This window comes from Mesoplodon densirostris, chromosome 19 (genome assembly GCF_025265405.1).
Source record: "Mesoplodon densirostris isolate mMesDen1 chromosome 19, mMesDen1 primary haplotype, whole genome shotgun sequence".
NCBI lineage: Eukaryota > Metazoa > Chordata > Mammalia > Artiodactyla > Ziphiidae > Mesoplodon > Mesoplodon densirostris.
Window position 1 is genome coordinate 1,965,073 of NC_082679.1, and position 144,179 is coordinate 2,109,251.

Here is a 144,179-nt window from a genome sequence, read left to right on the forward strand (position 1 = left end):
GGTCCCAAATTAAGTAAGGGAAGCTGGGACATGACTAGATGTCCAGAAGGAGAAAACAGTACTGGTGAACAACTAGCCAGTTTCTAGCACAATCCTTGATTTGATCACCAGACACCCATTTTTTATTCACCTTCTACATTCTACACTCTTACACCCTCATTCATGTGACCAGATCATACTTTGTTTAAGCATGTTCCCATTTATGGTTGAGTGAGTTGTTTCAACCTCTTGGCTGTTATCAATAAAGTTGTTATAAACCTTCATGTATATATATTTTGGAGAAAAAAATGCCCTAATTTCTAATGGGTATACGCTTAGAATTGGAGTTGCCTGGTTATAATATATACATATGTTGAAATTTAATGGTAATCTTGACACATAAGAGTTAAAACTGAAATTAATGAAAACACTGTGAGAATTAATTGGCATGTGGAACTTACAATAGAGACTGTTGGATATATTATCATCATTTGTAAATTGTGTGCTATGCATCCTTTATATCTGTAACGTTTGTAATGAACTTATGTAATATGTGTGCACTTTCTTCTCAAGAGCAGGTGTTAAACATTTATTATCACATTCCTACGTGTACAGATCTGATTATCTGCATTTGGGAACACCTGTGTAATTGTGTATATGACCGAGTGAGCTCTTGTGTGTCTCTCTCTGGATGGCTATACCTATACATGTAGGACCATTTGTACATCTCCATCTGTCAACGTGGCTGTGCAAAGGTGTCTACCTTTGGCTCTGTACATGTGGCCCTCTCTCAATGTACCTGTTTCCGCTGTCCCTGTGTTCTCCTGTGTAGTCTTTCTGTGTGTCCAGGAGTTTCTTTCTCTGTGTCTCCATACTCTGTCTGCATGCCTGTGCCCGTGTCTGCACAGACATGTTTGCGCCAGTGGGTGCATCTGCCTTTTGCCCATGCATGTCCCTGTGAGCACCGTTCTTGGTATGTACGGGACTTGTGAGCACACGTGTCTGGATGTCTATGTCTGTTTTCATGTGTGTGTCTTTAGTTAATAAAAATATATCCTCTCTATTCTGTTTATGTCCTGGTGGGGATCTGTGTGTGCATCTGCATAGGATTTTGTGTCCCACATATGTGTCTGAGTGTGCAATCTGCCGATTCATTTTTGGGGAGTCCTATGTGTGATGGTGCTGTGGAGTCCACTCCTGGTCTATTCATGTCCCACGGCATGTCTGGGTGCGCCCTGCGTGTGCCTCCCTCTGGGCGCCTATGCTGACCCCATGTCCCTTGCTTTGCCCCAGCCCAGTCACCATAAGGGGACCTCTTAGCGCCACTCAGGCTCTGCAAGCAGCTGGGCACTCCAGCTGAACAGGGTGTCTGCTGGGATATCTGTGCCCTCAGCTTGTCCCAACTCAGAATTCACCTGCTCTGAGAGGCCTCTCTGACCAGTCCCCAGGCCCTGGCCTCAGAGTTCCCTACACTGAACTTTCAATTTCTCAAGTGCCCCAGGATCACTCCCACACCCCCATCACTGCACAGGATGTTCCCTCTGCCTAGAACTCTGTGTGGTGCTGATCTGTATTACAGGTTTAAATTATATGCCATGGAAGGGGTTATGACTGGAAGGGGGAAAGCAAAGTTCAGGGGGATCCTGGGGGCCAGGCTGCTGGTCTGGCACTCACCTCTGAACTCTAGGTTTCTCCTGTTGAACATTATTCACCTAAAAGAAAGACTGCCATGTATTGCTCCAGCAAAGATGGGCTTAGGGCCTCCCTGGTGGCGCAGTGGTTGAGAGTCCGCCTGCCGATGCAGGGGATACGGGTTCGTGCCCCGATCTGGGAGGATCCCATATGCCGCGGAGTGGCTGGGCCCGTGAGCCATGGCCGCTGGGCCTGCGCGTCCGGAGCCTGTGCTCCGCAACGGGAGAGGCCACAACAGTGAGAGGCCCGCATACCGCAAAAAAGAAAAAAAAAAAAAAAAAAAAAGATGGGCTTACTCAGGGTCAGCTGAGAATTGTAACTCAGAGTCTGCAACCATGGCGAGCCACCAGGCAAGGACCTGCACAGCAAAGGTAGGAGAACACTTTTATAGAGGCAAAAAGTAAATTAGGAGGGCTGTAGTAAAGAAAGAGGAAGGGCTTTTCACTGGCTGAGTCCTTGCCAAGAAAGACGAGTCGTCTTTCTTCTTCCTGTTGAGCTCTGCTGTTAGTTGCAGGGTGTGAGAGTTTCCCCTGCTGGTCTCCTGACTCTATTTTTCTTAATGTTTTATTTTATTATTATTATTATTTTGGCTGTGCCACATGGCTTCTGGCATCTTAGTTCCCAGACCAGGGATGGAACCCAGGCCCTGGCAGTGAAAACGCCGAGTCTTAACCACTGGACTGCCAGGGAATTCCCTCCTGACTGTTTAACCTAGGTTTTTATTTACTATTTTTTACAATATAAACAAGTTCACAGAACACCAACCTCAGTCAGGGCCACTCAGTGACCATGATGAAATAAGACAATGACAAAACCACCCTATCATCCTATCTGAGCACAACCAACCAGAGTCCTGGGCAAACAAGCAGATAGCCCCCTCTCCTGGGTAACATGAGAGACAGCTCCATCTTCCATCAGCTGCTGCTTTAGTGCCGCTGCCTTCCCCTGCCTTGTAAATAACAAATTTCAGGATATCTGACCATAAAACCAACCCCGTTTCCTGACAGCATCCAGTTCAGACCAGAGCTCCATTTCCTTCAACTCTTCTCCAAATCACTGAACACAAGCCCAGAGCCTAGGAAAGGTCCTAACATCTTCGTACTGAGGGCCCCGCATTCCCCACGGTGTGGTAACCACACTGCAGCACACCAGTAAACCTCACTGCTCCACCACAGGCGTCAGACACGTTCCTGGTGCCGGACGCACTGGCACCACGTATCTGCAGACCCGACGGACCCCCGAGCTCCAGACTGCACATCCAACGAGACCAACCTTTCCCCTTAGGTGTCTGATACACATCTCAAACTGCACGAGTACAAAACCCAACTCCTCATCTCTCCCTGCCCTGCTCTCACTGCCCACCCCTCTCCCCTCTACAGCCGCAGTGACTGTCAACTGGTTCCTGCACCAGACAATGCTCTTGTCGGTCTGTCTTGACACCTACTGCTACCTTTGCTGGAGATGTTCTTCTCCGACTCCGACCCTGCCTGGGGGTCCTGCATCATTCAGGGGTCTGCACATCAAGCTCTTCCTTCTTTCTAATTTGCTTCCTAAGCTTTAGTTCAATGTCCATCTTCCCATTTTACACACAAGAACACCGAATCCCGAGGATAAGTGATATGACCAAGGTCATGTGGTTGGGGATAGGCATGGTAGAGACAGGCTGCAACCCCAATCAATCCCAACTCCAAACTCCGAAGGAAATAAAAACAGGTTTTTAAAGAGATATATGCACTTCCATGTTTATTGTAGTTCACAATAGCCAGGATATGGAAACAACCTAAGTGTCCATCAATGGATGCATGGATAAAAATGTATATATACCTACAATGGACTACTACTACTCAGCCTTGAGAAAAAAGGAAATTCTGCCATTTTCAACAAGACAGATGGACCTTGAGGATGTTATGCCTTATAAGGGAGATATGTCAGACAGAGAAAGACAAATACCGTACAATATCCCTTATGTGTGGAATCTAAAAAAACCAAACCAAACCAAAAACTGAACTGGAAGACAGTAGAATGATGGTTACCAAAGGCTGGGGGTGGGTGAGGGGATGGGAGAGATGATGATGTTTAAGGGTACCTACTTACAACTAATAATTCCCGGAGATGTAATATAAAGTACAGGGAGTACAGACAACCAAACAGCATTATAAACATTAAACTTGCCAGGAGACAAGACCTTATTTGTTCCCACCACTAGAAGAAAGGATGCTTCTGTGGCACAACAGAAGCCAAGGCTACAGTGGCCCTCAAACTGCAACATAAACGTATCGAAGAAACACGTTGCACATTCTTACACTTACACACCGTTACACGTCGATCACGCCGCGAGAATGAATGAATAAATAAAAACACAAACACGAAGCCTTAAATGGTTTTAAGCAGTACAACGTACACATTCGTAAGTGTGTCTTTATCGCCTTAGATCGAATTTTAAACAACAACATTCTTAGTATCCTAATTTCAGTTTTCAATGCTTCATAATTCAAGGCTTCACGTAAGACAACATTTTGTAACACATAAATATTTGCAGGGCTCTTCTCAAGTGTCCAGCTCTCCTGGCGTGGCATGGCAGAGAGTGCCTACGTAGTAATTCAGGTGTTTACTTCTCAAATACGGCTCCTGCCCTGCCATCCAGTAACAACAACAAAAAACAACCGAGTAATTGTCACAAGTTTGTCAGGAAAGCCGCAAAGAAGTCATCCATACATTTCTTTTCCTCTTACATCTACTTCTTTTCGTCTTCCTCGTTTTTGTCTTTTAAATATTCCTGTGGTTGCTTTTTCAGTGTATACTAAGGGTAGAGCTATAGCTGAAGATTTTTGAAATTGCACAATAGTCACTGGTTCTCTCTCCTTTATAAATGCTCAGGTGCAACGTCCTAGGATGGGTCCATTAGTATGACTCTGCAGATGACAGTAAGTGATGATTGGCCTCAGAAGATTTTCTCACAGCAATGACACACGGTTTCTCTTTGGTATAATTTCTCAGAGTAAGACGTTTCCTCTGGTCAGATAATTTTCCTTAGGAATTACATTCGAAAGGTCTTTCCCCAGTATGAGTTCTCTGATATCACAATAAGTCCACTTGTGAAAGGCTTTCCCCCATCTCTTACGCTCATATGGTTTCTCCCCAGTATGAATACTTCGAGGCTTGGTGGGGGATGAACGAAGGCTGAAGGACTGTCCACATTCACTATCCTCATGGGTTTCTCCTCAGTGTGATGCTTCATGTGTTGAGTCAGGGAAGGCTCTCTGATATTCTTACACTCAAAGGGTTTTTGTCCATTGTGGATCATATTAGGCCAGATAGAAAAGGGTGAATGAAGGCCTTTCCACATTCATTGCACTCAGGGATCCTCTCCTGTGAGAACCCTCACGTGATGAGTGAAAGAAACAGCTGTCAAGAAAGGTTTACCCGCATACTCTGCACTCGAAGTGACTTTCTCTGGAGTGGGAAATATTATTTGGGACAAAAACAGACCTGACACAAGAGACTTTCCCACATTCTTTGCATTCATAAGGCTTCTCCTCAGTGTGAATCTGCTGTAGCTGCATGAGCTCTGACCTGCAGTTGAAGGCCTTCCCACAGTGGAAGCACTCACGTGGTTCTGCTGAGCATAAATCCTCATGAGTTGACCGAGGTCTGCCCTCTTGAGAAAGGCACGTCAACGTCTGTTAAACCCTTTCCCACATTTCTTCCACCTGCAGAGATTCTTCCCTGCGTAGGTCATGGAAGCTTTACCTGGTCCATGTTGAGTTCTGTTCATGAAAAGCATCTCCCGGAGGATTGCTCTAGTAAAACTCCTGAGTGCAGATTATCATCTGTCCTCACACCATTGTGTTCAGAACTCATCCTCCGGAGGAAACTCTCCTTGTGGGAAACTGTCCCTGGGTTCTTCCTGCATTTCTAATGGCCCTCACTGTTTCCTGGTTTGCCCCCAACAGAGAGTCCAAGAGTCAAATGACCCTGGAGCAACTTTCCCTCCACGAGGGCAGCTAAGAAGCTTTATGGCCTGAGGTTGTGCTTTCTGGCCTAACGGGAATCCAATACCCAAAAGGGCCTATTAGTGAGGACAGCAGAGAATAACCTCCCAACACTCCGGTGTGGCTTCTCCCCACTGTGAGGGGCCAGGTGCTGGCCAAGAAGTTCTTCTGACCCTCCCTGCAAGTGAAGGCTTTCTCTGATACACTGGATCTGCAGCACTTCACAAACGAGGCCTGTATTTTCCCTTCTGAAGACTCCACTCCGCTGCTTCTGCATCCAGTCAAGGTTTAAACTACACCAGAAGTCTCTCCTCCATGATTCACATGTTGGGAGTATGAGTGCTGCCCAGATGGTGTTCCCTGTGGCTCAGCCAGGTGCAAAAATGTCTTTCAAGACTGGGCCACACATGTCACAGGGGTGAGCCTTTCAGGTGGAAGGATCTGCCTTGGGAGTTCTCATGTGTGACACTCTCACAGAAACTCCCTGCTCAGAAGGTGCAGCCACGTCCTCCACTCCATGCCAACAACCTGAAGAAAGATGAATGCTGGTGAAGTGCATGTTCAGTTGGTAGCAAATGGCATCCAGTAACAAATGTGTGTCTGATACAACTGGCAACTAGTCTATGGGACTATGGGCATCACAGGGGACCCAGACTCAGGATGAGGAAGGGCTGCTGTGGGCCTCTAAAGCTTAAAGAATGAAGGACGGGCTTCCCTGGTGGCGCAGTGGTTGAGAGTCCGCCTGCCGATGCAGGGGACACGGGTTCGTGCCTCAGTCCGGGAAGATCCCACATGCCATGGAGCGGCTGGGCCCGTGAGCCATGGCCGCTGAGCCTGCGCGTCCGGAGCCTGTGCTCCGCAACGGGAGAGGCCACAACAGTGAGAGGCCCGCGTACCGCAAAAAAAAAAAAAAAAAAAAAAAAAAAGAATGAAGGAAACCTTGCAGGAGAGGATACCAGGATGGGGTACAGTGTGAGCAGGAGAGGCATGCTCTCTGAATCACACCTTGCAAATGGTCTCCCAGCAAGGCTCCTGGTTCCTTGTGACAGGTGAGTGCTATGAAAAAGGGTCTAGCCAGGACCAGAAAAATCTGGCCAGATAGACCATTTAGTGTTCAAGGAAAATTTAAGGACACGTGCACATCTCGTGACACGTTAAAAGAAACCCAGTGCTACAGAGTGCCGCATGGAACAGCAAGAGAAGAGTAGATCAGATGTGCGACTAGTACGGGGGGTGGGACTAACAGGTACCTAAGGTCAGAGTAAACGTGACCAATGAGGAAAAGGCATCAAAACGGGGGGAGGAAGCGTGGGATAAGGTTCGCCACTGGTGTTGCCACCTGAACACTAGTAGACGCGGCACAAAGTGCTGGTATAGAGCGAAGCCAGCCCTGGGCTTCCCTGGCGGCGCAGTGGTTAAGAATCCGCCTGCCCATGAACGGGACACGGGTTCGAGCCCTGGTCCGGGAAGATCCCACATGCCCCAGAGCAACTAAGCCTGTGCTCCACAACTACTGAGCCTGTGCTCTAGAGCCCGCGAGTCACAGCTACCGAGCCCACGTGCTGCAACTACTGAAGTCCGTGCTCCACAGCAAGAGAAGCCACTGCAAGGAGAAGTCCATGCACCCCAACGAAGAGTAGCCCTGCTCGCCGCAGCAAAGAAGACCCAACGCAGACAAAAATAAGTAAATAAAATAAATAAATTTCTAAAAATATAAATAAATAAATAAATAATAAAATAAAATAAAGTGAAGCCAGCCCTGATTCCCGCACCTTCCACTCACCAGGCCCAGGCCTCCTCCAGGTCTTCCCTGCTGTGACTGGAGCCGCGTTTACCTTCTCAGGCACCCTGGGCTCCCCTCCGGCTCCAGCTGGGTGGCTCCATGAGACCTGGAAACCGCAAGTCCTAATGGGAAGGAAGAGCTGGTGAGTGGCCAGCACTGACCCAGGGAGACAGTCTCCGCAGAGAAGATAATTAAATGTTAAAAAAAGGATCTTGGAAGAGGGCTTACAGGAAGAGCTCAGTGTTCACCACAAGGAGTAACCATATCAGTGCCTGCAATTCCATGTCAGACCCTGGAAAATTAGATGAACGAGGCAGAACCTGGGCCAGGGATTTGGACAGACACCTAGCTAAGGAGCGGCCAGGCCGTCTGGAGTCTGTAGGGCAGAGGGGCAGACTGCAAGACTTCTCACCCCCAAATTCTTCATCTCAAAGCTTTGGGGCAGGGCTTCCCTGGTGGCGCAGTGGTTGAGAGTCCGCCTGCCAATGCAGGGGACACGGGTTCGTGCCCTCAGTCCGGGAAGATCCCACATGCCGCGGAGCGGCTGGGCCCGTGAGCCATGGCCGCTGAGCCTGCGCGTTCGGAGCCTGTGCTCCGCAACGGTAGAGGCCACAGCAGTGAGAGGCCCGCATACCACACACACACACACAAAAAGCTTTGGGGCAGTACAGGTTGGGGCTGCTCTGGGCGAGGAGGGGGTGGTGCACCTGGCCCAGCCCTGATACTCACACTACTTACCCCAGGGAGCCAAGGAAAGAAGCCGTGCCATGACAGAACCGTGAGACAGAGAGAACTACCCCTTGAGAAAAACAAAAGCCAGCCCAGGAAACTGGGCATCATGTCCTTGTTAACTCCCTCCTGCTGAGTGTTGGCTGGACCTAAAAATTACTTTCTAATGAATAGAATATGGCAAAAACGATGAGATGGCACTTGCGAGATTAGATGATAAAAGTACCAGTTTGTACCTTGGATGCTGTTTCTTGCTCATTACCTTGGATATCAGCTGCCTTGTTGTGACCTGCTTATGGAGAAGACAACATGGCAAGAAACTGTGGGAGGGCTCTGGCCAACAGCCAACAAGGAAATGACTAGTCTAACCAGTTGAGCTTTCAGATCAGCTGGCAGCCCTGGGCAGCTTGCCAGCAAGGTCATGAAAGACCCTGAGCTAGGGGTACCCAAGCAGGATATGCCTGATTCCTGACCGAAACCAACTGTGAGATAAACGTTTGTCTTTCCAAGGCACTTAGCTTTGGAGTAATTTGCCATGTAGCAACACGTAACTAAAACAGAGACTTACCCAGTGATGACACAAGGGCAAAGTTCTCCAGCATCACGTCGCGGTACAGGAGTCTCTGAGCCTCCTCAAGGAGCTCCCACTCCTCCCGGGAGAAGTACACGAACACATCCTCGAAGGTCACACAGCCCTGCCACGATGGGGACAGCTGAGCCCACGGCCAACGGGACTCCCCGGTCTACCCCCGCACCTAATCCCCCCACCCCGCCCCTCTCCTCCCCGGCCTCCCAGCTCAGAGGCGATACCAGATATGGCACCACTACTGCTTGCTCTCTCCTCATGTCCCTCTGACTACTGTGTCCAGCCCAGAGCAAAACCAGGCACGTGGGCAGACAAAATACTATCTCAGCTGAATATGGCATGACAGACCTCAAACACTCTCCCGCCAGCCAGTCCACCTGGTGTCATCCAGAGCCTACCCCCGAGGCACAACTACACTTAGGCTCAGCCTTCCCCCACAAGCCCCCAGGACTTGGGCCTTAAGGCTGTCCGTTCACCCTCCTCCCCTGTCTCCCTGCCTCCTCCCTCACTTCCAGTCTCCACTGTGCAGCCAGAGGAAAGCTTTCCAACGCATTACGTGTTATATCACCTCCACCTGCTGTCCAGGCTTTCAGAAAGGAGGTCTAGCTCCTCGGGCTGCCATTCCAGGCCTGACTTCTGCCCGGCTGCTCTGTTCCCTGATCACTCCCAACTCAGTCTCACCGAGTATTTGCACATGCACCAGGACACCGTTCTGATATTTACTCCCTTGGTTGCAAGTACAGGAACCTATGCATATAATCCTTGGCCTGAATTCAGTACCCTGCGCCACAAGTGACTCCCTCCAGAGACTCCACGACCAAGAACTGGGAGAAGGAAAGGCAGAGTCCCAGGACACCATCAGCTATCGCAAGGGGCGGGGACCATGAGGGTGTGGCCCTGGGTGACCCTCCACTCACCTGCGCCGGATTCATCAGTGCTGCCGCACCTGCCACCGCCAAGGGACCCAGTGGGCTGAATGGGGCCCTGAGAGGCGGGAGACCAGGGCGGAGTCACCTCGGGCTGCGTGTCGCACTCCGAACCTCGCTATTAAATGTCAAACGCTCGAAAGGCCCAGGCCGCCGCCTTCGGGGGCCCTGTCAACGGAGCGCGTGAGAAGACCCGGGAAAACGTGAGGTCCCGGCAGGGCCTGGCAAACACGAGGCGCGAAGTCGCCTGTCCCACGGACGGGGACACAGTGTCACAGTGAAGGAGCCGGGGCTGGGGGCGTCACGGCTCGGATAAGGTGCGGAGATAGCCCCCGGCACCTCGCTCTCCTTCCTCGTCCTGCCCTAGAGATGCGGCCCCAGTGCAACGCTCGAGTCCACGTGGCCGCCGTCCAACCAGCACCCGCTCACGGACGGATGTTCTCCTGCGGTGAGGCCGGAAGTCCCGCCCCAAAGCCGAAGGAAACGCCCCCCTCCTGAGTCTTGATTGGCCCAGCTCTGGGGGCGGCAGCGCCGGTGGCATCCGCTTTTGGGTAACGTAGTTAACGCCCAGCCTGTGCCCACGCGCGTGCGCCATTTCACTTCTCCATTGCGACGGCTCAGCGGAACCGCGGGAAGAGACTGGGAAATAATTTAGCTCCAGAAATCCTAATACGGGGCGGGGCGGGGCTTCGCTTCGTTTTAAAGAAAAGTGCCCAGATTTCCGTAGGCCTGGGGGAAATGCCCCGCCCTCCCTAATCGTGCCACCGCAGGACCTGGGAACCTGTTAGCAATGCAAGCTCTCGGGCCTTACCCAGACCTAGAGAATCAGAAACCCTGGGGACGGGGTTCAGCACTCTCTGCTTTCAGGAATCCTGGTACCGCTCATTCAAGTTTAAGAACCATGGCTCTACTGTGACTAGAATGGGAAATACTAAGTCCCTCGTGGTTATTTACATAAAAAGTGCCTATCTCGGGCTTCCCTGGTGGCGCAGTGGTTGGGAGTCCGCCTGCCGATGCAGGGGACACGGGTTCGTGCCCCGGTCCGGGAGGATCCCACATGCCGCGGAGCGCCTAGGCCCGTGAGCCATGGCCGCTGGGCCTGCGCGTCCGGAGCCTGTGCTCCGCAACGGGAGAGGCCACAGCAGTGAGAGGCCCGCGTACCGAAAAAAAAAAAAAAGCCTATCTCATAGTTCATGCTCAGTAAATAAGAACGATTATTATTACTGTCATTAGCATTAACATCACAATGCTTTCACGTACAGGGCTTGGGAGGATAAGTCAGGGATAACTCTTTGCAGGATCCTTGGCGTTGTGCAAAAGCAATGATTCCTTGACTTGGCAAGTAGCCTCATAGGTATTGATTAAACGCTTTACATAAAAGCATACATTTGTATGTACTACTTGGCATATTTAATTATTTCTTAAAGAGCACCGCAGGAAGTTTTTTTTTTTTTTTTTTGCCATGCCGAGTGCCATGCAGGATCTTAGTTGCCCGACCAGGGATTGAACCCGAGCCCCTCTGCACTAGAAGCGCACAGTCCTAACCACTGGACCACCAGGGAAGTCCAGGCTGGCTTCTTAAACTACAGGTAGGCATGATGCCCAAAGAGTTGCATCATTACAAATAAGGGCACATGATTCAGATCTTCAGAACATCAGGTCTGCCCTCAGGTCTAAGTGGAGAGTGGAGCTGATATGGTTTCATGTTTGTGACATAAGATGACATGTCATCTAGTTCACAGTAACTCGGGCCTCCCTCTCCCCCTCCTGTCCTCCCCTTGACCTTCAGGACAGGTAGACCCAGGTACAAATATGTGATCAGGAGATGGCCCAGCCTGAAGCTTAGAGGTTTTTCAGGTCATCAGGTCCTGTCCTCATCAAAACACCATCAACCCATCTCCTGAACCTACAGTACACAACAGAGCGCTAAATCCTGGGGAGGTGTGAAATCTAGAACCACTGAGGAGATTCCCAGAATGGTGCACAAATGCAAGAACAGTTAAGACACACATTCACAATCAATTCTGCCTGTATTCAACTGGCCACGTCTCATTCACATGGTCCCAAAGTTAACTGTAAAGAAAGCAGAGACACGCTGTCCTCCCAGACATCCAGAAAGAGAAAATGGGGTTGTTAATCATCTAGTCAGTTTATGTCATAATCCATCAACCTGGTCACCAGATACATGTTATTTCTCCTATGCATTCTACACTGTCATCCTTTTATTATTCCAATTCAAAACCCTATCTAATTACTGAGCCCATCTCACCGTTACAAATTCTAGGATGTGTTGTTCTTTGTATCAGGTTCAAGTACTGTTCCTTAACACCAGGAAACTATCACACAAAATAAATCGTCTCCACTCACTCCTAACATATAGTGGGGTCAGGGACATAGTGGAAGGAGATGTGAAGGTGCTGAATAACTGCCAACACAGATTTCTATACTCAACGAAAGTGTTTTTCAAAACAGAGCACGAAATATGAGAATCATAATAGAAAACTAACCCACACAAAATGAATCCTAAGGTTACATTTAAGGCCAGAGGACAGTGATCCCAGGTGAAAAGTCTGCAGTGACAGAAGGAATGAAGATCCAAGAGAAGGATGCACCTGTGAATCAATACAATTGATTATCTGTGTAAAACATGAAAAACATCTCCTTGTTGAGAACAATAAAACTAGCATGCAGGGGCTTCGCTGGTGGTGCAGTGGTTGAGAGTCCACCTGCCGATGCAGGGGACACAGGTTCATGCCCCGGTCCGGGAAGATCCCACATGCCACGGAGCGGCTGGGCCCGTGAGCCATGGCCGCTGAGCCTGCACGTCTGGAGCCTGTGCTCCACAACGGGAGAGACCACAACAGTGAGAGGCCCACATACTGGGGGAAAAAAAAAAAAAAAACAAACTACCATGCAATCCTCAATAATATCCCTTACATCGTGCAAAAGGAGGGTAATGGTATTAACTCTATACTTTTTTGTGTTAAAGACATTATAATTTTTAGCTTAAACATTAATAAAATAGGAGTATATACATTCCCAACTAAAAGCGAAGTTTAGAATGTAAATACACAAACTTTTAAAAGAATGTATATAAGACACAGAACTGAAGTAAAGATAAGCACACAACAGGAAGATCATCATACAGGAAATGTATATGGAATAAATGTTTGAATTAGTAGTCAGTAGTTTACAGTGGGTTGAAAAATATACAGCAATATTGTTTATAAGTCACAGTTCGAAGATATGTTACAGAAATAAAGCAAATAAAAATTTGGAAAATATATACCTTATAATTATAAACAAAAACACAAAAATGTGTATTTGTATCTGAAAAATAGATATAAGGAAGAAAATAACAGGAAGACATATTATACTTTGAAATTTGTATACAATTTTAAACATCAATTCAATTTACATAAAACAATTTTACTATAAGAATAAAGAGTTAAATCTATAAACAAATTCTTTTTTTTGTTTTTTGTTTTTTTTTTGCGGTACGCGGGCCTCATTGTTGTGGCCTCTCCCGTTGTGGAGCACAGGCTCTGGACGCACAGGCTCAGCGGCCATGGCTCACGGGCCCAGTCGCTCCGCGGCATGTGGGATATTCCCGGACCGGGGCACAAACCCGTGTCCCCTGCATCGGCAGGCGGACTCTTAACCACTGCGCCACCAGGGAAGCCCCAAATCAGAATATTTTAATGTTATCTCAGTAATTAATTTTTATAAGGCAGGAATAACATTGGTTATGTTCTATTAGGTTCATACACCAAAATGAATAAATCTGACCTAACAGATACATATAGAACTGCATACACCAAATGCAGGATGTTTGCTTTTTAGCACAAACTGAATATAGATAAAACTGACAATATATAGGACCATAAAGAAAAATCTCTAACGCATAGAATGTAATAAAACAGAGACTGTAATAAAACAGAGACTGAAATAAAACAGGACAGAGATCAGAAACAGAAGATGTGAATGAAAACATTTAAAGATGTGCTTGGAAATCAAGTTACAAAATACGAAATAACCCATGCCTGAAGGAAGCAAAGATAACCAAAACTGGAGAACATGTTTTTGAAAATAATGACATCCCCAATGCCAATTTGATAGGGCTTTTATAAGCAGTATAATGGACAGCAGTCCAGTAAGTTAGGAGAAATAGATGGGATCTGCCCTTGTCTTGAGAATACGGGCTTGGGCTGGTCACCTGACTTCTCTGCACCTCAGTTTTCTAATCATTAAATTGAAGGGGTCTCTACGGTCCTTTAAAGTGTTCAAGCCTTATTATTCAAAAGCATAATCTTGTTTTTAAATTATCATAGGATATTCAACTTGAGACTTTGCTTTACAATGGCTTTACAATGTTTGAGAACTAATGACATCCCTACATATTCTCATGAGATGCAATTAATAAAATACATTAAAAGGAATCTCCAGGCCCAAATGGTTTCACCAGAGAATTCTACCCTTTAGAGAAGAAATAAAACCAATTCTACAAAATCTCATCCAGGTTGGGGGGATGGGGTGGGGGTGGGGGAACACTTCTTAGTTCATTTTGGGAGTCCAGTATTACTCAGATACCAATAACAGTACAAAAATAAATAAAATATAGACCAATATACTCATGATTTTACACATAAAATTTCTCAACAAAAACACTGGCAAAAGGAATGTGTGTATATACACACACATACACATACATATCATTATATTCCATATTCCATGACTGCAGGGATTACTGCAGAAATGCAAGGCTGGTTCAACATTCAAATCCAGTCAATCCATCATATCAACAGGCTACAGAAGAAAAGTCATATGATCACATCAACTGAAGGAGAAAAGGCATCTGACAAAATTCAACACCTATTCATAATGAAGGCTCTTAGCAAATGAGGAGGGAAACCTTCCAAACTAGATAAAAAACATATAAAAACCCACACTATCATCTTATTTAATGGTCAAGCAACACTGAACGCTTTCCCCTTAACATTAAGAACATGACAAGTGGGCTTCCCTGGTGGAACATTAGTTGAGAATCCACCTGCTAATGCAGGAGACATGGGTTTGAGCCCTGGTCCGGGAAGATCCCACATGCCACAGAGCAACTAAGCCCATATGCCACAACTACTGAGCCCGCGTGCCACAGCTACTGAAACCTGCATGCCTAGAGCCCGTGCTCCATAACGAGAAGCCACTACAACGAGAAGCTGGTGTACTGCAACGAAGAATAGCCCCCGCTCGCCAGAACTAGGGAGAAGCCTGCGTGCAGCAATGAAGACCCAATGCAGCCAAAAATAAATAAATTTATTTAAAAAAAAAAAGAACAAGACAAGTGTGTGCTCTTTCACCATGTCTATTCAACATTGTACAGGAAATTCTAGCTAGTAGAATAAAGACAGGAAAAGGAAATAAAATGGATACACATAAGGAAGAAGATGTTCACTATTCACTGATAATATTGCTTATGAAGAAAATCCTGATGAATCTACCAAAAAAAAAAACCTGCTAGAACTAATAACTGAGACCAGCAAGGGTACAAGATACAAGGTCAACATATAAAAATTAATTATATTTCCCTATAACAGTAATGATAATGAGCAAACTGAAATTAAAAACTCAATACCACATATAAAGACTCCAAGAAAAGGTACATGGATGAAGATCTAACAAACTATGTTCAGGATCTGTAAGGTGAAAATTATAAAACACTAATGAAATAAATCAGAGAATCTAAATAAATGGAGAGACATACCACGTTCATGGAATGGAAGACTCAACATCATAAAGATGCCAAATCTCACCAAAATGATCCACAATGTATCATCTATAAAAAATCCCACAAGATGTTTTTAAAATATAGACAAGCACATGATAAAACTTATACAGAAAACCAAAGGAAAAATTGACAAGGAAAGCTAAATCAATTTTTAAAAACAATAAAGAAGATGGAATCACTTTACCCAATTTTAAGATTTAGGGCTTCCCTGGTGGCGCAGTGGTTGAGAGTCCGCCTGCCGATGCAGGGGATACGGGTTCGTGCCCCGGTCTGGGAGGATCCCACATGCCGCGGAGCGGCTGGGCCCGTGAGCCATGGCTGCTGAGCCTGTGCGTCCGGAGCCTGTGCTCCGCAACGGGAGGGGCCACAACAGTGGGAGGCCCGCGTACCATAAAAAAAAAAAAAAAAAAAAAGATTTAATGATAGCTACAGTATTCAAGATAATGTGGTATTAGCAGAGGTTTAAATACCCAGATCAACGGGATAATACAAAGAACTCAGAAATAGACCAAAATGAATATGCCCAACTGATTTTTTACTAAGTTCACTTCAGTAGAGGCAGGACAGTCTTTTCCACAAATGGTACCAGAACAACTGAACATCCCGAGGCAAAAAACACAACCTAAACTTCACATGGTAATACAAAAATTAACTCAACATGGACTAGAGATTTAAATATAAAAGGTAAAACTGTAAGACTTTTAGGAGAAAATATTCAGGACCTAGAACTTGCTGAAGACTTCTTAGACAAGACATGAACAGCATGAAGGGGCCTTCACGATACTACCATGGATTAACACAACAAAAATGACTTGGCCTTCAATGGGAATACAAAACTAGACATGCAGTCATTTGAAAGGCCCTGAGGGGGGTTCAGAGTGAATGCATGATTATTTTTAGGTCTTTCTGTACAGTATATTTCTTAACATGAAGGAATACTATCACATGTTGCTCAAAAAAAAAAAAAAAAAAAAGAACTCCGAAGAAGTAATTTCAAAATACCCTGACAAAAGATACTAGTCATTTAGTCATTATACTGGGACTAAGCCAATGGCAACAACTGTGGAACACACATGTACCTGCACCCACACATGCTCATTTCATCTGTTAGAATTCTAGTCACTTTCCTTGACAGTGACTCTTCACACAATCTTTTGTAAGATTAAAAATGAGACTACCTCTTTGCATGTATCATTATCCTTTAGCTTAATTTAGCTATGTGTTTTATTTTGTTCTGGCTCTAATTCGATCTCTAGAAAGTCACTGAAATGGACCTGAAGAAACCTCTCTAAGGAGGAATCAGAGGGAAGAACTGGGATTCATCTAGGAAGGTCGCACAGCTACACTGTCATCGTCACCCCACAGAAAAAAAAAAAGAACAAGTAGATTAAGTATGAGTGTTGGGTGGTTAAAGACACGACACAGTATGTTCTCAAAAAATCAGTCTTGGGCCTCCCTGGTGGCGCAGTGGTTGAGAGTCCGCCTGCCGATGCAGGGGATACGGGTTCGTGCCCCGGTCTGGGAGGATCCCATATGCCGCGGAGCGGCTGGGCCCGTGAGCCATGGCCGCTGGGCCTGCGCATCCGGAGCCTGTGCTCCGCAACGGGAGAGGCCACAACAGTGAGAGGCCCGCATACCGCAAAAAAAAAAAAAAAAATCAGTCTTAAATATGCAGTAAAATGGGTCCACTCATACATACATCTTCATCTCCTTAAATATGAAAGTATTTCATAAGTCAAGCCTTCATATTTCTCATAAAGACATATGCTACTCAAGGACAGAGACAATATTGTAGAACAAAGCTGGTTTTCAGTAAGTATTTTCAGACATACCCTCAACTGTCTAACTCTCCTGACACTGGACAGCAGTGCATGTATATTCAAGACAAATAAAAGGAACAAGGCCCTCTGATCTCTGCAACAACACTCCCCTAACCTCAAATAAACTAAGGAAGGGATGACAAACTGCCACAGGCTCATCATGGACATCTGAAAGCTGTGTTTGCATTTCTCTCTTTTCTCGTCTCCTCCTCTTTTGTTTATAAATATCCCTGAAATAATTTTGTAGTGTAAGCTAAGGAGAAAGATGTGGCTGAGGGTTTTGCTAGTGCACAATAAAGATTGGATCACTCTCCTGTGTGAATTTTCAGATACAGAGTAAGTTTCTAGGCTGAGGCCATTTCTAACATGACTCTTTAGATGACAACTGATATCCTGCGATAGCTTTTCTCATGGGGAAGAAAAATGAGAGGTTTCTCTTTGGTATGAATGATCAGATTCTGAGTAAGATGTTTCCTCTGGCAAAAGATTTTCCTCAGTGGTTACATGCAAAAAGCCTTTCCCCAGTAGGAGTTCTTGAAGACTGACTGAGGATTGCCCACTTGTGAAGGTTCTTCCCACATCTGTCACACTGACACGGTTTCTCCCAGTATGAACCCTCTGATGCTGAGTGAGGGATGAGCTGCGACTGAAGGCCTTTCCACACTCACTGCACTCATAGGGCTTCTCTCCAGTGTGGATGACAGAGTGTCGAATGAGGCTTGTGCTCCAGCAGAAGGTTTTCCCACACTCAAGGCATTCATAGGGCTTCTCTCCACTGTGAATTCGCTGGTGCCTGGTAAGGCCTGACCTGCGGTTAAAGGCCTTCCCACACTCCATGCACTCGTAGGGCTTCTCTCCAGCATGGATGCTGATGTGTCGAATGAGGTCTTTCCTAGTGCTAAAAGCTTTGCCACATTCTTTGCACTCAAAAGGTTTTTCTCCAATGTGGGCCCTTTTATGCAAGATAAAAGTATAGCAGTAGGTAAAGGCCTTTCCGCATTCAGTGCACACATAGGGCTTCTCTCCAGTGTGGACGATGGCATGTCGAATGAGGTTTGCCCTTTGGCAAAAGGCTTTGCCACATTCCATGCATTCATAGGGCTTCTCTCCACTGTGAATCCGCTGGTGTCTGGTGAGGTATGACCTACGGTTAAAGGCCTTCCCACACTCCATGCACTCATAAGGCTTCTCTTCAGTGTGGATGCTGAAGTGTCGAATGAGGTCTGACCGACTGCTAAAGGCTTTCCCACATTCTTTGCATTCATAGGGTTTTTCTCCAGTGTGGGCTCTTTTATGTAAGATAAAAGTGGAGCAGTGGGTAAAGGCCTTTCCACATTCACCGCACACATAGGGCTTCTCCCCGGTATGACTCCGCTGGTGCTGCTTGAGGTGTGACCTGCGGTAGAAGGCCTTCCCGCACTCAAGGCACTTGTACGGCTTCTCGCCAGTGTGGATGACATCGTGTTGGATGAGGTCCGTGCTGTCACAAAAACCTTTCCCACATTCGTTGCATTCAAAGGGTCTCACTCCACGATGAATCTGCTGGTGCCAGGTGAGATGTGACCTGCGGTTGAAGGATTTCCCACACTCCACACACTCAAAGGGCTTCTCTCCCGTGTGGATGATGTAATGTCGAAGGAAACCTGTCTTATCTCGAAAGGCTTTCCCACATTCTTTGCACACAAAGGGTTTTTCCCCAGTGTGGCTTCTGTTATGTAAGACAAAGTTGGAGCGGTGGGTGAAGGCCTTTCCACACTCACTGCACTTGTAGGGCTTCTCCCCAGTGTGAATCCGCTGGTGTCTCGTGAGGTGTGACCTGCGGTTGAAGGCCTTCCCGCACTCCGTGCACTCATAGGGCCTCTCCCCGGTGTGGATCATGTGGTGCTGGAGGAGGTGTGTGCTCTTAATAAAGGTTTTCCCACACTCTGTGCATTCATAGGGCTTCACGCCAGAGTGAATCTGCTCATGTCGAACAAGGAAGCAATTCTTGTTAAAAATTTTCCCACATTCCTCACACTTATAGAGGTGTTTCCCTTCGTGTATCAAGGGTCCTTTCACTGGTCCACGTGAGTCACATTCATAAAGAGTATCTCCTGGAAATACTCGCTGCTGAACAATCCTTGAGTGCAGACCATCATGTGTCCCTAAACCACCATGTTCAGGGCTCATTTTCCCAGAGAGCTTCTCCCTCTGGGGGTCCATCCCTGGTCTCAAGTGGCCTTCCTGCATTTCCAGTGGCCCAACCTGATCTTTGGTTTGTCCCAACAGGGAGTTCCCTGAGGCTCGCTGAGTCAGTTGTTCCTGGGGTGAGACTTCCTCAGACAAGGCCAGGTGAGGAGGGGCAGGCTCTGTGGTGTCAGGTGTTGTGTTGTCACCTGAAGGGAATACAATACACAAAAAGGCACGTAAGTGATGGCAACACAGAAGCAGCTCAATCACCATGTCAGTGAGGAGAAGATGAAAACAGTGGCTCTGTACCTGCTGCGTTTTCAAATCTCTGAAACCCAGGTGTGCAATTTCTTTCTTTTTGGTTCTTAGATTCTTGAAAATTTTAGAGGGAAAACCCAAAGGGACAGCACGGGCAGGGGACAGAATGTCTGGAGACGAGGGGCAGGTAGGCAGAGGAATGATGACACTGCATGTCGTGAGTTTGCTCGAAGCCAGAACATCTCAAGGTGCTACAGGAAGCCAGCAAAGGGGCACCCAGTGCAGTAGGTGGGAGACAGGAAGAGGTCGTGCAGGCTTCCCAGACGCGGCCAGACCTACTGACGTACAGAGAAAGTGGGAAGGCCCTTTCAGCCTTTGGAAATACAACGAACAAAGGCACAGAGTCTCCCAGAATCGGGGAACTGCCGTGCATGAGAGGATAAGGTTGGTGAGGGTGGAGCTCCCAAGATGGGATTAGTGCCCTTACCAGAGAAGATACGAAGGAGCTTGCTTCTTTTCTCTGCCAGGTGAGGACAGAAGGAGAAGGCTGCCACCTGCACGCCAAGGAGCAGGTCCGCACCAGACACCAGGTCTGCCAGAACCTCGATCCTGGACTTCCCAGACCCCCCAGCTGCGAGAAACAAACGTCTGTTACTTAAGCTGCGCACTCCGTGGCATTCTCGTTACAGCAGCCAGACTAAGACAGGACAGTATCAGTACTGTTCTCATTCTGGAGCTCTGTGATGTTAAGAATGTTATGTTCAAAAAGAAACAAATGAGCAAATAATTAATACATCAATTAATCAAGGTCATTGATGAATCAGTGATGACACTGTCCCCATAAAACCAAGGTTTATGATTAACTGAAACCTGTACCGGAGGTCCACTAAACAGAAGTGAGAGGTCACATGAGTATTATGGTTAAGAACATGGTCTCTGACCACAAAAACCCTAGGCCCAAATTCCAAAAGCACACAATATTAGCTTTGTGGCGTCTGGTAAGGCACTCAAATTCCATAGGCCTTCATTTTCCTCTTCTGAAAAATAAAGCTAAAAATAGAGCCCACCTTGTAGGACTGCTATGAGGATGAAGCAAAACACTACATATACCATGTTCAGGAGGGTGCCAGACACAGGGCAAAAAGTCAATCAATTAGCTTTAATTTTTCATTATGGGTTAGTCCAATAATGTACGCCTGGGACCTAACTAGGCAGCATGTAAACTGGAGGTGTGAGAATGAGAATGTGTGGATTAACCTTGGAGAGAATTTAAGAGTAAAGAGAATGAGCCATGAGATGCCCGATGAACCAACATTCAAGTGATCATCAGAGAGGGAGAATGAAGGTCCAGTGAGAAGAGGGTCAAATGCTCAAACACGACACAGTCTGAAAAGTCTGTGCTGCGTCCTGAGCTCACATGGCGTGGCGGTCCAGAGTGCTGGCTCTGGAGCAGAACAACTCGAGTCAAACTCTGCCTGTACCCAGCCAGCTAATGTTGGACAAATTCTTAGCTGTTTCCTGTCTAAGCTTCCTTGTCTGAAAAACTGAGAGGCTCTCAGTTTCTGCCTCATAGGCTGTTGTGAAAGCTAAAGGAGAAAATGTCTGTAAAGCACTGGGCACGGTGCCAGGTGTGTTCAGTAAATTGTGGCCCATCGCTCATGATCATTTACGGTTGTGCTGTATCTGAAGATGAGGAGCAAAGCAGTGACCATGTAAGGAAGAGTTTCAGTGCTGTGGTGCAGAGCGACCTCCCCCAGACCTCGAAGAGCAAAGGGAACATTACCAAGAGCTGCCGAGGATAGGGACACATGGGGTCTTTCATAGATGAATGCTGGGGATGTTAAAGGGGGCAGACACTCTGCAGAACTGTCTGGCAGTTTCTATCAAAGCTGAACATACAGGGCTTCCCTGGTGGCGCAGTGGTTGAGAGTCCGCCTGCTGACGCAGGGGATGCGGGTTCGTGCCCTGGTCTGGGAGGATCCCACATGCCGCAGAGCGGCTGGGCCCGTGAGCCATGGCCGCTGAGCCTGCGCGTCCGGAGCCTGTGCTCCGCAACGGGAGAGGCCACAACAGTGAGAGGCCCGCGTACCGCACAAAAAAAAAAAAAAGCTGAACATACAGCTACTCCATGACCTGACCTGCACACATACCAGAATGTATTCCTAAGGGAAATCAGTGCTTACATGCACCAAAAAACATAACATGAATATTCTCAGCAGCACTAAGTTGAAAACAACAGGAGTGCCCATCAGGAGGGGAATGGATCAATGAAGGGCAATGTTTCATGCAATGAGATATTACACCGTATTAAGAGTAAACAAATTCCAACCCCAGGCAACCACATGAAAAGAATCTCAGACATGATGATCAAAAGAAGACACATATGACAGCATGCTACGGGGTGCAACAGTCAAAACTCATCGATGCCGACAGTCTAAACAGGGGTTACCGAGTGCAAGGGGCCATCGAGGGCGTGAGATCCCAATGAGATGCTGGAAATATTCTACATACTGACTGAGGTGGTGCTTACGCGGCTTAAACATATGCAAGCATTCATGAAGTTAACCTCTTAAGATTTTTACACAACACAGGGTGTGAGTTACACCTCATTCAAAACGTGCAAGACAATTTTAGTAAATGAGATGGACAGACCTCAAGCGTAGACATCTCTTGCAAGAATGAGACAGCTTCTCCAAGAAGACGGATTTTACGGGGAAAGTAGAGTCAATGTCAGTGTGAAGCCATTGGAGAGGCAGAAGCATTTTCTATTTACTTTCCCCGAGTGTGAGGCAACTGAGCGTATCTTTATGTTACAAAAGAGGCAGAAGAGGTGAGAAGCAGCAGTTCCCTGAAAAGGTTTGGCCTAGACTCTGGTACATGAATTGGCCTTGGTCAGGGGTGAGATCTCCTCTAGGGAGGTGAGGAGGGAAGCTACACATATGAGAAATTTAGATGAATGTGGAAGGGTTTAAGGATCAAGCAACACAAGGATACAGGCTCTGTTTTCTTTTTTAAGAATTTTTTTGATGCGGACCATTTTTAAAGTCTTCATTGAATGTGTTACAATATCGCTTCTGCTTTACGTTTTGGTTTTTTGGCTGCGAGGCATGCAGGATCTTAGCTCCCCGACCAGGGATCGAACCTGCACCCTCTGCATTGGTAGACGAAGTCCCAACCACTGGACCGCCAGGGAAGTCCCACAGGCTCTACCTTCGACATGAAAACGTACTGAGAGCTCAGTGGCTGGGGGAGTGCTGAAGGTTGGGAACAAGATCTTGGTGGCTGCGGGGGCCACTGTGGGAGACAGGGCTGACTAGAGGCACAGAGGAGGTGTGGGGAGACCAGCCAGGAGTGTGCTGGCATCACCCAGGCAAAAGCTGAAAACCTGGACTGAGGGGGTGGGGGGGCGTCTTCTCCTGGTGGTGGAGGTGACAGACTCAGGAGGCGTACATGCAAAACGGACAGCATTTGGAGGGCTTGGCGGAGATGGGGGTGTTGAGGAGTCGTCTGAGGCTGCACCCAGCCTTCTAACATGCACGGGAGGTGGGAGGAACGGGCAAGGTCAAAAGCCCCCTCTTAGGCATGTTGAGCATGAGGTGCCTTGAGGTTTAAGCAAACAGGAGGGATAGGAAGACTAGGGCGGAGGAGTGCTTCTGGGTGTCTGACTGACGCTCAGAGTGTGGGTGGATGGAGAAGGTGGGAAAGGGTAAGATACAGAGCATAGTTGGAAAGGCCCTGTTTACTTGCAGTTCAGAAGGAAATATGAGATACTATCATTCCTCACTAGCACTAACCCCACGATGTGAATAATACTAATAGCTTACTTTTGCTGAGCCACTCACTATGGGTCAAGTCAAGTGAGAAGCAGTTTCATACATAATCTATTACATCCTCCAACCACCCAATGAGACAGAAACGATTATGACTATAATTTCTCAGGAACAGACTGAGTGTAACAGACCACACTGATCAAACCATTTCATTCCTTTCCTTGAAAACACTCAGCCTCATATCCCAGCCCCAGGCACCAAATGACAAAGTCGAGTATCTTGTCAGTGGAATGTGAGTGGAAGCAATGTGTTGGAAGTGGGTGTGACATTTTCCCTTCTCTGTTTTCCCTCTGCCAGCTGGAGGACGCCAGGAACCCTGAAGGTCTCATGCTGATGACAGAAGGTAGCTGAGTCCCTGAATAGCTGTGTGGTCAGAGCTCCCTACTGATCCACATCACCCTTGGTTCAAGAAAAACACTTCTCGTGTGCTGAGCCATGGAGATTTTGGAATACACCTGTTAGAACAGCTAGATTTACCTTGGCCAAACTTATATACAAAGGCACAATGGGATCATGGAACTTCCCCAGGGCCACAAGGCTGTGTGGTGTGTCACACCTAGTTTTTAAGCCCAAGTACATGGAGCCAAGAGCCTAAACTTACCAGATACGCCCCACACCTCCCCAGGAGCAGTGGAGAGTGTTATGGGGTAGAGGGACCACAGGTTAAAAGGTTCCACAGATCCCACGCCTCCAGAGAGGCCATGACAAGAAAATTCTCACAAATTTTATAGGCAATGGTCCTCCTGCTGTCTGCAACCTGCTGTGATGCCCGCCTGGCCAGCTGTTGGCACTTACCTGGGCAGGAGTTTGGGGAGAGGCCTCTCTTCCACGTCTGTAACTCTGGGCTGTCCTCCAGTGGGTGGATCAGCTCTGGCTTGGGCAAAGGACATCCTGTTCACAGAGAAAAAAGAGAGCATGGGGATTTTGGTGAGAAGAAACCTCTCAACCCAGATTGGGACTGCAGGATTTGGAAGAGACCTCGGAATGCAGCTGCTCCCGTCTATGCAAACAAAATGCTGCAACTGGGAAACAAACTGTAAAAACACCATCCTTTGTCCCCGCAGACTGTAGACATTAGTGCTGGCTGCACAGACAGCACCAACTCCCTTTGATCTCCATCCCACAGAACCCAGCACCGTTCAGACGTACCTCCTGAAGACGTTTTCTAATTCATTCAAGTCAGGGACCCCAACCTCCTGTGCATCAGCAACACCTGGGGTGCCCAGCTACCACCACACAGCAGCTCAAACAAAATCTCTGGGAAGGGCCTGGGCATCAGATTTTAAACGCTCCCCACGTGACAGTAGCCAACTTGGCAGGCTAAGAAGTCCTGGTCTCCATCATCCCACAGATGGCATCATCGGTATCTGAGGTAGGCAGATGACCTACGACAGCTGCTCTGAGTAAAAAGAAAGCTTTATTTCAAGAAGGGCTGAGTGAGGCCCCTGCAGCTCCTGCCATCCAGAAGCATCTTGTGACTCCTGTGAGGGAACCAGCCTGAGCATCAGAACCAAGGAAGCAAAGAAACAGATACCTGGGTTGGCACCCCCAACCTGGAAGCCAGCATCACCTCTGAGCTGCTTCTTAGATAATAGATTTCCTTCAGGGTGTAGACTGTTTGAGCTGTACATATATCAACCAATGTGGGGGTAAAGACTGTACATAAATCAATGGCAGAGGTACCAGGACCCGCACAGAGAGCACATCTGCAGATCCTGAACTAAAGCTCAGGATTCGTTGGTCATCACTAAGCAAATGTTCACTCCTGTCTGCTTCATGCTCAGCACGGGGCTCAGGGCCAGGGCAGTGGAAAGTGAAGGAGTCTTTCTTCGGCTGTCAGGAGTCATGCTCCCTGCAACCGCAGGGCCTTTGCACGTGCTGTCCCTTCTAACTGGAAGGCTGTTTTTCCCCCTACTTTGCTCGTTCTAGATTACTCTAATTCTTTGGGTCTCCGCTCAAATGTCACTTCCTGAGAAGATTTCACTGAACTGTGGCTCCTGAGCCCAGGTGCTTCATCAATCTGCCATGTTGCCATGGAATTTTAAAAGCCTAACAGTTAAGTCAAAACTCGTATTTAGTCGACTTCCTGTTTCCAGTTCTGCCTGTAAGGAGATTCCAAGTCGCCACGCCATCCTAACAACAAGTGGCAAGCTGAACAGACTGAAAAGTCAACACGTCTTCTTGGATCAGTAACAGAGGGGAGGAAACAAGGTAAACTGCTGTCCCTAGGACTGGAGACACCGGGAATACAGTGAGTCACAGCTTTACAAGAGCGGAGACTCACGAGCAGCAACTGCTACAGGAACCAGTGCCAGGATGGGAAACCTGAACAGTGATGAATGGACTGGTGGGGGTTCAGTGCAGACAACCCTGACAGCAAACAAACACTCCAGGGGATGCAGTCACAGGCAGGTCCTCACAGGATTATGAGATTTCTCTCCAAAGGCTCAGCCAAGTTCCCACAAAAAATAGAGGAGAAAAACCCCCTCGGGCTTCTGGCAGCGGGGAAGGAAAAAGAACCCATTCTGAAATATACCAGAGCACTCTGTCTTTAACCAGGCCTGTCCTCAGAAGAAACTAGTTAACCAGAGCCTAAACTGCTGGGGTTTTATCAGAACCTAAATGGCCTGGAAGAAAGGAAATACCCAACTCCAGTCAACTTTGGCGATCCTGTCCTACCTTAGTGGAAGAGATAAACACTTGTGACATTCACAGTCCAGAGGGATAGGCCCACTAGAAGACTGAGACCTAATCACAGAACTATAAGAACACTCTTTCCCTCCTGCCCTGCCACTATATATACATACATTTTTTTTTTTTTTTTTCTTTTTGCGGTATGCGGGTCTCTCACTGCTGTGGCCTCTCCCGTTGCAGAGCACAGGCTCCGGACGCGCAGGCCCAGCGGCCATGGCTCACAGGCCCAGCCGCTCCGCGGCATATGGGATCCTCCCAGACCGGGGCACGAACCCGTATCCCCTGCATCGGCAGGCGGACTCTCAACCAGTGCACCACCAGGGAGGCCCATATATACATACATTTTAATTTATTTTATTTTTGGCTGCGTTGGGTCTTTGTTGCTGTGTGTGGGCTTTCCCTAGTTGTGGTGAACGGGGGCTACTCTTCACTGCGGTGCGTGGGCTTCTCATTGTGGTGGCTTCTCTTGTTGTGGAGCATGGGCTCTAGGTGCATAGGCTTCAGCAGTGGTGGCTTGCGGGTCCTAGAGCGCAGGCTCAGTAGTTGAGGCACACGGGCTCAGTCATTGTGGTGCATGGGCTTAGTTGCTCCGTGGCATGTGGGATCTTCCCGGACCAGGGCTCGAACCCGGGTCCCCTGCATTGGCAGGCAGATTCTTAACCACTGCACCACCAGGGAAGTCCCGCCTACCACATTTCTAAAGGCCTATTTACAGCAGTTACTTTTGCCCGGTGTATCATGTGCAGCTATCAAACGAAATTGTGAGTCACACTAACAGTCAAAGGACACAATTGGAAGAGATAGAGCAAGCATCAGAACCTGACGTGTCAGGGAGGCTGGAATGATCAGATCAGGGAGTTTAAACGACACGGATCAATACGCTAAGGGCTGTAATGAACAAAGTAGACAGCACGCAAAAACAGAGGGGCAATGTAAGCACATACAAGGAAATCCTAATGAAGAACAAAAAACAATGCTACAGATCAAATAACACTGAAGAACGCCTCTGGGGGACTTATCAGTAGACTGGACATGGCTCAAGAAAGAATCTCTGAGTTTGAGAATATGTCAATAGAAACCTTCAAAGCTGAAAGCAAAGAGGACAAAGACTGAAAAAAACAGAATATCCAAGGACCACAGAACTATACAAGGTGTAATGTACAAGTAATGTGAGTTTAAAAAGGAGAAAAAATGAGAAAAAGAAACAGAAGAAATACATGAAACAATAATGACTGGGAATTTCCCAAAATTAATGTCAAACACCAAAACACAGATCCAGAAAGCCAAGAGAACACCAAGCATGATAAATGCCCACTACCCCCACCCCTATCCCCCAGCAAAAAAAAAAAAAAAAAAAAACAACCACACCTAGGCATACCATTTCAAAACTACAGAAAACTGAAGATAAAGAAAAAATCCAGAAAGAAGACGAAGGTCAAAACAAAACAAAACAAAACATCTTACCTATACAGGAACAAAGACAAGAATTACATATTTCTCCTCAGAAATCACATAAGAAGAGAGTGGAAAGATTTAAAGTGTTCAGAGAAAAACCTCACCAATCTTGAATTCCATACCCTGTGAAATTATCCTTCAAAACTGAAAGAGAAATAAAGAATTTCTCAAAGAAACAAAAATTGAGGGAATCTGTTGCCAGTAGACCTATCTTATAAGAAATGTTAAAATAACTTCTGTAGAGAGAAGGAAAATGATATAGGTCAGAAACTCAGATCTGAATATAAAAGGAGGAATACTGCAAGAGGAATAAAAGAAGGTAAAGTTAAAACTTTTAGTTGTCTTAACCAATCTAACAGGTAACATTCTGTTCAGAATAATAATAGTAATAATGTATTCAATTATGCTTATGTACATAGCTTACACACACTTATACATATACATACATACATGTAAATGCTTATTTTTATGTATGTATAAAATATATATGCTCATTATATATGCACTTATATAGTGAAACAAATGGCAGCAATGATATGAAGGATGGGAGGACAGAATTAAGATTATTTTGTTATAAGGTCTCATGTTACCAGTGAAGTGATATAGTGTTATTTGAAAGCAGACTTAGATTAGTTGATCTTTGGCACATCATCACTTACATTACCAATCCTACAAAATGAAATACTTAGGTATAAATCTAAGAAAATATGTACAAGATTTATATGAGGAACTCCACAAAGCTCTGATGAATGAAATCAAAGAACAAAATAAATGGGGAGAGATTTTATGTTCATGGATAAGAAGACTCAGTACTGTCAAGACGTCAGTTCTTCCCAATTTGATCTATAGATTCAATGCAATACCAATCAAAATCCCAGCGAATCATTTTGTGGGTATCCAATACTGATTAAGTTTATATGGAGAGGCAAAAGACCCAGAAGAGCCAACACAATATTGAAGAAGACCAAAGTGGGAGGACTGACGCTAACCCAACCTCAAGACTTACAATAAAGTTGCAGTAATGAAGACAGTGTGATGTTGGTGAAAGATCGATGGAACAGAATTGAAAGCCCAGAAACAGACCCACATAATACAGTCAACTGATCTTTGACAAAGCTGCAAAAGCAATACAATAGCTAGCAAAGCTAGTCTTTTTAACAAATGGTGCTAGAACAACAGGACATCCACATATAAAAAAAATTACCTAGACAGGCCTTAAACCCTTCACAAAAATTAACTCAGAATGGATCACAGATCTAAATGTAAAACACAAAACCATAAAATTCCTAGAAGATATTATAGGAGAAAACCTAGATGACTATGGGTATGTGATAACTTTCTAGATACAACACCAAAGGCATAATCCATGAAAGAAATGATTGATAAATTGGACTTCATAAAAATTAAAAACTTCTGCTCTGCCAAAAGAATGAGAAGACAAGCCACACAGTAGGAGAAAATATTTGCAAAAGACATATCTGATAGAGGACAGTTATCCAAAATACACAAATATCTCTTAAAATTAGAAAGAAAACAAAAACGACCCAATTTTAAAATGAGCCAAATACCTTAACAGACACCTCACCAAAGACAAGAACAAAGACCGTAAAACACATCTCACCAAAGACAATATACACACTGCAAATAGGCATATGAAAAGATGCTCCACAGAATATATCATCAGAGCAATGCAAATTAAAACAAGATACCACTACACACCTATAAGAATGGTCAAGGGACTTCCCTGGTGGTGCAATGGTGAAGAATCCACCTGCCAATGCAGGGGACACAGGTTCGAGCCCTGGTCTGGGAAGATCCCACGTGCCGCAGAGCAACTAAGCCCGTGAGCCACAACTACTGAGCCTGCACTCTAGAGCCCGCATGCCACAACTACTGAGCCTGAGTGTCACAGCGACTGAAGCCTGCGGGCCTAGAGCCTGTGCTCCACAACAGGAGAAGCCACTGCAACGAGAAGGCTGCACACCACAACGAAGAGTAACCCACACACTGCAACAAAGAGTAGCCCTTGCTCGCTGCAACTAGAGAAAGCCCACATGCAGCAACGAAGATGCAAAGCAGCCATAAGTAAATAAATATAAATGAAAGAAAGAAAGAAAGGAAGGGAGGGAGGGAGGGAGGAAGAAAGGTCAAAACGTGGAACTCTGACAACACCAAATGCTAGCAAGGATGCGGAGCAGCAGGAACTCTCATTCAATGCTGGTGGGAATGCAAAATGGTATCACCATTTTGAAGACAGTTCGGTGGGTTCTTAAAAAACTAAATATACCTTCACCATAGGATCCATCAATCACAGTTCTCGCTATTTACCCAAAGGTGCTGAAAACTTATGTCCACGTAAAAACCTGCACATGGATGTTTACAGCAGCTTTATTCATAATTGCCAACACTTGGAAGCAACCGAGATGTTCTTCAGTAGGTAAATGGATAAACGGTGGTAAATTTAGACAGTAAAATATTATTCAGCACTAAAAAAGAAACATGCTATCAAGCCATGAAACGAGAAACAAATGCATATTACTAAGTGGAAGAAGCCAATCTGAAAAGGTTACATATTCTATGATTCCAGCTGTATGACATTCTGGAAAGCACAAATGGAGACAGTAAAGAAAGATCAGTGGTTGGTGAGGGGCAGGGATGAATAGAGAGGACCCTCAGGGCAACAAAAAAATTTTGTGTGATACTATGATGGATGCATGTCACTATACATTTGTCCAAACTCGTGGAATGTACAACACCAAGAGTGAACCCTAATGTCAACTATGGACTTTGGGTGATTACGATGTGTCAGTGTAGATGCATCAACTGTAACAAATGTACCATTCTGGTGAGAATATTGAGAATGAGGGAGGGTATACTCGTGTGGGGGGAGGGGGTATGTGGGAAATCTCTATACTTACCTCTCAATTTTGCTGTGAACCTAAAACTGCTCAAAAAAACCAACAGTCTTAAAAAAACAATAACTATTTATAGGTGTAACCATATTCCAGGGACTGTGCCAAGCAATTTAAATGCATTTCAAAAAATGAATTAAGTTTATGAACTAATTTAGAAATGAAATGACATACGTACTTAAAATATTGAGTCTTTTCATTCAGGAACAAGGTAAATGTCTTCATGGATCTAAGTATTTTTTAGGCCCTAAGCAAAGCGTTATATTGACCTTCCTGTGGGCCTTGCATGAAAAATTCTATTTTAGGATTTCCTTATAGCACCCACATGAAGTACATACTGCAATGAGCACCATTTTATAGATGAAGAAACAGAGGCTGAGGCAGATAAAATGATTTGCTGAAACCATGGACATGATGAATGGCTGAGCCAAGATGAAAACCAAAGTCTAGGCATCTCTGGCATCTGGCATCTGTATTTAACTACAAAGCTACACAACACTATTCCAGAAAATGCTGAGTCTAAGTGTAGGGTGATGACCATGACAAAAAGGATGAGGATGATATCACTAACAGTTGTGACGGCAGCAGGAGTCACAATTGCTAACCCTGCACACAGCCAGGCAGCACCACGCATTGTTCTGAGCCATTCATCCTCACGACAGACGTGTGAAGCAGGTACTGTATTACTTCATGAGATACTACCTATGAGATAACTGACATACAGAAGCGTTCAGTAACCTGCCCAGGAACACACAGCTCATAAGCAGCAGAGCAGGGATTAGAGACCAGGGGTCTAGCACCAGACCCTGGTCTCCCAAGTGCTACACGAAGAAGGAAACAGCAAACACTTCCCCGTGGGAGTCAGCAGCCTCAGACCAAGTGGGCTGTGGTGGTGAGAGGAGGACATGAGCGGAGGAGTCAATCCTCAGGAAACAGGGCCAGAGGAAGGAGCAGACGTGGAGACGCCAGAATTCAGCATTTCATGAACTACTGAAAATAAAACCTTGGGTTCGGAATCCCACACAGTGATTTGGTCAAATAGAGACATTTGCACGAACATCGTATATCATTTATTCTAATCAACATTTCACAAAAGGACAAAAAAGGCAAAGCAGAGCTGTTGACAACCAAGATGTGCCTGTTAAGTTGAATGGATTAAGCTTTGGGAGGGACTCCCAACAATGGCCCTATTTTCCTTACTTGCTGAGGACAGTGTGCTGGGAGAATTAAATGAGTAGGGCATGAACAGAGAAACAAGATAAACATACAGCAAGAAATAGAGAGGAGGAGTGAGTGGGCCTCAGAGAGCAAGGACTTGGTGACTACCTCTTTCTGCAAAATAGCTGCAGCAGAAAAAACCACTGTGAAAACAAAGTGACACGAGCAGGCCCACGAGAGAAGGCAGAGCAAGAGACCCAGAAGCCAGGGCATCATCATGCTTCTCTCAGCCGCTGTATCGGTCCCTCAGGGAGCCCGGCAGGAATTCCTACCTTCGGGTTCCGTGAGACACCTCCATTTCCTCCCAGCACATCCTTCTTCTTTGGCTGTGACCAAAGGCAAACTATGTTTCTTGTCCAACCCTCCCTAAGTGAGATACAAGGAGACCAGGCAGCAAGAGGTGAGTCCAGAAAATAACTGAAGCTGTGGGGAGGAGGGTAGGTGGGCTACAGAGGGCTACTCAACCACCAGGCCTGGAGCCAGAGGGTGGAATGAAGCAAGGGACAGGTCCCACCTGGTGAAGCTGGGAAGGCCTTACCCAGAGAGACCAGGAGCCCGCAGGTCTCCAGCATCACCTCCTGGTACAGGGTCCTCTGGGCGGGGTCCAGCTGCCCCCACTCCTCCTGGGTAAAAGTCACGGCCACATCCTCATAAGTAACAAGCATCTGGAAAGTCAAGCAGACGCAGTTGTGTTGGTCTTGGGGCTATTGATGGAATGAGAGCACATCTCTCTCCATGGCAAAGATGCAGAGACCAAACGGCACCTGCAGGCCAAGCCCTGTGCTGGACTCCAGGAGGCAGACACTGCTGTAGACTGATCACAGCAGCGTAGCCGACAGAAGCCTCCTAGGCAGGAGCCGACGGAGAATGACACGAGGTCAGGACCCTCCCGCATGGACCGTGAGGCACAGAATGGTAAGGATGCTAACATGTCAGACAAATGGGAAAGAACAATGACGACCACAAAAACAATACCAGTAATCATTACAGCAAGAGCGCCCCAGACTCACGGGTCCTCACTGCGTGCCTGCCTCGTGCTGAGGCATTTACATGTCTTGTTAAAGTGTCTAAACGTCCCCAGCTCTTAAGTCCCACCCACTCCTGAGGTCTGAGTCCTAAGTCCTAAAGTCAGCACGTGCCTGCTGTGTGAACTCGGGGGCCTCGCTTCATTTCTCTGAACGTTGATTTCTGAATCAATACAATGATTCTCACTGAGCAATAACAGTTACGAGAATAAAAGAAAAAAGAAACACTGGGTGACTGGCCACAGCCGGTGAGGTCAATGCCATTATCATCTTCAGGTCAGTCAGGAGACCTGAGTCCCAGGGAGCTCTACCAGTTCACCCAAAGTTTACATGTGTTGTGATCAGAGGCAGGATTTAAAAGCAGGTTCCTCTGGTCTGAGGTCTAACAGCATAACCATGACCCACTGGCAAAGTAAAACCACAGTTAATGAAGATGTGAAGCATTTTAAATAGATTTCCCAGTTATATGCATTTCAGCCACTGCTGAACATAATTGTGCACACGTGGGCAGAGAAGCAGGTTCATCATCACCCACCTCCCAGGAGAGTCACCTGAGGCGGTGGCTCCTACTTGGCAAGTGGCAGGGCCTGGACCAGCTCCTGCTGCCAGGTGAACCTTGGAGACTCCCAGGGAGAATCCACAGTGAGCCATCACTCCTTTTTTCTACCTGAGACCTGACAGCATGTATCCCGGAGGAAAGAATACTTCAGGGACCAGAAGGGAACAGGAATTGCTGAGGACACTGGAGGCTGCAGCCAGGAGAACAACGGCCTCTGACTGGCCATGATGTCTGTCCTGGCTGAGCAGGATGGAACATTCAGCCAACGGCCACACCGTCTGGCCCTCCCAGGACATGTCTCAGCAGATGGGGGAGTAGGGAGGATTCTGGCAATCGCAAAGACCCTCTGGGGGTTCCTTAAACAACCAATATACCTTTTATTTGGTCCACACTCTTCCGCATGCCGAAATGCCATGTCCTTGGCTCATGCCAAAACTGCCTACCGGAAGGAGGCCTGCTTGGCTTGAAAAGTTTACTTTAGGCGTCACCTCCAGGCATCCCTCTCCACTGTTCGTAGAGAAGAGGGTAAAAATACAGGCTGTGGTGGCGACATACTGGTTGTTACTTTCTGCTACTTAAGAACTGCAGTGAACTTGGGCAGGAAACTGTACTTCTCTGAGTCTCAAGTTGTTCTTGTACAAAAACAGTGATAATAACAGAACTTAGCTCTGAAAAGGTGAGGATTACATGAGGTGATATATTATGCCTGTCTACCTGCTAACAGCAAGGACTCAATGGAGGTCGGCCGGCTATTATGGTTCTTTTCTCATTGTTTTCTCTCTGCTCCCACAGCATCCTGGACAAATTCAACCAGGAATTTTGCCAGGTTCCCTACACAAAAATGCCAGAACACAGGCAACAGGAAGGGACCATTTTAAGCTAACTGCTAGAAAAGGGCTCTTCAAATAGGAGACACCTGCGCAGAGGCCAGAAGGATGTGAGAGGAAAGTCCTGCAAAGATATAGGAACAGTGGGACTTCCCTGGCGGTCCAGTGGTTAGGGCTCCATGCTTCCACTGCAGGGGGCGCAGGTTCGATCCCTGGTTGGAGAACCAAGATCCCCCAAGCCCTGCAGCACGGCCAAAAAAAAAAAAAAAAAAAAGATACAGGAACAGTACTCCAGGCAAAGGCCAGTGCAAATATAAAGACTGGGGGCGGGGCGCGGGGACAGAGAACTTCTCATGGTCAGCTTGGTTTGTCTGCAGAACAGTGAGCCAGGGAAGAACGGAAGGTCAGAGTAGGTCGGCCGGGAGGACGGGGACGCTGGAGTTCTAGAATTTTAAGTGTGGCGGGAAGGAAGGAAGCATCATTTAGCCTTCACGCACTGATGAAACACCTGTCGGAGACCCAAAACTGTGGTAAGACCGCGGATAAAATAACGAGTCAGCGGCACTTGTTTTAAGTAAACGACGGGGGCAAAGAGAAACCCAATGGCTTACTCGGCCTCCAGCCTGCCCGGGAGCCCTCTCCGAACCAGCGGAGAAGCAGCAATGCCAGCAATACGGTCCACTCACCCGCGCCGGGCCCAACCACGACGCCGCCATCACGGGACCGTGAAGAGAGAGCGGGGCCAGAGAGGCGGCTCCAGGATTCAGCCGCCCGCCTCCTGCCCAGAGCAGGGGGATGAGGGGGTTGGGGGGGGGTCACCTCGGCCGACGGTCGCACTCCGAGCCTCAGTTTCCCAGGCGCAAAATGCGCACGAGGCCCAGGCCGTCGCGTCAGAGCTGCGGGGACGGGATCGGGGCCCCGGCGGGCGCTCACGGGACACTCCCGTTACGGAGGACCCGGGGCGGGTGTTGGGCTAGTACACCGACGCGGAGGTAAGACACACCCTCCTCATTGGCCTGCCCAGCTCGGGGCTGGGAAACGCACCCGGCCCACCGCCCCGGAGGACCCAGCCGGCACAGACAGATGACGCAGCTCTCCAAATGGTCGGAGGTCCCGCCTCCGCCGGCGCGCGCCGCAGGGAACCGCCCCCCGTCCTGGGCCGTCACTGGCCCAGCATCGGCGCAAACACGCGGCGCTCAGCCGTCTGGGTAACGTAGTATTTTTCCCCCTGCAAACAACCAGGTGTGTGGAGCAATTTGCCTCAGAGCATCAGCGAAAGCAATATTTCTGGACTCTCTCCTCAAACACCATGAATGGTCTCTATCGGTGGAAAAAGACTCCCAGACTCCCAGATTTTTTCTGGCAAGGAATGTGAAAAATGGGTCCTGACCCTGGAATTCTGTCACCTGCTCCCTCCTGTTCATCCCTAGTATCACTTTAAAGCTCACTGTGTAGAGCCCTGTAGGCCACTGTAAGGAAGTCGTAATATGTTCCCTGTGTGTTCTAGAATATACCCAGGAATTGTTAATATACACAGAAATGGGAATGATTGTCATGAAGGAAGAAGTTTATGCTCACACATTCCTAGAAACAGGAGGCAGGGTACATCACAAAGGGCCACGAGGGGGAGACCAGGATGGGTCAGGAGGTAAGAGAGGTGAAGAAAGCATGGTCCAGAGCTTTTATTGTGTTTCCAACGGGAAAGACAAGGCAGGGTAGGCTAAACAGTTTCGTATTGGCTAGTTTGAATACTGTCAACAGGCTTTGGAGCATACGGGCTGACCTTATTTTCCCGGCACAGGCCCTTAGATGATGAGAAATATAGTCTCCTAAGTGTAAGAGTCAGAAACAGGAGGGTTTCCAGCTTGGGGCTTTGCGTTGCTTAATTTACACATGAAAGAAACAGCCCCTAAGAGTAGTTTGTTACCTCTAAGAATTGGCTAGTCCTGAAAGGGGCAGTCTCGGGAATTTCCTGGCAGTCCAGTGGTTAGGACTCCAAGAGCTCACTGCTGAGGGCCCAGGTTCAATCCCTGGTTGGGAAACTAAGAGCTCACAAGCCATGCTGTGTATTTGGGGTCCTCAATCAGTTGTCCTTCGCCATTTTCAGAGGTGTGAGTCTATGAGAAGGGCGTGTGGAACAATCCCTCTAAATTACCAATCCCACGGGAGATAACTGGGCTCTTACTAACACCATCATCCCTCGAATACCTGCTTTCTACCTGCTCACCTGGACCGTCCCTCCTTGGAACTGCTCCTTCCTCTGTCCATGACTCTCTACCTTGTTGCAACTTAAAGATCACATCTGGCTTGATGCACTGACACGCTGTTCTCTGGAAGTGACATAAAAATAGCCAATTTGGGGCTTCCCTGATGGCACAGTGGTTAAGAATCCACCTGCCAATGCAAGGGAAACGAGTTCGAGCCCTGGTCCGGGCAGATTCAACATGCCGCAGAGCAACTAAGTCCGTGCGCCACAACTACTGAGCTTGCACTGTGGAGCCCGCGTGCCGCAACTACTGAGTCCGAGTTCCGCAACTACTGAGTCCGAGTGCAACAACTACTGAAGCCCGTGTGCCTAGAGTCCGTGCTCTGCAACAGAGAAGCCACCGCAATGAGAAGCCCGTGCACCTCAATGAAGAGTAGCCCCCGCTCACCCCAACTAGAGAGAAAGCCCACGCGTAGCAACGAGGACGCAAAGCAGCCAAAAATAAATAAATAAATGTATATATTTTAAAAGGACTAAAAAGGGGGATGGGGCACAACAACAACAAAAAATATATGCTTAATACACGGATCTCCAAATTAAAAATCACAGCAGGGCTTCCCTGGTGGCTCAGTGATTGAGAGTCCGCCTGCCGATGCAGGGGATGTGGGTTCGTGCCCCGGTCCGGGAGGATCCCACGTGCCGCTGAGCGGCTGGGCCCGTGAGCCATGGTCGCTGGGCCTGCGCGTCCGGAGTCTGTGCTCCGCAACGGGAGAGGCCACAGCAGTGAGAGGCCCGCGTACTGGAAAAAAAAAAAAAAAATCACAGCAGACAGAAATTTCCTTCAAGTCATCCAGCTGGTTAGAACAAGGCCAGGAAGTGTAACCAGGTGGTCTGACTAAGAGGGTCCATGCTCTTGACACTGCTCCAAGGAAGGGAAAATAGTGCCCATTTACAATTTAGCTTAGACCATTCAATTGTCAGGTGTGTAACATACCTGTGAACAGATTACAAATCTTTAACCCTCAAAACTCAAAGATGACGTCTTTGAGCATTGCAGAGGCACCTCAGCATCCGATAACTAAGACAGGAAAGGCAGTCTGCAGGCCAGAGTATGAGTACAAAGGGGAGAGGCAAATACTCCCAGAGACCAGATTCCTACAGATCTCCAGCATCACGTCTCTGTAGAGGGCCCTCCCAGCTGGACCAAATGCTCCCATACCATCTCAGTAAAACTCACAGACAGGTCCATGAACTTGACTAAGCCTGCAACAACACACCCTTTAATCTCCAGTTATGCACATTTAATGATGTAGGAATTATTATGACCCCATGTTCTTTAATTTTCTTTTTGTTGAAGTCAAAGGCTACCAGTTTCAACAGTGGGAACAAAAAGTAAATGAGAAACTGTTGACATATGTGCAATGGAAATACACAGCATTGACCTGGTCGTTACATCTTTGTACAAATAAAAACAAATAAAGGGAATATTTGCAAGTCAAACCACTGACGACATATCTAAATAGACACAGATTTATTGAGAGGCAAGATTCTTTCTCACCAGACATTCTCTATATTTTGTCAACACTAAATTAAATCTTGATCACTATGTAAGAATTTCCACTCTGACATAACTGATTGTTTTCGTTACAGTGATTTACATGTATATAAGCCTTCACCTCAAAGCTATGACTTATTTCTTTTTTTTTTTTTTTTTTTTTGCAGTATGCGGGCCTCTCACTGTTGTGGCCTCTCCCGTTGCGGAGCACGGGCTCCGGATGCGCAGGCTCAGCGGCCACGGCTCACGGGCCCAGCCGCTCCGCGGCATATGGGATCCTCCCAGACCAGGGCACGAACCCGTATCCCCTGCATCGGCAGGCGGACTCTCAACCACTGCGCCACCAGGGAGGCCCCTATGACTTATTTCTTGTTGTAGAAAACTGTATTTAATATTTGTTAAAGAAATTTGAACTTCCTCAACATTTAGGTATCATTTAAGTCACTGTGAAGAAGAGTTAATATAGCATGCTATCCTTTGAGCTTCAAAGTTTGCCCTTGGCTAAAGTTTGAGGCCTTAGATTTCGGGAGGCTTCCTATCATTCCCAGAAATGATGAATGGCTCAGTGCACCTACTGTTTGTGTAAACAAGGTGGCTTATGCTGCTAACCTGCTATGCTTCTGGAGGTCTAGAATTTTGTTATGCTCTAGACAGAGTGCCCAATAAAAATCATAGGCACTGAGGTTCTAATAAGTTTCCCTAGTAGACATTTCACACATGCAGTCACAATTCATTGACAGAACTTAAATTAAGCACTCAGAATTCCTAAAGCTTGTCCCTGGTTTCCTCTGGACTCCAGTCCTTGTATCTTTTCCCTTGACTGAGATTGCTTTGTATTCTTGTGCTGTCATAAACCATCGATGTTGAGTATAATATGCTGAGTCCTTTGATGCTTCCTAGTAAGTCATAAACCTGGGTAGTCTTGAGGGCTTTCAACACAGTCATTCATTATGACTTTTAAAGTCTTATAGATCTGTCCATAAAAGCCCATATAGTTTCTCTTTGTGGTCAATGTATGTCATATACTGTGCCAACTATACACACAGCTTTGTGTAAACACTGTGAGGGCGGCAAACATAAAAATACACTACTGTGTGGCCATTCACTAACACACACATTGAGTGTCTACTGAGGAAAATAAAAACGTAAAGTGAAAAGAATCAGACAGTGGCTGGATGTGAGGATGATGAAAGAAAAATGGCTGTGAGGTGTCTGGCTTGGTCAACAAGACAGAAGATAGTGGAATTCACTGAGACTGTTTTTTCAGGCACCTCAAACACAATGTCTAAAACCAAATGCCAACCTTAGCCCTTTTCTACCTCCCTGCTTCCTCAAACTCAGAGATTATCTATATTTCCCACAAAGTTACAAGAGATGATGCAACCATCGAAGACTGAGTTTGGTTTCTCACTCAAACTGAAAGGATGGCCAAGATGTACTATAAAATGAGAAAGGGGGTTACAGATCAAATGAGTATTATTTGATCCATTTTAGTACAAATGAATAGTGACCAGGAAAACAAAGATTCATACTACAAGAAGGAATCTAGGAAAGTGATAAGGGCATGGACTCTGTAGCCAGCCTAAATGGCCTCCAATCCCTAATCTCATACTTTGTAATGACTGTACAATTTTGTGCAAACTCCTTAATCTTTCTGTTCCTCAGTTTTCTGATTTGTAAAATGAGGATAATATTACCTATCACATAGACTTGTTGCAAAGGTTAAGAGTTGATGTGTTTAAACATTCAAAACAATGGCTGATATACAGTAATACCACATGTTTGCTTGCTCTTAGAATTATGATGGGTGCATCCTTATGTTGATGGTCTTGGCCAAATGACACATGCATAAACTCAGTGTATATGAATACACAGAAGGTGTGGAAGTATGAACAGAGGGTAACAGACATGAGAAATATTCAACCTGGAGACACAGATTTGGGGGAACTCTGTAGATCACTGAGTATAAAATGCATTGAGTGGGAATTAACTCACTCATGGAACACAAGTGAGAAAGCAATGGCCTTGGATGGACCCTGGGAAGCACATTGTTTAATACATGGGCTAAAGACACAGACTCTCTGAAGAAGGGTAAGAACTCACAGAAACCAGGAAAGGACCTTCAAGTCAGAGAGGTGGGCAACAGTCCAACAGTGATGGGAGGGCAGGAGGAGGCGAGAGGACAAAAGGGAACTTTGTGAGACTTGCTTAAGCCAGGCAACCATGGTGGAGGTCATTCTTTAGTTGTCAGTGGAGCAAAAGGGACATGAGGGGGTGAGGACGGGCAGTGGACACAACAGTCACACAGGGTGTATCTGTGAGAGAAAAGAGAAGGGCAGAGCTCAGTGCGCATGTAGGGCAGAAAGTGCCTGGGGGTGAGGAACACAGGTATAGATTGCGAGGACAGAGGGGATTCAGAGGGAGAAGCTAAAGACCAACAAGTAGAGGCACAGAAGAAAGACAGTGGCCCTATACAAGTTGGGGAATATGGGAGAATGTGTTCAACAACAAAGAGGAAGACTGAACCTGGAAGACGAGTAGCCCATTCTCCTTTGAGGCTATAACAAGCCTTAGAGAGCTCGGAAATTTTACACACGAATCTTCCCTGAAGAACATAACTCTGAACAATCTGCAGGTTGCCCAGTTTTATTTTCTTGAGAAATATGTGTGGATAACAACACAGAAGACGGCAAGTCTTCCATTCCTCCAGATACTTCAGGATTTCTATTCCAGTATCAAGATAAACCACCAGAGAACCACTGACTTTGGACTACACAGTTTTGCTTGTTTTCTCAGAGTCCTTCTTTGGCATCATAAACTAGGCAAAGAAATAGAAGATGTGTAAAAGAACCAAACAGAAATCAGACAGTTGAAAAATTCAAAAACCAAAACGAAACTTCACTGGATGAGCTCAATAGTAGATTATATATGAGAGAGAAGGAATCAGTGAGCTCAAAGAGAAATCAATGGAAATTAATCAACGTGAGCAACAGAGAAAAACAGACTGGGGGAAACAAAAAGATGGGAGCCTGAGAATCCTATGGAACAAGAACAAGAGAACAAAGGGCTGAAAAAACTATTTGAAGAATAACTAAAAATTTCCCAAATTTGCCAAATGGCATACACCACAAAATTCGAAAAGCTGAGCAAACACCAAACAGGATAAGCCCCCCAAATTTTACGGCAGGTTACATCATAATCAAACTTCTGAACTCTATATACAAGGAAAAAACACTTTCAAAGCACTTGACATAAAGGATACATTACAGATAGGGAAATAATGAGTCAAATGGCAGCAGATTTCTCAACTGAAACAGATCAGATTTCCCATCTGGAAGACAGAAGGAAATGACTTACTTGCCTTTCAAGTACTAAAAGAAAAGATCTGCTGACCCTGAATCCTATATCCCACAAAAATATCCTTTGGGAATGAAGGAGACATAAAGACATCTTTAGATGAAGGAAAACAAAAACATTTGTTACCAGAAAATCTGCAACAAAAGATAGGCTATAGATGTTTGTGGGGCAAAAAATTTAAAAAGAAACTGTTAATGGAAGAAACTTGCGATTTCAAGAAGGAAGAAAGAACAATGTAATGAGTAAAAGTAGAAGTAAACAGACTGTGTTTCTTCTGAGTTTTGTAAAAATTGTTTGACAGTTGAAGCAAAAAGAACATCATCCAATATGCTGTTCAGTATATGAAAAGGAAATACTTAAGACAATTATATTAAAAGAATGGGGAATGTAAAGGTACCCAATGGAAGTACGGTTTCCACGTGTCAAAGTGCTAAAGTGTTGATACCGTAGGCTGTGATAAGTTATGTATGTACAATACAATACCTAGAGTAACCACTAAAATACAAGAGATATACTCAAAAACATCACAGATATATCAAGTGGAGTTCCTAACATTAAAGTAACCCACAAGAAGGCAAAACAAACAACAAAAAGTACCCCCTCAGGGCCTCCCTGGTGGCGCAAGTGGTTGAGAGTCCGCCTGCCGATGCAGGGGATGCGGGTTCGTGCCCCGGTCTGGGAGGATCCCATATGCCGCGGAGCGGCTGGGCCCGTGAGCCATGGCCGCTGGGCCTGCGCATCCGGAGCCTGTGCTCCGCAACGGGAGAGGCCACAACAGTGAGAGGCCCACATACCGCAAAAAGGAAAAAAAAAAAAAAAAAAAAAAAAAAAAAAAAAAGTACCCCCTCAAAACCAAACAACAAGAAGCAACAAAAACATCATAAAATGGTAGTTGTAAGCCCTAAAAATATCAATAATTATTTTAAATTTAAATGGCCTAAATATACCAATTTAAAAACAGAAATCAGTAAGATGGATATAAGAAAAAGAGCCAAGTATATGCTATTCACAATATTCACATATTACATTACTTCAAATGTAACAATATAGATAAGGTTGAAAATAAAATTATGGAAAAATATAAACCATGCAAACATTAACCAAAAAACTCAATAGTGGCTATATTAATATCAGATAAAGTATACTTCAAAGGAAAAAATTTTAGAGGAGCACAAAGAAAGCATAATGATAAAAGGGTTATTACACCAAGATGACATAGCAATCCTAAATGTGTATGCACCAAACAACAGAGCTTTGAAATACATGAAGTGAACATTGACAGAACTTAAAGGAGGAAGAGACAATTCTAGAATTAAACTGCAGGACTTCAACACCTCTTTCTCAGCTGTTGATAAAAATACAAGGCAGGAAATCAGCAGATAGCGAAAATCTGAAAAACACCATCAATGAACAGTATCTGGTACATACATGTACAAACTCCACCCAATGACAGTAAGATACACACTCTTTTCAAGCAGCCTTACTGAACATTCATCAAATATCCTGGGTCATAAAACAAACCTCAAAAAATTTAAATAGCCAAATCAAACGTAAAAGAAATCAGAAGAAAGCACAAAATACTCCAAACACTGGGAAATGAAACAACATCCTTCTAAATAATCCATGGGTTAGACAGTCTCAAATAAAGAAATATTTAGAACTGAATGAAATGTAATTAGAACATAAGAAGCTAAAACAGTACTGTGAGGGAAATTTATAGAACTTAATGCTTACATTAGTAAAGTGAAAAAAAAACCCTCAAATCAATAACCTAAGCACCCACCTCAAGAAACTGCAAAGGAAAATACTATCAAAGCAAGTAGAAGAAAGGATATAATAAAGACCAGGAAAAAAAATAATAATTCAGTGAAATTAGGAAAAGATAGAGGAAAAAATGATATAAAGTGCTGGTTCCTTGAAATAAAAAAATTGATACATGTCTAAGAAGATTGACAAAGATAAAAGAGAGTTAACACATTTCCAATAATAGGAATAAAGCAGGGGCTATAAGTACAGATTCTGCTGCCGTCAAAAGGATAATAAAGGAATACTTTAAACAAATAAGAAAATTTAGATGAAATGGGACAATTCCTAGAAAAAGATAAACTATAAAAACTTATCCAATATGAAATAGATACTCTGAATAGTTCTACACATATTAAATAAAATAAATACATAATTAAAAAGCATCCAAAAGAAAAATCTCCAGGACTAAATGGTTCACTGGAGAATGCTACCAAACATTAAAAGAACAAATAAAACCAATTCTATACAACACACTGTCTTCCGAATAATAGAACACCTGTTAACACGTTAGGAGGCCAGAATCACCTAGACACCAAAACCAGACAATGACAATTGAAAAATACATAGAGAGAGAAAGAAAACTACATATCACTGTCACTCATGAAATCAGAGGAAAACTTCAACAAAATACTAGCATATTTAATACTGTAATATAATATATAAAAATAATTATACTCCATGACCAAGTGGGGCTTATTCCAAGGATACAAGGCTGGTTCAACATTCAAATCTCAAAGGAATGTAATACATCATATCAACAGGCTACAGAAGAAAAAAACACAGGATTCTATCAACTGATTACAAAAAAAGCATTTGACAAAGTTCAACACTCATTCACAATAACAAAAAAACTCAGTAAATTAGGAATATGGGAAACTTTCTAAACTTGATAAAGAAAACTCTATGAAGAAAACCTTACAACTAACACCACAGTAATGTTGAAAATCTGAATGTTTTCCCCTTAATATCAGGACCCAGGCAAGAACATGTTTTCTCACTACTAGTATTTAACATCATATTGGAAATCTTAGCTAGTGCAGTAGGACAAGAAAAGGAAATAACAGGTATACAGATGGGAAGAAGTAAAACTGTCTCTAATTGCAGATGATACTTCTATGCAGAAAATCCCAAGCATTCTATCAACAGAAACAGCAAGGTTGCAGGATACCAAAATAACATGAAAAATATATATATTTCTGTGTACTACCAAAGACTGTGTGGAAATTGAAAGTTTAAAAATCAATGCCATTTATAATTACTCAAAAAAAAACACCTATATATAAATCTTTAAAAAATTGTACAGGACCTATTACTGAGACTTATAAAACAGTAATGAAGTAAATCAAGCCATATCAAATAAATGTACAGACATAATGTTTTCATGAATTGGAAGACTCAAAACAGCAAAGATGCCAACTCTCAACAAATAAATCTGCCAATTTAACTCAATTTCTATCAAAATTCAATCGTTTTTTTCTGGTAAAAACAGACAAGCTTATCCAAAACTTTACATGGAAATTCAAAGTAACGAGGAGTGTTAATCAGTTTTAAATAAGAAGACTGAAGACAGAGGACCCACTTTACCCAATAAAAAGATTTACCACACAACTAGAGCAATTAGTAAACCAATAATAGTACAAGACCAAGAAAATGTCTGAGTATTAGGTCTTTAAAACCACATGAAGAAAAGGTTTGTCTTTAAAGAATCAAAGCCTAACTAGTCTAAAATCGTGCAACAGAACGTGCCCATTCATATGTTATTCTTATCTCCTTAAATATAAAGGTATTTGATGGCTCAAACCAAAAAATTAAGGTCCTTAAGAATAGAGACAATGTTTTAGAACAAAGGAGATGTTCAATGAAAGTTTTCAGACCTAACTCTCTTTAAACTGGATAGCAATGAATGTATATACAAGACACATAGAGTCTAGGATCTTTACCATGGAAACAAAACTATCCTCCTGCCAATTAACTAAGGAATCAATGACAAAGTGCCAAAGCTTGGCAAAGAAGTCTGAAAGAAACATTTTGCAGTTCATCTTCTATTTTAAGTCTCTCCCTTCTTTATTAAAAAAAATTCCTGAGATAACACTGAAGTGTAAACTAAGAAGAAAGACGTAGCTGAAGGTTTTCCTAAGTGCATAATAACCACTGGGTCTCTCTCCTTGATGAATTCTCAGATGTAGAATAAGGCTCTAGGTTGGGTCAATTTCCAATATGACTCTTTAGATGACAACTGATATCCTGCAATAGGTATCCTCACAGGGAAGAAAATTGTGGGGTTTCTCTTTGGTATGAATGATCAGATTCTGAGTAAGATGTTTCCTCTGGCAAAAGATTTTCCTCAGTGGTTACATGCAAAAAGTCTTTCCCCAATAGGAGTTCTTGAAGATTGACTGAGGACTGCCCACTTGTGAAGGTTCTTCCCACATCTGTCACACTGACACGGTTTCTCCCAGTATGAACCCTCTGATGCTGAGTGAGGGATGAGCTGCGACTGAAGGCCTTTCCACACTCACTGCACTCATAGGGCTTCTCTCCAGTGTGGATGATGGAGTGTCGAATGAGGTTTGTGCTCCAGCAAAAGGACTTCCCACACTCGAGGCATTCATAGGGCTTCTCTCCACTGTGAATTCGCTGGTGCCTGGTAAGGCCTGACCTGCGGTTAAAGGCCTTCCCACACTCCATGCACTCGTAGGGCTTCTCTCCAGTGTGAATGCTGAAGTGCCGAATGAGGTCTGCCCGATTGCTAAAGGCTTTCCCACATTCTTTGCACTCAAAAGGCTTCTCTCCAGTGTGGGCCCGTTTATGCAAGATAAAAGTGGAGCAGTGGGTGAAGGCCTTTCCACATTCAGTGCACACGTAGGGCTTCTCCCCAGTGTGAATCCGCTGGTGCCTCTTGAGGTATGACCTGTGGTTGAAGGCCTTCCCGCACTCGAGGCACTCAAAGGGCTTCTCCCCAGTGTGGATGACATAGTGGTGAATGAGGGCTGCACTCTCACAGAAGGCTTTCCCACATTCACTGCACTCGTAGGGCTTCTCCCCAGTGTGAGTCTGCTGGTGCCACATGAGGTATGACCTGTGTTTAAAGACCTTGCCACATTCATAGCACTCATACGGATTCTCACCACTGTGGATAATGTAGTGTCGAATGAAACCTGGCCTATCTCGGAAGGCTTTTCCACATTCTTTGCACACAAAGGGTTTTTCTCCAGTGTGGCTCCTGTTATGCAAAACAAAAGTGGAGCGGTGGGTGAAGGCCTTTCCACATTCATTGCATTTATAAGGCTTTTCTCCACTGTGAATCCGCTGGTGCTGTGTAAGGTGTGACTTGCGGTTGAAGGCCTTGCCACACTCCATGCACTTATAGGGCTTCTCCCCGGTGTGGACCATGTGGTGTTGAAGGAGATAAGTGCTCTTACTAAAGGTTTTCCCACACTCTGTGCATTCATAGGGCTTCACGCCAGAGTGAATCCTCTCATGTCGAGCAAGGAGGCGTTTCTTATTAAAAATTTTCCCACAGTCGTTGCACTTAAAGATACTTTCCTCTTCCTGAATCATGAGATCATTACCAGATCCACATAAGTAATGGTCATGGACAGCACCTCCTGGAGGGACCGGCTCCTCTACAATCCTTGAACACACACCACCAGCTGTCCCTAAGCTGCCATATTCAGAGCTTGGTTTCCCAGGGAGCTTCCCCTTCTGGGGTTCTATCTCTGGTCTCAAGTGTCCTTCTTGCATTTCCAGTGACCCTTCCTGATCGTTGATTTGGCCCAAATGGGAGTCCTCTGAAACTCTTTGTATTAGTTGTTGCTGGAGTGAGACTCCCTCAGACAGGGCTGGCTCACAAGTGGTAGGTTCTGTGGTCTTGGGCTTTCCTTTGTCACCTGAAAGAAATTCAATACACAGAAAGACCTGTTAATAATGCCAATATGGAAGAAAGAAAGTCAATATTTCAGTGAAAAAAATGAAGATGAAAATAGTGTCTCTGTGTCTGCCACGTTTCCTGACCTCTGAATCCCAGGATAACAATTTCTTTCTTTTCTGATACTTGGACTGTTGACACCTTGAAAGGGAGACCCAGAGAACTAGCTGGGTGAGGGGACAGGGTGCTGGAAAAAGACACGGTCAATTCCAGACTGGATAGTTATGCAAATAAGTAACTCATCTGGGCTCACAGAGAGTTCATGGTGAAGAGATGACTCAGTGCAAAGCCTGAAAGACCAACTATGTGATCAGAAGGTTGGGGTTTTAAGCCAGAGGATAACAACTAGACCTCCAGAAACAGAAGGAGGGCAGGAGACTGAGTCATACAGGCACTGATTTAATCAGTTGTTCTTATGTAATGAGACTCGGTGAAATTCTTAGGTTGGCAATATTTCATGCATATATTGCCATACATCAATGCCAGGAGGCTAACGAGTCTGAGGACGTAGTAGCTTATGTTTGGAACCTCTCCAAAATCTGTTCCTAAAAAATGTCTGATGCAAACCTATTGGACAAAGTCTTTACAACAACCATCTTAAAAAAGCTCAAGGAGCTAAAGGAAGATACAGAGAAAGTCAAGAAAACTAGGTAAAAGCAAAATGAAACCACCAATACAAAAAAAGAAAACCTAAAAAGAAACGAAAAAGAGGGAATTCCCTGGCGGTCCAGTGGTTAGGACTCCATGCTCTCACTGCAGGGGGCCCAGGTTCGATCCCTGGTCAGGGAACTAAGATCCCGCAAGCCATGTGGTGTGGCAAACAAATAAACAAAAAAGAAATGAAAAAGAAATTCAGGAGCAACAAGTTCAGTAACTAAAATGAAAAACTCACTAGAGGAATTCAAAGAAAAATTTGAGCAGGAAGAAGAAATAATCTGCAAACCTGAAGATAGGACAATGGAAAATATTGAGTCTGAGAAACAGAAAAAAAGAAAAGATTGAAAAATAGTGAGTAGAGCCTAAGGGACCTGTGATACACCCAATGAATCAACATACTCATTAGGGAATTCCCGGAAAGAGTAGAGAGAAAGGGTCAGAGAGAATATTTGAAGAAATAGCGGAAAACTTCCCAAATTTGATGAAGCATCCAAGAAGCTCAATGAATTCCAAGAAAAATAAAGAGACTCACACTGAGAAAATTACAATCAAACTTTTGAAAGCCAAAGATAGAGAGAGTATAGCAAGTATGAAGCAACTTGTTCATACAAGGGGCACTCAGTAAGATTATCAGCAGATTTCTCATCAGAAACTTGGGAGGCCAGAAAGCAGTGGTTCGATATATTCAAGTGTAAAACAAATAAACAAAAAGTGTCAAGTAAGAATCCTGTATCTGGCAAAGCTGTCCTTCAAGAGGGAGGAAGAGGGACTTCCCTGGTGGTCAAGTGGTTAAGACTCCATGCTTCCCAGGCAGGCGGTGGGGGTTTGTCAGGGAATTAAAATCTCACATGCAGCTCAGCACATCCAAAAAAAAAAAGTGAGGAAGAAATTAAGACATTCCCATGTATGAAAACTAAAGGAGTTTGTTACCACTAGATCTGCTCTGTAAGAAATTCTTAAGGGAAAATTCTTCCAGGGTGAAATGTAAGGATACTAGACAGTAATTCAAAGCTATACCAAGAAATAGAGATCTTGATAAAGGTAAATACATGGGCAATTATAAAAGCTAGTATTACTTTGTAACTCCACTTAAAAAAAAATACATATATATATATATATATATATATATATATATATATATTTATGGCTGTGTTGGGTCTTTGTTGCTGCACATGGGCTTTCTCTAGTTGTGGCGAGGGGGGGCTACTCTTTGTTGCAGTGCAGGGGCTTCTCATTTTAGTGGCTCCTCTTGTTGTGAAGCATGGGATCTAGGCACACAGGCTTCAGTAGTTGTGGCACGCAGGCTCAGTAGTTGTGGCACGCAGGCTCAGTAGTTGTGGCACACGGGCTTAGTGGCTCCGCAGCATGTGGGATCCTCCTGGACCAGGGCTTGAACCCGTGTCCCCTGCATTGACAGGCGGATTCTTAACCACTGTGACACCAGGGAAGTCCCGTGTAACTCCACTTTTTGTTTTTACATGATTTAGAAAACTTTTTAAAATTGTTAATCTAAAGGGTACTATTATTGTAACTTTAGTTTATAACTCCATGTGTAGTTTCCTACATAATTTAAGAGACTAATGCATTTAAAAGAATTAGTAGTTTAAGTTTCTAGGCATACAACATATAAAGATGTAACTTTGTGACATGAACAGTTGAAAGGGGAGATGACAGAGCTGTAAAGGATTTTTGTTTGTTTGTTACTGAAGTTAAGCTGGTATAAAATCAAATTAGTGTTAAAACTTTAATATGTTAGATGTCATTCCCATGGTAACCACAAATAGCTACAGAATATATGCAAAAGGAAATGAAAAAGGAATTTAAATGTTTCACTACAAAATATCGACTAAACACAAGACTATAACACAGAAAATGAGAAAGAAAAAAGCTATAATGCAGGGCCTCCCTGGTGGCGCAAGTGGTTAAGAGTCCGCCTGCCGATGCAGGGGATGCGGGTTCGTGCCCCAGTCTGGGAGGATCCCATATGCCGCGGAGCGGCTGGGCCCGTGAGCCATGGCCGCTGGGCCTGCGCATCCGGAGCCTGTGCTCCGCAACGGGAGAGGCCACAGCAGTGAGAGGCCCACATACCGCAAAAAGATAAAAAAAAAAAAAAAAAAAAAAAAAAAGCTATAATGCATATAGAAATCAAATATCTAAATGACAGAAGTCTCTCCATATCAGCAATTACTTTAAATGTAAATGGATTAAACTCTTCAATTAAAAGACAGAGATTAGCAGAATTGATAAAAACACATGATCCAGAGACTTCCCTGGTGATCCAGCGGTTAAGAATCTGCCTTCCAATGAAGGCGACTCGGGTTCGATCCTTGGTCGGGGAACTAAGATCCCACGTGCCTTGGGGCAACAGAGCCCTGGCACCGCAACTACTGAGCCTGCACACCAGAACTAGAGAGCCCACATGCTGCAACTACACAGCCCATGCCCTCTGGAGCCCACACACTCAACTACAGAGCCCATGGGCTACAACTACTGGGTCCGCGAGCTCTGGAACCTACGTACCACAACGAGAAGCCCACGCATTGCAACAAAGAGCCCACGTGCTGCAGCAAAAGATCCCACCTGCCACAACTAAGACCCCACGCAGCCAAAAATAAATAAATATTTTTAAAAAACCCATATGATCCAACTATATGCTTTCCACAAGAGACTCACTTTGGATCCAAAGACACAAACGGATTGAAAGTCAGAGGATGGAAAAAGATATTCCATGCAAATACTAACCAAAAGAGAGCAGAGGTTTCAATATTAAAATGAGACAAAATAGGCTTTAAATCAAAAAGGATTACAAGTAGGGGCCTCCCTGGTGGCGCAGTGGTTAGGAGTCCGCCTGCCGATGCAGGGGATACGGGTTCGTGCCCCGGTCTGGGAGGATCCCATGTGCCGCGGAGCGGCTGGGCCCGTGAGCCATGGCCGCTGGGCCTGCGCATCCAGAGCCTGTGCTCCGCAACGGGAGAGGCCACAACAGTGAGAGGCCTGCATACCGCAAAAAAAAAAAAAAAAAAAAAAAAAGAAAAAAAAAAGGATTACAAGTGACAATGAAGGACATTATATAAATAAAAGGTATAATACAGCAAGAAGATATTACAATTGTAAACATTTACATAATGACAGACAATCAAAATACATGAAGCAAAGAATGACAGAATGGAAGGGAGAAAGAGTACTACAACAACAGATGGAGACTTCAATGTCCCATTCTCAATAATGGAGAGAACAACCAGACAAAAGGTAAGTAAAGAAATAGAGGACTTAAATAACATAATAAACCAACTAGATCTAACAGATACATACAGAACATTTTACCCAATAACAATAGCATACACACTCTTCTCAAGTGTACATGGGACATTTTCCAGGGCAGACCATAGGTTAGGCCACAAATTAAGTCTCAACAGATTTTAAAAGATATCATACAGGGCTTCCCTGGTGGCGCAGTGGTTGAGAGTCCGCCTGCCGATGCAGGGGACACGGGTTCGTGCCCCAGTCTGGGAGGATCCCACATGCCACAGAGCGGCTGGGCCTGTGGGCCATGACCACTGGGCCTGCGCGTCCAGAGCCTGTGCTCCGCAACGGGAGAGGCCACAACAGTGAGAGGCCTGCGTACCGCAAAAAAAAAAAAAAAAGATATCATACAAAGTATGATTTGTGTCTAATGAAAACAAAAACTTAACATACCAAAACTTACAGGATGCAGTGAAAGCAGTGTTAAGAGGGAGAGTTGTAGCTATAGATGATTCCAGTTAAAAAAAAAGACCTCAAATCAACAACCTAACAACATAATTAAGTAGGAAAAGAAAAGCAAACTAAACCCATACCTAGCAGTAGGGAATATGAAAGATTAAAGATAAATAATACAGGGGACTTCCCCAGCAGTCCAGTGGTTAAGACTCTGCACCCCCAATGCAGGGGGCACAGGTTTGATCCCTGGTCGGGGAACTAAGATCCTGCATTCTGTGGCCAAACAGTTAAATAAAGAAACAAACAAACAAATAAATAAATATTTTTAAGAAGGTAAATAGTACAGAGAATAAAAAAATAGAGAAAAATCAGTGAAACAAAAAGTTAGTTATTTGAAAAGATCAACAAAATTGACAAACCTTTAGCTAGATGAACCAAGAAAAAAAAAAAAGATTCAAAATACTAAAATCCGAGATGAAAGTAGGGATATTGCTTTTGATTCTATAGAAATCAAAACAGAGTATAAGAGAATACTGTGAAGAACTATACACCAACAAATTGGAAAACCTAGATGAAATGAAATCATGGAGAAATAGAAAATCTGAATAGACCTATAACTAGAAAGGGATTGAATTAATAACCAAAATCTCCCAACAAAGAAAAATCTTGGACTTGATGGCTTCACTGGTGAATTCTAAGCAAACATTTTTTAAGAAGAACTAAGACCAATCCTCAAACTCTTCCAGAAAATTAAAGTGGACAAAACACTTTTAAACTCATTCTGAGACAAGCATTACCCTAATAGCAAAGCCGTACAAGGAAACTACAGAGCAACATCCTTTCTGACCACTGATGCAAAAATCCTGAACAAAATATCAGCAAAACGAATTCAGCAACATATCAAAAGGAATATACACCATGACCAAATGCAATTTATTCCTGTAACATAAGGACAGTTCAACATATGAAAATTGATCAGCGTAACACATCACATTAACAGAATGAAGGAAAAAGCCCACGTGATCATCTCAAATGATGCAGTAAAAGCCTCTGACAAAATTCATGATTAAAAAAAACACCCCACAAACTAGGAATAGAAAGAAACTACCTGAACATAATAAAAGTCATATATGATAAACCACAACAAACATCATACTCAATGATGAAAGTCTGAAAGCTTTTCCTCTAAGATCCGGAACTAGTTAAGGACATCCATTTTCACCACTTCTATTCAACATAATACTGGAAGTTCTAGCCAGAGCAATTGGCAAGAAAGAGAAATCAAAAGCATCCAAATTGGAAAGGAAGAGGTAAAATTATCTTTGCTTGCAGATGGTAGTTTACTACATGTAAAAACCACAAAAACGTCACAGAATAACTGCTGAATAAATGAGTTCAGCGAAGTAGCAGGATACAAAGTCAACATACAAATACCAGTTGCATTTATATACATGAATAATGAACAATCAAAATGAAATTACAAAACAGTTGTATTTATAATAGCATGAGAAAGAATAAAATAATTAGGAATTAATCAACGAAGTGAAACACTTGCACAATGAAAACTACAAAACATTGCTAAAAGAGTCAAAGATGATGTAAATAAACAGAAACACATACCACGTTCCCAGTCTGGAAACCTGATATTGTTAAGATATCAATACTACCCAAAGTAAGTGACCTACAGATTCAACGCAATCCCTATCAAAATCCCAACAACATTTTCTTTTTTAATCTTTTGGCTGCGCCGCATGGCATGGGGGATCTTAGTTCCCCAATGACTGGGGATCAAACCCGCGCCCCCTGCATTGGAAGCCCAGAGACTTAACCACTGGACTGCCAGGGAAGTCCTCCAGCAAAATTTTTTGCAGAAATAAAAAAAATCCACCCTAAAATCTATAGTGCATCTGAAGAGACCCTGAAGAGCCAAAACACTCTTGAAAAAGAAGAACAAAGTTGAAGAACAGAAAATTCCCGATTTCAAAACTTACTACAAAACTACAATGATCTGGGCCTCCCTGGTGGTGCAAGTGGTTGAGAGTCCGCCTGCCGATGCAGGGGATACGGGTTCGTGCCCCGGTCTGGGAGGATCCCATATGCTGCGGAGCGGCTGGGCCCGTGAGCCATGACCGCTGAGCCTGCGCGTTCGGAGCCTGCGCGTTCGGAGCCTGTGCTCCGCAACGGGGGAGGCCACAACAGTGAGAGGCCCGCATACCGCAAAAAAAAAAAAAAAAACAAAAAAACAAAAAAAACTACAATGATCAAATACAGTGTGCTACTGGCATAAAATCAGACAAATAGACCAAGGGAATAGAATCGACAGCCCAGAAATAAACCCTCACATATATCATGAAATGATTTTTGAGAAGGGTGCCAAAACCATTCAACGGGGGAATAGACAGTGTTTACAACAAATGGTGCCGGGAAAACTGAATACCTACATGCAAAAGAATGAAATTGGACCCTTATCTAACATCATATACAAAAATTAACTCAAAATGGAGAGAAGGGACTTCCCTGGTGGCGCAGTGGTTGGGAGTCCGCCTGCCAGAGCAGGGGACAAGGGTTCGAGCCCTGGTCCGGGAGGATCCCACATGCCGCGGACCGGCTGGGCCCGTGCGCCACAACTGCTGAGCCTGCGCTCTAGAGCCTGTGATACACAACTACTGAGCCTGCATGCCTAGAGCCCGTGCTCCACAACAAGGAGTAGCCCCCGCTCACCGCAACTAGAGAAAAGCCCATGAACAGCAACAAAGACCCAACGCAGCCAAAAATAAAATAAATAAATTTATTTTTTTAAAAATGGAGGGCTTCCCTGGTGGCGCAGTGGTTGAGAGTCCGCCTGCACATGCAGGGGACACGGGTTCCTGCCCCGGTCCGGGAAGATCCCACATGCCGCGGAGCGGCTGGGCCCGTGAGCCATGGCCACTGAGCCTGTACGTCCGGAGGCTGTGCTCCGCAACGGGAGAGGCCACAACAGTGAGAGGCCCGTGTACCGCAAAAAAAAAATGGAGAGAAGAAAACACAGGGCACATGTGGCGTGGCACTGGATTTGGCCAAAACTTCTCAGATACGACACCAAAGGTACAGGCAACACAAGAAAAAAGAGAGAAATTGTCGTTCATGAAAATTAGGAAAACTTGTGATCAAGACACTATCAACGGAGTAAGAAGATAATCCAAAGAAGGTGACAAAGTATTTGCAAATCATATATCTGAAAAGGGATTCATAACCAGAATACACAGAGAACTCAACTTAACAAAACAAATAAACAAAAAAACAGCCTGACACAAAAATGGGCAAAGGACTTGAATAGACATTTCTTCAAAGATATACAAATGGCTAGTAAGCACAAGAAAAGATGTTCAACATCACTCATCATTAGGGAACTGAAAATCAAAACTATAATGAGATACCCTCTCACAACCATTGGGACAGCTACTACTGGAAAAAACAGAGAATAACAAATGTTGGTGAAGATGTGGAGAAACTGAAACTCTTGTGCACTGTTGGTAGGAATGCAAATTGGCACAGACTGTGGAAAACAGTATGGCAGTTCCTCAAAAAATTAAAAACGGAAATATTGATACTACATGATCCAGTAATTCCATTTCTTGTTATATGCCCAAAAGAATTGAAATCAGGGTCTCAAAGACATTTGTACACCCATGTTCACAGCAGCATCACTCACAATAGCTAAAACATGGAAGCAACCCAAGTTTCCACCAAGGGATGAATGGATAAGCAAAATGTCACACACACACACACACACACACACACACACACGAATATTACTGAGCCTTAAAATGGAATGACATTTTAACACATGCTACAACATGGATAAACCTTGAGGACGTTATGTTGAGTGAAATAAGCCAGTCACACACACAAGATAGTGTGTGACTCCATTTACATGAGGTACTTAGAGTCGTAAAAAATCACAGACACAAAGATTGTGGTTGCCAGGGGCAGGGTATGGTAGGGACATAGGGGGATTATTGTATAATGGGTACAGAGTTTCAAATGATGAAGAGCTATGGAGAAGGCTGGTGGTGATGGCTGCACAACATTATGACTCTATTTAATACCACTCAATGTATACTTAAAAATGGCTAAGATGATAAATTTTACACTATCTGCATTTTACCACACCCACAAAAAAAGATAACATGAGTAACACACAAAGAATCCCTGCAAATCAAAAAGAAAATGCAGGGCTTCCCTGGTGGCACAGTCTGCCCGCCAACGCAGGGGACACGGGTTCGAGCCCTGGTGTGGGAAGATCCCACATGCCACGTAGCCACTAAGCCTGTGTGCCACAACTACTGAGCCTGCACTCTAGAGCCCACAAGCCATAACTACTGAGCCTGCGTGCCTCAACTACTGAAGCCCGCACACCTAGAACCTGTGCTCCATAACAAGAGAAGCCACCGCAATGAGAAGGCCACGCACCACAAGAAAGAGTAGCCCCCGCTCACCGCAACTAGAGAAAGCCTGCACGCAGCAACAAAGACCCAACACAGCCAAAAACAAATAAATAAATAAATAAATTTATTAAAAGACAAGAAAATGCAAACAAGTCAATAGAATAAAATAGACGTTTATCATGAAATGACATTTCAACGAAGAAAATTTAATTCATAGATTGACCCACAAGCATACGATAAGGTGCTAAAGTTCCTTATGAACGAAGGAAAAGCAAATCCAAACCATGTGGGATACAAGTCTGTATTCACTTGATTGTCAGAAGTTGAGAAGCCTCATGACACCAGGTATTGGTCAAGGCAGGGGTTGAAAAAAGCTCCATTCTTTCCTGGTGGAAGTGTAACTGGTGTAGGCCCTTTAGAACACAACAGGAATTATCTTGTAAACTTGAGAATCTGCACAGCCTATCATCGAACAATTTCACTCTAAGAAACATTAAAAGACAGCCCTAAACATGAGCAAGATGACCAATATATACAAATGTTCTTGGCAGCACTGTGAGAGTGAAAAAATGTGCACAATTAAATGCTACAGACAATGGATGAATACACGGTGAGACCGGAACATGTTTAATTTATTTTCTTCACTGTAAGGAACTTCAGCACATTTTTACTTTGAGCAGAGAGAAGGATAAAGTTATAAAACAAGCAGAATATAAGTGATGAAGGCACTTTCATGAAAAGCTATTTTCTAGATTCTGATGTCGGAACTGGCCATGCCCAGGGGCAAGACCTCTTCCACTAGGTGAAAAGAGAAGCTACAGCTATGAGAGTCCAGATGAGTGTGGCAGGGCTGAAGATCAAGCAATATGAGGAGGCAGACTTCACTTTCAACATGGAAACTTGCTGAGACACGAGGGGTCACAGGCTCAGACACCGGTGGCCACACCTGGGGTAGCTCAGGCAGGACGCAGCTGACCAGAGGCAGGAAGCAGACGGAGAGACCAGTCAGGGGAAGTACTCGCATCCCGCAAGGAAAAGGTGACAAGAGCCTGGACTCCGAATGCGGGACAGAGCTGATGGGAGGAGGTAGAGGGGACAGAGTCAGGAGACGTACACGATGTAAGATGGCCGGGATGTGGGAGGTGGCCGGATGTAGGGGCCGAGGGAGGTGGAGGGGTGAGGATAGTCTCTGGGGCTGTATCCAGTCTCTAATCTGCTTGGACGGCAGGACCATGCGCTCTAACTTGGGAGGGGAAGGAGTGAGCATCATGACGGGTTCCTTCCAGGCATGCTGACTGGGTGCCTCTGAGATATTCAGGTGGAGGAGGGCAGAGAGCAGAGGGCAGAGGCTCGGAGCTGCCCCCGAGGGGCTGTCGACGGGCTGCACACAGACACTCGCAGGCTGGTGGGGCCGCCCGAGGGACTAGGAGGGAAACAGCATGACTCTGCAGGGGACCCATCACCACACACGGCGGCCCCAGTGCCCTCAGCAGCCCAGATGTGGGGCACAGCAGGACAAATGTCACCATCAGGTTTTACCAAACAGGAGGAGTAGGGAGACATGCAACAAGGGAAGGCATCTTGAGTGTCTGGACGGACAGGGTGGGAAAGGGGAGGCAGAGGAGAGCTGGAGAGGAGCTGGGAGAGGAAAGAAGGCCCTTTTCCGCAGAGGTCAGAGGGAAGCGTGAGATGCATTACTCATTACAATACAGGGACATGAATGACACCCACGGCTTACTTCCCACGAGCCACGGCTGCGGCGCAGACGCTGTGCTAAGCGGTTTTACGCTTTAACGCGTTGTGTGACCACGTCCCCAACAACGCGGGGACGGAGCAACTATCAGGAACAGACTGAGCGCAGCAGACCACACTCGCCAAACCACCTGCTCCTCTCCCTGGACACACGGCTCAGCCCCATCTCCCAGCCCCGTCCCCCGAGTGTGGCCAAGGGCCTAGTGCCTGTCAGCGGAAGCGGGGGCTGGTGTTTGTGGGAGTCTTCCTTGCCCTCTCACTCTCCTCTGCCAGCTGCAGGAGGTCAGGACAACCTTCAAGCCACATGCTGACGGCAGAGTGGACCCGGGTCCCCGAACAGCTGTGTACTGGCACAGTCACACGGACCGGGTGTGACTCAGAAAAAGTGCTTCCAGGGACATCCCTGGCTGTCCAATGGTTAAGACTCAGAGCTTCCACTGCAGGGTTCACGGGTTCGACCCCTGGTCGGGGAACTAAGATCCTGCATGCTACAAGGCATGGAAAAAAAAAGAAAGAAATACAAAAAAAAGAACAAGTGTTTCCATATGCTGAGCACCAAGATGCTGGAGTCTGTCTGACATGGCAGCTAAGATTTAACTTAGTCAAACTTATATATACAAAGACACAACGAGATCCCGAAGTTCACTAGGGCCACAGAGCTGGTGATCGGTTGGCACCCAGGCTTGAAGCCCAGGCAGCTGGAGCCCAAGACACATCTCAGCTCATGCACCTCTATCGTCCAGGAGGACAGAGGGACCTGGGGTCAAAGGGCTCCATGGCCTTCAGACCACCACAGAGGCCCGAACAAGACGCTTCCCCAGGGAACCAGGGCCAGCAGCCTCCCCCTGCAGGGTCTCCCAGCTGCCCAAACCTTGGCTCCTACCTGGACAGGTGCTTCCGGAAAAGTCTTTCTTCACCGTCCACAGCTCCTGCCCCTGCTCCAGCTGGTAGATCAGCTCAGATCTGGGAACAGGACACCCTGTTCATGGAGAAAGGAAGAAGACACTAGGATTTCTGTGAAAACAAAGAAAACCTCTCGATCTAGTGTGGGACTTCAGGATGTGGCCAAGACCTCAGAATGAAGCTCCTCCCATGCATATACAAAATGCTGCATTGTGAACTGGAAACCAAAGACATGCCACACTGCCATGGAGTTTTTACTCCTAAGTCAAAAACTAACATATAGTGTATAATCGTAGTAAAAGGACTGTGTTCAAGCAACTTAAAGCATTACATCATTTCAAAATTGAAATAAATTTATGGAGTAATTTAAACAACTAACATATTTAAAATATTGACTCTTGGGACTTCCCTGGCGGTCCAGTGATTAGGACTCTGTGCTTCCACTGCAGGGGGCAATGGGTTCAATCCCTGCTGGGAAACTAAGATCCCGCAAGCTGCATCGTGCAGCCAAAAAAAAAAAAGAAAATTGACTCTTTTCATTCAAAACAAGTTATGTGTCTTCATTGATCTAGATCTTTTTTTAGAACCCAAGCAAAGTTTTGTATTGTTCTTCCCATAGGCCACAGAGGATTCTATCCTAGGATTTCCTCACAGCATTCCCAGCAAGTACATATTGTGATCGGCACCATTTTTTTAAAATTATAGTTCATTTACAACGTCATATTAGTTTCAGGTGTACAGCAAAGCGATTCAGTTATATATATGTATATATATGTGTGTGTATATTTACATATACACATACACACACATATATATACATATTATATACATATTCTTTTTCAGATTCTTTTCCATTATAGGTTATTATAACATATTGAATATATATAGTTCCTTGCACTATACGGTAGAACCTTGTTGTTTATCTATTTTATATATGATAGTGTGTATCTGTTGATCCCAAACTCCTAATTCATCCCTCACACCCCACCCCCCAACTTTGGTTACCATAAGTTTGTGTTCTATGTCTGTGAGTAGCCCTATTTTATAGATAAAAACCATACAGAAACCAATGCTCAGGCAGATAATGTGATTTGCCAAAGAGGCCAGAATTGGTGAATGGCTGAGCCAACATGGAGCCCAGGTCTAGCCATCTCTGCTCTGTGTGCTGTTTTACCACAAAGCTACACAACACTGTTCCAGAAGGTGCTGGATCCAGGCACGGGGATGATGAGACTCCTGAGGAGTAACAACGGTAGTGACGGCAGCAAGCTTCTCAACGGCTAACCTGCATGTAACCTGGTCACACGAGGTATAGTTCTGACCCCTTCCCATAAGTTAGCCATGTACCCTTGCTACGGCCCCGGCAAGTAGATACCATCTTACCCCATTTTACCAACGAGCACCCCAAGGCACAGACAGCTCCAGTAATTTGCCCAGGACCACAAGGTTTTACGGAGCAGAGTGGGGACTGAACGTAAGAGTCTGGCTCCGGACCCTGGGCTCCCCAGCACCACACTAAGGAGGAAACAGCAAACACCCCTGCGTGGGGCCAGCATCCTGAGACCAAGTGCAGGGCAGCTGTGAGGCAGGGATGTGAGCACGAAGAGTCACCTGCTGGGAACAGGGGCCGGGGGAGGGGCAGACTCAGTGACTCTAGACTTCAGCGTTTCATGAGCTACTAGAAAATAATAAAATTGAGAATCCTACACAGTGGTGTATGGTCACATTGGACATTTATAGAAACATCAAATAACATCTACTTTCATCAGTATTTCATAAAAGGATTGTTGCTTAAAATAAACCCACAGAGGACAGCTTCATCAATGAAGGTGTATGTTCTTTACTGTGTAAGTTCAGTTGTATGAGACTCAGTGCAGTAGCTGAGTTTTCCTGACTTTGCTAAGGACCAGGAGAGCATGAGAATCAAATGGGTGCCCGGAACAGGCCTGATATGCAGTCAGTCCTCCAGTGACCAGAGTGAGCTGTGACTAGTATTAACATTAACATTTTTCTTAAAAATGACCCACTTTTTATTTTTCTTACATTCGTTCAAAAAGGGAATCCTGTTTAGCTCTGGTAAATGGGAAACAGAAACCCAGAGTCACTTGAGTCGATGGCAGGTCAACCTGAAAAGGCAGCAATAAAATCCAAAGGGTGGGGCTTCCCTGGTGGTGCAGTGGTTGGGTGTCCGCCTGCTGATGCAGGGGACACGGGTTCGTGCCCCGGTCCGGGAAGATCCCACATGCCGCGGAGCAGCTGGGCCTGTGAGCCATGGCCGCTGGGCCTGCACGTCCGGAGCCTGTGCTCCGCAGCAGGAGAGGCCGCAGCGGTGAGAGGCCCGTGTACCGGAAAAAAAAAAAAAAAAAAAAAATCCAAAGGGTGAGGTTAAGTGCCAGCGAGCTCATGCTGCTGCTCAGGGACGGGGCTCCCTCTGTTGAAAATGGGAAATTAGCAATAGTGGGGGTGGGGGGAGGTGTTCAGTACTAAACCCAGATTTTCATGACATAATCCGGAGGCAGGAAGGACACAGAGTAAAGGAGTGGCTTCCTCGGGGTGGCTCTCAGTGTCCCCGGTGGAGTGTCCATGAGCCTTCGGAAACAGGGTTTCTCAGCCTCTGTTCAACTGACATTTAGATCCAGGCAATTCTTTGCTGAGGACAAGGGGAGGGAGTGTGTATGTCCTGTGCAGCATAAGGATGTGTAGAAGCATTCCAGGTCTCCACTCAACAGATGCCTGTAGCATCCACAGCCCAGCTGGGACAACCCAAATGTCTCCAGACGTTGTCACGTGTCCCCTGGGGGACAACATGATTGTTGGATGAGAACCACTGGCTTACAAGGATATAAATAGGGTGACGGGAAAAAGCGACTGTGACAGGGGAGGGGCCTCCAAGAGATTTCGTGATCAGGAAACAGCTGGTGAGGAGGTGGTGACTGTGCTGAGACGGGGCAGCCATGTGAAAAGCCCAAGCACACCCACACCCACCAGGCATAGTGAACAGCAACTGCAGAGGCCCAAGGCACGTATGTTGAGTATGTGCACAGGAAAGAGCAGGACACCAGCATGACCAGAGCAGACAGAGCTCAGGGGAAGCACGGGGAAGAGAGTGACGGGTCAGCAGGGCCAGATAGTGGACCTTTTTATGTTTACAATTTTGTTATAAAACATCTAAATATGTCAAACGTTCCCTAATTTTGTGTGACACAGAATACAATCCCAATTCTCTAAAAACAGGCATGTCTCACCCTAAGCCCTGGATTTACAGCTCTCCTTTCCCTCAAACTGAGAGGTCTAAGGTGATTATCCTCAGGCTGCTGTTTCTCCACCTTGCCTCTCTTGCCCTTGTGGGCTGGATCAACCTTTGTTGAATGGGCTGTCTTGTCCATCCTCAGGTACTAAGCAGCATCTCTGGACTCTAACCTGCTAGATGCCGGGACCACCCACACCCCAGGTGTGACAGTCAAATGTGGCTGCAGACTTCCAAATGTCTCCTGGGGACAAAACTGCCAAGTACTGAGAAGCACTACTCTCTCAGCTTCTCTCTCTTGGACTAGCAGAGGATCTTGGCCAGGACTCAGGGAACAAGAGACAATCATGAAGGCACAGGAGAACAGAAAAGCCCCATAACTGAGATCCTGTGGTCTAGAACAATACCTGTTGGCACTGAAGGGAAAGACCTCCCGAGGCCCAACCTGCCTCACTCTCTTCCTGGAGACCATCCCATCACTCACAGCCCTGTGGATTGGGTTGCAGGGGACACTTGAGCCAACCAGTCCCACCCAGTCAGCTCCCTGTCTGGAATGTGAAATAAGAACCTCAGACAGAGGCCAGTCTGTGCTGGGCACTGGGGTACAGGCTCAGGGAAGTATGGGCTCAGGTGGCCACTCCTGCCTCAGGGACAACCCCCTAGAGCCCAGCAGTAGAAAAAGAAAAAGAAACAATGCTAAGTATGCAAAGAAGTAAAAACAAGGCATCTGGGGGCCCCAGAGAGCAGGGACTGGGGTGGCCACTCCTGTCACAAACTTGCTGAGGCGCAAAAGCCATTTTGAAAAGACAGAGACGTGAACAAAGCCAGAGGGAAAACCAGGACAGGAGATCCAGAAGTCAGGGCATAATCCTGGTGGCTCCCAGTTCCTACATCAGTCCATCATATGGCCCAACAAGAAATTCTGCCTTTGGGTTCTGCAATACACCCCTGTTTCCTTCCATCATTTTCTAGGAGCCAAAAAGGAACTTTATTCAAAGAGACACAGGGATAGCAGGCAGGAAGAGATGAATCTCAAAAATGACTGAAGCTGTGAGGAAGAGGGAGGGAGGGCTCCTGAGGCCTTCTTGACCAGCCAAGACAGAGCCAGAGTTTGGGATAAAGGAGGTGGCAGAGTGGCAAGGCCTTACCCAGAGACACCAGGAGCCCACAGTTTTCTAGCATCACCTCCTGGTACAGGGTCCTCTGAGCCGGGTCCAGCTGCCCCCACTCCTCCTGGGTAAAAGTCACGGCCACGTCATCGAAGGTCACAGACACCTGGAATGTCAAACAGAGATAGTAGCATTAGCCTTGGGATGGTTGGATGGGATCAGAGCCCATCTTCTGCATCGCTGGTAAAGGTGCAGCAAGATCAAGGCCCTAATCACTGGGCACTTCCTCTGCACTGGGCTGAAGGGGAGGTGGACAACGCTTTGGACATAATACAATACAGCCATACTTTGGAGATATTGGGGTTTTGGTTCCAGACCACTCCAATAAAGCCAGTCACATGATTTTTTTGGTTTCCAGGAGCATATAAAAGTCATGTTTACACTATACTGCAGTCTATTAAGTGTGCGACAGCATTACGAATAAAAAAATAATGTAGACACCTTAATTAAAAATTACTTTAGGGACTTCCCTGGTGGCAGAGTGGTTAAGAATCCACCTGCCAAAGCAGGGGACGCAGGTTTGATCCCTGGTCTGGGAAGATCCCACATGTCGCAGAGCAACTAAGCCCGTGCGCCACAACTACTGAGTCTGCGCTCTAGAGCCTGAGAGCCACAACTACTGAAGCCCGCACGCCTAGAGCCCGTGCTCCACAACAAGAGAAGCCACCGCAATGAGGAGCCCGCGCATTGCAACAAAGAGTAGCCCCCACTTGCTGCAACTAGAGAAAGCCCGTGCGCAGCAACGAAGACCCAACAGAGCCAAACAATTAAAAAAAATTTTTTTTTAAATACTTTATTGCCACCTACTGTATAGCACAGGGAACTCTACTCAATGCTCTGTGGTGACCTAAATGAGAAGGAAATCCAAAAATGAGGGGATATATGTATACGTATAGCTGAATCACTTTGCCGTACAGTATAAACTAACACAATATTGTAAAGCAACTATACTCCAATAAAAATAAAATTTTAAAAAAGGAATAAACTGGGCTTCCCTGGTGGCGCAGTGCTTGAGAGTCCGCCTGCCGATGCAGGGGACACGGGTTCGTGCCCCGGTCCGGGAAGATCCCACATGCCGCGGAGCGGCTGGGCCCGTGAGCCATGGCCGCTGAGCCTGCGCGTCCGGAGCCTGTGCTCCGCAACGGGAGAGGCCACAACAGTGACAGGACCACATAGCGCACAAAAAAAAAAAAAAAAAAAAAAAAAAAAAAAAAAAAAAAGGAATAAACTGAAAAGCAAGAAAGAAAACATTTTTTTTTAAAGTACTTTATTGCTAAAAAATGCTATCCATCATCTTGAGCCTTCAGTGAGCTGTAATCTTTTTGCAGGTGGAGGGTATGAACTATTGTGAGAACTACCAAAATGTGACACGGAGACACGAGGTAAGTGAATGCTGAAACGCTTGCTGGACACAGGGTTGCCACGAAACTTCAATCCGTAAAAACACAGTATCGGGCTTCCCTGGTGGCGCAGTGGTTGAGAGTCCGCCTGCCGATGCAGGGGATACGGGTTCGTGCCCTGGTCCGGGAGGATCCCACATGCCGTGGAGCGGCTGGGTCCGTGAGCCATGGCCGCTGAGCCTGCGCGTACGGAGCCTGTGCTCCGCAGCGGGAGAGGCCACAGCAGTGAGAGGCCCGCGTACCGCAAAAAAAAAAAAAAAAAAAAAAAAAAACCACAGTATCTATGAAGCACAATAAAGCGAGGTATGCCTACAGTGTAAGAGAGAGGAGCCTCCTATGCAGGAACCATTGGAAAATGACACAAGTCAATGGAAATGACATTGGAACTGTGAGATGCAGACAGAAAGGACTCTAGGATGTCAGAGGACTGAGTGATGATAACAGTAATACCAATAACGTTAACAACAGCAGTACCTGAGCTTCACTGGTCCTACTACCTGCTGGTCCCCATGCTGAGTGCTTTATGTTGTCTAAAAGCAACTAAGTCCCTAGCTCTTAAGCCATCGTTTTCACCAGTATCTCCTGACTAAACACACTCCATATAGTTTTCCTTGTTAATGTTACTTCCACCACCATATTCTATACATTCTCCTCAATGTGAAATGTCCAGCAGATGCAGGACCTATGTGACCAGAACCACTAAGTAAATATAAAAAATCCAGCCACTCCACTCTCAGATGAACAGCCCCACCAATGCAGATCTATCATTTAAATGCTCCAAGACATCGCCTCATGGTTTTTCACCTGCACTTTCAGTGCTCACATCTCTCTGCTTTCTAGCTTCATCCTAACAGCTTTCTTGAGTTAATATTTCAATTAAAGACCTATAAATTCCTAATAAATTGACTGGTTCATATATAGGAACCCTGCAATATTACTCATTTCTGGTACTGGATAAACATATTACTGGGCAGGTAGGTAAGGATAGAAAAATTAACTAGGGCTTCAACATTGACTACCAGATGATATACGCTTAATTAATTAAAACTTTCTGGCAGATAATCCTACAGCATCCTCTACGATTGTTTAAGGGCGCACATATGGATGGCTTTCTCTGGTTGGTTTTAAGTTGGAAGTGAGGACAAGGATTACGGAAAGGGTCGATTATTAATCAAGTCCTGGCCATTTGGGGCCGATGTTACAGAAGTCACTGTTTCTCTTCCTGGACTGTCTCTAGAGATAGGAATCTGGCTTCTGGAAAGTCTGACTTAGACCGGGCTAGACTCCTGGGTTGTTGATTGTAGATAAGGGACTGGATTACGGGGCAGGTTGTTTGTCAAAGTTCTATTTTTATACGCGGTCTATTTTCCATTTGCATATTCAGTCTCGCATGTTCTAAGACTGGAGATAAAGTCAGTGACGAGGCAGCTCCACTGGTCGTACAGAAACACAACTGCAAAGAGAAATCTAGCGCCTCTCTTGACTTCCACCCTGCTCAGGAGCCCTCTCCGAACCAGAAGAGAAGCAGCAAGGCCAGAAACATGGGCCACTCACCCGCGTCGGGTCCATCCACGCCGCCGCCATCATGGGACCCTGAGGAGAGAGCGGGGCCCGTAGAGACGGCGACAGAAGCGGGTACCGCGGGCTCAGCCGACCACCACCCGTTCCCTGCCCTGGGCTGGGTGGCCGATCGCGCGGAGGCTCACCGCTCGCTCAAATGCGCGGAGGGGAGCCCTAGCCTCCTTTCTGCTCATTTGCGAAGAGGCGCACTAGAAGCGGCCACAGAACAGCTATCCCCTCCCCACAGCTGGCGTGGACGGAACAGTCGCGCGCAAATGACATCTACAGCCAATGAGGTCGGAAGTCCCGCCCCTGCGCAGGAAATGCCCCCGCCCTGGGCCATCATTGGTCCAGCGCCTGCCACAGGCGGGCGGCGCACAGCCTTCTGGGTAATGTAGTTTTTTCTTAACAAACAACCGGCAGCGGAGCGCGTTCCAGAGCCGCTATTCCTCCATGTAAACGACTTAGAAGGCCCAGGGGTACTTCCCTGGCGGTCCAGTGATTAGGACTCCGCGCTTCCACTGCCCGGGACCTGGGATCGATCCCTGGAGGGGGAATTAAGATCCCACAAGCTGCAAGGCACGGCAAAAAAAAAAAAAAAAAGACAGGAGACCCAGAGCCCTGAAACAGACCCGCCTCTTCACAGGGGACACAACTTGGGGGAACCAAGGAGTACTTAAGGTGCAGGTGAAAAAACTATGAGCCAATGTCTTGGAGCATTTTTTTTTTTTTTTTTTTTTTTTTTTTTTTTGGCTGCACACAGTGAAAGCGCGGAGTTTCAACCACTGGCCCGCCAGGGAGTTTCCTTGGAGCATTTAAATGATGGATCTGCAATGGTAGCGCTGTTCATCTGAGTGGAGTGGCTGAATAGCTTGTATTTACTTAGTGGTTCTGGTCATATAGGAATGTGGTCCTGCATCTGCTGGACATTTCACACTGAGGAGAATGTATAGAACATGGTGGTGGAAGTAACATTAACAGGGTAAACTCTATATGGAGTGTTTTTAGTCAGGAGACACAGCAATGAAAAAGATGCCCGAAATGATCAGAAAACATGTTTGAGCTCCTCGCTGAGTAGTCTGGATGTTTACTCTGGTGCAGTCAAGCTTATTGTAAATGAAGGGAGCAGCTGCCACGTAAAACTGCAACAGAAGGATGTAGGGGAATGTTGGAAGAAAACAAGAAAACTCCCAAAATTGCTGCAAGCAGAGCGCATGATTTCAGAAGAGGTTGAAGATACATTTATTTATTTATTTTTATTTTTAAATTTTTTTATTTTTTTTCTTTTTGCGGTATGCGGGCCTCTCACTGTCGTGGCCTCCCCCGCTGCGGAGCACAGGCTCCGGACGCGCAGGCCCAGCGGCCATGGCTCACGGGCCCAGCCGCTCCGCGGCATATGGGATCCTCCCAGATCGGGGCACGAACCCGTATCCCCTGCATCGGCAGGCGGACTCTCAACCACTGCGCCACCAGGGAGGCCCCTGAAGATACATTTATTATCAGGGATGATTTATCCTGACACAACAATATGACAACACCGCGTAAGTGCTAGTGAATTCATTTGAGAACTGGATGGCATTGGATGTGCAGTGAAACATTTTATCTTGAAGATGGCACCATGCTGGATGTCAGTATAAAGAGAATGGACCTCTGGATTGATTAGTGTCCTGTTTTACAAATGACATACTCCTGAAAACATGGGGAAAGTGAGTTGAGTCTAGGAGCCACTGGGATAGGTGGTAGGTTATGCACCACCAGGGTGGTTATTTGTATAAAGTAGTAAGTTGTTTTCAAGAAGAGTCGTTAAGTCACAATACCTGCGGCCCAGGAAGGGCATCATTTTGGGCTGCTCTCATGGGAAACAGTTTCTACAAGAAATAAAGATTCTAGGGACTTCCTTGGTAAGACTCTGTGCTGCCACTGCAGGGGGCGTGGGTTCAATCCCTGGTTGGGGATCACACACCAACTCATGCAACTATAAAGACCTGGTACAAAATGATTCAGCTTTTATTAATTAGCAAGATGCATCTTAGAAGAAACAAAAGACAGAGTAGATACCAGAGCCAGGGGTGCTCCATGAGCAATCACAAAGGATTAGGGGTATACAGGGCTCAGGAACCCATTTGAGCAGATGGGGGCAGCACCCTCCGAGAGTGGGCCCGGACCCATGGGTGCTCCAAGATCTGGACCAAGGGCAACCGCTCCGAGGGCTGGTATCTGAGAAGCTTGGAGATCAAGTCCTGAGCCCCCAAAGGCATTGATGGGGGAAACCTTACATCTACCTGATGAGGCCAGAGAAGAAAGGGAAGTATGGTTAATTTCCTTGGTCCATTCAAGGCACTGTTCGGGATCTTAGCAGACAATCTTTGTGTGTGCCCTGGGCTCCACAGGCCCACCAGCCCCCACTGACTAGCTCCCGCATGAATGCCCAGAGTGTGGCCTTCCCACCTTGAGGATGCGTCTGTAGGTCTCATTATGGGAGGGGCTCTCAAAGGGCGGATTTCCCACCAGCAGCTCGTAGCAGAGTACCCCAATGCACCACAGATCCACCTTCTCATTGTATGTTCTCCCCTCAATCATTTCTGGGGGCAAGTAGTCCAGTGTCCCACACATTGTCCTTCTCCTAGAGGGCAGAGAAAGGGGCACTAAGCAGAGGATCAGTACAAGGGAAACTCCTTCCCCAGCTTTCAATGAGACAGGAAACCCTAGGAAATCCTGGCAGCCCTCTCCCAGGCACAGGAATTTGGAAACACCCAAGTTCAATACAGATCAAGGTTTGAAGAAGGCAAGTACTGGGGTCCACCAACTTTTTTTTGGGGGGGGAGGTGCTGCACGTCATGCAGGATCTTAGTTCCCCAACCAGGGATCAAACCCGTGCCCCCTGCAGTGGAAGCACAGAGTCTTAACCACTGGACCACCAGGGAAGTCCCTCCATATTTTAGAATTCTTCATACAATTATTTAGCTTACGATCCAGGATATTGTCACAAGGAAGATTTGGAACAAACTGATGGTACAACAAGAGGGACGAAGTAAATTAATTATGGTTTATTCATACAGTAAAATTCCTGGAATTATGGAGCAATGGTTCTTAATTTATTTACATGGAAACTTATTGGTTAAGTTATATGTTAACAGAGATTAATCTCTGTTAAATGGTTGAACCACATTCTTTCAGTCTACAAATACACATTAAATATAGGCATTTGAAAAAAGGTAGTATTTAAATACAAACCTAGGCTTGTATCTGGATCTTACGTGTGAAATAAATCAAACTGGATCATTCCTAACTGGAACCCAGGGTGCCACCACCTGACCTACCTTAGAGAGGGGGTGTGCACAGACCAGCCAAAGTCTGCAATCTTCACCTCACCCCTGAACCCCAGCAGCAGGTTCTCCGGCTTAATATCCCTATGAATCACCTTCTTTTCATGGCAATAGGTCAGAGCATCTGCCAACTCCTCCATTACCTGTGTGAGCAAAGAAAAAGCAGTCTGGAAACGGAGCTGACCATGGGATGATTATTGCTGTGATTTCCCATCTGGAGCCCCCCAAAAATCTCTCGCTTCCTATTTCTAAGTCAGTTCCACTCATTTATTCAGTGAACTGCTGTAGAGCCTTTCATGTTTCTTTCCATAAGGTAGCACACTTAGATTCTGTTGCTTACAACCAAAGAATCCAAACTTACACACACAATTTATTAATATTCTGGGGGTAATTAGGGTATCCAAATGTGAAGTTGTAGGATATAAGAGTCATTATATAAAATTTATAGATTGAAATTCAGAAATAAAAAAGCAGGTCTTCCCTGGTGGCACAGTGGTTGAGAGTCCGCCTGCCGATGCAGGGCACACGGGTTCGTGCCCCGGTCCGGGAATATCCCACGTGCCACGGAGTGGCTGGGCCCGTGAGCCACGGCCGCTGAGCCTGCGCCTCCGGAGCCTGCGCTCCGCAACGGGAGAGGCCACAACAGTGAGAGGCCCGCGTACCGCAAAAAAAAAAAAAAAAAAGAAAAGAAAAAAGCAATCTGGATAGTCATGATCGCCACAAGCAGTGACCCTCATCAGCCCATAGTAAACTCATGAACCCGAGCCACTCAGCCTCCCACCTCACCGTGGCTGTACGCTGTTCGTCTAATGTGTGGCTCTTTTGCAGCTCCTTGTAGAGCTCACCCCTTGGAGCATATTCTAGAATCAGGTACATCCGGCGTGCATCATGGAAGTAGTTGTACAGGCGTAGGATATTGGGGTGTCTGCGCAACAGAAGGAGGAAGTGTCAAGACTCCTCCCTGAGGCCCAATTCATGCTGCTATTACAAGTGACTGGTCACACAAGGGGCAAATTGTGCTGGGACCAGAATAGTAACAGCATGATCTGGAAGTTTGTGAGGGGAAAATGAAACAGGCATCATGATTCTGATGTCTGACACAGGGAGTTTTACATGGTGTGACTGGAATGAACTGCAGAGAAAAAAAATCTTCGTAAAGTAATTATACTCCAATAAGGATGTTAAAAAACAAAATCTTCAAGGTGAAAGCAAAGGGCCTATTTGGGGGTAGTACTGGGGGAAATGATGAGTTCAGATGTCAGAGATGGAAGAGGAAACAGGAACAAGAGAAAACAAGAACCTGTAACAGGAATCTCATACAGAGACTGTCCTTACTGTAGATGTGCCTGGATTTCAATTTCTCTGCGCAGCTGGTGTTCCAGTCCTTCCTTCTCTATCTGGGACTTGAAGAGGACTTTCAGGGCCACAATGAAATGGCTTTCCTTGAGCCGAGCCAGGTACACATTCCCAAATTTTCCCTTGCCAAGAGGACGCCCGATTTCAAAATCATCAATTGTGAGGCGCCGCCTGATAGGAGAGAAGGAAAACAGCCTCCGTTTCGGAGGTGGGTGGAGAGTCAGGGAAACTTCATGCTCGCCTTCCTCTTTCACTTGACCCTCCCTGGGCCCCTTTCCCTTCTCAAGGGCCTTGTCAGGGCGTTTGGTCAATAACTGTCAGTCCCGTGAGGCAACGTTCACACGTGGAGCTTGCTCTTCATCCCTCGGTCCCACTCCCCTTCCTCTTTCAGATACAAAACAAAGGCGCTCACGTGGTTGGGATGCTGGGCATCGTTTGACCTGTTACTGCTACGGAAAAAAGAAAAGAGACGTCAGTACGTTCTTCTGTGCACACCCACCCCCAACAACTGACACCAGGCCTTTCTTCTAAACCCTCTTTCTCTGGTCCTGGTACTTATCCCTTTCACCTGCGGGCTGAGCACTGCCCGACTTCATCACAGTTTTCGGGTGGCTCATAGACGAGATGGTGGTGAGGAGGACGCCTTCCTGAGCCCTGCGGAGCTGGGTGTCCAGGAAGGAGGTAGCCCTCAGGCTGAGGCTCTTCCAGTCCCGACCTGCTCCCACGCAGCCTCGAGGCAGTCACCGGGCGGGAACCGCCTGCGGGTTCCCCTTAGGCTCACCAGTCATCAGACCCGCTACTGAATTAAATAAGATCCCGGACAACGCGGGCCGGGCACTTTATACTAAGTGCTCTGGCCCCATTGGCTGAGCGGGTAGTTCCTGGTTGACTCCCACTGGTTGAAATGTCTAAGGCTTAGGCAGCGTGCCCAGTAGAAGAGGCAGGAATGAGAGCTTCCGCCCGTGGTTGGGGGGCGGGACTGAAGGCGCTGGGCCAATGAGAGGGCAGGGCGCGGAGACCGGAAGGCGGGAGCCGGGGCAGAAAGACACGAGAGGAGGGAGCGCCAGAAACCGAAAGGGGAGAGAGGGTGGAGGGGTGTGGAGAGTCTGTAATGCAAAAAGCCTGAATGAATGAGCAAACATATAAATCCGTGACTGAGTGACTGCTTTAACGAACTCAGTGACGTGACGCAGGTGTGACTGAATATAAACCAACCGCAGGAAGCTGCCGGGGTACGTTGTGCAGTTGGCAAACTCCAGAACCACGTGCAGCCCAGCTGGCCCCAGCTTGAAGGGCGTGTCCTAGTCAGGCCGCTCCCCAGGGTCTTCCTCAGTCACTCGCTTATGTGAGGGTCACCACTGTGGAGCTCCCCAAAATTTGTGCCTCTGTCCCCCAATATCCTGTGGCTTGTGTGCCCTCCCCCAGTACACCTGCCTTCCCCAGCCCAGGGCTGCCCGGGCCACTTGGAGTGGGGCCACGGACCACAGCCGCATTCAGCCCTCCTGTCTCATGTACTTACTACAGCACAGCCGATCCTTGAACAAGGGGGATGGTGGGGGGTGCTGTTGAAGGGCGGTGACCTTCAGCATATAATTTATGGTTGGCCCTCAGTGTTACCACCAGGGTTCTTGGACTCCCTAATCAATAGAAATTGATAAGAGGCCTGAGGAGAAGTTCAGGTAAGGCTTTATTGAGACTCCTGCAGCAGGAGGGAGAAAAGTAGCAGGTTCCCTGGCTCGCTCCCTGAAGGGGGGCAGGCTGGGCCCTTAAACGCGGTGAGCCCAGGGGTGGGGCTGGATGGGTGGCTTAGGTAATCTGCCCACCCCCTTGGTGGTGCTGTGTGCAAGGGGCATGCACAGTACCCTGTTTTTGCTCCCCGTACTCCGTTTTTGCTCCTGGTACCCTGCTTCTGTTCCCAGCTCCTCAGAAGTGGCAGTTGGGTTTTTGGTCTTTTTGTATCTTGTTGCTCATAATTTGCCCCAATTGCACATGCACGCAGTTATTTTTAGTCCCTTATAGTTTCTTTGTATTTTGTTGCTGGAGGAGATGTTTGTCCAGGTGCAAGCACTGCAGCAAAGGGTCCCACGTCCCAGCCTGTCTTATCAGTATTTGAGATTCCTCCATATCTGCGGGTCTGCATCCAGGGAGGGGTTCAACCAACCCCAAATGGTGCAGTGCTATAGCATTTACTATTGAAAAAAACCTGCCTTAAGTGGACCTAGGCAGTTCAACCCCTTTTGTTCAAGGGTCAAGTGTATTTGTTGGACCCAGTAATCAGTTTGCATTTTGGGTCTCAAATAGTAAAATCATCCCCCATATTTATTTCTTTGGCATATACAGAAATTTCAAAAACATTTGCAATTGAATTCTTTTAGACAGGTAATAGTGTGAATTGGTGGGGCAATTTTAAAAGGAAAAAATCTCCTCCCAACCCAGAAAAACCTCTCCGAAAAGATAGTAGAGAAATAAAAGTTTAATATTGTATAAGCATTAAACCAGAATGTGATGCACAGCACAGTTGCTAAGAGATTGCAAAGAATAAAACTCACCCTTTCATACAGCCAAACAGACACAACCCATTACATACATTTTCAAACAAACAATAATTAGTTCTCAAGTATTGACAGCACCATTTGTTACACATAGTTCATCCTAAATTTACCTGGTAATTGGGGTGACTATCTGCTGTTACATTAGCTTTCTAGAAGGGAAAACTAACTTCTCAATTCTTTATGACAGAGGTAGTTTTGCTACTTGGAGCAAGGTGCCTGTCAAAGTTAGGCTCCTACCCTCCCACAGAAGCTGGGATGTAGGGATGCTATCTCTTTTGATGTCTTCATTTCAAAGAGATGGATTTCTTGGTCTTTGAGAAAGACATTCCTGGGTTTGGAGTGTATTGGGGTGTTTGCAGAAAAGCAAGGCTAGTGTGGCTTAGAGCTGCATCTTCAGGGGTTGGAGTGGTACGAGTTAAGTTGGAGAGATAAAGGGAGGCAAACTGGGTAGAACTTTGTCAGCCATAGTAATGAGGTTCTAATATGCACCTGAACGTGTTCTAAGATGTACCTGTGGGGGACTTCCCTAGTGGTCCAATGGTTAGGACTCTGCGCTTTCATTGCTGAGGGCCTGGGTTCAATCCCTGGCTGGGGAACTAAGATCCCACAAGCTGTGCAGTGTGGCAAAAAGAAAGAAAAAAATAAGGACTCGCCCTTGACCAGCTCCAGGAAGACCACTTCTGAGTCCTTGGAATATCTTGACTAGTGAGAGTGATTTTTATGCTTACGCCTGTAGGTCCCACTGTATCATTATGACCAGATAATTTATGCTAACAGTGTGACTCACGATGCAGGGTGGGCTTTGTCTAGCCTGAGGCAGCAGTACATCTTTGCCTTCTGCGGATCCCGAGTATCCACGGTAGGTCACTTAGGTGCTGCGAGCCTCAGGAAAGGAATCTGTGGACTCTGAAGCTTGGGCGACCTTCCCTTGTTGGCAATAACTGAACATATCGTCACACATCTTTGCTGAAATTTGAGTCCCTGTGAACTGCACAGGGAGGGATCACTTGGAAGGGGTGCTTGGTTTCTCCCGGACTTTATTACACGTGACTTTTCCCTTTGGTGATCTCGGTCTGTGTCTTTTTGTTGTAATAAACTGTCATCATGAGTATCACAGCTTTTCTGAGTCTAGTGAATCCTCCTAGCAAACCACCAAGCCTGAAGGTGGTCTTGGGCAGCAAAGAACCATGAAAGTTTCCCTGAAAAATAAAAGTTACGACCTAGATGGGTATTCTGGTAAAGGCTTCCCTAGGGAAGTGCTATTTGAGGTGAGATGTGAAGGAAAAGCACTCACTCACTAGCCAAAGTGGGTAAGGAAGAGCCCTTCAGCAGGTGGGGAAATGAAAAGAAACGGAAACAGGAAGTGAAGAGAGAAGAGCAGTCAGACACGTGCAACAGAAAAGGCAGTAAATTAGGCACATCTCTTACCAGGTAAGGCCCCATGAACGGGCTATGTTAAGGATTCGGTTTGTATCCCAAGAGTTAAGGGAAGTCATGAAACACTTTAAGGGTGTGTGTGTTAGGCAGGTAGCAGGGAGTGAGATGCATCATCTAATCTGAGTTTCATCTCTGGTTACACTGTGGAGAATGGATTGGAGGGGAAACATGGGTAAAACAAGACCTAATTACTAAACAGAATTAGAAGTGATAAATGATGGTATTATGGTCTAGGAAGGAAGTGGTGGATTACAGAGAAAAGGATAGATGAGAGGCATTAAAGAGGCAAAACTGGCAACTTTGCATGTGGGGGATGAGGAAACAGAGGTAACCAGGCTGAGTAAGGGATTTTTTTTTTTTTTTTGGCCATGCTGCGTGGCATGTGGAATCTTAGTTCCTCAACCAGGGATCAAACCTGTGCCCTCTGCAGTGGAAACCTGGAGTCTTAACCACTGGCCCGCCAGGGAAGTCCCCTGGGATTTCTATCTTCGGTAACCAAACAGTGCCACATAGTGTAGAGGCAAGACTAAAAGTGGATCAGGGGCTTCCCTGGTGACGCAGTGGTTAAGAATCCGCTTGCCAATGCAGGGGACACGGGTTCGAGCCCTGGTCCGGGAAGATCCCACATGCCACCGAGCAACTAAGCCCGTGCGCCACAACTACTGAGCCTGTGCTCTAGAGTCTGCAAGCCACAACTACTGAAGCCCGCATGCCTAGAGCCCATGCTCCACAGCAACAGAAGCCACCGCAATGAGAAGCCCGCGCACTGCAACGAAGAGTAGCCCCCGCGCACTGCAACTAGAGAAAGCCTGCTCGCTGCAACTAGAGAAAGCCTACGCGCAGTAACAGACCCAACGCAGCCAAAAATAAAAATAAACTTAAAAAACTTAATATTTGATTAAAAAATTAAAAAATAAAGACATGGCCTTATCTCATTCTTTAAAAAAAAACAAAATAAAAGTGAATCAGAATCAGGGAGATGTGGAAGCCATTTTAGGAATCTTTAAAAAGTCAAGTGGAGAATGAGACATCTTTGAAACATCCAAGTGGAGACAGTAAGAAGACAATCAGGGGTTCAGGTCTAGAGCTCCAATAAGTCAGGACTGGGAAAATAAATTTCAATTTGTTCAAAGTAAAGAAGATAACTGAAGCCAAGGGTGCAGATGAAGCCTTGGGAGAGACCACAGAGTGAGAAAAAGGCCTGTGAAAAGTATTTAGAAATTTCAAAACTGAATGGGTGACTAGAAGTGGATGAGTTAGCAAGTTAGAAAAAAAGAAAGAGGGAGAGAGAAACCCAGGAGAGTGATGTTACAGAACCAAAGAAAAAGAGTATTTCAAGAATGGAGTGGTCAACGGGGTCAAGTTCAGTCTCAAGAAAGACAAGGGCTTAAATTTTTTTTTTTTTTTTTTGCGGTACGCGGGCCTCTCACTGTTGTGGCCTCTCCCGTTGCGGAGCACAGGCTCCGGACGCGCAGGCTCAGCGGCCATGGCTCATGGGCCCAGCCACTCCGTGGCATGTGGGATCTTCCCGGACCGGGGCACAAACCCGTGTCTCCTGCATCGGCAGGCGGACTCTCAACAACTGTGCCACCAGGGAAGCCCCAAGGGCTTAAATTTTATAAACATGGGAGTCACCACCGACGTTGGCCAGAGTGGTGTAGAGGGTGGGACTGTAGCAAGGAGGTTCACAAGGTAGGGAGGCTTGGGAAGTGGAGAAAAATAGAGGAAGAGGTAATGGTGAAGTGCAATAACCGCAAGGAAAGGAAAATAGGTCCAAGGGGACTCCTCAGTTAAAGGGAGAGGGAGGAATAAAGAAGTGAGATGTGGGATAGAGAGTGGTGCCTGACACTCAAGGCAATGTGTGAGGACAAATCAGAAAGGGTGAAGGACAAAAGAACATGCAGATGAGAAACAGGCTTTAGGCAGCTGAGGTCACAGGTACGGCAAACGCTGCGCAGACTCTACGATGGGGAAAATGTTGACGATTGCCTAAGTGTGATTCCAGGTTTCAAGGAGAGAGAAAGTGAGAAGAGAGCACATCAAATGTGTATGAAGATTTATACCTAAAATCAAGCGCATGAAATGGAACTAGAACTTGCAATAAGCAGCAGAGAGGCTGAAAGATGACGTGGCTACAGATGCCATAAGGGACAAGGGAGGAAAGTGATGAGGATGCCTGTTAACCAGAAGGTGAACAAGAAAACAAATGACGTAGCAGGACTCGGGAGACAGAAAGGCGTTTCTTCCTTCACGTCTCAGAAAGTTGGAGAAATACAGGAAGACTATCTGAAGTTGTCATTAATGAATCTGTGGCTCCGTTAGTCACACTTGGTCATTGAAGTGGGTGTCTTTGAGAAAGGAATCTGGAACCACCTTTCTAAAAGACAAACACCGGGGGGGAGGTAAGTGGCATCTTACGAACACCTTGGCCTGTCGAATACCTGCTTTCTACTTGCCCACCTGGACAGCCTCTCCTTGGCATTGCTCTTTCCTCTGTCCATGACTCTCCACACCGTTCCAATTTAAAGATTGCATCTGGCTGGGTGCACTGACACCCTGGTTTCTGGAAATGCCTCATTTGCTTTGTTATATTCCTAGTATTTATCCTCTCGTTAACGCTTTCAGGCATTGTTTTAAAATGTAGGATTTAGTATCCTGATATGAGGCCAACAGATGATTGCCGTTGAAGAAATAGTTCTGTAAGATGAGGTCACGCCATGCTCCACAGGGTCACATGGGGACGCACTAGAGTCAGAGGCAAAAGGATGGAGGCGGAAGTGTAGGCAGAGTGCGTTGTCACTTTCACTGGGAGCAGTGGGCCAGGGGAAGCAAGCAGGCTAAGTAGGTTTAGGATTAGCTAGTTGGGATAATTAAAGCACAGTTCAGAGTGCAGGGGCTGTTCTTAGTTTCCTGGGATCTAGGGAAGGGTCTTGAAGCATGAGAACTTGATAAAGGCAGTAGTTGTGGGGTCTGGGCTCTGGAATGGCTGATTTGCATTTGAAAGGCACACCCAGTGGGGAAAATTATCTGGAGGCATCAGCTAGCTCTAGGTGGAGCAGTCTCTACAGGATCAGCAAGGTCCCAAATGTTAGAACTTCAGAATAAAAGCACATACTTTAACACATGGATATCCAAAACAAAGGGAAGGAGGAGAGTGGCCAGGAATTTTCTAAAAAGTCTTCCAGCAGGTAAGGACCAGGTCAGGAAGTACCAACAGGAAGTCTGGCCACAGGGCCCATGGCACTGACACGGCTCTGAGGGAGGCAAAGTTGCCCATCTACCATTTAGACCTTTAACTGTGAGGTGTGTAACCTACCTGTGAGCAGGTTACAAATCTTTAACCCTCAACTCTCAAGGATGACATCATTGAGCATTCCAGAGCCACACCCCACCCGCCATCCCACAACTGAGACAGGAAAGGTATCTGCAGGCCAGAGTGTGAGTACAAAGGGGAGAGGCACATACTCCCAGAGACCAGATTCCTGTAGGGGTCCAGCACCATGTCTCCAGCAAGGGCCCTCCCCGCTGGGGCCACCGGCTCCCACTCTCTTCAAGTGAAACTCACACATAGATCATGAACGCGACTAAGCCTGAAACGAAGGCTTTAATTAAATCTTTGTCAGGTGCACTGAATGATGCACATATTCCTTATTTCTCTCTTTGTTGAAGACAGAGGCAAACAGCATCAATAGCAGGAACAAAGAGACAAGAAATTGTTGACTTACGTGCTACAGGAACACACAGAATTGACCTGGCACTTACATCTTTATAGATAAGGGTAAGCAAGCAGTGGGTGTATTTGCAAGTCAGACCACTTGAAGCCATGTATCTGTATATATATACACACACAGAAATACATATATATTAGGCCTATACACATTTATATACATATATATGGCCTCAAGTGGTGTACATACATACACATACATATACATATATTAATACTGGGAAGAGATAAGGTCCTTTGTCACCAGACTGCCTCTGTACTTTGTCATCACTAAATTAAATCCTGGCTAGTTAAGTTCTACTTTGGCTTACAGATTTTTTTTTTTTTTTTTTACAATTTCACCTCAGAGTTATGACTCACTTTTTGTTGCAGGAAACTGTATTTACTTAATGTTTGTTACAGAAGTCTGAATTAATCGGCATCTTAGTACCATTTAAGTCACTATGAAGACGTAACACAGAAGGCCTGAGACTGCTGTTCTCTTGAGCTTGCAAGGTCCACCTCTGCAAGGGCTGGGGTTTGGGGCCTTAGATTTTGGGAGATTTCCCATCATTCCCACAAGTGACGAGTGGCTCAGTGTGCCCAAGTTTTTTGTTTAACTGTGTGGCTTAATGCCGAAGATCTCTCTCTCCTTCTAGAGGTCTAGAATTTGGTATGTGCTAGAGTGTCCCCAAGAAACCCTGGGCACTGGGTCTCTAATTAGTTTCCCCAGTAGACATTTCAATCTATTGCCGTTAATTCCTTGATAGAACTTAAATTAGGCCCGTCCTGTGTGACTTCCCTGAGACAGGACCAGTGCAGATCGTCCCTGGTTTCCTCTGGACTTCAGTCCTTGCGCCTCTTCCCTTGGCTGAGTTTGCTTTGCACCATTTTGGTGTAATACAGCACAGCTGCTGACTGTAACAATATGCTGAGTACTGTGAATCAGCAAATCACTGAAACTGAGGGTGGTCTTTGATGACAAAACAATCATTCATTATGACTACTATCGGGCCATAGAAGCTTGTGTAGATTTTCTTCAAGGTCAACATATGTTCTATACAGTGCCAACTATATACACAGCTTTGTGTAAACACTGAGGGAGCCAAACATTATAACATAAGTTCCCTGCTGCATGTAGCCATTCACTAGAACACACATACGCTGAGTGTCTACTAGGAAAAAAAGAACAGAGTGGGACAGTGGCTGGATGTGGGTGATGATGAAAAACTGGCTGCAAAGTGTGTCTGGCTTGGGTAACGAGGCAGAAGACAGTAGGATTCACGGAGAATCCAGGCACCTTAAACACAACTCTGAACAATCTACAGATCTCAGTTGTAAGATCTGTTCTCAGAAATTCTTGTGGATACCAGGCTTTTCATTTCTCCAGTTAATTTTGGATTTCTATCCCAACACCAAGATAAACCACCAGAAAACCATGACTTTGGACTACACAGTTTTGCCCGTCTTCTCAGAGTCCTTCTTTGGCATTATAAGCTAGGCAAAAATACAGAAGATGTATAAAAGAACCAAATGGAAATCAAACAACTGGAAAATTCAAAAAACAAAATGAAAACTCACTGGGTGAGCTCAATAGTAGATTATATATGAGACAGAAAGAAACCAGTGAGCTCAAAGGGAGATCAATGGAAATTAATCAATGTGAGGAACAGAGAAAAAAAGACTGGTGGAAACAAAAAGATGAGAGCCTGAGGGTCCTATGGAACAAGAATGTGAGAATTATCATTCACGTTACTGGAGTCCCTGAGAGGAGAAAAAGCGTGGGGTTGAAAAAATATTTGAAAAATAACTAAAAATCTCCCAAATTTGGCAAAGGGCATACACCACATGATTCAAAAAGCTGAGAAAACACCAAACAGGATAAACCTTAAAAATTCTATGTCAGGACACATCATAAACTTATAATAAAAAACACTTTGAAAGCACCTGATGGAAAGGATGCCTTTCAAATAAAGGAACAATGGGTTGAAAGGCAGGTTTCTCATCTGAAACCATGCTGGACAAAAGGAGATGGACAGAAGAAAAAACAGACATGTTTTCTTTTGTCTTAAAAGAACTGTGGGCCCCAAGTCTTATGTCCCACAAAAATATCCTTCAGTAATGAAGTGAACATAGAGACATTTTTAGATGAAGGAAGAAAAATCATTTAACAGCAGACATACCCTAGAAAAAAGGCCACAGGAAATTTGCCAAACAGAATGGAAATGTTAACAGAAGACTTGGGACTTCAAGAATGGAGAAACAGGGCTTCCCTGGTGGCGCAGTGGTTGAGAGTCCGCCTGCCGATGCAGGGGACACGGGTTCGTGCCCCTATCCCGGAAGATCCCACATGCCGCGGAGCGGCTGGGCCCGCGAGCCATGGCCGCGGAGCCTGTGTGTCCGGAGCCTGTGCTCCGCAACGGGAGAGGCCACAGCAGTGAGAGGCCCGCGTACAGCAAAAAAAAAAAAAAAAAAAAAAAAAAAAAGAATGGAGAAACAACAATGGAATGGTAAAAGTAGAGGTAAACAGACTATGCTTCTCATGAATTTTGTGGGAAAAAAAAACTTAGTTGAGGCAAAAATTACAATATCCAATATAGTTCTCAGTATACAAGGAGAAAATACAACAATTATATTAAGAATAGGGAATGTAGGTGAACCTAATGGAATCAAGGTTTCTATACATCAAAGTGCTAAAATGCTGGTAACAGTCTGTGATAAGTATACATAATACAATACGTAAAGAAAATTAAGATATATACTCAAAAACATTACAGATGTATCAAATGGAATTCTAAAAAATGTTAAAATAACCCACAGGAAATGGGGTGGGGGGAACCCAAATAATAAAAACTGGAAAACAAGAGGCATAATACAAAGGGAACACACACACACAAAAAAAAGATTAATAAAATGGTACAGTTAAGCTCTAACATATCAATAATTATTTTAGATTTAGATGATCTAAACCTACAAATTAAAAGTGGCAAAATGGATAAAAAAAAAAAGTATGACCCCAACTACATGCTGTCACAAGAAACTTACTTCAAATATAATGATGTAGATAATGTTAAAAATTATGGAAAAATATAAACTACAAACATTAATTAAAAAAATGCAGTAGTGACTATACTAATATCAGATAAAGTATGCTTCAAAGGCAAGAAAATGAACCCTTTTATTATGATTAAAGGGTCAATACACCAAGATGACATAGCAATCCTATATGTGTATGCACCAAACAACAGAACTTTGAAATACATGAAGTAGAAACTTACAGAACTTGTAAGGAAAAGACAATTTCTCAATTGTACTTCAGGACTTCATCACCCCTCTCTCTGCAACTGACACAAATACTACACAGAAAGTCAGCAAGGATGTAAAAAATCTGAGCAATAACCCCAACCAAGAGGATTGTGCAGACATTTATAGACACTTCACCCAGTGACAGAAGAGTACACATTCGTTGAGAAGCCTTACAGAACAAGATATACCACACCCTGGGTCATAAAACAAACTTCAACAAATTTAAACAAACCAGACATGAAACAAGTAAGAAATCAGTAACAAAAAGATACCAGAAAATGCTCCAAACAGTAGGAAATAAAACAATACACTTCTAAATAATACATGGGTGTCAGAGGAAGTCTCTAAGGGAATCAAGGGATATTTAGAACTGAATAAATTGTAATGAAAACTCGTGGGATAAGGCTGGAACAGTGCTGAAGGAACTTTATAATACTTAATGATCCGTTAAAAAAGAAAAAAAAAGTTTCAAATCAATAATCTTAGCACCCCTCAAAAAATAAAAAGAGCAAAATACAACCAAAGCAAAGTAGAAGATATGATATCATAAGATCTGAACAGAAATCAGTGAAATTAAGGACAGGAAGGTAAAGGGACTTCCCTGGCGGGCCAGTGGTAAAGACTCTGTGCTCTCAATGCAGGGGGCATAGGTTCGATCCCTGGTCAGGGAACTAAGATCCCACATGCTGCATGGTGTGACCAAAAAAAAAAAAACACAAAATAAAACAAAAAAAACACCCAGAAAGGCAATAGAGAAAAATCAATAAAATAAAGTGCTGGTTCTTCAAAATAATCAGTAAAATTGGTAAATGTCTAAGATTGACAATGATTAAAAAGAGAGGTGACATATTTCCAAAATCAGGAATAAAATGGGATATAAGTACAGACCCTGTTGCCATTAAAAAGATAATAAAGGAATACTCCCAACAAGTCTGCAAATAAGAAAAGTTAGATGAAATGAAACATTTCCTTGAAGAGGACCAACTATCCAATTTATCCAATATGAAAACAGATACTCTGAATAGTTCCATACTTATCAAATAAAATAATATGTAACTAAAAAGTATCCAGAAAATCTCCAGGCTCAAGTGGTTCACTGGAGGACGTTATGAAACATTAAAACAACAATTAAAAACAATTACACAGTCTTCCTAAAAAACAGAACTTGGGAAGCCACTATCACACTGACACCAAAACCAGACAATGACAGTTGTTAAAAACAAGCAAAGAATGACAACTACATATCATCAATCAAGAGATTATAGGAAAACCTGCTCAAAAAAATATAATCAAATGGAATACTTTAATATATATTAAAAAATTTATACTCCACAACCAAGTGGGGTTTATTCCAAGGATGCAAGGCTGGTTTAATATTCAAAACTCAATGTAATACACTATATCAATAGGCTGAAGAAGAAAAACCAGATGATCACATTAACTGATGGAGCTAAAGTATCTGACAAAATCCAACATTCATTCATGACAACAAAAATCTCGGCAAATTAACAGAGGGAAACTTTCTAGACTTGACAGGAAAACTCTATGGAAAAAAAACTTACAACTAACATTGTACTTGATGAAAAACTGACCGTTTTCCCCCTAATATCAGAAACCAGGCAAGGATGTCCTCTCTTACTACTCTTACTCAACGTCATACTGGGAGTCCTAGCTAACTGCATAAGAAAAAGAAATGATACATATACAAACACGAAGAAAGAAAACTATTTGCAGTTGACATTTCTATGCAGAAAATAACAAAGATTCTATCCAAAGAAATGGCTAGAATTAACTGAGTTCAGCCAAGGCTGCAAGATACTAAAATACCACCCCCCAGAACAATTATCTTTCTGTATACTACTAAAGATCATGTGGAAATGAAAGTTTAAAACAATGCCAAAAGGGAATTCCCTGGCAGTCCAGTGGTTAGGACTCCTCTCTCACTGTAGGGGGCCTGGGTTTTATCCCTGGTGGGAGAACTAAGATCCCAAAAGCCTCGAGGCCAAAAAAAAAAAAAAAAAAAAAAAAGCCATTTACAAATCACTAAAAAAAAAAAAAAAAAAAAAACCCCAACAACTTAGACATAAATCCTAACAAAAATGTACGGAACCTGTATTGTTCATTATTATAAAATGGTAATGAAATATCAAGAATTACTTAGAGGGCCTCCCTGGTGGCGCAAGTGGTTGAGAGTCCGCCTGCCGATGCAGGGGATACGGGTTCGTGCCCCGGTCTGGGAGGATCCCATATGCCGCGGAGCGGCTGGGCCCGTGAGCCATGGCCGCTGAGCCTGCGCGTCCGGAGCCTGTGCTCCGCAACGGGGGAGGCCACAACAGTGAGAGGCCCGCATACCGCAAAAAAAAAAAAAAAAAAAGAATTACTTAGATACATGAAATGCCATACCATGTACTGTGTTCATGGTGTTGCTTTTAAACAAACTGCTCTACAGGTTTAAATCAATTTCTATAAATACGTGAGCAAGGTTTTTTTGCATCCTACGATTTATATGGGAAGTCCAAGGAACCAGGAAAGTTGAGTTAATTTAAATAATAAAACAAAGTATTCACTTTACCCAATTTTAAGATTTACCGTATAGCTACAGAAATTAAGTAAACAGATTGAATCAATAAAAAGTCTGAATGTTTGGTGTTTAAAACCACCAAAAGAAATGTTTGTTTTTTTTAAAACACCAAAGCCTCAAACAGTCTTAACTGGTGCAATAAAATGTGCCCGTGTGTCATGTGTATCTTTACTTAAAAACCTGTCCTCAAGTGTCAAACTCTCCCACTACTAGACAGCAATGAATGTATATGTAAGACACATAAAGGGTGAAGGCCCTTTGCCTGTGAAATAACATTCCCCTCACCCCAGGTAAACTAAGGGATCCATGACAAAGTGCCATAACCTTGACAGAGAAATCTCAAAGAAACTGTGTTTGCATTCCATTTTTTCATCTAAGTTTCCACCTTCTTTTTATAAAAGTTCCTGAGATAACACTACAGTGTAAACTAAGGGAAAAACGTAGCTCAAGTTTTCCTTAGTGCACAATAAACACTGGTCCCTCCCTCACAGATCAACTCTCAGATGTAGAGTAAGGCTCTAGGCTGGGTCAATTTCTACAATGCGTCTTTACACAACTACTGATGATCCGTGACAGGTTTTCTCACAGAGAAGATACTTGTGGGGTTTCTCTTTGGTATGTACGATCAGATGTCATGGTAGGTGTTTTCTCCTGCAAAAGATTTTCCTCAGTGTTTACATTCAAAAACTCTTTTCCCAACAGGAGTTCTCGGAGGGTGACTGAGGTCTGCCCACTGGTGAAGGTTCTTCCCACATCTGTCACACTGACACGGTTTCTCCCAGTATGAATCCTTTGATGCTGAGTGAGGGATGAGCTACGACTGAAGGCCTTTCCACATTCACTGCACTTATAAGGCTTCTCTCCAGTGTGGATGATGGCATGTCGAATGAGGTTTGTGCTCCAGCAAAAGGACTTCCCACACTCCATGCATTCATAGGGCTTCTCTCCACTGTGGATCCGCTGGTGCCTGGTGAGGCCTGACCTGCGGTTGAAGGCCTTCCCACACTCCGTGCACTCAAAGGGCTTCTCCCCAGTGTGGATGCTGAAGTGCCGAATGAGGTCCTTCCTAGTGCTAAAGGCTTTCCCACATTCTTTACACTCAAAAGGCTTCTCTCCAGTGTGGGCCCGTTTATGCAAGATAAAAGTGGAGCAGTGGGTGAAGGCCCTTCCACATTCAGTACACACAAAGGGCTTCTCCCCGGTGTGAATCCGCTGGTGCCTCTTGAGGTATGACCTGTGGTTGAAGGCCTTCCCGCACTCAAGGCACTCAAAGGGCTTCTCCCCAGTGTGGATGACATAGTGGTGAATGAGGGCTGCACTCTCACAGAAGGCTTTCCCACATTCACTGCACTCGTAGGGCTTCTCCCCAGTGTGAGTCTGCTGGTGCCACACGAGGTATGACTTGTGTTTAAAGACCTTGCCACATTCAAAGCACTCATACGGATTCTCACCACTGTGGATGATGTGATGTCGAAGGAATCCTGGCCTATGTCGGAAGACTTGCCCACATTCTTTGCACACGAAGGGTCTTTCCCCAGTGTGTCTCCTCTTATGTAAGACAAAGTTGGAGCGGTGGGTGAAGGCCTTTCCACATTCATTGCACTTGTAAGGCTTCTCCCCAGTGTGAATCCGCTGGTGTTGTGTAAGGTAGGACCTGCGGTTGAAGGCCTTCCCGCACTCCATGCACTCATAGGGCCTCTCCCCGGTGTGGATCATGTGGTGCTGGAGGAGGTGTGTGCTCTTAATAAAGGTTTTCCCACACTCTGTGCATTCATAGGGCTTCACGCCAGAGTGAATCTTTTCATGTCCAGCAAGAAGGTGTTTCTTGTTAAAAACTTTGCCGCATTCATTGCATTTAAAGATACTTTCTTCTTCCTGAATCATGTGATCATTACCAGATCCACATGAGCCATGGTCATGGACAGCACCTCCTGGAGGGACCAGCTCCTCTACAATCCTTGAACACACACCACCAGCTGTCCCTAAGCTGCCATGTTCCGGACTCATTTTCTCAGGAAGCTTCTCCCTCTGGGGGTCCATCCCTGGTCCCAAGTGTCCTTCCTGCATTTCCAACAGCCCATCCTGATCCTTGGTTTGTCCCAAATGGGAGTCCCCTGGCCCTCCTTGTATTAGTTCCTGGATACAGGTTCCCTCAAATAGGGTTGGTTCACAAGTGGTAGGTTCTGTGGTCTTGGGTTTTCCTTTGTCAACTGAAAGAAACCCAATAAACAAGGCCCATTAGTAATACCAACAAGAAGAAACAAAATCAGCATTTCAGTGAAAAAGATAAAGATGAAAACAGTGCCTCTGTGCGTGTTTTGCTACCTCTGAATCTCAACATTGTAACTTCTTTCTTTCTTGTCATTAGACTGCTGACACCTTGAAAGCCAGATCCAGTAAGAGAGTCTGCAATGGACATAACACCACAATTTCACAGCCTTGGCTGGACAGAGTAATAATGCCTCTGTGGGCTTTCAGTTTCCTTTAATCGAAGACATCCCATGTTGCTGTAAGAACACTAGGAAAAGGGAATTCGATAATGGCACAGTGGTTAGGACTCTGTGCTTTCACTGCCAGGCCCAGGTTCAATCCCTGGTGGGGCAACTACAATCCCACAAGCCAAGTGGCACAGCCAAAAAAAACCCAAAACACTAGGAAAAGGCATCTAATGCAGCCCTGATAAAAGACAGGAAGTGTATAACACCAATTCAACTATCTCCAAAGAGAAGTATGGTCCTTGCCCCAGCTCTAAGGAAGTAACCTGTAAACTGGGTATCTCCAGAGAGACAGGCGTGTCTTTGTTGTTCATGGTGAGTCCCTAGGGATGTACATGATACTTTATGACAACAGATGACTTACTATGGGCCCCTAGATAGTTTATGCTAAAGAGATGACATTAGGTCTGGGTAAGGTCTGGGCACAGCAGAAAGACCAAACATGTAATTAGAAAGCTGGGGCTTTGAACCACGAGTTATCAGCTGGATCTCTGGAAAGGCAAGAAGGGTGGAGACTGAGTCCCATGTACAATGACTCAATCAATCATGCTTCTGTAATGAAAACTCAATAAAAATCTGGATACCGAGGCTCTGGTGAGTTTCCTGGGTTGGCAACACTCCGTGCACATACTGCCAAATATCAATTCCAGGAGGTAAAGAGACGCTGAAGACACGGAAGCTTCGTGTCTGGAACACCTCCGGCCCCTCTTCTACTCTGCATCTTTTGCCTGTAACAAACACGATTTGTGAGCATAACAGGTTTTAGGGAGTTTTGTGAGTCTTCCTAGCAAATCAGTGAACCTGAGGGTGGACTGGGAAACCCCTCGACTTGCAGATGGTTCACAACACCCGGGCAGACTTGGCAGTCCTGGAGTTCTGTATTTCTAACCTTGAGTTTGGCTAACTGTGTGCAGGAAGAGACCAGGGGAGTCCTACTGGCACCACTGGAGTTGCCACAGAGAGGAGGTGGGAAGGACACTATAGCCTTAGGACACAGAATGTACAAAGGCCCCCCAGGCCATGAGGATGGTATTGACAAGAATCCAGGGAAACTGATTCCCATGGTTTTGACTTGGGTTACAGTGAGGACTCCCAGGACAGAGCTCATAAGCATAAGGCAGGAGGTGAGCAGGACTGGGATGGACACATTGGGTCTGTTATGCCCGAACAGTTTGGTGAAAAGACTAGCAAAATACACATGATCTAGATGGAGAAGATATTAATAGTTTACTTGAAGACATTAAAGAGGAGCTATACCAATGAAGAATTTAACGTGGGGGGAGGTGAAATTGGAGAAAGATGGTCAAAAGGTACAAAACTCCAGTTTTAAGATAAACAAGTCCTAGGGATGAAGTGTACAACTCGGTAACTGTAGCTAACACTGCTGTATGCTATAAAGAAGCACTGTTAAGAGAGTAATCCTAAGAGTCCTCATCACAAGGAAAGTATTTTTTTCCTTTTCTCTTTTCTTCTTTACTTTTTATTCTATCTCTTTGGGTGTCAGCTGAACCTACTGTGGTAATCATTTCACAATATATGTAAATCAAACCATCAGGCTGTATGACTTAAAATTTATATAGAGGACTTCTCTGGTGGCACAGTGGTTAAGAATCCGGCTGCCAATGCAAGAGACATGGGTTCGATCCCTGGTCCAGGGAAATCCCACATGCTGTGGGACAACTAAGCCCGTGCACCACAATTACTGAGCCCGTGCGCCACAACTACTGAAGCCTGCGTGCCTAGAGCCCGTGCTCTGCAACGAAAAGCCACTGCTATGAGAAGCCCGCACACTGCAACAAAGAGTAGCCCCCCACTCGCCACAACTAGAGAAAACCCGCACGCAGCAACGAAGACCCAACACAGCCAAAAAAATAAAAGAAATAAAAAGAAATAAACTAGACAAGCCTCTTAGATAGCCTCATCCACCAGAGGGCAGACAGCAGAAGCAAGAACTACAATCCTGCAGCCTATGGAACAAAAACCGCATTCACAGAAAGACAGACAAGATGAAAAGGCAGAGGGCTATGTACCAGATGAAGGAACAAGATAAAACCCCAGAAAAACAACTAAATGAAGTAGAGATAAGCAATCTTCCAGAAAAAGAATTCAGAATAATGACAGTGAAGATGATCCAGGACCTTGGAAAAAGAATGGAGGCAAAGATCAAGAAGATGCAAGAAATGTTTAACAAAGACCTAGAAGAATTAAAGAACAAACAAACAGAGATGAACAATACAATAACTGAAATGAAAACTACACTAGAAGGAATCAACAGCAGAATAACTGAGGCAAAAGAACGGATAAGTGACCTGGAAGGCAGAATGGTGGAATTCACTGCTGCTGAACAGAATAAAGAAAAAAGAATGAAAAGAGATGAAGACAGTCTAAGAGACCTCTGGGACAACATTAAATGCAACAACATTCACATTATAGGGGTTCCAGAAGGAGACGAAAGGAACAGAGAAAATATTTGAAGAGATTATAGTCGAAAACTTCCCTAACATGGGAAAGGAAATAGCCACCCAAGTCCAGGAAGCGCAGAGAGCCCCATACAGGATAAACCCAAGGAGAAACACGCCAAGACACATAGTAATCAAATTGGCAAAAATTAAAGACAAAGAAAAATTATTGAAAGCAGCAAGGGAAAAACAACAAATAACATACAAAGGAACTCCCATAAGGTTAAAAGCTGATTTCTCAGCAGAAACTCTACAAGCCAGAAGGGAGTGGAATGATATACTTAAAGCGATGAAAGGGAAGAACCTACAACCAAGATTACTCTACCTGGCAAGGATCTCATTCAGATTCGATGGAGAAATCAAAAGCTTTACAGACAAGCAAAAGCTAAGAGAATTCAGTACCACCAAACCAGCTCTACAACAAATGCTAAAGGAACTTCTCTAAGTGGGAAACACAAAAGAAAAGGACCTACAAAAACAAACCCAAAACAATTAAGAAAATGCTAATAGGAACATACATATTGAAAATTACCTTAAATGTGAATGGATTAAATGCTCCAACCAAAAGACACAGGCTTGCTGAATGGATACAAAAACAAGACCCGTATATATGCTGTCTACAAGAGACCCACTTCAGACCTAGGGACACATACAGACTGAAAGCGAGGGGATGGGAAAAGATATTCCATGCAAATGGAAATCAAAAGACAGCTGGAGTAGCAATACTCATGTCAGATAAAATAGACTTTAAAATAAATGTTACAAGAGACAAGGAAGGAAACTACATAATGAACAAGGGATCAATCCAAGAAGAAAATATAACAATTATAAATACATATGCACCCAACATAGGAGCACCTCATACATATGGCATCTGCTAACTGCTATAAAAGAGGAAATTGACAGTAACACAATAATAGTGTGGGACTTTAACACCTCACTTACACCAATGGACAGATCATCCAAACAGAAAATTAATAAGGAGACACAAGCTTTAAATGATACAATAGACCAGATAGGTTTAATTGATATTTATAGGACATTCCATCCAAAAATAGCAGATTACACTTTCTTCTCAAGTGCACATGGAAAATTCTCCAGGATAGATCACATCTTGGGTCACAAATCAAGCCTCGGTAAATTTAAGAAAACTGAAATCATAGCAAGCATCTTTTCTGACCACAATGCTATGAGATTAGAAATCAGTTACAGAGAAAAAAATGTAAAAAACAGAAACACATGGAGGCTAAACAGTATGTTACTAAATAACCAAGTAATCACTGAAGAAATCAAAGAGGAAATCAAAAAATACCTAGAGACAGGGCTTCCCTGGTGGCGCAGTCGTTGAGAGTTTGCCTGCCGATGCAGGGGACACGGGTTCGTGCCCCGGTCCGGGAAGATTCCACATGCCGCGGAGCGGCTGGGCCCGTGGGGCCATGGCCGCTGAGCCTGCGCATCCGGAGCTTGTGCTCGGCAACGGGAGAGGCCACAACAGTGAGAGGCCCGCATACCGCAAAAAAAAAAACAAAACAAAAAAACACCTAGAGACAAATGACAATGAAAACACGACAATCCAAAACCTATGGGATGCAGCAAAAGCAGTTCTAAGAGGGAAGTTTATAGCAATACAAGCCTACCTCAAGAAACAAGAAAAATCTCAAATAAACAATCTAACCTTACAGCTAAAGGAACTAGAGAAAGAAGAACAAACAAAACCCAAAGTTAGTAGAAGGAAAGAAATCATAAAGATCAGAGCAGAAATAAATGAAATAGAAACAAAGTAAACATTAGCAAAGATCAATGAAACTAAAAGCTGGTTCTTTAAGAAGATAAACAAAATTGATAAGCCATTAGCCAGACTCATCAAAAAGAGGGAAAGGACTCAAATCAATAAAATTAGAAATGAAAAACGTTAAGTTACAATAGACACAGCAGAAATACAAAGCATCCTAAGAGACTACCTACAAACAACTGTATGCCAATAAAATGGACAACCTGGAAGAAATGGACAAACTCTTAGAAAGGTATAACCTTCCAAGACTGAACCAGGAAGAAATAGAAAATATGAACAGACCAATCACAAGTAATGAAATTGAAACTGTGATTAAAAATCTTCCAACAAATAAAAGTCCAGGACCACATGGCTTCACAGATGAATTCTATCAAACATTTAGAGAAGAGCTAACACCCATCCTTTTCAAACTCTTCCAAAACATTGCAGAGGAAGGAACACTCCCAAACTCATTCTATGAGGCCACCATCACTCTGATACCAAAACCAGACAAAGATACTACAAAAAAAGAAAATTACAGACCAGTATCACTGATGAATATAGATGCAAAAATCCTCAACAAAATACTAGCAAACAGAGACTCTGGGATGGCTCACACCAAGGAGTACTTCCCTGAACTTCTGCTGTCAGTGTCTTTGTCCCCACAGTGAGCCACAGCTTCCCCCCGCCTCTGCAGGAGACCCTCCAACACTAGAAGGATGGACCCCCAACCTCCAAACTTCATTCATATGTTGAACCTGAGGACAGTTCACACACCAAGAGAATCTGACAGAACGTCATCACATAAGGGACTCCTGGTGAAATCAGTTTGTGGAAACAGACTAAATTTTCCATATTGGATCAAGGATGGCAACACTTTGTAAGAGCTGAACAAGGAAAGAAGACATGAGAGGAGGCTACAAAAGACAGACATTACTGGGATCACAATGAATCTGAGGTCACAAAACTCTGCCCCATGCTGCTTCCAGGCCTTGGAGCTCCATGTTATTTTTCCAGCACACCACCTTCCATTTGTGATGAAGAATGCTACCCATCAGTATAAAGAAAAAAGGAGATGAGGGAACCACATGGCCACCTAATGATGGTGGTCCTGAACCGAACATGCATCTCTCTGAAGTATGCCTGTTATCCCACTAATAAAAGAGGCCAGCATGACAGAAGTGGAAGCAAGAGAGATGTGAAAGTACAACCTTCAGAAATTATCTTGGGGAGAGAATTAACATTGAACACAGTAACTACAATTATGACGCACTGCAAAGTTTGACAATAGTAACCACCTAAACTTATCTCCCTCTCTTGATTTCTGCTCCTTCCCCAGCTCTTTAGTATTCTTTGTGTACTTCTATTTTTCATCTCCTACAAGGTTTTACTAGGGGAACTTATAAATTGTCTCATTCAACCTCAAAAAAACAAAACAAAATACTAGCAAACAGAATCCAAAAACACATTAAAAGGATCATTAAAAAAATTAATTAAAAAAGTAAAAAAAAAAAAAAAAAAAAGGGCTTCCCTGGTGGCGCAGTGGTTGAAGAGTCAGCCTGCCGATGCAGGGGACACGGGTTCGTGCCCCAGTCCGGGAAGATCCCACATGCCACGGAGCGGCTGGGCCCGTGAGCCATGGCCACTGAGCCTGCACGTCCAGAGCCTGTGTTCTGCAACGGGAGAGGCCACAATAGTGAGAGGTCCGCGTACCGCAAAAAAAAAAAAAAAAAAAAAAAAAAAAAAAAAAAAAGAATATCTTTTTGATATTGGGGATAGAGCAGCATCTATAACTGATAAAAGTATCAGGAATGTACCAAAAAAATCCCTACAAACAAAAGGGAAACAAGGTAACAGAAACACAATTTTCCATGAAATGACATTTCAAAGAAGAAAATACAGTTGTTTCTCAGTATCCTCAGCAGATTAATGGGTTCCAGAAACCCCCTGCTCAATACTAAAATCTGCAGATGCTCAAGTCCTTTATATAAAATGGTGGAGTATTTGCATATAACCTACACACATCCTCCTGTGTACCTTAAATCATCTCTAGATTGCTTATAATATCTAATACAATGTAAATGCTATAAATTGATAAATAGTTGCCAGCACAAAGCAAATTCAAGTTTTTTTTCTTTCATTTTTTTGGCTGCATTGGGCCTTTGTTGCTGCACATGGGCTTTCTCTAGGTGCGGTGTGCAGGCTTCTCATTGCGGTGGCTTCTCTTGTTGCAGAGCACAGGCTCTAGGCGCACGGGCTTCAGTAGTTGTGGCACGCGGGCTCAGTAGTTGTGGTTCACAGACTCTAGAGCGCAGGCTCAGTAGTTGTGGCACACGGGCTTAGTTGTTCAGTGGCATGTGGGATCTTCCTGGATCAGGGCTCGAACCCATGTCCCCTACATTGGCAGGCGGATTCTTAACCACTGTGCCACCAGGGAAGCCCCAAATTCAAGTTTTGTTTTTCTGAACTTTCTGGTATTTTCTCTTCCCCTGCAATGTTTTCAATCTGTGCTCGGTTGAATCTGCAGAGGCAGAACCTGCGGATATGAGGGGACAACTGTACAAATGGGCCTATAATCACATGATAAGGTGCTAAAGGTTGTGAAAGAGGGAAATGCAAAGCAAGCTCACGGAAGATACAATTTTGTGTCAGTCTGTTAAGCAAAAATCGAGGAGCCTTACAGCATCAAGGACTGAACAGGACATAACTGGTGGAATCTGGAGAATTATAAATAGGTACATCCCTTTTAGAAAACATAATCACCTAAACTTGAAATTTTGCATAACCTACAATCCAACAATTTTACTCCAAGAAATAATAAAAGACAAGCCTAATCATGTGCAAGATGACGAATATATATGAATGTTCTTGGCAGCACTGTTTGTGAGCGTGAAAAAATGTAAAAAATTAAATGCCTCAGAGAGTGGATGAGTACAATATGAAACAGAAGCATCTTTTATTTGCTTAAAGTGTAAGAAACTTGGGCACATTTTTACCTTGAGCAGAGCAAGGATGAATTTGCTAAACAAGCAGAAAGTAAGTGAAGAAATAATTTCCCTAAAAGATGTACTCTAGACTATGGTTCAACAACTGGCCATGGCCTGGGCCAAGATCTCTTCCACTAGGTCAAAGGAAAATGATAGACTGAGAGTCTGAATGAGTGTGGAAGGGTAGAAGACCAAGCAAGACAAGGGGGTAGATTTTTAACATGAAAACCTGCTGACACATGAGGGGTCACAGGCTGAGACACCCGTGCTGGGGAAGTGGTCACTGCGAGGATGGCTGATGTAGGGGCCGATGGAGGTGGAGGGGTGACGATAGTCTCTGGGGCTGTATCCAGTCTCTAATCTGCTTGGACGGCAGGACCATGCGCTCTAACTTGGGAGGGGAAGGAGTGAGCATCATGACGGGTTCCTTCCAGGCATGCTGACTGGGTGCCTCTGAGATATCCAGGTGGAGGAGGGCAGAGAGCAGAGGGCAGAGGCTCGGAGCTGCCCCCAAGGGGCTGTCGACGGGCTGCACACAGACACTCGCAGGCTGGTGGGGCCGCCCGAGGGACTAGGAGGGAAACAGCATGACTCTGCAGGGGACCCATCACCACACACGGCGGCCCCAGTGCCCTCAGCAGCCCAGATGTGGGGCACAGCAGGACAAATGTCACCGTCAGGTTTTACCAAACAGGAGGAGTAGGGAGACATGCAACAAGGGAAGGCATCTTGAGTGTCTGGACGGACAGGGTGGGAAAGGGGAGGCAGAGGAGAGCTGGAGAGGAGCTGGGAGAGGAAAGAAGGCCCTTTTCCGCAGAGGTCAGAGGGAAGCGTGAGATGCATTACTCATTACAATACAGGGACATGAATGACACCCACGGCTTACTTCCCACGAGCCACGGCTGCAGCGCAGACGCTGTGCTAAGCGGTTTTACGCTTTAACGCGTTGTGTGACCACGTCCCCAACAACGCGGGGACGGAGCAACTATCAGGAACAGACTGAGCGCAGCAGACCACACTCGCCAAACCACCTGCTCCTCTCCCTGGACACACGGCTCAGCCCCATCTCCCAGCCCCGTCCCCCGAGTGTGGCCAAGGGCCTAGTGCCTGTCAGCGGAAGCGGGGGCTGGTGTTTGTGGGAGTCTTCCTTGCCCTCTCACTCTCCTCTGCCAGCTGCAGGAGGTCAGGACAACCTTCAAGCCACATGCTGACGGCAGAGTGGACCCGGGTCCCCGAACAGCTGTGTGCCGGCACAGTCACACGGACCGGGTGTGACTCAGAAAAAGTGCTTCCAGGGACATCCCTGGCTGTCCAATGGTTAAGACTCAGAGCTTCCACTGCAGGGGTCATGGGTTCGACTCCTGGTCGGGGAACTAAGATCCTGCATGCTGCAAGGCATGGAAAAAAAAAGAAAGAAAGAAAGAAATACAAAAAAAGAACAAGTGCTTCCATATGCTGAGCACCAAGATGCTGGAGTCTGTCTGACATGGCAGCTAAGATTTAACTTAGTCAAAACTTAATACATATAAAGACACAACGAGATCCCGAAGTTCACTAAGGCCACAGAGCTGGTGATCGGTTGGCACCCAGGCTTGAAGCCCAGGCAGCTGGAGCCCAAGACACATCTCAGCTCATGCACCTCTATCGTCCAGGAGGACAGAGGGACCTGGGGTCAAAGGGCTCCATGGCCTTCAGACCACCACAGAGGCCCGAACAAGACGCTTCCCCAGGGAACCAGGGCCAGCAGCCTCCCCCTGCAGGGTCTCCCAGCTGCCCAAACCTTGGCTCCTACCTGGACAGGTGCTTCGGGAGAGGTCTTTCTTCACCGTCCACAGCTCCTGCCCCTGCTCCAGCTGGAAGATCAGCTCAGATCTGGGAACAGGACACCCTGTTCATGGAGAAAGGAAGAAGACACTAGGATTTCTGTGAAAACAAAGATAACCCCTCGATCTAGTGTGGGACTTCAGGATGTGGCCAAGACCTCAGAATGAAGCTGATTCCATCCACAGAAATCCTGACCTGGAACCTGGAAACCAAGGTCAAAAACACCAATGTTGCGAGCTTCCCTGGTGGCGCAGTGGTTAAAAATCCTCCTGCCAATGCAGGAGACACGTGTTCAAGCCCTGGTCTAGGAAGATCCCACATGCTACGAAGCAACTAAGCCCCTGTGCCACAACTACTGAGCCTGCACTCTACAGCCCGGGAGCCACGACTACTGAGCCCATGTGCTGCAACTACTGAAGCCCATGCACCTAGAACCCGCACTCCCAACAAGAGAAGCCCACAATGAGAAGCCTGGACACCACAACGAAGAACAGCCCCCACTCACTGCAACCAGGGAAAAGCCTGCATGCAACAACGAAGACCCAATGAAGCCAAAAAATAAATAAATTAAAAAAAAAACAAAACACAAAAAACCCACCAATGTTGGGATCCAAAGACTTTAGACTGCAGTGCTGGTTGTGTAGACAACACCTATTCCCTTTGACCTCCATTGCACAGAGTTCCAACTCTATTCAGCTGCAGCCAAGAGACAAAGAGAATATGACCCCCTCCTTCCAGAAGGTGTTTACTAATTAACCCAAGTGAATTTCAACCACCTGTGCATTAAAACCTCCTGAGATGTCTGGTTCACATCCAACTGAAACCAAACAGGGACTTCCCTGGTGGCACAGTGGTTAAGAATCTGCCTGCCAATGCAGGGGACACAGGCTCAAGCCCTGGTCTGGGAAGATCCCACATGCCATGGAGCAACTAAGCCCATGCAACACAACTATTGAGCCCGTGTGCCACAACTACTGAAGCCCACGCACCTAGAGCTCATGCTCTGCAACAAGAGAAGCCACCACAGTGAGAAGCCTGTGCACCACAATGAAGATTAGCCCCCACTCGCTGCGACTAAAAAAAAGCCTGCGAGCAACAACGACCCAATGCAGCCCAAAATAAATAAATAAATTTATTTATTTTTTTTAAAAAAGAGAAAGAAACCAAATCTCTGCAGATGAGGCCTGGATACCTACAGATTTAAAAAAACCACCCCAGATTCCGGCATCAAGGGAGGGCTGAAAACTCTGGTTTCCACCAACTTGCAGGTGACCTACACCAGCCCGCTGGAGGAGAGAGCTGTAGTCCAGGATGGCTGAGTGAGGGGACTGGCTGGTGCTGTAGTCCTGCAGCAGCCTGGGTCGCCTGTGAGGGAACCTGCCTGAGGCCCTAGATCAGGAAGAAGCAGACAACTGGGTTGGCACCCACCAACCTGTAGCCAGCCCCACCTCTGAGCTTCCTACTGGTGAGATAATAAATTTCCTCCAGGGTGAAGACTGAGTCGGTCTGTCACATGCAGCCAAACACAGATGCGGGGGAAAGACACATGGACTCGGCAGCAAGTCGATGGGAGAGGTGCCAGGACTCACCGACAGCTTCTCTGGCAGGTCCAGGGTTCATCAGTCATCACTAAGCAATGTGCTCTCCTGTGTGCTCCGTGCCCAGCACAGGGCTCAGCAACAGCGACCAAGACCTCCCTTCAGCCATCAGGAGTCATGCTCCCTGTGACCTCAGGGCCTTTGCACATGCTGGCCCTTCTCCCTGGAAGGCTGTTCTCTCCCTGGAAGGCTGTTCTCTCCCCACCTTGCTCCTTCCAGCTACCTCTCTTTGGGTCTCAGCTCAAATGTCACTGCCTGAGAAGACTCTGCTGAACAGTGGCTGAGTCCAGGTGCTTAACCAATCCACCACGTCACTATGAACTTTTAACCTTAATAATAATTGAAAAGTTAACATTTATAGGGTGTAATCATATCTCAGGGACTGTACCAAGCAATTTAAATGCATTATGTTGTTTAAAATAGATGGAATAATTTAAAGAACTCACATATTTAAAATATTGACTCTTTTTGGTCAAAGTAAGGTATGTCTCCATTGATCTAAGTCTTTTTTTAGATAACCAGCAAAATTCTGAAGAGCGCTCCTCCTGTCTAGGTCTGCAAGGGCTGTGAGTCGTCCCTAGCTGCCACCTGATCTGGGAAGAGACGGACCATTTCGTCTGTCTCACCATGGTCAACACACCAAGTTTCTGGGCTGATGACCCCGGGGGAACCAGGTAACTGGCTACTGCCTAACGCCGAGGCCCCCCCATGGACGGTTGGGATTCAAGTGTGATCAGCTGAGCCAACAACAATGAAGTCCGTGGGGGGCCGCTCAACTGAGCTGCCCACCACCCTGTGAGAGACTGACGGCACTGCCTGCCCTCTGAGGGCACACATGGCCAGAGTCCAGGCACTGGTCCCTGGAGCAATACAGGGATCCGAGTGGCATAGGGCACCCCCCTCACACATGCCATGGCACAGAAGAGGCTGAGACTGCTTCACAGGCAAACCTTGCCATGGCTGCTTGCCTTACTGTTGTTGCCGTTTGCCCCAACCGTGTAGCGGATAAGAGATCCCATCTCTGGGGCCTCCCTGGTGGCGCAGTGGTTGAGAGTCCGCCTGCCGATGCAGGGGATACGGGTTCGCGCCCCGGTCTGGGAGGATCCCATATGCCGCGGAGCGGCTGGGCCCGTGAGCCATGGCCGCTGAGCCTGTGCTCCGCAACGGGGGAGGCCACAACAGTGAGAGGCCCGCATACTGAAAAAAAAAAAAAAAAAAAGAGATCCCATCTCTGGACACTGCTAGTTCAATGTATAATGGGGGGAAAAAACAAAGGAATAAGGAATCTTGTTTTTGCTGCCCTCTGAGACACCTGAGGATGTTTCTCAACCTACTCCAGATTGTGTAAGCCCGGCCAGTGTGTCCGGCACTCGTGAGTGCTGCTGCAGACCAGCACGTGGAGAGCTCTTCCTCAACAACAGTCACCCCGTCAGGACACCGCCACCACCACTGCTGTCCTGAGGCATGAGCCCCAGCCTCTCCCCAGAAAGGCAGGCTGCCATTCACAGTGGTTGCCACTTGGGACTGCTAAGAGCCTACCAGGTAAATACCCAAATAAAAGAAAGAAAAATGGTGGTGGGGGGGGGCAGGTGACCCCCCCCACAAAATTAAGATTTTGTTTGGAGGCAGAAAAAAAAGGAGTGGGGAGGAAGGGGCTCGTTATGCTGTGGACCAGGGCCATCCAGGGGTGAGGCTGCATCTTGGAGGCCCCAGGCCCCTGCGCCCTTTCCTCTCCTCAGCAGGAGACACACGAAAACTAAAAACCAGGGTTTTTAATGGCTGAAAAGCTCAAAAGGAAGAAAGAAGGGGAGGGGGGCACACTATTAACCTTACATACCAAGCAAACGCCAGGTCTAACAAACATAATGCTGGTTCTAGACTACTTATTGATTTAAAAGCAGTAACAACAACAAAAAACCCTAGATAACAGGGAGAGAAAATAAAAGTTTAAATAACATACAACATATAACTAAGTTAGAACTCTGTCTATACTCTGACCCAATTGGAAATCCAAAATTTATCTACTAAAATGTATATAATAAATTATTATATAATTACATATGGTATAACAAAATTTATATATTAAAGAAATTTTATCACCAAAACAAAACACGGCACCGACTGGCTTGTCGGACTCCACGACACAGGTTCTGAATTATCTTTAGAATTTGCTAAAACGCACCAACTGACAAAACTTCATGAATGTAACACTGGGGCTCAAATCATACTTATACCTGGGGATCCCACTAAACTGAAACACCCTACTCCACCAGTGTAAAAAGTACCTAGATATGAAAGAGAAAAAATACGTATATCTCACTTTGACTGTAGCTTTACCTGAATTTCCTATAGCCCTAGTACCAAGTGTCCTAAAGTATCCCATATTGGGCATAGATGCTCTGACACAATACACAATTAAAATAAAATTTGGGCACTTACAAATTAATTGGCTTGATAAAATGGGACCCTACAGACCCGAGTTAAAATAATTATTCAGGGCTTCCCTGGTGGTGCAGTGGTTGAGAGTCCTCCTGCCGATGCAGGGGACACGGGCTCATGCCCCGGTCCAGGATCCCACATGCCACAGGGCGGCTAGGTCCATGAGCCATGGTCACTAGGCCTGCGCATCCGGAGCCTGTGCTCCACAACGGGAGAGGCCACAGCAGTGAGAGGCCCGCGTACCGCAAAAAAAAAAAAAAAAAAAAAAAAAAAAAAAAAAAAAAAAAAAATTATTCAGCCCAATGTAAGTTGAAAAGGGGCCTTTGGGGAGTAAAACTTTTATATAAGACCTAATTAATCAAGGGGTGATGATCCCCACTGCTTCTCCACGTGACAGCCCAGCTGTGCATGTTCTTAAACCTAAAAAAACACAGGGCACCTCGCTGTGAGTTACTGCAATCTTAATGCCGTGGTCCCATCTGTTAGGGTTCCTGTTACTGACTGAACTGTGTCTCCCTAAACTGTACGTGTTAAACCCTAATCCCCAGTGTGATCCTATATGGACTTAGGGCCTTTAAGGAGGTAGTCAAAGTTAAATGAGGTCACGGGGTGGGGCCCTGATCTGGTAGGACCGGTATCCTTTTAAGAGGAAGAGAAAGCCTCTCCAAGCCAGATGAAAAGTCAGGTAAGGACACAGCAAGAAGGTGGCCAGCAAGAGATCCTTATCAGCAACTGAACTGGGACTTCCAGCCTCCAGAACTGTGCGAAAATAAAGCTGCTGTTTAACCATACAGTAATGGCAGCCTGAGCTGACTAACAAGATCCACACACCCAATACCCAATACTATTAGAACCCGGTAATTACTCTTCAATTACAGATCTGGCTAACATGTTCTGCTGGTGTGTATTCTGACAGCCTCTCAACCACGGTTTGCCTTCGCTCTGAAGGCAAATAGGACTCCTCTCCCAGGCTGCCCCGTGGGGTGGGGCTCAACAGCTCTGCCAACACCCACACCCTCTGCAGCCAAGACCTCAGCTGCACCCACCCACCTCTCAACAGGAGCACAGGCGGATGTTACATCAATGACAACCTTGTCTAAGGAGATCCATTTGACACACTTGTGACAGTGAGTCCAACACCTTTTAATCCTTCGGGGACTAGTTTTAGATAAAAATACTATTTAGTATTACTTTGGGTCTGGTGGCCACATATTCCTCATTTATAAATTTTATTTACTCTCCCTGACGTTGATACTTGCAAATCACCCCACCTTAAATGGGACTCCCTCCAACAAAAGCTCTAAAATCTGCTCAAAATACTGTTAAATAGCCAGTCCCATCAGTGTCCTCAGAGACTCCTTCACCAAAGCAGCTTTGACAACCTCTTCTCACACCTCCTCGAGTTTCTGAATCACCTACCGGGGCCACAAGATGCCCAAGGGCCTCTGATGTTATCAGACTGCCCCCTCAGCCTGGTACTATATGCTACTAAAACAACTAACTATACACAAGGCTCTCTGGATAATGAAGGCTGTTGCAGGCCCCGAGCCACTGACCACCACACCCAGCTGCCCATCAAGCTTTGGATCATGGCAACAGCACATCACAAGTTCAGCACAGCTCCTGAGGCCCCAGGACAGGATGGAACTCAACCTGGGCCCTCTGACATATTCCTCTTGTAGGACAAGGTGGGTCCTTGCCAGATGCCGTGGTGCTGGAGGAGGGCGCCCCTCCCCACAGCCCTTGGCTACCTGGGGAGCACCTTGGGATTAAGCGAGTGAACAGTTGTGGGAGTTTGTGGATCTCTTACATCCATAGCACATGATGGAGCTCAGTAGATTGCTGCTGCTTTCTATCCCGTAGCGAGAATGTCCAAATAAAAAATGGGACCTAAGAAACATTTCTTGGCCTATTCAGGGGGTCATCTTAGTACTAGATGCCCTGATCAACAAACGGCCTCCTCTTCACATTCATTATGAACTGTTGGGCCATTGCTTAAAAACTGCCTCCTTCAGGGTAAAGAAACTCGTCTCACAAACACCCCAAAAGTAACTAAAAATCACATGTCCTTACATTGATAAAGGCCACAACGATAGGCCTTGCCAGGAAGCTCCTCACTCCCTTTGGAATTACAGACATTACTGACAATAACCAAGATACACATTTCACTTCTCAACTTACACAATGTTGGGCTCTGGAGAGAGGTAGTCAATAGAGTTTCATGGCCCCAATAGGCCCCAAATAGCTGGTTTAACTGAAAAACTAACGATTTCCTTAAACAGCTCCTTTTCAAACTCCAGTCTGACAAACAAATCCCTCAATGGGCCTCTATCTCACCCCTTAGCCTTAATTCAAGGCTCCTTGACTCACATACCTTTAAAAATGTCCCACTGCCCTTTCCTACTCTGGAAGGGAATGTGCCTCACCTCTATGTACACAAAGACTCGTTCTACAGGAGGCCATTCACATTGTCTCCCCTGCAGTTACACACAGAGCTTCCCATCATCCCATGAGGCTGGAGACCAGGAGGGAGCACACGCTCCCGGCACCCATTAACCACAGACTGCCCCACAGGCCAGGCAGCTGGTCACCTGACATGGAAACCATTTGCCCTGAACTTCAAAACAAAACAAAAAAAACAAACCAAACCTTGAAGAACGGCCATATGGCATTCTGGCAACTGTTGCTCTTACTGTAACTGGTCTGGGTACTTTCATTGGTTTATAACTCAGAGGCCTGATCCCTCCAAGGAAGCCACTGTTTCAAACAAACACAGCAAATACTGAGGCCCACATCAAGTCAAGTGCGTACCCACTTGCAAAGGATACCCTGCCCCACGTCCCAGACCAAGACCTCACTGGTGAAGATGACTTCACCTGGGGACACGAAAACCTTCATCTCAGCAGATACCCATGGACTTCCTCTCCTAAGACAGAAATCAGACCTGGGACCTTTTTGCTTTCTTCTATTAGGGATTCTATCATGTTCCTGAGCTGCTGTCTGTGATCCTGGTATATGCCTCAATCTGCCAAAAGGGAAATCTCCAATTTATAGCTGGTTGGTCAGAACAGGTTGGGAGGACTTGTGACTGACATCTGAAGTGGGTGGGTGGGAGGTGGAGGGGCTGTCTTATGGGACTGAATCCTTATTAACCTGTGGAGTCTGTGCTAACTCCAGGTAGTTAGGGTCAGAATTGCCTGGTAAGGAAAACCCAGACGTTTGATATCAGAAGCATTATGAGGAAAAAGGATTTTGTTTTTTAATTAATTAATTAATTAATTAATTAATTAATTATTGGCTGCGTTGGGTCTTCATTGTGCATGGGCTTTCTCTAGTTGCAGTGAGTGGGGGCTACTCTCCGTTGCAGTGTGCAGGCTTCTCATTGCAGTGGCTTCTCTTGTTGCAAAGCACAGGTGCTAGGCATGCACGTTTCAGTAGTTGTGGCACATGGGCTCAGTAGTTGTGGCTCATGGGCTCTACAGCACAGGCTCAGTAGTTGTGGCGCACGGGCTTAGCTGCTCCTCAGCATGTGGGATCTTCCCGGACCAGGCTCGAACTGGTGTCCCCTGCATTGGCAGGCAGGTTCTCAACCACTGCGCCACCAGGCAAGTCCCATGTTTATTTTTTACAAATACCACACTAACATGCACACACATGTATATATACAAAGCCATACTTTTAGCACACCTTATAACTCCTGAAAGATACTCTTAAACACTCCCCAAATTACACATCGATTTTCTTGGCTAATGCTACATAAATGGGAAACTTAGTATGAGCCTGCAAGGACTTCCTATATCTCTACCTATGTTCTTCTTTTTCATTCTCAAAATGGTTTTCTATACTCTACAGAACAACATATGCCATATCTTCTAAAACTCTCCACTATTATCCCCCGAAGTTTCCTTAATATGTGAAATATCGGAGCACACCCTTCATGTGCAAACCAAGCAATCCAAAGCCACACCCTTGCCCACCTCTTTAAACCTCACACACCAGGCCACTATTCCTCCTGCCCTAACTCAAGCAGATCCAGGTTCCAGACAACTAGGGACACCCCTAGTGCCCCAAAGCCTGTTGGAAATATTCAAATCTCACAGATCCTAATTAATACAGTGGGGACACTGTGACAATTTCAATGAGTGGAGCATGAATAGTGCCTGAACAGTCCTGACACCTGGTCAGGGCTCAGGGTACCTGCACAGTGACAGTTATCAACTGCTTATTACAAGTGACCCACTTAATAAATGTTTTCTTAGATTTCTTCAAAAAGGGAATCCTGCATTACTCCAATAAATGGGAAACCCAGGGTCCCTTCCCTTGATGGCAGGTCACCATGAAAACAATGCAGAAGGGAAATCAAAACAGTGCTATTAAGTTCCAGAGAGCTCAGCTGCCTGCTGCTCAGGGCTCCTGGCCTAAGGCTCCTGCCTCTGTTGACAAGGGGAAAGTAGCAACAGTTGCAGGCGTAGGGAGTGTGGGGAAGGCAGAGAAGGTATGTTAGGAGGGAGCACTAAACCCAGACTTCCCGTCCAAGACATTCAGGAGGCAGGAAGAGAAGAAATGATGGAATGGTTACATCAGGTTGTATCGCAATGCCAGCTGAACAAGTGTCCCTGCACTCTCAGAAACAGGGTTTCTCAAGCTGACATGATAATTTAGGTCAAGATAATTCTTTGTTGGAAAGGTGGGGAGGAGCCCATCCTGTGAATTATAAGGATGGTGTAGGATCCACGTGCAGATGGTAATAACCAAAACTATCTCCAGATGTTGCTGAGTTTCCTTTGGGGAGCAACATCATCTCTGGTTGAGAACCACTTTTATGGTTATAAATAGGATGATGAGAGAAAGTGAGAGGGATGGGTGAGACACTCCATGAAGTCTGGTGGTCAGAACACAGCTGGTGAGGAGGTGGCAACTGGGCTGAGAAGGGGCAGCCATGTACAAAGCCAAAATGGAGAGGGCAGACAGCAGAAGCAAGGAGAAATACAATTCTGCACCCTGTGGAAGGAAAACCACATTCACAGAAAGATAAAATGAAAAGGCAGAGGACCTTGTACCAGATGAAGGAAGAAGATAAAACCCCAGAAAAAAAACTAAATCAAGTGGAGACAGGCAACCTTCCAGAAAAAGAATTCAGAATACTGACAGTGAGGATGATCCAGGACCTCGGAAAAAGAATGGAGGCAAAGATCGAAAAGATGCAAGAAATGTTTAACAAAGATCTAGAAGAATTAAAGAACAAACAAACAGAGATGAACAATACAATAACTGAAATGAAAACTACACTACAAGCAATCAACAGTAGAATAACTGAGGCAGGAGAACGGATAAGTGACTTGGAAGACAGAATGGTGGAATTCACTGCTGCGGAACAGAAGAAAGAAAAAAGAATGAAAGGAAATGACGACAGCTTAAGAGACCTCTGGGAAAACATTAAATGCAACAACATTCACATTATAGGGGTCCCAGAAGGAGAAGAGAGGGAAAAAGGACCCGAGAAAATATGTGAAGAGATTATAGTCGAAACCTTCCCTAACCTGGGAAAGGAAATAGCCACCCAAGTCCAAGAAGTGCAGAGAGTCCCAGGCAGAATAAACCCAAGGGGAAACACGCCAAGACACATAGTAATCAAACTGACAAAAATTAAAGACAAAGAAAAATTATTGAAAGCAACAAAGGAAAAACAACAAATAACATACAAGGGAACTCCCATAAGGTTAACAGCTGATTTCTCAGCAGAAACTCTACAAGCCAAAGGGAGTGGTACAATATATTTAAAGTGATGAAAGGGAAGAACCTACAACCAAGGTTACTCTACCTGGCAAGGATCTCCTTCAGATTCCAAGGAGAAATCAAAAGCTTTACAAACAAGCAAAAGCTAAAAGAATTCAGTACCACCAAACCAGCTCTACAACAAATGCTAAAGGAACTTCGCTAAGTGGGAAACACAAGAGAAGAAAAGGACCTACAAAAACAAACCCATAACAATTAAGAAAATGGTAATAGGAACATACATATCAATATTACCTTAAATGTGAATGGATTAAATGCTCCAACCAAATGACACAGGCTCGCTGAATGGATACAAAAACAAGACCCATATATATGCTGTCTACAAGACCCACTTCAGACCCAGGGACACATTAAGACTGAAGAGGGGATGGCAAAAGATATTACAAGCAAATGGAAATGAAGAGACAGCTGGAGTAGCAATACTCAGATCAAATAAAATAGACTTTAAAATAAATGTTACAAGAGACAAGGAAGGACACTATATAATGACCAAGGGATCAATCCAAGAAGCAGATATAACAATTATAAATATATATGCACCAACATAGGAGCACCTCAATACGTAAGGCAAATGCTAACAGCTATAAAAGAGGAAATACACAGTGACACAATAATAGTGGGGCCGTTAACACCTCATTTACACCAACGGACAGACCATCCAAACAGAAAATAAGGAAACACAAGCTTTAAATGACACAGTAGACCAGCTAGATTTAATTGATATTCATAGGACATTCCATCCCAAAACAGCAGATTACTTTCTTCTCAAGTGCACACGGAACATTCTCCATGACAGATCACATCTTGGGTCACAAATCAAGCCTCAGTAAATTCAAGAAAACTGAAATCATATCAAGCATCTTTTCTGACCACAACGCTATGAGATTTTCAATTGCAGGGAAAAAAACGTAAAAAACACAAACACATGGAGGCTAAACAACACATTACTAAATAACCACGAGGTCACTGAAGAAATCAAAGAGGAAATCAAAAAATACCTAGAGACGAATTACAACGAAAACACGACGATCCAAAACCTATGGGATGCAGCAAAAGCAGTTCTAAGAGAGAAGCCTACCTCAAGAAACAAGAAAAATCTCAAACAATTTAAACTTCACCTAAAGGAACTAGAGAATGAAGAACAAAACCCAAAGTTAGTAGAAGGAAAGAAATCATAAAGATCAGAGGAGAAAAGAATGAAATAGAAACAAAGAAAACAATAGCAAAGATCAATAAAACTAAAAGCTGGTTCTTTGAAAACATAAACAAAATTGATAAACCATTAGTCAGACTCATCAAGAAAAAGAGGGAGAGTACTGAAATCAATAAAACTAGAAATGAAAAAGAAATTACAACAGACACTGCAGAAATACAAAGCATCCTAAGAGACTACCTACAAGCAACAGTATGCCAATAAAATGGACAACCTGGAAGAAATGGACAAATTCTTAAAAAGATATAACCTTCCAAGACTGAACCACGAAGTAACAGAAAATATGAACAGACCAATCACAGTAATGAAATTGAAACTGTGATTAAAAATCTTCCAACAAACAAAAGTCCAGGACCAGATGGCTTCACAGGTGAATTCTATCAAACATTTAGAGAAGAGCTAACACCCATCCTTCTCAAACTCTTCCAAAAAATTGCAGAGGGAGGACCACACCCAAACTCATTCTATGAGGCCACCATCACCATGAGGATACCAAAACCAGACAAAGATACCACAAAAAAAGAAAATTACAGACCAATATCACTGATGAATATAGATGTAAAAATCCTCAACAAAATTTACTAGCGAACAGAATCCAACAACACATTAGAAGGATCATACACCATGATCAAGTGGGATTTACCCCAGGGATGCAAGGATTCTTCAACACACGCAAAACAATCAATGTGATACACCATGTTAACAAGTTGAAGATAAAAACCATACGATCATCTCAATAGATGCAGAAAAAGCTTCTGACAAAATTCAACACCGACTTATGATAAAGTGGGTATAGAGGGAACCTACCTCAATAAAATCCATATACAACAAACCCACAGCAAACATCATTCTCAACGGTGAAAAACTGAAAGCATTTCCTCTAAGATAAGGAACAAGACAAGGATGTCCACTCTCGCCACTACTATTCAATATAATTGTGGAAGTCCTAGCCATGACAATCAGAGAATAAAAGGAATACAAATTGGAAAAAAAAGAAGTAAAACTGTCACTGTCTGCAGATGACATGATACTATACATAGAGAATCCTAAAGATGCCACCAGAAAACTACTAGAGCTAATCAATGAATTTGGTAAAGTTGCAGAATACAAAATTAATGCACAGAAATCTCTTGCATTCCTATACATTAATAAAAATCTGAACGAGAAATTAAGGAAACACTCCCATTTACCACTGCAACAAAAAGAATAAAACACCTAGGAATAAACCTACCTAGGGAGACAAAAGACCTATATGCAGAAAACTGTAAGATACTGATGAAGGAAAATAAAGATTATACAAACAGTTGGAGAGATACATCATGTTCTTGGATTGGAAAAATCAATATTGTGAAAATGACTATACTACCCAAAGCAATCTACAGATTCAATGCAATCCCTATCAAATTACCAATGGCATTTTTTACAGAACTAGAACAAAAAATCTTAAAATCTGTATGGAGACACAAAAGACCCCGAATAGCCAAAGCGGTCTTGAGGGAAAAAAACGGAGCTGGAAGAATCAGACTCCAGACTATACTGGACTTCAGACTATACCACAAAGCTACAGTGATCAAGACAATATGATACTGGTACAAAAACAGAACAACAGATCAATGGAACGGGACAGAAAGCCCAGAGATAAACCCACCTATGGTCAACTAATCTATGACAAAGGAGGCAAGGATATACAATGGAGAAAAGACAATCTCTTCAATAAGTGGTGTTGGGAAAACTGGACAGCTACATGTAAAAGAATGAAACTAGAACACTCCCTAACACCACACACAAAAATAAACTCAAAATGGATTAGAGGGCTTCCCTGGTGGCGCAGTGGTTGAGAGTCCGCCTGCCGATGCAGGGGACACAGGTTCGTGCCCTGGTCCGGGAAGATCCCACATGCCGCGGAGCGGCTGGGCCCATGAGCCATGGCCGCTGAGCCTGCGCTCCGCAATGGGAAAGGCCACAACAGTGAGAGGCCCACGTATCACAAAAAGAAAAAAAAAGGATTAAAGACCTAAATGTAAGACTGGACACTATAAAACTCTTAGAGGAAAACATAGGAATAACACTCTTTGACATAAATCACAGCAAGATCTTTTCTGATCCACCTTCTAGAGTAATGGAACTAAAAACAAAAATAAACAAATGGGACCTAATGAAAGTTAAAAGCTTTTGCAAAGCAAAGGCAACTACAAACAAGACGAAAAGACAACCCTCAGAATGGGAGAAAATACTTGCAAACAAATCAATGGACAAAGGATTAATCTCCAAAATATATAAACAGTTCATGCAGCTCAATATTAAAAAAACAAACAATGCAATCAAAAAATGGGGAGAAAGGGCCTCCCTGGTGGCGCAGTGGTTAAGAGTCCGCCTGCCGATGCAGGGGATACGGGTTTGTGCCCCGGTCTGGGAGGATCCCATATGCCGCGGAGCGGCTGGGCCCGTGAGCCATGGCCGCTGGGCCTGCGCATCCGGAGCCTGTGCTCCGCAACAGGAGAGGCCACAACAGTGAGAGGCCCACATACCGCAAAAAGAAAAAAAAAAAAAAAAAAAAAAAAAAAAAAAAAAAAATGGGGAGAAGACCTAAACAGACATTTCTCCAAAGAAGACATAGAGATGGCCAAGAAGCACATGAAAAGCTGCTCAACGTCACTAATTATTAAAGAAATGCAAATCAGAACTACAAGGAGGTATCACCTCACACCAGTTAGAATGCTCATCATAAGAAAATCTACACAACAAGTGCTGGAGAGGGTGTGGAGAAAAGGGAACCCTCTTGCAGTGTTGGTGGGAATGTAAATTGATACGGCCACTATGGAGAAGAGTATGGAGGTTCCTTTAAAAACTAAAAACAGAATTACCGTATGACCCAGCAATCCCACTACTGGGCATACACCCAGAGAAAACCATAATTCAGAAAGACACATGCACCCCAATGTTCATTGCAGCACTATTTACGCTAGCCAGGTCATGGAAGCAACCTAAATGCCCACTGACAGACTAATGGATAAAGAAGATGTGGTACATATATACAATGGAATACTACTCAGCCATAAAAAGGAACGAAATTGGGTCATTTGTAGAGACGTGGATGGTTCTAGAGACTGTCATACCGAGTGAAGTAAGTCAGAAAGAGAAAAACAAATATCATATATTAACGCATATACGTGGAACCTAGAAAAATGGTACGGATGAACCGGTTTGCAGGGCAGAAATTGAGACACAGATGTAGAGAACAAACTTATGGACACCAAGAGGGGAAAGTGGCGGGGGGGCGGTGGTGGTGGTGTGATGAATTGGGAGATTGAGATTGACATATATACATTAATATGTATAAAATGGATAACTAATAAGAACCTGCTGTATAAAAAAATATAGAGAGAATTAAATTTAAAAATTCAGAAAAAAGGGGTTTCCCTGGTGGCACAGTGGTTGGGAATCCGCCTGCCAATGCAGGGGACACAGGTTCGTGCCCCGGTCCGGGAGCATCCTACATGCCACAGAGCGGCTGGGCCTGTGAGCCAAAAAAAAAAAAAAATCAGAAAAAAAGAAAAGAAAAGCAAAGAAAAGCCAAAATGCCCAAGCACACCCACCAGGCATAGAGAATAGCAACTGCAGATGCCCATGGCACGTATGTTAAGTATGTGCACAGGAAACAGTAAGATGCTGGCATGACCAGAGCAGACTGAGCTCAGGGAAAAGTGTGGGGAGGTGAGTGAAGGGTCCACAGGGTCAGATAGTGGACCTTCTTATTTTTAAAATTTTGTTGTAAAACATCTAAATATGTAAAACTTTCCCTAATTTTGTGTGACACAGAATACAATCCCAATTCTCTAAAAACAGGCATGTTTTACCCTAAGCCCTGGATTTACAGCTCTCCTTTCCCTCAAACTGAGAGGTCTAAGGTGATTATCCTCAGGCTGCTGTTTCTCCACCTTGCCTCTCTTGCCCTTGTGGGCTGGATCAACCTTTGTTGAATGGGCTGTCTTGTCCATCCTCAGGTACTAAGCAGCATCTCTGGACTCTAACCTGCTAGATGCCGGGACCACCCACACCCCAGGTGTGACAGTCAAATGTGGCTGCAGACTTCCAAATGTCTCCTGGGGACAAAACTGCCAAGTACTGAGAAGCACTACTCTCTCAGCTTCTCTCTCTTGGACTAGCAGAGGATCTTGGCCAGGACTCAGGGAACAAGAGACAATCATGAAGGCACAGGAGAACAGAAAAGCCCCATAACTGAGATCCTGTGGTCTAGAACAATACCTGTTGGCACTGAAGGGAAAGACCTCCCGAGGCCCAACCTGCCTCACCCTGTTCCTGGAGACCATCCCATCACTCACAGCCCTGTGGACTGGGTTGCAGGGGACACTTGAGCCAACCAGTCCCACCCAGTCAGCTCCCTGTCTGGAATGTGAAATAAGAACCTCAGACAGAGGCCAGTCTGTGCTGGGCACTGGGGTACAGGCTCAGGGAAGTATGGGCTCAGGTGGCCACTCCTGCCTCAGGGACAACCCCCTAGAGCCCAGCAGTAGAAAAAGAAAAAGAAACAATGCTAAGTATGCAAAGACGTAAAAACAAGGCATCTGGGGGCCCCAGAGAGCAGGGACTGGGGTGGCCACTCCTGTCACAAACTTGCTGAGGCGCAAAAGCCATTCTGAAAAAACAGACATGAGCAAAGCCAGAGAGAGAAGTCAGGACAAGAGATCTAGAAGCCGGCATAATCCGGGTGGTTCCCAGTCCTTATTTCAGTCCCATGTGGCCCAACTGGAAATTCTGCCTTTGGGTTCTGCAGAACCCCCCCATTTCCTTCCACCACCTTTTGGGAGCCAAAGGGGAACTGTTTCTTGCTCAAAGAAACACAGAGATAGCAGGCAGGAAAAGATGAATCTCAAAAATGACTGAAGCTGTAGGGAAGAGAGAGCGTAAGCTTCTCGATCAGCCGGGCATGGAGCCAGAGCATATCTGACAAGGAGATGGCAGGTCCTCTGCATGGCAGAGTGGCAAGGCCTTACCCAGAGACACCAAGAGCCTGCAGTTTTCTAGCATCACCTCCTGGTACAGGGTCCTCTGAGCCGGGTCCAGCTGCCTCCACTCCTCCTGGGTAAAAGTCACCGCCACGTCATCGAAGGTCACAGACACCTGTCAAACAGAGGTAGTACTGTTGACCCTGGGGCTGTTGGATGGGATCAGAGATTGTGTCTGGAAGGCTGTTAAAGGTGCAGAGAGATCAAGACCCTAACACTTAGCACCTCCTGAGGGCCAAGCGCTAGGCTGGGCTGAAGTGCAAGTGGACAATGTTTTGGACACAGTCGTGTGAGAAGTCTTCTATGCGGGAGCCGCTGGAAAGTCACACAAGACGATGGAAGTGATGTGTGGGCTGTCAGATGCAGACAGCAGAGGCTGTGGGACCTCAGAGGAATGAGTAAATAATGATCATAACAGTGTCAATAATGGTAACAGCAGCAGTACCTGAGCCCCCCTGGTCCTGCTAGCTGCCTGCGCCAGGCTGAGGGCTTCACACCCTGGTTCAAGTGACTGAAAGTCCCCAGTTCTTTCGTCACTCTCTTGTTTACATCCAAACTCTTGAAACCCGACACTTACCAGCTGTGTTACCTCGGAGACATCACTTCATCTCTCTGAGCCTTGGTTTCGGGATCAATACAACAACAGTTCCCACTTCACCAATAACAGTTGTGAGATTTAGACAGAAATTATTCAATGTTCGGTGTGCTTGGGGATTTTCATTGATTGTCCCACAGCCCCTGAGGTAAACATCTCCATGCCAGCCGATGACCCGAGACTAAGGGGGCTCCACCAAATCCACCAAGAGTCTTGTGTCTTACAAACGAGGAGCAAGATTTTAACACAGTCTACCCTAATACAGGGTCTAATAAAGTAACCCGACACGCTTCCATCATCCAAGTGAACACCTAATGACGAGCTTGTGAAGCATGTACACCGATTTTTGCTGTTAAGTCCATTTCATCACGCCTGAAACTATTCCTGTGGACGTGCAGAGAGAAGCAGAGCCTTCATCACTGACCTCCCTGGAGAGACCCCTGAAGGGGGTAATGGCAGGAGCTGGGCCAGCTCCCCACACCCTCCTGGGTCTCCCAGACTCCGGGGAGGTTCCACAATGAACCACTAGCCGCTTCCTTCCTGAACCCTGACAGCACTTAGCCCTACGCCAGGAATACTTCAGGACCAGAGAGCACAAACGGCTAAAGATAACACTGGCTTTGGCCATGAGACTGGCCACAACGTCTGACCTGGCTGAAGGTGAGTGGAACATTCGGCAACTACAGAACCTCGCCCTCCCAAGACACGTCTTAGCATCTAGGAGGCACCATGGCAACCTCACAGGCCCTCATGGGCCTTGTGAAACAACCAATATACCTCGGCTTTGGCCATGCGCTTATCGCTCCCTCCATTTCCCAAGGCCACCGGCTGGAGAAAGGCGGGGGCGGGGGCGGGGGGGGCAGGGTACATCCCTGCAGCACATGGCGGAGTTCGGGATTTACTATGATGGAAGCCCCTGAAGGATGCATCACTCATTTTTCCACAACTTACTGAGCATGTGTGAGAGACCCAACAGCTTTTAGGACCGAGGATAAATTAAGTAGCAAAGCAGCTCCACACGCCAGAGCACACGACCGCGAAGCCAAACCCAGGGGATGCCTCCCTTCTGGAACCGTCTCCGCCCTCGGAGAGAAGCAGCTCCGCAACCAGCGTCCACTCACCTGTGTCTGGTGGGTCGACGCCGCCGCCATGATGGGACCCTGAGTTATAGCCACGCTTGGAGAGGCGAGCACCGGGCGGCCTGCTGCTCCTCGCCTCCGCCCCGCCTGGGCCGGGCGACCTCGGCTGACCGCCGCTCTCCGAGAAAAAGGCGCACCAGACCGGGCGCCGCCCTCGGGAACTGCGGGGACGAAGGGCGGGTGCTGAGGGCCCGGAGAGGCCATGGCCCGGCGGACGACCAGTGCACACGCCCGTTTAGGGAGTCACGGCCCGTTCCAAGGCACGAAAGGAAGTCCCATCCCCCTTCCTTGCTCAGTCCCCACAAAATGCCCAAGTAGCCGCGCAGCCCAGCTTCTCGGCACAGCCAGAAGCGAAAAGCTGAGGCAAATGGCGTCCTCTGAGAGAAACCGGAAGTCCCGCCCACGTACTGCGCCGCAGGAAACGCCTCTATGACTGGCCGTCATTGGCCAGCGCCCTCCTCAGACGCACAATGCACACCTCTGGGTAATGTAGTCTCCCGTAGATCCGCAGACGTGAGGAGCGCCTTAACTGCGGGGAGGGAGTGGGGCGGGGGAAGGGGAGGGTCTTCCTCCACCTAAGAGGAACTGAGCGCCGGCAGGGACCTGTTTCTTTTTCTTTTTTTTTTTTGCGGTACGCGGGCCTCTCACTGTTGCGGCCTCTCCAGTTGCGGAGCACAGGCTCCGGACGCGCAGGCTCAGCGGCCATGGCTCACGGGCCCAGCCGCTCCGCGGCATGTGGGATCCTCCCGGACCGGGGCACGAACCCGTGTCCCCTACATCGGCGGGCGGACTCTCAACCACTGCGCCACCAGACCTGTTTCTTAACAGTGGGTTCAAGTGGAGAGGACCAGGCAGTGGGGGCGAGAGCGTCCATGCTGTGCCCCAGGGAAATTGAGGCTTGGAATGCTGGGACAGTCGTCCAGGGCACTGCAAAGGGTGTAGGGCTGTGACGTAGGCTCGCAGCCCGCGTAGTGATTTCTCCCCTTTCCCCCCTTACGCCTTCCCAGATCCTCTTCTTTTTTTTAGGTCCCCAAACAGGGACCCAACCGGGATCCACAGAAGTGCAAGCACGGAGTCCTAACCACTGGACTGCCAGGGAATCTCCAAGAGCCTCTTCTTGAAACCTAGCAGGACCCTGTGGAGCCTTCTCCCACCCCCTCAAGCCTCTCTGCGTCCCCCACTTCTTGTCTGTGGGAAAAGCTTTAGCGGACTAGGCCTCCCTCAGTTCCAAAGAGTGGGCTCAAACGGTTAATCATTTAAGGGGCAGCAATGGGAACAAAGAAGAGGCCTTCAGGGAGGGAAGGGGATAATAACTAAAGCAATAAGTCAACCTGCAGGATGGGGTCACAAGACCGTAGTTCTCCTTAAGGAAGACAGTTAACAATGTCCGATGCATGTTCTTAAATTGTTTTTATAGAACCCAGACTCCCACCAGGTGGAAACTGCTGACCTCAAACACATCAGAAGCCAGGCTGGTTGGAATCAGAAGACTGATGGTGAGATTCCTGAAACACCACCCTGTTACCTCACCACCAACCGATCAGAAAATTGTCCATGAGCTGATCTGGCATCCTAGGACCCTCTCCCCTAACAGTCTTTAAAAACCCTTTCCTGAAGCCATTAGGGTGTTCAGGTCTTTTGAGCATGAACTGCCTGTTCTGGTTGGCACCCTGCAATAAACGCTATACTTTCCTTCACCACAACCCAGTGCCAGTAGGTTGGTTTTGCTGTGCATGGAGTGAATGAACCCGAGTTTGGTTTGGTAGCATTCTAGGGGAACAGATTTTTAAAAAGTAGCTTAGGGGCTTCCCTGGTGGTCCAGTGAATAAGACTGGACCCACTTACCCAGTGGGTAAGACTCTGTGCTCCCAATGCAGGGGGCCTGGGTTCAGTCCCTGGTCAGGGAACTAGATCCTGCACACATGCCGCAACTAAGATCTGGCGCAGCCAAAATCAAATAAATAAATAAATAAATATTTTTAAAAGTCTTTTTTTAAAAAAAAAAGGTAGCTTAAAAATTCTCCTGAGGAGGAAACCAGAAGTCCCATCTTGATACACAGCACACTTGTCTACTGCACCCTCCTGAGTCTTCTTTGGCCCAGAGCCTCCTTCATATGTAGTTGGCCAAGATCACCTGAAGAATGGATTTTCCATCTCCTGGGATGGGGAAGCCACATGTGGAGGAGACTTGGAGGGAAACTCAAGACTCCAGTTTTAAGCATGGTCAATTTGAAATGTTTATAAGACCACAAAGTATGTGTCACTTAATCATTTCAACCTATGACTGAACATTAGGAGAGAGTTCAAGCCTGGATATATAAATTTGAGAGTTGTTAGTTTACACTGTTATTTCAAGTCATGACTAGATGAGACTGTCAAGGGAATGAGTGTAGACTGGAGAAGAAAATGATCAGAGCATGAACACTGGACCAGCCTGACTTCATTAAGTGGCTGATGACAGGAAACCAACAAACTCATGTTAGAGCTTCTAATGTCCACCCAGAGATATATTAGGGAATCTTAGAAGTCACCATTGATGATTTTTTTTCATAACTGTGGAGCTGAAAGAGTAAAACGCACTTTTCATGATTTGAGTGTGCATACACATTGAGAAATGGAATCAGAGAGTGCAGAAAATGCCCTTAAGGGATTTAATTTTTTTTAAGATGAGAGAGAAGTATAGTGACAAGATGTTAATTAGGTCAAAGGAATGAAGAGTGTATGATATGAGTCAGTTCTGCAGAGAACTAGTAGAATATACATATTTATAAACATTTATGTGTGTATATATATGTATATGCAATATATAAATAAAACACTTTATATATATATATATGAGATTTATTTCAAGGAATTGACTTATGCAATTGTGGGGCCTGGCAAGTCCAAAATCCATAGGGTAGAGGACAGGCTGGAAACTCTGTAGCCAGAACTAATGCTGCAGTCTTGAGGCTGAATTTCTTCCTCAGGGAAACCTTACTTTTCCTCTTAAGGCCTTTCAACTGATTGGATAAGGCCCAACCACTTAATCAAAATAGAATCCTTTGCTTAAAGTCAACTGATTGTAGATGTTGAGCACATCTACAAAATACACAGCAACACCCTAGATTAGTGTTTGATCCAATAACTGAGTAGTATAGCCTAGTCCAGTTTACACATAAAACAAGCCATCGCATTCCGCTCCTTGTCAACTTGGCACCCATACATACTACCTAAAACCAGACTTAATCTCCAGATGAAGACATGCTTCTGCCTAATCAGATCAAATCCAGTATTATGATGGATCCTATTACATATGGTGGATTACATATGATGAATGTAATGTGAATCATATGTATCTATCAATTTAATGCTAAGTTCTCTGATATTGGAAATTTCTTCTGGTTGTGTAAGATAATGTCTTTCTTCTCAGAAAATACAAACAAATATTTAGGAAGAAAGAGACATTAATTGTAAAGCTCTCAAAAGGTTCAGAAAAATATAAATTGGTGGATAATGGGAGGGAGAAAGAGAATGAGAACGATAAAGCAAATGTGACAAAATGTTAGTTGATAAATCTATTTTAAGGGTATACAGAGTTTCTTTGTGCTATTCTTAAAATTTTCCTGTAATTTTGAAATCATTTACAAACAAAAAGTATGGTGGGGTGTGGCCGAGCGAGGTGAGGCGGGAGTTTTCTCCACCTTGTCACTCCACTGCGGTCTGTTCTTGCAGTAACCTGAGTGAGTCTCTTAAAAATGTGTGGAAGATAGACTCTAGGATGACCAGTGTGGGCCTCATAATTGCTGCCTATTGGTGTTCTTGCCTTTGTATGACCTTTCTCCTTGATTGTGGGCCAGACCTGTAACTTGCTTCTAGACATATAGAATATACCAAAGGTGATAGGTTATGCATGATTATGTGTACAGGGTAAGGCCCATCTTGCTGCATTCTCTCTGTCCCTTGCAGTCTTGATGAAGCAAGCAACCATGTTGCCAGACTCACATGGTAAGGAACTGCAGGCGGTTTTTAGAAGCTGAGGGTGACCTTCATCGACAGACAACAAGAAACTAAAGCCTTCGGTCCTACAACCACAAGAAAATAAATTCTAGCAATAACCTGAAGGAGTTTTGAAGCATCTTGTTCCTCAGTAGAGTCTCTGTTGGGACTTCAGTCCTGACTGACAACTTGAGTACAACTTTGTAAGATCTTGAGGCAGGCAACTCGGTTAAGCCATGACCAAACTCCTAATCCACGAAAAATGTGAAATAATTGGGGTGTGTTGTTTTAAGCCATACATTTATGATAGCTTTTACATAGCAGGAGAAAAGTAATACACAACATACGTTTGGAGTATGTCTTCTTCTATACAAAATCCAACTGCAATGGCCTCATCGTCCCAGAGTCAAAGTCAAAGTCCTCACAGTCTTTTACACCTTTCTGCTTTACTCCACATTAGTTTCCTGCTCCATGCACTGGCTGGATACACACTCGCTTTAAATCCGATGCCAGGACATTCCCTGTCCCCTCCCATCTCCACATGGCTCACACTTTCACCTTCTTATTGACTTTGGTCATGTATCACCTTCCTCATAAGCTCTTCCCTGATTATCCTAATAAAAATTGCAAACTGATACCCCCAACTCTGGCACCCACGTCCACCTTACTGTTCTCTTCCTTATCATTTTCTTTGTCATAACACCGATTAACTTCTTATATATACTTTGCTTGTTTATTATAATTATTGTTTATTTTCTGTCTCCCTCTCTTGATGTTCATGAGGTCAAGGCTCTTTGTTTTGTTCACTACTGTATACCAAAAATTTAAAACAATGTCTAGTACAAAGCAGACACACTATAGAAGTTTGAGTAAGGTATAGTGGAACCCTGGTTCACAATCTTGAAAAATTATGTGTATAATTTTAAGCACTGCAATTGAGTTTTTGAACTGAAAAGAAATTTTTTTGTGCTTATGGCACAAAACCAAAATGATGGGACTTCTGTGGTGGTGCAGTGGTTGAGAATCCACCTGCCAATGCAGGGGACACGGGTTTGAGCCCTGGTCTGGGAAGGTCCCACATGCCGCGGAGCAACTAGGCCCGTGCGCCACAACTACTGAGCCTGCACTCTAGAGCCCGTGAGCCACAACTACTGAACCCACATGCCACAACTACTGAAGCCCATGCACCTAGAGCCCGTGCTCCCAACAAGAGAAGCCACCGCAATGAGAAGCACACGCACCACAATGAAGAGTAGCCCCTGCTTGCCGCAACTAGAGAAAGCCCACGCACAGCAACGAAGACCCAACGCAGCCAAAAATAAATTTAAAGATAAAAACAAAACAAAATGATATGACTCATTTATTTTGTAACTGGAAGTTTATACCTCCTAACCTCCCTCACCTATTTCACTCATTTCCCCAACTCCATCCCTCTATGTTCTGGCAACCAAGTGTTTGTTCTTTGTATCTATGACTTTGTTTCTGTTTAGATATGTTTGTTCACTTGGTTAGTTTTTTTTTAATAAATTTATTTATTTATTTTTTGCTGCATTGGGTCTTTGTTGCTGCGTGTGGGCTTTCTCTAGTTGCAGAGAGCAAGGACTACTCTTCGTTGTGGTGCGTGGGCTTCTCATTGCGGTGGCTTCTCTTGTTGCAGAGCATGGGCTGTAGGCGTGCGGGCTTCAGTAGTTGTGGCTCACGGGCTCTAGAGCACAGGTTCAGTAGTTGTGGCTCACGGGCTTCCTTGCTCCACGGCACGTGGGATCTTCTCAGACCAGGGCTCGAACCTGGGTCCCCTGCATTGGCAGGCAGATTCCCAACCATTGTGCCACCAGGGAAGTCCCTTGTTTTGTTCTTTAGATTCCACATATAGGGGATGCATACATTTGTTCAAGCAATGAAACCATATCTGGTACAGCAGGTGCAGTTGGAGTCACCACCTGGTGAAGCTTATGCTAATCCACTGACATTTTCCAAGATCCACCTGTCTTCCTCACAGGCTAAATAGGGATGTGATGGGAATCACCACCCCTGTATCTTTCAAGTCCTTGATGGTGGCACTCTCTGAAATCTCTCCAGGAAAGTAGTATGTCTTTTAATTATTTTCCTAGGTAGAGGTAGTCCTAATGGCTTCCACTTGGCTTTTCCCACCATAAAAGCCCTTACTCCACAGGTCAGGAATGTAGGAATTCTGCCATCTGCTAAGTATGTCTATTCTAATTATGCATTCTGGAACTGTGAGAATAACCACAGGATATGTTTGGTGGACCCCACTATAAGATGGATCTGAGATAATACTCCATGGATCACCTGAACTCCATAACTAGTAGATTAGGGACATTTTGGGTCTCCTGGAATTAGTGTCAGTTCAGAGCCAGAGTCCAGTAGTCCCTAAAAGGTCTGATTCTATCCTTTTCCATAATGAACATTTACCCTAGTAAAAGGTCGCTTTGGAGAAGACCAGGAGAAAGAGTAACAATATAAATTTTCTGTAGTGTACTGTGGTTCTTCCTCAAGGGGACCCTCCCTCCCCTTCATCCAAGATGTTCTGAGCTTACAAACTGGCTTAAGTCTTGGAATTGATTGAGGGGCATTTCTTGATTGGACTATTCCATAACCTCTAGGAAAATATATCTTCTCATAGCATAATTTCTTTCCTCAATGTGGTACAAGACATGTCTAATAAATTCAAACATCTTTAGTTTCCCTCATGTAAGGAGACAAAAATGGGTAAATTTACACCTTTTTAGCAATTAACGTTCCAGTATTTTATCTTATTTGAAATGACCTGGATATTCATTGAAATCCCATCATTTAACTTAACTTATCAAAACTCAAGCTACCAAAAATCTGGAGAAACTATTTTAGATAGACATACCCAAAGCATAATTATTCCTAAAAAGTTCACCTGAAAACTCTTATCTCACTTACCTTTATTTTATGATTTGTGAAAGTATCACCGTACCAAGTTAACTTTTTCTTGCTGACAAACTGCAACAGAAATAACATGAGCTTATTGACCTTCAGTTAACCTAGGTACAATAAAAGTAAGACATCTATATTGATTAAACCAACAAGCTTAAGTTAGCTTTAATACCAGGTATTAATTTAATATTGAATATTTCCTAGATCACACGAACCTGAAATTTATTCTGGCCAGTTTCTTTTACATTTAGAAATATTGAATTTGTAAGCATTTACCATTAAGTCAATTAAATAGAGCTTTTTAAAAAATTTAATTTTGGTAACATTATCCAGAGGTAGAGACATATCAAATGTATGATGTGTACACAGACATACAAACAGGCAAAATTAGAGTTCTCATAGCTTCACTTTAACACTTAGCTATGAATCAGGTATTACAATGTAAACTTACTAGTTTATAAATAACAGTTGGAATAAGTTAAATTTGCTTGCTCAGATGACTAAGGCCTTATTATTTGTGGAAGAGACTTTTTTTTTTTTTTTTTTTTTTCCTTTTGCGGTATGCGGGCCTCTCACTGTTGTGGCCTCCCCCGTCGCGGAGCACAGGCTCCGGACGCGCAGGCTCAGCGGCCATGGCTCACGGGCCCAGCCTCTCCGCGGCATATGGGATCCTCCCAGACCGGGGCACGAACCCGTATCCCCTGCATCGGCAGGCGGACTCTCAACCACTTGCGCCACCAGGGAGGCCCTAGAGACTTTTAAGATTTGTATTTTTTCTTGATAAACCCTTAAAGAGATGATGAATTAGATTTTAGGTTAGGGAGACTTTCCAGCAAATTCTTCCCAGCCTTTCAACTTAAGATAACCTACTCAGTGTCTAAACTGACCAAAATCATCCCAGCCTTTCAATTTAGGATAACCCACTCAATATCTACACTGAGCAAAAATCTTCCCAGTCTTTCAACTTAGGATAACCCAGGTACTTCTTTTTGAAACTAAGCTTCAAGGATAATCTACTCCTCCAGAGAGGAGTTTAACACAACTCAACAAAACTTAGCTTCATCAGTCAGGAAGGGGAGACCTGAGAATCAGGAAAGACGTCTGCTGTGGGTCACTTCATTGGTAGTCAAAACTGTTGACTGTGGGCTTCCCTGGTGGCGCAGTGGTTGAGAGTCCGCCTGATGATGCAGGAGACACGGGTTCGTGCCCCCATCCGGGAGGATTCCACATGCCATGGAGCGGCTGGGCCCGTGAGCCATGGCCGCTGGGCCTGCGCGTCCGGAGCTTGTGCTCCGCAAGAGGAGAGGCCACAGCAGTGAGAGGCCCGTGTACAGCAAAAACAAAACAAAACAAAACTGTCGACTGAAAAAAAAAAGTACAACTTAAAAGTTGGGAATTGCAAAAAGACAAAAGCACCCCAATGTTCATTGCAGCACTACTTACAATAGCCAGGTCATGGAAGCAACCTAAATGCCCACTGACAGACTAATGGATAAAGATGTGGTACATATATACAATGGAATAGTACTCAGCCATAAAAAAGGAAGGAAATTGGGTCATTTGTAGAGACGTGGATGGATCTAGAGACTGTCATACCGAATGAAGTAAGTCAGAAAGAGAAAAACAAATATCATATATTAACGCATATATGTGGAACCTAGAAAAATGGTACGGATGAACCGGTTTGCAGGGCAGAAATTGAGACACAGATGTAGAGAACAAATGTATGGACACCAAGGGGGGAAAGCAGCAGGAGATGGGGTGGTGGTGTGATGAATTGGGCGATTGAGATTGACATGTATACACTGATGTGTATAAAATGGATGACTAATAAGAACCTTCTGTATAAAAAAATAAATTAAATAAAATTCAAAAAAAAAGTTGGGAATTGTATTTTATTCTTAGAATTTACTGAGGACTTATGTCAGGGATACAGCTTCTCAGTGCTGAGATACTGTTCTGAGAGATAACTGAGGAGACAGGATGTGTAGAATTTTTTGCGAAAAATAAAACAAAACAAAAATCCAGGTAGTTGAACCTCAAAAGATTACTGCTAATTAAATAATACCAGCGGGGGGCTTCCCTGGTGGCACAGTGGTTAAGAATCCGCCTGCCAGTGCAGGGAACACGGGTTCGAGCCCTGGTTCGGGAAGATCCCACAGGCCGCGGAGCAACAAAGCCTGCACACTCTGGAGCCCTCACCACAACTAGAGAAGAGCCTGAGCGCTGCAACTAACACCCGATATAGCCAAATAAATAAATAAATAAATAATTTTAAAAAAATACCAGACATCTCAAGTTAATGAACTTAGTGCATTTCTACGTATGGGAAGACACAGGAGTCTGGGCTTATTGAAGTTATTCCTTTGATATACACCTTAACTATCTCGGGCCAGTATATTGTTCTCCTCTGTCCTGAACCCCCTCAGAGATATTTTGTGTATCTCTATAAACAACCCACACCATGTATTTACTATCAGTGCTCTCTTTACTACTAGAAAGAGAGCCATCATCATTTTTACATCTAATGTGATTAGAGAGCCAATTCTAGAAACCCAAGAACCAATTCAGAAAACTCATCCTTAAATTCTCTTCCTGTAGAACCACTCTTGGTTCCCAAATCTGTATTAATCAGGGGTCTTCAGAGAAACAGAACAAACAGGAAAGATATATAGATAGAAAGAGATTTATTATGAAGGATTGGCTTACATTCTTATGGAGGCATCTTGGGGACGGGTTTGTGCCTGAGTGGGTTCTCAATGCTGCGCACTTGTAAACAACAGTTAGTTAAGAGGAAATTTATGAGAAAATATTCATGGCAGAGGCTCATGCCTAGAAGCAGTTATTAGCTTACACCTCTCAAGGAGATTGCTTTAGCTCTCTAAGTGGTTTTCTCTACTTACTAGATGGCTTAGGTGGCTCTATAAGGGAATCAGTTTTTTTTTTTTTTTTTTTTTTACTTGGCCACACCGCTGAGGCTTGCTGAGGATCTTAGTTCCCGGATCAGGGATCAAACCCAGGCCCTGGCAGTGAAAGCGCAGAGTCCTAACCACTGGACCGCCAGGGAATTCCCATCAGCTTCTTTACATTAGTTTCCATGGTCATGTTTTCATCTCTTAAGTGCATCATCGCCCTTGTGGAACAAAGGTGCTGCTTAAAGTATTGGGCCTCCTTGGTAGTGTCACCTGACACTTTGATGTCTCCTGAATCACACAAACTTATATGGGTAATAAATTAAAATTTCTCTTTTATCCTCCAGCGCTGTGGAAGACAGCTATAAACAATTGAACAATCTTGTCAACTTCCCTCAGGACTGATCAATGACCTTGAGAAGATTGCAAAGGAAAGCAATTGCACATATGTCCTCACTTGCATCATTCCTACCAGTGCAGGATAGGATCCTGTTTTTATTTATAATTTTTGTATTTTGTAAACATGGGCTTTTTGTAATTAATTTTTTTAAGTATTGCATTCAAATAGTATTTATCTTTTTTTTGCTTTTTTCTTTTCCTGTTTTTCTTTTTTCTTTTCATACAATTGATTTTATTTTTTTGTACTTAGTTTTTTTAATTGAAGTAGAGTTGACTTACAAGGTTGTGCCAATCTCTGCTGAACAACAAAGTGACTCAGTTTTACACATAAATACATTCTTATCTTTACATTCTTTTCCATGATGGTTTAACACAGGCTACTCAATATAGTTCCCTGTGCTACACATTAAGACCTTTTTGTTTATCCATTCCAAACGTAATAGTTTGCATGTACCAACCCCAAACTCTCAGTCCATCCCTCCCCCACCCCCCTCCCCCTTGGCAACCACAAGTCTGTTCTCTATGTCTGTGAGTTTCTGTTTTGTAGATAGGTTCATTAGTGCCACAAGTATTATCTACCCTGATCACAGAATTTTTAGCACCTCCCTTAAACATTGTTCCCTGGAAATGAGAGCCTCACTTGCCTCGCCCTAATCCTGGTACCAGTTATTAATTTAATAAGAAAAGGCTACCACTCAAAAGATAAGTGAAGACCATGAAAAAGCAATTTCAAAAAGAATATGTATTTATATAATAAACATTGGAAAAAAAGACGTGTAAATGCAATAGTACTCAAAAGTGTGCTTGTTCAGGTGTAGAGGTTGGTATAAATGATTAAATCTCTATCAAGGGAAGAAAAGAAAATCCTATCTAGTCCTTCCTAGATTAAGTGGGTGTATGCTTAAGTAAGTGGGAGGGGCCATCCCAGCTGATCATATAAAGCCAGCCTTGCTAGGGCTGTTTATCTCTCTTTTGGTGGAACCAGGCTTCGGAGCTCCCTTCCAAGATGGCCGAAGACAATTCTCCATACAGTAAGTTCCTCACACATCAGACTGCAGTTGTGGTTTCCTTGGTTTGGGGGGGCGGGTTGGGCTGAAAACATAATGGGCTTGTTAGAAGTTGTGGGAATCCCATTTTTCAAACTTTAAAATAACTGTGCTAGGGTAAGGGAAAATCAGTTTTTCTCATGTAATATGAAAATATGCTGTTTTCTGTGCATCTGAGCATTGGGAATTTCAGAAAGATGCAGGCATGTAAGAACTAAACAATTCAAATTATTGTTTAGGGGAGGGAGATGGGAGGAAAAAATAGATGGGAAGAAGAAAAAGGAGAGAAACACACTAAAAGAAACTAAGGGAGGCATCAAAAAGTCCTGAGACCAGAATGTCTTTGGAATCAAAGTAGCTTCCTTATTTCTCTCTCCAGACTGAACTTTTCTCCTGAACTTCCAGCTTTGTCTACATAACTGCTTACTCGTCTGTAACAGGCATCTCAAACTCAACATGTTCCAAACTGAACTCCCAATGTTCAGACCCAAGCTCTTCCTCCTACTGTTTTCCTTGCACAAGAAATGTCAATTGTTCATGCCAAAAACATAGGAAACATCCATGATCTTGTCTTTCTCTCATAACCTATATCTAATCAGGCTGATAATTCTGTTGGCTTTAACGAAATATTTTAGGAATCTTCTGACTGTTTCCACCATCGTCACTGGATTATTATCTTATTTATTTATTTATTTATTTATTTTTTTGTGGTACGCGGGCCTCTCACTGTTGTGGCCTCTCCCCTTGCGGAGCACAGACTCCAGACGCGCAGGCTCAGCAGCCATGGCTCACGGGCCCAGCCGCTCCGCGGCATGTGGGATCCTCTCGAACTGGGGCACGAACCCGTGTCCCCTGCATTGGCAGGCGGACTCTCAACCACTGCGCCACCAGGGAAGCCCTGGATTATTTTTTTAATAAATCTATTTATTTTATTTACCTTTTTTATTTTTATTTTTTATTTTCGGTTGCGTTGGGTCTTTGTTGCTGCACGCGGGCTTTCTCTAGTTGCGACGAGTCGGGGCTACTCTTCGGTGCGTGCACAGGCTTCTCATTGTGATGGCTTCTCTTGTTGCGGAGCACAGGCTCTAGGCGCATGGGCTTCAGTAGTTGTGGCACATGGGCTCAGTAGTTGTGGCTTGTGGGCTCTAGAGCTCAGGCTCGGTAGTTGTGGTGCAGGGGCTTAGTTGTTCCACGGCACGTGGGATCTTCCCAAGACCAGGGCTCAAACCTGTGTCCCCTGCATTGGCAGGCAGATTCTTAACCACTGCGCCACGAAGGAAGCCCTCTCACTGGATTATTGCAAGAATTGATCTCTCTGCTTCCATCCTGGCCCTGATTTTATCTGTTCTCAACCCTGTAGCCCATGTGATCTTATCAAACTGTCAGATCAAGTCTTTTATCTACTCCAAACCCCTTGGTGACTTCCCACCACACTAAGAGTCAAAGGCACATGGTTGGAAGAGGTCCTATATAATCTGCCCTGCCTGGGAGGTCTAGGACCTCATCTGTTTCTGCTTTGTTTCCTCTTCTCCAGACTTATAGCCTTCTTGCTCTTCCTATCTATCTTATTTCTCTGTCATTTTTTCCTCATTACTTTGGTCTTATGCATAAAATTCTATCACGGGAATATACCATATTTTACTTATCCATTCTCCTAGCAATGGGCATTCAGTTGCTTCAGCTGTTACTACAAACAGCATTCTGAAAAATGTCATGCAGATGTAGGCAAGAAATGGATTGCAGGGTTACAATTACTTACTATACATAATTTAAACAAGCATACCCTGATTGTCCTACAGATTATCTTAAATAAATTACATTCCACCCAGCTCTCAAGAAGGGTTCTGATCTCCCCACCTTAACCCCATCATTCCAAGCTGCTGACTTTTATCTGGTTTTCTACCTTTTTGAACTGAAGGTTTCAATTACGATATCTTTAGTTCTAGCAATTTTTCCCATTATGCATTTTAGTATCTTATTTAGTATATAACTTTTTCTATCTCAAGGTAACATAGGTTTTCTTGTACATTATCTTTTTATTTTTAGCTTTCATATGTATTTGATTTTTTGGCATTTATTTTTATATACTGTATATTGTGTGACTCAACTTAACTTTTCTTCATATAGTAAGTCATTTTCTGTATCCAACACTACACTTTCACATTGATTTTGGAGGCTATAGCTATCCCAATTCTAAGTGTGGACTTTAGTCACTAATAATGTATCAATATTGATTCATTAGTTGTGACAAATGTACAGTACTGATATAAGATGTTAATAATAGGGGAAACTGGGTGTGCAATATATGGGAACTCCCCATACTATGTTTTATTTTTTAAATGATATTCATTCATTTAATTATTTATTTAAATTAATTAATTCATTTCTTATTTTTGGCTGCGTTGGGTCTTCATTGCTGTGTGCGGGCTTTCTCTAGTCGCGGTGAGTGGGGGCTACTCTTTGTTGCAGTGTGCAGGTTTCTCATTGCAGTGGCTTTTTTTGTTGTGGAGCATGGGCTCTAGGCATGCAGGCTTCAGTAGTTGTGGCACATGGGCTCAGTAGTTTGGCACACGGGCTTCAGTAGTTGTGGCTCATGGGCTCTAGAGTGCAGGCTCAGTAGTTGTGGCACACGGGTCTAGTTGCTCCGTGGCATGTGGGATCTTCCCAGACCAGGGCTCAAACCTGTGTCCCCTGCACTGGCAGGCGGATTCTTAACCACTGAGCCACCAGGGAAGCCCCTCACCTGCATTTTCTTGACTCATATTGTTCTTGATCCATATGAACATAACACATCAGTTTTTCATGTTGTTTGAAAACAGAAGACCTTGACTCCCTAGTCATGGCATTCAGATCAGCTGAAGAAGTTCAAGAATCACCCTTGTGTGCTTGAGGGCTTTATAATTGAGTGTTGTTTCCTCCTGGGTTCTCGTGGATTCAAAATGAAAAGAGGAAATGAGAGACAAGCTCGAACCTGAAGTTTGAATACATAAAATGACCTATTTAATGCTTCTCTCCTAATCTTTCCACAGAGGCCGTGGCAACAAAGTGTAGACGCAGCCGCACCAAATTCACAGAAGAGCAATTGAAAATCCTCATCAATGCATTCAACAAAAAACCTTACCCAGGTTATGCCTTCAAACAAAGACTTGCTTTGGAAGTCAACACTGAAGAGTCTAGGATCCAGGTAAGTTACAAGTTCTGTATCTCCAAGACGAGAAATAGAAAGTGGGGGGGAACCATTCAGTAAGCACATATCACGTGCCAGTGTGACAAGGGCTTTAAAAAAATTTTTTTTTATTATTTGTTAATTTGGTTGCACCGGGTCTTGGTTGTGGCACATGGGCTCCTTAGTTGCAGCAGGCGGGCTCCTTAATTGTGGCTCACGGGCTCCTTAGTTGCGGCATGCGTGCAGGATCTAGCTCCCTGACTAGGGATTGAACCTGGGCCCCTTGCATTGGGAACACGGAGTTCTAACCACTGTGCCACCAGGGAAGTCCCATGAAAGGGGCTTTGAGTGGCATGTCCTACTTGACACTCAGAATGAACTCCCAAGGATGTTGCTCTTAATCTCACTTCATGAATGTGGATACTGAGGGTGAAGGAGCTCCCAGGAGTGGGCAAGAAATATGTAGGTACACCTCCAGAAAAGAGGAAGTATGTGGTGTTGTGGCACACTTATTCCAGGGTGTAAATCCAAGTAAGTCATTGTAAGCGATGTGGTCGCAGATAGGCAAGTGTCTGATGACATGGTAAGATTCCAGAGGAATTGTGGGTGATGTGAGGGTTAACCTTCCCCTTTCAATGAAATACAATAGACCAGAGAGTAGTGGACTGGTGTGCCATTGCAGATTTAGGCTAGAGAGGGTTCTTAAATACATAATAATTGCAGCATTTATTTATTAACTTAAAAAGATTATTATAGTAAGTCATGTTGGGACCAGGTCATGAAGATGTTAAATGCCCAGCCTTGATCTAAGACTTAGTCAAATGTGACAGGGATCAGTAATAATAATCCTGAGCTTAGGGCTCGTAAGAATCACTCACACTCCCCCTTTTGTTTTGGCCACGTCGAGGCATATGGGATCTTAGTTCCCCAACCAGGGATTGAACCCATGCCCCCTGCAGTGGAAGCACAGAGTTCTAACCACTGGACTGCCAGGGAATTCCCAGAATCACTCCCTTTGGAGAAAGGCAGCAATGGGACTGAGATGATATAAACATGCTTAATTCTCTCATTTTCTTTTCCTCTTGTAGATATGGTTTCAGAATCGAAGAGCTAGGCACAGGTTCCTGAAAAGACCTGAGAAGAACTTAGACTTAAGACAAGACCGAGCTTACCCTGAAGAGAACATTCAAGGTAAATAGCCTGCTCCAGTCCTGCTACCCAGCAGAGCCTCTTGGGTACCCAAGTGCATTTTTATAGTGAAGCCAACTACTGCTCCGAGTGGGAAAAGAACGTTTTCTCCTTCAGGGCCTCCTGTTCAGGGTCTTTGGTAGCAAAGGGCTCAACATGGCCCCTGGAAATTCTTCCCCACAAGGTCCAGGGACCTCCTGAGGCTTACCTGATTTGCACTGGAGTCCAGCAACTCAGCCAAATATTGCCTCTCCTCTAGAACCTTCCATCTTGAATAGGCTGAGACAAGGCCCTCCCAAGGAGAGGCAACATGTTCCAAGTTAGATGGTGGGACATGTTTGGGTTCCTTGTTGAATATGTAAACTGATCTCAAATGTTCCTCTGCCTTCAATCTTTCACCTCCGTCAGGTGTGAGAGACAGACGATGTCGTACCAGCTACACTTCTTCCCAATTACAAACTCTCATGAATGCATTCATGGAAAACCCTTATCCTGGGATTGATTCCAGACAGCAACTTGCTGAAGATATTGGGGTTCCAGAGTCAAGAGTCCAGGTAAGTGATAAGGAATTTGATATTGGTAGGAACATATGTAATGAGACATCTTGGAATGACTTCTCCAACAGGGATTAATTCCCATAGATATCATAAGCAGGACAGATAAAATGGGATTTCTGGTTTGGATATAGGAACTATATCCAGGGCTACATAGGTGCAGCTCTTCCAAAACAATCAATCATTCATCTGTAGAGTGGTATCAATATATGCCTTCAGGAAGGAGGTCAAAGTTCAGTGCTATTAGGTGACTTCTAAAGTCTGGTTTGGGGGCTCCTACAATAGACCTGTGTTTATTCTACTTGGAACCTCTGAAAACCAAAAGTAGTAGCTGTGAAACATGAGGGGTGTGTGTGTGGTGGGGGGCACAAAATAGGTGTTTTAGAGAGGAAGAAAAGAAGTGGAAAGAGAATTCTAGGCAGAGGAGAGAGCTGCAATATAGGCATGGCACCTTAGGGAAAGACTAATACTTGTAATGAGGGGATTGTGGGGACTTTCAGGATATGAAACCCCTCACCAGATCATAAGGGGACTTGGTAAAAGATTCAGAATCTTGAGCTTTATGATAGACTTTCCCAGGCATCATATGGAATGTCAATTATTTGGGAATTAGGCCTAAAAGAAGACACCTCTTCCTTCCCTTTGCCTTATGAGAAGAGCAATGGTGAGGCTTGCATGACATCAATTGTTTTCATTAAATCTCTTTGTTTTACCCACTTAGATTTGGTTTCAAAACCGAAGATCTAGACTCCGTATCCAGAAAAAAAGAGAACCCGAAGAAGCTTCAGCCCAAAGACAAAACCAGGGACAAGATCTCTGAGATGGGCGCATTCAAGGTACCAGCCTGTTGTTCCCGATTTGGCTCACAAGTGGAGTGTCCTGAGTGCTTAGTTGTTCCACATGGTGTAGTCAACTCCAGCTTCCTCTCAGGAGGTGGACGACGTTTCCACACATGTGCCTCCAGAGAGTCAGGGGCTTGATTGGTCCCAGCCCCTGAAGGCTTTTCCCAAGTCTGTGGTCCTCCCAAGGAATTCCACTGCCCACTTTTCAAGCTCTGAACTGGAACCCAGACAACCCATTAGTATGTGAACTTGGTTCACTGATGTTTTCCTAGTGCCTGGCCCATAGTAGACAATCCATAAACTTTTGTGGCAGGTATGACCGAGTGAATGGAGGAATGAATCCTCAGGCGTGTTCTGCCAGGGGCCGGCTAATGCATGGCTTTCCCAAGAGGTAGGAGGTTCCATATTTGACTGGAAAGGTGGGAAAGAGCTGACCTCCCTTTTTGTATGTATAAATTGGCTTCTTCGATTTTTCTTTCCCTTTCCTCTTTAGGTTTACAGAATGGCACTCCCTAGTGACTGTTTTATTTCCCTGGAGCCAGAACAAGGTGAACAGAGAGACAAATTCAGTGTATTTGATGTCATCAGCCTGGACTCCAGATCAGTTCTCTTCCTGGCAACATAACCTTCCAAACATACCTTCACCTTCTTCTTCATCTTCTGGAGACGGTAAACAGGACTTCAGGACTCAGAGGCAGATGATACAAAGTACCACACAGCCCTAGTGATTGAATCTAGATTCAGAGTTCAACAGATCTTGAGGACAATGAAAATAAACTTATTAATACCATTTTTATGGTCATACAAATAAATGACCGATTCAAGTAAAAATCATCAAAACATATGTGGTGTTGTGACTTTGATCAACTGTGCTGATGTACTGAAGCCTCCATAAAAACCCAGAAGGATGGGGTTCAGAGCTTCTGGGTTAGTGAACGCATGGCGGAGAGGAAAGCGATGTACTTGAAGAGGGCAGGGAAGCTCAGAGCCCCTTCTCACATAACTCGCCCTATGTAACCATCTGGCTGTTGACTCATATCCTTTAATATCTTTTGTAATAAATCTGTAATCTAGTGAGTTTCCTGAGTTCTGTGAGCCACTGTAGCAAGTTAATCAGACCCAGGGAGAGGGGTTCATGGGAAACTCTGATTTATAGCCTGGTGGTCAGAAGTACAGGTAACAACCTGAACTTGAGATTGGCGTCTGAAGTCGGAGGAGGAGTTGTAACGGAGCAGGAGCTTATGGTGATTTTCCAGGACAGATCCCCCTACCCCCATATCCTCTGCCTGCTGTTTGTCTGTAGAAAAACTTTAGCTGAAGAATAAATTTAATCAGAGAAATAAGAAAAATGCAGAAATGAAGGAAAACAGTCAAACAAGATGAAATAATAGTTCAGCTATTAAACAAAGTCAAGGATCTTCAGTTCCTTCTCAAGGCTATAGATCATATTCTGAGCCATATCCTTTAAGCTGTTTTGTAGATACTGAAACCCCACCAGAAGCACGAAGTTAACTACATGATAACCAGACTGTAGCCACAACATAAGAGCTAAGCCCATGTGCCACAAGTACTGAGCCTGCACTCTAGAGCCCACGAGCCACAACTACTGAGACTGCGTGCTGTAACTACTGAAGCCTGCACACCTAGAGCCTATGCTCCACAAGAGAAGCCAGCGCAATGAGAAGCCCACGCACCACTACGAAGAGTGGCCCCCCGCTCACTGCAACTAGAGAAAGCCCATGCGCAGCACCGAAGACCCAATGCAGCGAAAAATAAAAATAAATAATTTATTTAGAAAAATGTTTTTTTTTTAAAAAAAGAAATATGATCTAGGAACTTTCCCATGTCTCCTTACAATATTACCCTATAGTTTCTGCCATATGGAAGCTTATGGCCCTCAAATGGATATTCCTCCAGCACTGACTCTCCTCTGAACTGAATCGATGTGCTCTGAAAATCTCCCCAAGGCTGGGAGAAGCTGGATAGTCAGTGGTTCAGCAACCCACATTCCTGCACCATCTTGTCACAGTTGTTGGACCACTGGCAGAGACATCATCACTCCAGACCTCAACAGCCTCATCTGTAATAATGCGATGGGCGGGAGAGGCTGTGAGAATTAGAGGGTGTAATACAAAGAACTGAGAAGGGTGCCCAGCAAAAAGTGATTGGATATGTTCATTACTATCTTTATCTTGAGAGTTGCCGTCCCACAGGCAGATTCAGGGGTTTCCCAGCAGATGAGGTGGAGGGGACCCTTCACATTCACCTTAACCCTGAAGTATCTAAAACTGATGTTAGCCTCTAACTCACAGCCCCAGTTTCTCTTCCATGAGCCTCCTCTCCTACTTGCACTGCTTATTCTCCAAATGGATGCCTTTTTAAGCTTAAACAGATTATAAACCTTTCAATGGCCCATGGTTTTCCCTTTCTGTTAAATCTCAAATTCCCACAAAGGGCCACCTCTCCTGCCACCCCATCCGCCCCCACCTTACTTAGCATTAACCTCCTCACCAGCATCATATCAGTCTTTCTTCTGGTCCTTGGATATTTTGTTTCTTTCCTACCTGAGGACTCTTACCAATATTCATGTTTTCTTTTAGGTGCCTTAGTGTAATATTTTAAGTTTCTTCATTTAGGCCATGTATATTGTCTTGAAATTTATCCTTATAGTTTGGTTCTGTTGGGATTAAGATATAGGTTTACATTATATGTTCTAATTTATTAATGCCATCAAATAAATAGGTACCAGTGTTTTGAGGTGCACATTTATTAAATCAGAAAGATCTGTTCATGTATTTTTTTTTATTTAATTTACTTATTTTTGGCTGCGTTGGGTCTTCGTTGCTGCGCGCAGGGGCTATTCTTCGTTGTGGTGCATGGGCTTCTCATTGGGGTGGCTTCTCTTGTTGTGGAGCACAGACTCCAGACACGTGTTCTTCAGTAGTTGTGGTGCACAGGCTTAGTTGCTCCCCAGCATGTGGGATCTTCCCAGAGCAGGGCTCGAACCCGTGTCCCCTGCATTGGCAGGCAGATTCTTAACCACTGTGCCACAAGGGAAGCCCTCTGTTCATATATTTTTCAATGAAATGGTTACTAAAACGCTTTCCAGATCTGCACTGATCAATAGGATAGCCACTAGCCACATGTAGCTACATAAGTTTTAATTTAAAATTAATTGAATTAAAAATTCAGTTCCTGTCACATTAGCACATTTCTAGTGCCCAGAAGTCCATTGTGGTTTGTGGCTACTATATTGGTTTTGATTTTTGGTTTTCTGTGGCTACTATATTGGGCATCCTATTTGGCTTCTGGACCCAATTCCAATGTGTGGAGGTTGGGGGGGGGGTTCCCCTGACACTACCAAGCAATGCTGGGGACACCAGCTGGGTATCCTACAATTCAACCCAATTCTGGCTCTTATCTACTTGGAGATAGTATCATATTCCACAGGTTAGGGGCTCAGTCCTAAGACTCTGTTACTGAACTCAGGTTCTGCTGCTCATCACTCAAGAATCCAATACAGAGAGACAAGTGTTGAGTAGAAACAAAGATAGCTTTATTGAGGAAGCTGACCATTCTGGGGAGAAGCTAGACTCATGTTCCAAAAAAACAAATCCCCACTGCTGACCAAGGGCAAGAGATTTTAAAGGGGAATTTCAGGAATGCACAGGTCAGGGGTGGGGGTGGCTGTGTGAAGAGTAACACAGTCATCTCTGACAATCATCTTGACATTGTTCACGTGGTGGTCTGATCAGCATCATCTTGATGGTTTTAAGTACAGTTAATCTTCAATTCCAGGGTCAGTTTATTCCCACTTCCATGAGGTGAGTTCTCAGAATTGTGTAAGATGGAGAAGATGTGGGATCTTCCCGGACCAAAGCTCGAACCCGTGTCCCCAGCATTGGCAGGCAGATTCTCAACCTCTGCCACCAGGGAAGCCCCCCTAGATCATATTTCTAACGTGTTAGGTTATAATTACTTTTCAAATTATTTTTACTTAAGAAACATGCTTTTGTCACTGGATTCCAGGTCTGAGTTTTGAGAAAGTACCTACAATTTGAAACCTCACGGTCATTTTTTTTTTTTATCTTGGCCTTGCCGTGGCTTGTGGGATCTCAGTTTCCCAACCAGGGGTTCTAACCACTAACCCACCAGGGAACTCCCCAGGGAGTAGATTGGAGTTAGTAAAAGAGTCAAGTGAATTTCCACACAGACAGTAAAGCAGCATGTGATGCTTCTATGTGCTGGGGGCAAACCCAATGCTATCCCCTTTTTGACCATTTTCACTGCTCTGAAATTCTTGTTCTTACTATGTGGAGATAAGAGTGATGATGTCAGGTGAGATCATGAAACTGTAAACTCCAGACGGTAATATCTCTACAGGCTCTACCACCATTTATTTTTCAAACTGAGAAGCTGGGACCTGGGACTCTCTGCTGGAGTGCTTGCACCTGAACGAATGCCTCCTGGGGCAAAAGATACAAACAAACTAACATGCACACAGCGGGGGCAATGATGAACAATAAGATACAAAAAGACCACAAACCAACTGCCAATTCTGAGGCCCCAGGAGCAAGAGCAGGGAGCTGTGCATGGTTGCTGCACGTGGCACCACCAAGGGGTGGGCGGAGCACCTAAGCCTCCCCTCTATCAGACCTACAGACCTGCCCCTACCCTCACCCCACTAAGGAACGAGCCCACCCCACCCCAGGGACCGAACCAGGGCACCTGTTACTTGCTTTTGCTTATAAAGCTTTACCCGAATTTCTCATCTGGCCTCTTATCCATTTCTATTGATTAACAAATCCAAGGATCTGGGTCGGTAACAAAACAATCTTAAGAAACCCTCTCCACCAACACTAAACCTGCATCCTAACACTTTTGAAGGAAAATAAAGCAACTTTCTCACAGATAGTTTGGCCTTTGCCACCGTTGGGGGAAAAGAAAGAATGAGGTAAAACACTTCTTTCTAACCGTGCACCCCCCCGAACCCCCCAAGGGCTGACTGGTAGGATCAGGTCATTGTTTTCAAAAAGACTTTTTTGTTTTTTTAGTGAAAGTTTGTAGGTTCACAGCAAAATTGAGAGGAAGGTTCCGGATCCCCATATGCCCCCTGCCCCCACACATGCACACCCTTCCCCCATTATGAACATTCCCCCAGCAGAGAAGTACATTTGTTGCAATTGCACTAAAAATCCTTTGTGTTTTGCCTCTTCATCCCTCCCCTTTCCAGTTAAGTCATTTAAAAAATATCTATCTTCAGATATGTTTGGGGAGACCAAGTCTCTTGCAGGCTACCTCGTAAAGTCTGGTGTAATCTTTCAGAATTCATGTGGACACTCCATTTTGGAAAGTCGCTATGTCTAGGCAGGAGGTATGTAACAAGTATTTAAATTCAAGACCCTGACAAGGGTGGGACCTACCTGGCGTGTTGGTCTCATTTTGAGTATCAGGACCGCTGAAAAGCCATTGTTATTGGAGCACACACACCCCTAAGGGCAGAGGGCACGTCTTTCTCTCTGAGTCCAACTTCATACCAGTGTTCTAAACTGATGAAAGCAATTAAAGTAAACCATTTTCAGATTGCTAGTTGTTTGCAACCAGAAGCATTTTATGAAGATAAAAAGGCATTTTTAATTTTTATTTTTACATCAAAGATTTTGATAGTTTAATCCAAAAATATTGCAACTTTCTGACTTTTTTTTAAACACTGAAAACCAGTGTGGGGACTTCCCTGGCCGTCCAGTGGTTAAGACTCCATGCTTCCACTGCAGGGGGCATGGGTTTGATCTCTGGTTGGGGAACTAAGGTCCCACATGCAGTGCAGCCAAAACAAAAGAAAACAAAACAATGTTGAGGAGGTCAAAGAATAAATTTCTTGTAAGTAAACTTTTCTTGTTTTAATTTATTTCATTGGTCTTTCCATCATTTGGATAAAATTGATGTTTTTCTTTATTTTTTCAATTTAGGATGAAAGATTTTCACTTGCATGGGATTTTAAAAATTTCCATTGGAAGTAAGTTGGCCAGATTAAAAAAATAAGGCTTCAAAAATCACAGCTTTTATTGGTGTTCATGAGATCTTATGGAAATTGTAGTTGAAGAGGTCTGATAAGATTAGAATAGGTGGGGCTTGCTGCTTCTGATGGGATATGAGTGCTGTCTTTGTTTCCTGACTGGATTAAGAAGTTGTCCTGAGGAAGGTGGGGCTGATTAAATTTATTATGATGGTTCATTTACACCATCAAAAGTACTCAGGTCTTTTCATTTCCAGTCCACCTAAGGAGAAGAAGAGATCATAGGCACTGGGAATCAGCCTAGACAGTTTAGACCAGATTCCACTGGAGGTAGCCTGTTTTTTTGCTGCCTTAGAAGTCAAACATTTTATATTTGTTTGTTGGAGTGTTGAATTTTCATGTTAGAAAGTGGTGCACCCAGGACGCCCCCAATACTTTCAATGGCCTCGAATCCTCGGCATCATGGGACAATGGTTACATTCTGACCTTATCGTTTTCCCTTCTCAGCTTTCTTCTCTGTGCTCTAGCTGAGCCCATCTTTGCCTCATGGTCTTGGTACAGGCTCATTTCAAAGGTGCAGTCGAACTTCTGTTTCTTTTTTTCTCAGCTTATCTCTATGGTATATACCAACATCTTACCTGTACCCACGTATTAGGTTCCTCTTACCCTCTTCAATATTTATTCTATCAACTTTGTGTGCCTTCCTGGAGGCATTCCCCCGGAGGCCTCCATGGCCCGGTGGACCCCATTCCATCACGGCTTGCTCACAGCCTCACACTGGGGTGTCCTCTCCCCTTGTTGAGTGCCCTTGTTTCTGGTATCCTCTCTCTTGGCTTACTGCCTCATGTTGTGTGTTCGCTCCTCCAGTAGCTTCCAGACAAACAGTACGTGAAAAGCTTTAAACAATAGTATGTGCACTTTGCTTTACAATTATTTGTCATTTAAGTCATTGATTGCTTTTTTGACCCAAGATTGTTTTTGATAATTTTGTTTTTAAATTTCTGGGGCGTCAGAGGGTCTTCTGTTTTTGTGTGTGTGTGTGTGTGGTACGCGGACCTCTCACTGCTGTGGCCTCTCCCGCTGCGGAGCACAGGCTCCGGACATGCAGGCTTAGCGGCCATGGCTCACGGGCCCAGCCGCTCCGCGGCATGTGGCATACCCCCGGACCGGGGCACGAACCCATGTCCCCTGCATTGGCAGGTGGACTCTCAACCACTGCGCCACCAGGGAAGCCCGGGTCTTCTGTTTTTTTAAGATAATTTCTTTTTCTTTTTTTTTTTTTTGGTATGTGGGATCTTAGTTCCCCCATCAGGGATTGAACTCTGGCCCCCTGCAACGGAAGAACAGAGTGCTAACCACTGGACCACCAGGGAATTCCCAAAGGTTTTATTTTTTTAGGGCAGTCTTAGTTTTACAATAAAACTGAGAGGAAAGTACTGAAATTTCCCACATGTTCCCTGTCCCACCCATGTATAGCCCCCCACCCCCATCAACATACATTAACCAATCATTATCAACCAAAGTCCATAGTTTTCCTAAGGTTCCACTCTTGGTGTTGTACATTCTTTGGGTTTGGACGAATGTATAATGACATGTATCCATCAATATAGTATCCCAGGGTATCTTCACTGCCCTAAAGATCTCCTGTGCTCTGCCTATTTATCTCTCCCTCCCCCAACCCCCTGGCAACTAATCTTTTTATTGTCCCCATAACTTTGCTTTTTTCCAGAGTGTCATATAGTTGGAATCATGCAGTAGGTAGCCTTTGCAGATTGGCTTCTTTCACTTAGTCATATGTCTTTCATTTTCCTCCATGCCTTTTTATGACTTGATAGCTCATTTCTTTTTAGCGCTGAATAATATGCCATTGTCTGGATATATCACAGTTTATTTATCTACTTACCTACTGAAGGACATCTTGGTTGCTTCCAAGTTTTCCAGTTATGAATAAAACTGCTATAAACATCTGATCCAAATTCCAATAGTGCTGAGGTTGAGTAATCCTTTTTTATATGAATAGATAACATGCACTCTCTGTATCCTAAGATTATGAATTTGTCTTCTCTTTTGTTCTGTTTTAAAAAATGCGTAAGAATGTAGAGTTTTAGTTCTTTATACATTTTGAAATAACATTCACAGCTACTTTAGCAAAAAAGTCAGTCTTGGGGCTTCCCTGATGGCGCAGTGGTTGAGAGTCTGCCTGCCGATGCAGGGGACACGGGTTCGTGCCCCGGTCTGGGAAGGTCCCGCATGCCGCGGAGCGGCTGGGCCTGTGAGCCATGGCCGCTGAGCCTGCATGTCCGGAGCCTGTGCTCTGCAACGGGAGAGACCACAACAGTGAGAGGCCCGTGTATCACAAAAAAAAACCCAAAAAAACAAAAAAACAGAAATTTTAAAAAGTCAGTCTTTTAGCCAAAAAAAATTTTTTTGTTTGTTTTTTGCAGTACATGGGCCTCTCACTGTTGTGACCTCTCCCATTGTGGAGCACAGGCTCGGGACGCGAAGGCTCAGCGGCCATGGCTCACGGGCCCAACCGCTCCGCGGCACGTGGGATCTTCCTGGACCAGGGCACGAACCCGTGTCCCCTGCATTGGCAGGCGGACTCTCAACCACTGCGCCACCAGGGAAGTCCTGGCAAAAAAATTTTTTTAATATATTGCAAGACTTTTGCCTACTATGAAAGAATTTTTAAAAACACATGCATTAGGGAATTCCCTGGTGGTCCAGTGGTTAGGACTCCATGCTTTCACTGCTGAGGGGATTCCTGGAGGGATCTGTAGGTAGTTGACCTTATGATCCTCCTTGTACACATTGTGAGCTTGCACCATAATTTCCTTAAGAAACCTTTAATTATTATACCTGTAAGTTGCTTCCAGTCGTTTGATGAGAAAATAAGCCAATAGTGAGATGTCTTGTACTTCTTGAATCTTTTTGTTTGCACTTACATAATTATTTACTTGAAGGCAAATGATTACAAGTAGAATTGCAGGATCCAAGGGATGCATAAATAGTGAGGAGTCAAGGGAATTCAATATGTATATGCCACCCAGTGGGGTCAACACCTGTTCAGACAGGGACCACCCAGGGGCAAGCGAGGGCTTTCCTGAAGGGTCCTAGTAGGGCTCTCTGTACTGGATGACCAGGCAGTTCCAAACACATTCTGCTTTGTCATGACTCTTTTCTGTTTTCCTTCAGATCTTCCTTCCCAAGACTGTCATGGCTCAAAAAGAACAGGACATGAACAATTTTCAGGTGAGTTTAAAAAAAAATCCAAATCATTGTCCCAAACAAACAAAACATGTCACCTATATTCCCATTGCTCAGAATGAACCTCTGCTGACATTTTGGCATATTTTCCTTCTCCCTTTCTTCCTTCTTCCTTTCCTTCCTCCTTCCCATACCTTTATTAAAAGGTAACACACTCTGATTTTTCCTTTCCTATCAAAACTAAAACATTTCAAGTAAAGTGAAAGCATCTTTTGACAACTACCCTCACACACCTGATCCACTGCTAAGCTCTAGATATAAGTGTTATGCATGTACCACCCCAATCTATTTAAAAGAATTTTTATTCGTGTTTTTAAAATTTGTTCCCCTGGGTATTCCTTGGTGGTCCAGTAGTTAAGACTCTGAGCTTCCATCACTGGGATCCTGGGTTCAACCCCTGGTCGGGGAACTAAGATCCTGTAAGCCGGGCGGTGTGGCCCCCGAAAATTTCTTTTTCTTTGTTCCTCACTTTATTCTGTGTGCTTTGAAAATAGGTTTCATGAATCTGCACAATAAGCTGAAGAATCATGAACTGATAATAATCAGAATCAAGGTAAATTACAGATACAAGTTGTATGCTGCAATGCAGATAGTAGTTTATTCACAATTTTGAAAGCTAAGCTTGATGTTGGAATCTGATCAGAACATCAGGCTAGAACACAAATGCCACTACATATTTTTTCTGTCCAAGAGGACACATGCCAGCTCTTAGAGGCAAAGAGATTTTCAGTTGCCTGCAAAAAAAAAAAAAGCTGGTTTTACAAGTGTGATTTCCAGCACTTTGACAGGGATAAAATGATGATTTAAGCCCAATGTGGCTGGAGCAAAGAGATCGAGGGGAGCATGGAGTGACTCAGGCTTTGAGTGGAAATCTGTCAGATGATGCCAGATACCACGATCCATGTGTCCACTAAAAAAATATTCACAACCTAAAAGTTGAGAGCTGTGTTTTTTGTTTTAATAAATTTATTTATTATTTATTTATTTTTGGCTGCGTTGGGTCTTTGTTGCTGCGCGTGGGCTTTCTCTAGTCGCAGCGAGTAGGGCTACTCTTCGTTGCTGTGCGCAGTCTTCTCATTGCGGTGGCTTCTCTTGTTGTGGAGCACGGGTCTCTAGGCATGCGGGCTCAGTAGCTGTGGCTCACGGGCTCTAGAGCGCAGGCTCAGTACTTGTGGCACACAGGCTTAGCTGCTCCATGGCATGTGGGATCTTCCCGGACCAGGGCTCGAACCCGTGTCCTCAGTATTGGCAGGCAGATTCTCAACCTCTGCCACCAGGGAAGCCCCCCTAGATCATATTTCTAACGTGTTAGGTTATAATTACTTTTCAAATTATTTTTACTTAAGAAACATGCTTTTGTCACTGGATTCCAGGTCTGAGTTTTGAGAAAGTACCTACAATTTGAAACCTCACGGTCATTTTTTTTTTTTTTATCTTGGCCTTGCCGTGGCTTGTGGGATCTCAGTTTCCCAACCAGGGGTTCTAACCACTAACCCACCAGGGAACTCCCCAGGGAGTAGATTGGAGTTAGTAAAAGAGTCAAGTGAATTTCCACACAGACAGTAAAGCAGCATGTGATGCTTCTATGTGCTGGGGGCAAACCCAATGCTATCCCCTTTTTGACCATTTTCACTGCTCTGAAATTCTTGTTCTTACTATGTGGAGATGAGAGTGATGATGTCAGGTGAGATCATGAAACTGTAAACTCCAGATGGTAATATCCCTACAGGCTCTACCACCATTTATTTTTCAAACTGAGAAGCTGGGACCTGGGACTCTCTGCTGGAGTGCTTGCACCTGAACGAATGCCTCCTGGGGCAAAAGATACAAACAAACTAACATGCACACAGCGGGGGCAATGATGAACAATAAGATACAAAAAGGCCACAAAGCAACTGCCAATTCTGAGGCCCCAGGAGCAAAAGCAGGGAGCTGTGCATGGTTGCTGCACGTGGCACCACCAAGGGGTGGGCGGAGCACCTAAGCCTTCCCTCTATCAGACCTACAGACCTGCCCCTACCCTCACCCCACTAAGGAACGAGCCCACCCCACCCCAGGGACCGAACCAGGGCACCTGTTACTTGCTTTTGCTTATAAAGCTTTACCCGAATTTCTCATCTGGCCTCTTATCCATTTCTATTGATTAACAAATCCAAGGATCTGGGTCGGTAACAAAACAATCTTAAGAAACCCTCTCCACCAACACTAAACCTGCATCCTAACACTTTTGAAGGAAAATAAAGCAACTTTCTCACAGATAGTTTGGCCTTTGCCACCGTTGGGGGAAAAGAAAGAATGAGGTAAAACACTTCTTTCTAACCGTGCACCCCCCCGAACCCCCCAAGGGCTGACTGGTAGGATCAGGTCATTGTTTTCAAAAAGACTTTTTTGTTTTTTTAGTGAAAGTTTGTAGGTTCACAGCAAAATTGAGAGGAAGGTTCCGGATCCCCATATGCCCCCTGCCCCCACACATGCACACCCTTCCCCCATTATGAACATTCCCCCAGCAGAGAAGTACATTTGTTGCAATTGCACTAAAAATCCTTTGTGTTTTGCCTCTTCATCCCTCCCCTTTCCAGTTAAGTCATTTAAAAAATATCTATCTTCAGATATGTTTGGGGAGACCAAGTCTCTTGCAGGCTACCTCGTAAAGTCTGGTGTAATCTTTCAGAATTCATGTGGACACTCCATTTTGGAAAGTCGCTATGTCTAGGCAGGAGGTATGTAACAAGTATTTAAATTCAAGACCCTGACAAGGGTGGGACCTACCTGGCGTGTTGGTCTCATTTTGAGTATCAGGACCGCTGAAAAGCCATTGTTATTGGAGCACACACACCCCTAAGGGCAGAGGGCACGTCTTTCTCTCTGAGTCCAACTTCATACCAGTGTTCTAAACTGATGAAAGCAATTAAAGTAAACCATTTTCAGATTGCTAGTTGTTTGCAACCAGAAGCATTTTATGAAGATAAAAAGGCATTTTTAATTTTTATTTTTACATCAAAGATTTTGATAGTTTAATCCAAAAATATTGCAACTTTCTGACTTTTTTTTTTTTTTGCGGTACGCGGGCCTCTCACTGCTGTGGCCTCTCCCCGTTGCGGAGCACAGGCTCCGGACGCGCAGGCTCAGCGGCCATGGCTCACGGGCCCAGCCGCTCCGCGGCATGTGGGATCTTCCCGGACCGGGGCACGAACCCGTGTCCCCTGCATCGGCAGGCGGACTCTCAACCACTGCGCCACCAGGGAAGCCCCTGACTTTTTTTTAAACACTGAAAACCAGTGTGGGGACTTCCCTGGCCGTCCAGTGGTTAAGACTCCATGCTTCCACTGCAGGGGGCATGGGTTTGATCTCTGGTTGGGGAACTAAGGTCCCACATGCAGTGCAGCCAAAACAAAAGAAAACAAAACAATGTTGAGGAGGTCAAAGAATAAATTTCTTGTAAGTAAACTTTTCTTGTTGTTTTAATTCATTTCACTGGGCTTTCCGTCATTTGGATAAAGATTGCCTTTTAAAAAAAATTAATTTACTTATTTTATTTATTTTTATTTTTGGCTGCATTGGGTCTTTGTTGCTACGCACTGGCTGTCTCTAGTCGTGGCGAGCGGGCACTACTCTTGGTTGCCCTGTGAGGGCTTCTCATTGCAGTGACTGCTCTTGTTGGGGAGCATGGGCTCTAAGCGTGCAGGCTTCAGTAGTTGTGGCACGCAGGCTCTAGAGCGCAGGCTCAGTAGTTGTGGCCCACGAGCTTAGTTGCTCTGCGGCATGTGGAATCTTCCCAGACCAGGGCTTGAACCCGTGTCCCCTGCATTGGCAGGGGGATTCTTTTTTTTTTTTTTCTTAACATCTTTATTGGAATATAATTGTTCCACACTGCTGTGTCAGTCTCCGCTGCACAACAAAGTGAATCAGCTACATGTATACACACATCCCATATCCCCTCCCTCCTGTGTCTCCCTCCCACTCTCCCTATCCCACCCCTCTAGCTGGTCACAAAGCACCGAGCTGATCTCCCTGTGCTAGGTGGCTGATTTCCACCAGCTATCCATTTTACATCTGGTAGTGTATATATGTTAAAGCCACTCTCCCACTTCATCCCAACTTACCTTTCCCCCTCCCCGTGTCCTCAAGTCCATTCTCTATGTCTGCGTCTCTATTCCTGTCCTACCCCTAGGTTCTTCAGAACCTTTTTGTTTGTTTGTTTGTTTTTGATTCCATATATATGTGCTAGCATACGGTACTTGTTTTTCTCTTTCTGACGCACTCCACTCTGCATGACAGACCCCAAGTCCATCCACCTCACCACAAACAACTCAATTTCATTTCTTTTTATGGCTGAGCAACATCCCATTGTATATACGCGCCACATTTTCTCCA

General features: G+C 45.0%; 3 protein-coding genes across 6 annotated transcripts; 1 reads left to right on the top strand and 2 right to left on the bottom strand.

The window, feature by feature from the left end:
- Positions 1–15,904: 15,904 nt before the first annotated feature.
- Positions 15,905–66,142, bottom strand: LOC132480660 (uncharacterized). The gene is made up of 10 exons (XM_060085041.1): positions 65,900–66,142; positions 62,925–63,051; positions 58,510–58,605; positions 45,427–47,053; positions 35,284–35,467; positions 34,926–35,054; positions 32,367–32,493; positions 24,345–24,440; positions 20,207–20,350; positions 15,905–19,667 (listed from the first exon to the last, which is right to left on the bottom strand). The coding sequence occupies exons 1-10, from the start codon at positions 65,930–65,932 to the stop codon at positions 17,701–17,703; spliced, it is 4,530 nt and encodes a 1,509-aa protein (XP_059941024.1). The 5' UTR covers positions 65,933–66,142; the 3' UTR covers positions 15,905–17,700.
- Positions 66,143–67,889: 1,747 nt separating this feature from the next.
- On the bottom strand, positions 67,890–113,876 carry AURKC (aurora kinase C). 4 transcript variants are annotated; one of them, XM_060085650.1, is made up of 9 exons: positions 113,495–113,876; positions 111,767–111,893; positions 95,674–95,769; positions 71,000–71,036; positions 70,567–70,758; positions 70,018–70,156; positions 69,226–69,374; positions 68,354–68,528; positions 67,890–68,187 (listed from the first exon to the last, which is right to left on the bottom strand). In XM_060085650.1, exons 1-9 carry the CDS (start codon positions 113,714–113,716, stop codon positions 68,017–68,019), a joined length of 1,308 nt encoding a protein of 435 aa, XP_059941633.1. In that variant the 5' UTR covers positions 113,717–113,876; the 3' UTR covers positions 67,890–68,016. The 4 variants fall into 4 exon arrangements, with proteins under 4 accessions (XP_059941633.1, XP_059941634.1, XP_059941635.1 ...); XM_060085652.1 differs by lacking the exon at positions 67,890–68,187 and having other exon boundaries at positions 68,395–68,528; positions 69,327–69,374; XM_060085651.1 differs by lacking the exons at positions 95,674–95,769; positions 111,767–111,893; positions 113,495–113,876 and adding an exon at positions 71,156–71,425.
- A 10,856-nt stretch (positions 113,877–124,732) lies between these two features.
- DUXA (double homeobox A) lies at positions 124,733–131,119 on the top strand. The gene is made up of 6 exons (XM_060085043.1): positions 124,733–124,757; positions 127,802–127,956; positions 129,027–129,129; positions 129,535–129,680; positions 130,402–130,516; positions 131,016–131,119. The coding sequence occupies exons 1-5, from the start codon at positions 124,733–124,735 to the stop codon at positions 130,498–130,500; spliced, it is 528 nt and encodes a 175-aa protein (XP_059941026.1). The 3' UTR covers positions 130,501–130,516; positions 131,016–131,119.
- The last annotated feature ends 13,060 nt before the right edge of the window (positions 131,120–144,179 follow it).

Excerpts from the sequence above, each read along its gene's own strand:
- AURKC (XM_060085649.1), bottom strand. The coding sequence starts at position 113,716 with ATGGCCTCTCCGGGCCCTCAGCACCCGCCCTTCGTCCCCGCAGTTCCC. Across the intron at positions 111,894-113,494 it reads CGTCGACCCACCAGACACAG|GTGTCTGTGACCTTCGATGA; the intron begins GTGAGTGGACGC and ends TCTGTTTGACAG. Across the intron at positions 87,393-95,673 it reads CTCCCGAAGCACCTGTCCAG|GCAAAAGATGCAGAGTAGAA; the intron begins GTAGGAGCCAAG and ends TGTTTGTTACAG.
- LOC132480660 (XM_060085041.1), bottom strand. The coding sequence starts at position 65,932 with ATGATGGCGGCGGCGTGGATGGACCCGACGCGG. Across the intron at positions 35,055-35,283 it reads CCTCCGGGGCGGTGGGCCGG|CCCCCCCCCAACCCCCTCAT; the intron begins GTGCGTTTCCCA and ends CGGCCGAGGTGA. Across the intron at positions 24,441-32,366 it reads CGGGCTCCTGGTCTCTCTGG|GATGTCCTTTGCCCAAGCCA; the intron begins GTAAGGCCTTCC and ends CTCTGTGAACAG.
- DUXA (XM_060085043.1), top strand. The coding sequence starts at position 124,733 with ATGGCCGAAGACAATTCTCCATACA. Across the intron at positions 129,130-129,534 it reads CCCTGAAGAGAACATTCAAG|GTGTGAGAGACAGACGATGT; the intron begins GTAAATAGCCTG and ends CACCTCCGTCAG. Across the intron at positions 129,681-130,401 it reads TTCCAGAGTCAAGAGTCCAG|ATTTGGTTTCAAAACCGAAG; the intron begins GTAAGTGATAAG and ends TTACCCACTTAG.